Raw genomic sequence first — 140,467 nt, 5'->3', positions numbered from 1 at the left:
GATCACACCCTCTGACGCGGGAGGAAAGCGAGCACTGTACCTCCCGACACCACCACCACCACCACCTACAACAACAACAACAACAACCAGCGGTGCTTAAAGAAGAGATGCTTCAGAGTGACTCCAGGATGTGAGGTCGCGCACCGGACACAAGGGGACGGGGATCCTGTCTCCACCTCACATCTATGAATGTACCCACCGGTGTGAGCGTCGCAAAAAAAAAAAATAAATAGAAATATATATATATAAATATATATATATAATGAAGTAAATGCTTATGTAAGGACAAAAATCATGAGGAGGCAAGACATAGCTAATCAGAATCATTGCTGAGATTTTTTTAACGTCTTTTGAATGATAGAAATTTGTTGCTAATTTAACAAATAACGGTGAAACGGAGCGGTGGCAAGAAATGTATAGACACTTTTTTTTTCTTTTTTTTTTTGCAAAACAGAAAATTGGAGAAGAAGCAGCAACGACAAATTTACTTGACATAAGTGTAAGATCTTTAATCACATGCTTCCCTCCTCCCAAGATGTTTTCGGTGAGGATTCGAAGCAGACGGGGTTTTTTGGGAGGGGGGAGGAGGAGGAGGAGCGGCGACATCGTCCGTGTTTTATTAGCCCCCCCCGCCGACCACATCTGCGGCGCGGGCTCGGAAGTAGCTTCTTCTTCTTCTTCTCTTCAGACGGAACGAAAGCTGCAAACGACGAGAGTCGAACCCACGCGAGCAACATCTCTTGACGACGCCACTCAGCCGTCCAATCAGACACACTTCCTGGCGGTGACACGGTCATCCATTATATCAGGATGTGAATCTGTTTACTTTTTTTTTTTTTTAAACTGTATAGTCACTTTGTTTATACATATATATATATATATCTATATCTATATATATATCTGTAGATATAGATGTGTATATATATAAAGATTGCTTGCTGTTGAGTGACGAGAGGAGGAGCGGGGCGCTGAGAACCTTTCACAGAAAACGCACTCTGAAGTCTGCAAATGTTGTTTGTGTATATTTGTTTGTACATACATATACACAAAACACTACTGTACAAAAAAAAGTAAAAAAAATAACGCTCTGTGGTACACCATCTTTGGCAAAAAAAAAAAACAACTAAAAATCAAACGCAAAAAAAAAAAAATAACAACTTATTTCATTAGCATACAGTTTTTATCCTATGAATTTATGGTAGTATTGATACTGTGATTATGGATTTTTGTTCACTTGATTAATAGGACTACGCAGAGCTGGGCGGTGTTTGAGGACACGGTGGGACGGTATAGAGAGGGGACGGGAGGGGTGGGGTGGGGAGGGGTGACTAGTAAGAGGACCCGCACTACTGCAGCAGCTCTGCCTCCGGAGTAAACACTAACTAGGGCTGGTTAAAACCTTCACAGTGATGGTGACAAGATGATTTTAAGAGTAATTAAAGATTTTTTTATTTATATAATTTATGGACCAGGTTTGAAGGTGTTGATAATTTGACTGCTTTTTGATTCTGTCATGTTGAAGTGCTCCTGTATATTTTTTTTTTTTTGATTTTTTTTTTTTGATTTCTCATGGCGGAGCCTACTTGAGTCTGAACTGCTGTTAAAAAAACAAAAAAACCTAAAAAAAAAACTCAACAAAAACGACAACAAAAAAAAAAACGAATGTCTGGTATAGTAAGGACTTTTATCTCTGCTTTCTATTTCTTATTGAGACATTTCCAAGTTGTACTTTCCATCCCATCTCCATCCATGGTAATACTGTTTGGTTTCTCTAGGAGCCCTCACATTCGTTTGATTCTTCTTTTTTTTTTTTGTTTATTTTTTTTTAAGAGACTGGTATTTCCTCTTGGTTTATAGATGCAGCGCTGTAACGCATACCTAGAAAAATGTACAGTACGAACATAGGTGGACTTTTTTTTTGTTTTTTTGTTTTTTTTAAAAAGAAAAGATCAGTGATTGAAGACCTACGTGGTCCATGCTTGCTATTTGTAATTTAACACTAAAAAAAAAATCATTTTTTTTTTCTTTTTTGCATTGTCAATTTCAAATTTTTACGAGGCTTGCTTTGAATAGTGCCAGTGAAGTGCAGATATACTTTTTTTTTTTTCTACAGGTGACTTACCCTTCATCCTCATTAAGGGCTATCACAGTGCATCAGACAGCGGGGAGTGGAGTACACGACCACAGTGAACCAAGTCATCCACTACTACTAATACTTGTTTATAAATGGAGATTACTTGCAGTATAAGCAGTATAGTCAGGGTGTTAATGCAAATGTAAGGTGTGTGTGTGTGTATGTGTGTGTGTGTGTGTGTGTGTGTGTAGAGAGTTTACCAACACTAAGCAGTTTTTCTACGTATTTCTTTAGGTATCTTCAGGCCCTACTTTGATCATCTTGTCTGTTCGCATTGGTATCAAGGTGTTAACCTGTAATACCTCATGCAGTATAGAAACACTTATCAGTAAAAGACACTACTACCGGGAAGAGTATTGCATGCCCCCTCCCATCCCCTCCCATCCCCTCCCCTCCCTTTCCCAAGTATTTTGAGTTGAAGCCGAGAGCCAAGTAATCTTTTAAGATCATGCTCGTGTCTTTGCGTATTTTAAACCCCCGTGTGTTTTGAAGTTTATAAGTGGATTTGATGGGTTTCTAGGCAGCCTTTGGTTTCAGCTGAACGTGCACAGAGAGTTTGATACGACCAGTTTTGATTCGAATGCGCTAGAAAAGTTGAAACAACCGTAAATTACTTGAAATCCTTTTGAGTGCCAGTAACCGGGAGCAAAAGTCCATTAAATTTGCTTGATTTTCGTGAATCTCCGCTTCTTAAAGAGCGGAAACCAAAGGCTGCGTTGAAACCAGGATGAAGTTATGCTCTGGAAACACTAAAAAGTCTCAACTCTAACTAACTTAAACGGGGTTTAAATACAAAAAAAAAGCACCTGCGTGGTCGCCAGCTGCCATTTTTATCTGCTGACAGTGACCCTAACCTCGCACTGAGGAAGCAGACAGCCAACGGTTAGAGAGGATCAGGATGCCAGTATTAAAGCGCAACCGTAAAACCCAGTATGCATACCCAAGTATTTATCAGCAGTTGTGTTAATATTTACTGTGTGTTGAGTGCAGCTCACTTAAAAAACATTTTTATTTTATTTCTTCAAACTTGACTCTGCGACTCTGGCACATGGTGAAGGGCCGCTGTTGGCCGTTCGGCGGCGGCAGCAGCAGTGTTGCACAGCGTGTTTCCGACACATTTTTACTTTTTATCTCAAAACATATATACGAGCTGGAAAGAGGGAAGGCAGTCTGTATGAAACCTCAATCTCAATCTCCTTTTCATCTGCTTTTGGCGTCAACCAGTGAAAAGACTGGGTTGGTTTTCACTACAACACTTATTTATTGCCTTTCATTGCCTTGAATAAGAAAAAGCGGAGGCCCTCGGCGGTTGACGGGACGCGGTTCCGTGACCTTTGCGTGGCCCGTGTGCTCGTTGTTGGGACTAAATCAATACATCTTTTGGATCAGTATGGAATTAGTTAAAGCTTGTTCCCTTTTCTTTTTTCTTTGTGACATTTCTTTCCTCTGTATTATAAGAAGACATTACCAGAACACTATTATTTAGGACCACTTGATTTATTTCCCCTCACTCCAATGAAACCTGAAGGTCAATTGTGTAGTGGTGTGTGTATAAAAAAATGCTGTTTTTCTTCTTTCTTTTTTTTCTTCTCTTAATTTTGTATGTAAACCAAATGTAAATTATGTATTATACTGAGTGTGCCAACCCCACTCTCTCTAGAGCCAGGCTCTCTTCTTTCTAAGTGCCAACGCTGTGGTCGTCATCAAAAGGACCACCGCCTGAGATGGTCCCCCTTTTTAAACGAAAACCCACCAGAGACTAAAACAAACGAAAAAAAAAGAAAGAAAGGATAGATGATTAAGTACACGCAAAGACTTTATTCTGTATTTAAGATTGAAGATTTAAAAGATAATCTGCTGTTTCTTTTTGTTTTGTTTTGTTTTTTTAAGAAACTGTAATTAGAATTGCATGTGCTGTTTATTTTGTGTTGGAAGTGAGGGCTTGGATGTTTTCATTGCAGCAGAGCCCACAGCGAAAGGAAGGAAGGAAGGAAGGAAAGAAGGGGGGGTGGGGGTTCGATCAGTTGGTTATTATCGATTATTGATTTACATAACTCTTGCCATATTTTTTTATGTGTTTCATGTATTTGTTTCAACCACTGTTGCCTGATCCTCATTCAGACATGACTTATGATCATTGCCGCCTTCTAAGAGAGAAACATAATGACAAGGTATCTGTTTTAAATTGAAATAAATTTGTTCCTATACTTGCTGATGGCGCGTGTCGAGTGGATTTCATGATTCTGTGCTGAAAGATTTAAGGCTCATTTACAGTACTACGGGACACAGATGACGTAACCTACAACGCTGGTGCGAGCTGTTCATACTTGTGTACTCGTCAGTCTGGTTCCTTCTGTAAATACACCACCCAAACACTAGTGGGCGCTGTGTTTTTTGCCTGTCGGGTTAATTTTTGTTTCGAACCTCCTCCCATAACCTTTTCTTGATGTGCTTTCTTTATTGAGCCAAAATTCAAAAACTGCGGTGATGGAGAAGCAGCTGGAAATACTGAAGCAGAACCACGCTAGTACCAAGCGGACCAATCTCTTGTGGTCCACGGCGCGTAGTTGCATTTCTGGGGATTTGCACGTCAGCTACGGCGTTGGCGTCTTGACGCAGAAGCCTAAAACGCGTAGATAGTTTTGTAGTGTCCAAGACGGTAGCTCGTGCAACATGCAGGGTCACTTAAAAGTATTGGCACCATTCAGAAATTTCTACATTTATGCACAAAAATTACTTTAAACATCACCGGATTTTCACACAAGTCGTCCAACAAAAGAATAGTTCGCGAAGACCAGAATTTGTGTTATGAAATGGCCAAGTCCGAGACAGTAGAAGTGTTGTGGAAGGACCTGAATGAAGCAAGCGGTTCATGCAAGAAAAACCCACCCACATCTCAGAACTGAATACCGACGAATGAGCTAGAATTCCTCCCTAGCCGCTGTAGACGACTGATCGGCAGTTACCGGAAATGTTTTTGTTGCTGTGATTGCTACACGAGGGGATCACATCAGACACTGAAAGCAAGGCCTCACACACTTCTGAAACTCACAGATATGAACAAATGATTAATTTTCTTGAATAAAATGCACAAGTATCTTTCTGGTGAATTAGATTTATTAAATACAGAGTGTTGCAGATTCTTCAAAGCAGAAGATTTAACCATTCTTTATTGGTTAAATCTTAAAACATCAGTAATGCGATTTACTGGATGTTTCATTTGTGTACTTAAGAAAGAAAGGACAGCATATGTAGGTACAGCCTGAATGCTGCTAGTGTTCCACCAATAATCAAAATAACATCCCAGTAAGAACAGGAAGGCCTCATGTAATCACCTCGATCCGTACAGACTGGCTTTTTGGAAGGACTTTTCAATGTGATCGACAGGGATGATGTAAACGGGTAATAATCTGTTCAGTCTGTAAATCCTCGATGGGGGCGTAAATACATTCTTTCTGTGCGTGTTTGCCCCACGTGGGGCAAACATCAGGTGATGTGATGAGTTTCCATGAGGGACAGAAACATGGAGGTTAGCAAAACAACACGTCGTTCATACAAGTGTTAGAAAAGATGAGCGAAGCTGGGACTGATGTGGCCAGCAGCACCTTTGAAAACATGGGTCCGTCTTGGTCGTCTTTAATTTAGTTAATTCAGTGTTGTCAATAAAGCTGGGGGGAAAAAGTTCCTCTTCAGTTATATTACCGGTAGACACAACACTCCACAGCGAGCAGAACTACTTCGCACATGACAAAAATCTCATATTCTGATTAATGCACCACATTACTATTATGTTTTTACAAGGTACAAGGTGTCTCAGTACACATTGGCGTGATTAGGGGTGTATCATGGACTACTGACTTGAAAAGGATGACTACTTATGCAGTCACTTTGACAGCAAATTGAGTTTTTTGCAAAGTCTTACAAAAAAAAATCCTAAATATATTGACTATGATTCCATTTTATTAAGTTATAAAAGAGGAAAACATTAATTAATACTTTTTTTAATGGGCACAGTAACTGATGGGTGCCTGCTGATCACCCTGCAAACCCCGTCTAAAACAGACTATACACAACATATACTAAGGTATATGTTGTGTACATATCAGACCAGTTTTTATTGAATTTGATGCAGATCCCTTGTGCGAGTCCCGGCAGGATCCTTTGGTAATAATGTAGGACCTAGTTTTGTTGGTGCTGCATTGTAGTTGTGTGTATTTCCTTCTTTCTATTTCCCTGAAAAACTTAAAAAGAGCAAAAATAATAAAAAATCAATGAACAAAACAAAAGACAATGCAATGCAAAAGAATAATGTAAAGTTCTATCAATGTATTTTATTTTAGGCTCGTGTCCAGGCTGAGGTAAGGCCCCAGATTCTCTCTTTCTGGCCCTGCAACATGCACAGTGTTGTTGCAATATAAACTAAATTATAAGATTTTAAACTATATTTTGTTGCAAATCCACTGTGTCAGCCAGGGAGCTTAATGCATACTTCCTTATTTATATTTCCATTTTTCCTGAACCAAAAATACAACAGAAACACACTGTATTTTTAATATTAAATCTATTTATGCATAAATAACCACTATGAGGAATTTGTGTTTTGTTGCAAAATTAAAAGTTATATTATATAAACACATTTTATTCAGGGCTCCTGTCCAGGCTGGGGTCCAGTCCTGGGGCCCCAGACTCTCTGTCTCCGGCCCTGGCAGCAGTCGAGCCGGTCAGTTCATCTCTGTGTCACACGGGGCGCCCGCTCCTCCGCTGCTCGGTTTGTTTTCCGGGTGATGCTGCTCTTCTCTTCAAAGCAGAGGAAAGTCGGGGGCTCATGTGTCAACATCCAGGGTTTCCCCTGGGGATGCGTAGCGTTAACGATAGTCCAAAAGACCTGATGTCCCTTTGAATAACCCATTTTTTCATCGTTTGAGGCGGCGTTTTTCTTTTCCGATCGCAAACACCAGAAGACGATCTTCGGTTCCTGCTGCTTTGACGTTAGCTAACGTTATTTTAAAGGATGACAGAGTACAAAGTGCCTCCGATCATTTAATAATATCTGGGGACCTCTTAGCTTAGCCAGCTAGCCTGGTAGTTCGATTAGATCAAGGGAACACGGCGAAACACACTGCTGACATGATGTTTCCTCAATCAAGGCACTCGGTAAGTTGTCTAGTTGAACTTGTCCCAGGTGGAAACTGAGCAAGCCGAGCTAACGCTAGCTAGCAACCGACAGCTGATATACACACTTAGCGCTGCTGGCTGCAGGTAGCTGTCAGCTTCTCTCACAAAGACAGCCCTCCCTGCTCCTCCTCGTCGTGTTTGCTCCGTTAAAGTGCAGAAACGACGGCGGCTTTAAACTTTAAGTTCGTCCAGACGCTAGCTATGATGCTAATTTGCCCGTGCGTGGCTAACAAACGCAGCCTGTTGTTAGCTAACTCACAACAGCTAATTGAAGTTGTGTTTGAGAGTTAATGTTTCCTGTGTTATTTACTGTATTTCAACACTAATTGTCTACGGGCATCAAACCACCATTACATACACGTAAACTTGTATTAAATTTAAAGGAAATTATTTTAGATTCGGGCTGTTTATTGTCCACTAAAATAATCGATTAATCGACCGATTTGCTATTAATTTAGTCACGTGATTGCCCGACGCGAGATTAATCGCAAATTAATTGCACCTTTTATTTTTATTGGTCCTAAATATATAGCTCAAAGATATATTTTTCAACATGTTAACACTCTTTATCAATATGTATGTGGACAGATTCATCTTGATAAATGCAAATGTATGTTATTATTATTACAACTATCGATAACAATGATATTTTGTAGAATAATCTCACACTAAAATTATCCTTTGTCTACATTACAAACTGTCTAGCATCATCTCCCTTAGGCGAGCAAGAGGAGGGCTCTGTTTATCAGATATGACTGGCTTGGCGTACTTCGGCAGCAGCTTATCTCACGTCGACATTAAATGCAGATAACTTTGGTCTTGTGAAAAGAACCATCTGGCAGGGCGTTGAAGCAGAACCAGTCAGTCAATAGACCGTTTTCCTTATCCATTTCTGTTCAAGGAGGTTTGTTTATGCTTGCCGTCCACATTGTTGCCGCTTCGTGGCTTCCCGATTTCCCAAACTACAGGTGGGGTCAAGGGTCAAATCACAGACGGTACATGTGTCAGCCCTAGTTTGGACACTTAGTGGGAGACGAAATTATCTCTGAAAGGATTTAATTCAAACTACAAATAGAGTAATGTCTGAAAACCGTTGGAGCCAGTGAACTAAATACTGACATCTTCAGAAACAGGAAAATGTGAAATGTACGGTGATTCATTTTTTTCAAAATGTGTCACTCTTGTTCTTTAGCTCTACCTAATCTAGCGTCTGTCTAATTGACCTACTTATTGTTTCACCTTTACCTAAGACAGGGCGTGATCTTTTATTTCAGATCAGACTATTATGCTTTTCATTGCACATCTGAACACTTGGGAATGAATAGCAATTGCATTTAAAGTAAAACGGCACAAGAAACATCTCTTGAAGGCCAAACATATTAATTATAACCATAAATCTATATCAAACTAACTGCATTATATGGTCATTGTTAAGAACCATACATTGAACAAAATGATTCCGTGTTAAACCATGAAAATAGACACTTTTTGGCATTTATTATGAGCTCTTAAGTGAAGAAAACACAATAGCGGGTTAATAATTTCCCACCAATCAGCATTATTCCAGGTTAAAAAAAATCTAAATGGTACCAAAGAATGCCTAAAATTAACAAATTAGTTTCTTTTAGGTGCATACATGTTGTTTTTTTAGTCATTTTTTTAACAAACTCAATATCTTTGGGTTTTTTGAGATAAGGTGACATGTATTTCTTATCATTTTCCAAGATTAATGGAGAAAACAACAACAGAACAGTACAGGCTCTGTACTGAAAATAATCCTGAGTTACTCTCTATTCTTATTCTGCTATCTTTACCTTATTATAAGAATGTCTGACTCTACAAACTGAAAATACACAGGACCGAAAATGACCACAACTAAGGGAAGAGCTGCACAAAATAACCCGGAGCATTATTACCTGCAGCACCACAGCAAACACTCCCACGGTGCTGCCTTGCGGTCACGTAAGGTTTGGTGTATATTGTTGTCGGTTAGTTTCAACATGTGACGGCTGTTCCTCTTTCTGAGCCGAGGCCGTATCAGAGATCTTCCTAGAGACATAAAATGTGACGACGAGCGCGGTTTCAAATTCCTCAGTGGCCTGTGAGCGTGACGGACCTACCGTGATGTTACTGTTGAGTAAATACGCAGAGCAGCGCAACTAATTTCTTCAGATTTCATTCGATTTTCCTTCGCGTATTTGTTGACTGTTTCTGCAGGCAAACGTTTTCATTATTGATCCGTTTGTCGCTCATTTATTGATTTGAAAATATCACCTAAGCACAAAGCAACGTTTTTAAAATGTAATAAAGGAACCAACCTGTTTCAGTATTACATTTTTGCACTTCACAGCAAATTGCACTTTGGATGCAGAGGTTTGACCTCTGTGTAACTGGGTGACCCCATCTTCCCTGTTCAATCCCATAATCCAACTGGAAACCTCTTGCCTCTGTGCCACTTACTTGGAGAGTAATGAGGTTTAGGCACCCAGATAAACCCTGGATTACAGCTTTGGACTGTTGGTTTAAGTGTAGTCTATACACAACCAGACTTCTAATGCTGCTTCTAAATACCTCTCACATATGGTCATCATGGGCACTTTTCCTTCTGTAAACACATTTCTTCAATCCACACACTTTGTGGTTTTGAATCAGCCAGGTTACCGACAGATGTTCCGTATCGGTTTCTTTAAGACAGCTGTGGACGTCTGTTGAGCTCCAGTTGGTAGTCACGTACTGTTAGTCGAACATATTGTCGCCTTCTTTATCTCATTTTATGCTGAACACTCGGATACGAGGCTCGGTTTAGGCTGACCTTCATTTTGGCTATCCTCTCAAAGGGTTAATCTCATAGGTCAAACTGCTGTTTCTAAACAAACCCAAACACACTCTCATTAAAACATGCTCTCAGCAGCAGGACAGTCCCATCTGTACGAGCTGTCTGCTATCTGTAAAGGACAGATCTTTTTACTTTTCTTGCTTGACTGGTTGTCATTCTAAGCTGTGGTTTCTGACTCACGGCTACAGTGCAGCACTTTTACAGATAAGTGAACACCCACTTCATTTAAGCCTTTGCCAGACAAATTCACAAAAATCCTGATTAAGCCCGTCAGTGTCAGGTTAATTTCTGAATTTATTTATTTAAATTGTAGTGCTTGTGGCGACATTATCAACTAGCAATAATAGTTTGGCTGAGTAGAAGAGAAGCGCAATCGTGGTGACAGAGATAGAGTTGGACGAGGGTTATGGCGAATATACAAAAGTTATGAGTGTAACTTGGGTTCTATGAATTTATAGTCACTGGGAGTTCAGAAGACTGAGATCGACGTAGAACCTAGAATGCGTACAAAAAAAGGTGGTGACCAAGAAAGAGGTCAACGGCAAGGACAAACATGGACTACTATTGGTTTGCGTGTCCTCATTGGGGACACCTGAAAGACTAGAAGGAACTGAGAACATTCATTCATTTATTCATTCATTCATTTTCTGTAGCTGCTTGTTCTCTAGAGGGTTGCGGTGGGACTGGAGCCTATCCCAGTTGTCGTTGGGCGAGAGGCGGGGTACACCCTGGACATGTTGCGAGTCTATCGCAAGGCTAACACAGAGAGATGGACAATTTAGAATCACCAATGAACCCAACGAGCATGTCTTTGGATGGTGGGAGGAAGCCGGAGTGCCCAGAGAGAACCCACGCAGACACAGGGAGAACATGCAAACTCTACATAGAAAGGCCCCAGGCGGCCGATGGATTCGAACCCAGAACCAGAACTGAGAACAATTGTTTGTGTAATTACTTGCACTGCTAGAAGAAATAGACGAGTTGAGACCTAGCTTTAACGGTTGAGACCAAGGATGTCCTACAATGGTTTCCTGGCATTATATAATCATTTTTGTTGAACGAATCTCTCTAGATATGACACCTGCGTAGAAACCTCAAAAAAAAGTGCAAAATTTCAGTTCCGGCTGCGGGCAGTATTGACAAACCACATTTGAGCGAGCTTTGCTGGCATACAGGTGAGCCGTCAGCGTGTTGAAAAAGTCGGAATATCCTGACACACCTAGTTGCCGATCAAGCTGATATGTTGTTATGTAATTTGGCAAGTAGATACCTTGAACTAAGTCATTGTCGTGGTTTGTTTTCGACTGTTCATCCACTTTCATTCGCTTATCCGGGGTTGGGTTGCGGTGGCATGGTATTCCAAACGTCCCTCACCCTAGCAAAACATTCTAGCCCCTCATGAGGAATCCCAAGGCGTTCCCAGACCAGACGAGATATATATATATATATATATATATAGATATGAAATCCTACAGCAGATGTGCTTACATGATTATGCTTCTTCTTTGATTTTTGGCAGCTTTGACGCTAGCCAACGAAGAGGAAGAAGACGTTTCGAAGGCTACAAGGACTTTGTTTTGCTTTATGGCAGACCTAAAACAAAAAACTTATGAAACCCGATCCTGTTCGATCCAAACTTTTTATCCTACCTCTAACATCCCTACCTCTAACCCGGATATCCGTTACCAAATATCCTGTAACTGCACTTAAAGCCCTAATACCCTGGCTCTTGCCCTCAAAGGCTCCAGGCTAACACAAACTGTATGTTGTTCTGTTTCCTAGGCGTCCTCTCAGTCCGGTCAAGCTCTTAAGTTCACCACTTCTGATTCCTGTGACCGCATCAAGGATGAGTTCCAGTTCCTCCAAGCACAGTACCACAGGTATGCCGTTAACGCACCTATTCCCCGCTATTTACGGTAGCTTTACCATCAGCTGCCTTAACATAGATATATTTTAGTCATAGATTACTCGTAGCTGCCTTTTTTCTATTGTCTTCCTTCCTGAGAGGTAGATTGAGAGGAAGCTGTAAAACTCTCATGCCAAAGGTATATTGTAAATATAAAGCTTAAGCGTGCAGGTGATCAGCCTCAACATATAGTGAAATAAACATAATTCCCCGGAAGTCAAACTCCCCCACGACTCAACGGACACACATGCTTGATTTAACGCTGACCTTTAGGGTTTTAATGTTGCTTTATATTCTTTCTGCGCAGTTTGAAGTTGGAGTGCGATAAGCTGGCTTCTGAAAAGTCGGAGATGCAGCGTCATTATATCATGGTAAGTGTGGCGCACCGACTCTTCCCGGTGGAGCTTATCTTCTTACCGAGAGCATCTGTATTTACGGTATTTATCTAAAGCCTGTGATTACAGATCACATGTAAATAAATACGTCTACATACATTATATCGTCCACATATGGTTTGAAATCTGTAATCTTTTTTCATTGCAGTACTATGAAATGTCTTATGGGCTGAACATTGAAATGCACAAACAGGTAATTACCGTCTCACATTATCCATCTTTACTGTCTAAGATCTGGTAGTTTGTTTGTCTCATCTTATTTTTTCTTCGTAGGCCGAAATAGTGAAGAGACTGAACGGGATCTGTGCTCAGGTGCTGCCTTACCTGTCACAGGAGGTAACAACGGAGGCATCTTTGTGAATATTTCTGTCCCGTTTAAAGTTAATATGTGTGTATAATGTTTTCTGCCATATTGCAAAGCTGTGAAATCTCATCATCTCTTGTTACAGCATCAACAGCAAGTCATGGGCGCCATCGAGAGAGCCAAACAGGTCACACCTCCCGAGATGAACTCCATCATACGGGTGAGCAGTGCAGCTTCTGTTTTGCTTCCCTTTAAGTTATGATTAGTGACTGAAAAGAGAGCGCACATCATGAACCATGAACCGATAAACTCACGGCGTCTTTCTTCACCATATGCAGCAACAGCTCCAGGTGCAACACCTGTCCCAGCTCCAGGGCCTGGCCCTGCCGGTGACCCCGCTGCCCCTGGGCCTCACCCCGCCCACCCTGCCTGCCGTCTCCTCCAGCTCCGGCCTGCTCTCCCTCTCCTCCATCCTGGCCAACTACTCCCACGGCCAGCCCCAGGCGGTGAAGGACGACAAGGCCAGGGACGCCGCGGAGAGGGCGCCCAGAGGAGAGGATGGGGACAAGTCAGACTAGTGCAGACATGACATGGAGGTTTGGAGGCGGAAGGTATGAGGTGTCGTTAGTGTCGAGGGGAAAAGATAAAAGAGAAAAAAAAAAAAAAGAAAGGTTAAACTGTAATTGTAAATGGAAAATGTAAGTCTGGCTGCCTGTCTGCTGAGTGTCGATGTAGAAGAGTAACTGCAGGGATGGTGACGAGCAAAGAGGACGGAGCAGAAACTTTTTGGATGTGCAGAGGATGAAACTCCTGAATGGCTGAGAGTTAAATGTTCTTATTATTTAGTGGTGATAGACTCGGTTCAGGCTTCTAGACTTTAAATAGACGCTTTTTTTTAGTGTAAGCCGTGTTTGTTAGGCTTAACCAAGATAAATGTTTTCCCATTCGGAGAGAGCCGAGGATGAAACCTAACGGCAGCCTCCTGTCCGTGGATCTGCCTCTCACAGATTTATTTTTCTTACTTATTTTTTTTTGTTTTGTTTTTTGTTATCAGATCAGTTTTCAGTGTTTATTTTCCATGTCCTTCCGTAGGCCCTCTGATTGTTTCTTACTGGCCTCTGTCTGCCAGCCATAATAAACCGATTTAACAACATCTCAACTTCTTTCCTTCCAATCGTGACGTGTAATATCTCCATCGCCTTTTGTCCATAATGAAACGTAATGAGTTGGCCGTTAATTTATGCTCTCGGAGCCAAAATTAAACCTTAGTCCGATGATAAGTTGAACACATTTAAAGGGATATTTCACTCGCCGGGTGCATTCAAGACCTTCAGACATAAACCGATGGCTTTTTCACCCATTTTGGTTTTTCATACGACCAACTACTGGATGCATTACCTGAGCTGTGTACCTCAGCCCCAGATATACGGGACTTTATTCCATTATAAACCTATTTTAGTTTGTACTAATGGTAAGATGCCCAGCTTTGGAGTTAATTTGTGTTTCGTAGGCCTGGCTGCTGCTGCTATGCGCGCTACACAGGATGGACAATGACTTTAAATGACACGCTCTGAGAAAAAAGAAAAAAAAAAAAAGTTTTATTTTGACATGTTTTCCTGAAGTAAGGCAGGCTATGATTGGACCTTTAGAGGCGTCTGTGTGTTCGAGTGAATGCGACTAGAAAGAAGAAAACACTTGTTTGATTTACCTTTTGTATTCTCCTCCTTTCCTCCCTCTCTGCTCCTCGAACAGGATTTAAATTTCAGAAGCAGGTGGTTATGACAGACAGGCGAGTGCTATGTTTCTGTAAGTCTTGCCTCCCAATCCCTCAAAAAAAAATTTTTGTTTTGAAGAAGATTGTGTCCTGGTTGAGTTGCTAAAGCTCTGTAAGCGACAGCAAGTTGCCCACCCCACAGATAAACAACAACCAAACCAAATTTCTGAGGCCTTTTGCAAAATAAAAACCTCGATTAACATTTCCATCATGTTTCAAACACAAGCTGTGTCCCTACCACATGCTAATTCTACTCTTTTGGATTAGTACATTTTTCTTGTTTTGCTATACAAGAAGTCAAATGTACTGTTTTGTACTAACCGGGCTTTACATGTGCGTGAATACTGCAGACATTTCCTTTGTGCATTGCATTGTGGGAGTCAAAAAAATCAACAATTTAGTCTCGATTCTTCTGTTTTGCTCATAGTTCACTTTTTATTTGCTATTACAAGAAACTAAGCAATATAATAATACCCTTGTGTACCTCTACTGGACCGGTGCAGTTATATGATACACATTTTGGTTAATATTCATTCATAATTGTAATTTTATCGCGACATACTATAGTTCTACTAATTAATCTGGTTTAGTTTGACACTTTAAGAGAATTTGACCTGATCCAATATTTTGTCAGTAGCAGTTCACACCGTTACTATATCATAATATAGACGTATACACTCATTTGCCAGTTCATTAGGTACGCTAGTGAACATTAATACATTCTATGACGACAGTCCTTGTTCAGTTTTTGTTGAAACGGTGTAAGAAAAGTTTGTAATTCAACTGTGTGATCACTTTGTAGGTCGTAGTTTGTGGCACGGATAAACTGGATTGAATTACATGCGCTAAGTGTTTCTGTTATTTGCCCTGTCCTACTGACTAACATGGGGTTGTCAAAATAATAGAAACATTTCGGTGCAACGTAGTGCAATTCACTGCCTAAAAACACAGTTTTCAAATCCTGAATACTGTAACCTTCACAAAACTATCATTTAGTACAGGACTGTTATATTATCATGCATTTGTTTTTACTCGTGCACCTAATGAACTTGCAAGGGGGTCTGTATTGATAGTGGAAAGAAAAAAAATCCAGATTCATTCTTGGATTATTTTAGGTATAATGCTCTGTCCTGTTTTAGTAAACTGTTAAACGAAACTGATTTAACTTAAACCAGAGACCTTAGACGGTGATTTATAGCTCATAACACAGGCTACGCACGCAAACCCAAAACCCGTGTGGGTGTTTCGCACTTGAAAGGTGGAGGAAGAAAAAAAAAAAAAAAAAGTGTGATCACAGCGCAATAAACAAAGGAAACGGAGTGGCTGGAAAAAATAAAACGCACATGTGACGCTGTTTCTCAAGTTTAGTTCCGACTACTAGCGTGCAGCGTGGAACTGGGACACGGCTGTGTGGTTGAGGAACGTTGTCTGTAAAGGTTCTCAGTCATCTAGGTGGTTTATCCAAAAAAAATAAAAAAAAAAGGCAACTGGACTTGTAGAGTGTTTTTGAGTAGACGTTTCACCACCAGTAGCTTCTTCAGTTCTGGAGGGAAGTTTGAGGTTTAAATAGGAGACTCTGTGGGTGCCCCATCAGAAAAGGCTTGAGGAACGTTCATTGTTTAGGCAGCAGAGGGCGGCATTGCTCTGTCATAGATAGGTGTGTATCTCAACAGGTCAGTCTGTTGTGTTCAGAATCATATTATTTTACACTATTACCATCTCACTTCCTGCCCCAGTGTGCCGTCTGCTTTCCAGAGCTTTCACAACCCACCTTTAACGTCTGAGCTCATCCGAGATCCTGAACTTTTCCCCCTCTGTACTTTTTTTTTTTTAATTCGAAAAGCACTTAAGTTGTGGCTCAGAGCTCTTTTGCTTTCTCTCCTTCCTGTCTGTGCTGTCTAATGTCGGGGAGCTGAAGAGCCTCCCTCACCCCAAATCTCTCCCCGGAGTCTTGACTTTAATATATCGAGCGCGGGAACACATCAGTCAGTCGTTTGCACTCTTTATACCGAACGTCAGTCTCTGCAGGAAAAAAAAAAGAAACCTCCTTTGGCAAAACTCAGACATGTGAATGGTATGTGTGTTTGTTTTGCTGTGAAGGGCCAATTTGTATACATATGAATATATCAATATACATATTTTTTAAAGCATTTTTGTATGTTTCAAAGCTGCTTTTTAACGTGTGTGTATCATGGAAGACTTTTGGTGTTGTATGTGTGCATTACAAGCCTACAGTAAGAGAGGCACAATGTTGTATACCATGTTGTTTTTTTTGTTTTTCTCCTGTGTTTTCTCTCCCATTCATTCTCTCAGTAGGCTGTAACACTTTAACATTGTTTTCGAGGTTGGTAAATGTTTTATCCTCTTTTTTTTTTCCTTCTTTTTTTGTGCAAACGAATAACAGTTAAACGTGTTTATGAACACAATCTCTATTTAAAATACCTGGGGCAACAAACAAAACGACAACAACAACAAAAAAAAAAGATGTAAACAAGCAACTGTGTATTCTAATGAGAATGAATCGAACTTTTAGCAGTAAGGAAGCTTCTCTGGTGCCTTACAAATAAAAGACGTGATTGAGAGTGGTCGATTGTGTTTGGCTGCGTTTGGAAAAGGGGGGAGAAAGAAAGAAAAAAAAAAAAAACAAAAAACATTGAAATGCTTCCAGCATTGACTCATTGAAGTGCAGAGTCATGACATGTAACTTGCGTGAGCCAGATTTAAAAAAAAAAAAAAAAAAAAAAAAAACACTTTAGTTTAATAGTTGCACTCCTCTGCAGCTTGATGTAATAGTTTGAGGCATGAGCTTTGATACTCCCAGCTCGCTCGGATAAATGTGAAGGAGTGAATCAGATCTAAATTCCGTTTGGATTAGTAACGTGTAGCCGGACGAGTTACGGGAGGACGCATAACGGTGACCTTGCCACGTTAAATCTGCTCTTTTCGATACGTTTTATAGCCGTAAAAACAAAAAAAAAAACCTTATCAACTGGTTCTCTCATACTTTGTAGTCTTGCAAGAAGCTCTAAAACGCCCCGCAGGCAAATGAATGCAACATAATAATGCAACTGTTTAAACATGTTCACCGTTTCACTTTCATAGTTTTTATTTTAATCGTTACATATCCAGCTTGCTTCTGTGGAACAGAACTAAACCAGATTTAGTGTTTGGCCTTTGCAGCTTTTAAACATTGTGTTTCTTTTCAAAGTTCGTGGCTGCGTACACAGTTCTCGAAGATGTACACCGATCAGGCAAAACATTATTACATCCTAATATTGTGTAGGTCTCCCTTGTGCCTCCAAAACAGTTGTGACTCATCAGAGAATGGACATGGGCCTTCTTAAGGTGTTCTGTGGTGTCTGGCAACAGGATGATGTTACTGGGGGCCTTTGGGTCCTATGGGCTGAGGGGAGGGGCCTCTGTGCATCATCCCATAGATACTTTGATCAGTTTGGGATCTAGTGAATTTGGAGGCCAGGTCAACACCTTTTAACCTCTTTTTTTGAGTTGTTCCTAAACTGTGTGTGTGTGTGTGTGTGTCTCAGGCTGCATCCTGCTGGGGATGGCTGCTGCCATCAAGGAGTGTCATTGCTATGGGGTCGGGGTGTCTGGTCTGGTCTCGGTGGATGGTACGCCACACGAATGCCAAGTCCAAAAGTCTCCCAGCACAACATTGAATTGTCACGAGATGGTCAATGTTATTTACTTCTCCTGTTAGTGGTTTTAATGTTGTGGCTGATCGGTGTAGTAGATCCCAATGGATTTGAGTTTAGTAGTCTGTGGTAAAAACTGAAAAAACAAACTTATTTTAAAAAGTTTACGATAAGAATCCCTAAAATTTGGTCCAAGTACCAGACATGACTGAAATTAAATTGTCATCTCCCTGGCTAGTTGTCCTGTAGACCAGCATTTGTTGAGTGCACCCTTGCATCTTTACCCGTCTATCTGTTGACTATCTACAGGAAATTAACATGCTGGTTCAACCACGATGAACGCAAGCCAAGAGGATTTTTTTCGTATTTTATCTTCATCTTATCTGAACATTCCTAGCTATGGCTTTTTGACATGACATACAGACTTCTACCACTTAAGGAGTTAAAACTAGCTGGTTTTGAAAGCTCCCGAGATTCCCCCAAGTATAACGTGAAACCGTTTCCCCACGTGGTTCTGTGTCACACCGAATCCATGTCCTCATACCAGCGCGTGTGTGTGTGTATTTCCTCTTCGGGCACTGGTATTCAAAGTGAGGCGTGAATTCACAACGCGAAATAAATGAGGCGGTTAGATGACGTCAGCTGACTTGGCGGTCTGTCAAACGAGTGGTCGGAGCTCATCGTGAGAGAATGTGGTCCAGACCACCTCCAAACGTGGTGTGGAAGATCAGATCTCGAGCGAGTCTCGGTTGAGTTCGCACCCCGTATGATCTGATCACTCATGACGATTGACATGGTTCTGTAATAAAAATGAGGATCATAGTATGTGTTGGCTTGTGAAAACCATTTTTTTTTTTTTTTTTTCCCTGACGTGGCCCAATATCCCCGTTCCTCAGGCAGTGAGGAATGTCGTAGTCGTCAACAGCAGGTCCAGACACGATCACTGTTGTACACTGTTTGCAGTCAGAACATAGCAAAAAATAACTTTGTTGTTAAAGTAAGCACACAGACGCTGAGCATGCTGGCTAATATTTATGAGGAAACTGCACACACACACACACACACACACACACAGACACAAAAAAAAAATCCAACAACCGACAGGCTGAAGGAAACGCATGATTACATTATGTACAGTTTCACAATAGGTTACACACAATGTTATAAAATTGGAAGGTCTATATTTACTTTGCGGCGGTTCCAAAGGAAAACTGAAAACGTGAGTTTATGGGACGAATTTGTGAAGTTTGTCGCCATAAAACGAACATAGACAAGCCGCCAGCTCGGACAGTTTCGCCATAACGACTTGGCAAAATAGTGGTAATACATTCATATATATTTATATATATAAAAAAAAAAAAAGCTACAAAATTTTTATTAGATACAGTAGTTATAAACAAAATAAAAACGCTAGCACTGTTAATGTGTGCCGCCTCTACACGAGAGGGTAAAACAAAGAGGCAGCTGCGAGGAAAAGTGACAAAAGAAGTTTCAGAGACGAGACAGATACAATCGAGCTCCAGTGTAGATAAAATAATAACCGCCTCACTTGGCTGTGATAAAGTGGGAAAAAGAAAAAAACATTCAGCTTCCAAGGTTTTGTCGCGCCACTCAAGGACAGAGAACTTTTCGATTGGGTTTTGTTTTTTTGAAATTTGACAAATCTCTTTGGAAGTCAGTCACGTTGGAGTTCAGGCTAAATTGTCCCACGCATATCAAACGTTTTACTTGGGATACCAGAAATAATTAAAAAAAATATAAAATATAGATCATCATTACACACTGTAGCACAGAAGCCACATCACAAACGTATCTATCCAACACACCCAAACCTGCAAAACAGACGGAGCAGCGTCTGCTCCAACTGGTTTTGTGAATCTTGAGTTTTCATAGCTGTAAAAATTGTTGTCTCAGAGTCAAATGTGTTGTGTTTTTTTTTTTCTGGTTTGCTTTTTCTGTTCATGTCCTTTGCTCTGCTGTTAGTGTGGGCCCGGGTTAATGGTAGGAGTGGGACGTGAAAGAGCTCGTACAGGTCAGGAGCAGTTGTAGTGGTTCCCGTGCTGCGAGTCCGGAGGCTGCGGGCTCGGTTTGCGCTCGAGGTGCTCGATCTCTGTCACCTCCGTCCGCGTGCAACGCGGGGGGCGCTGCTTGAAGAAGTCGGAAACGTATCGGACCTGAGAGAGTGAGAATGTGTCCCGTTAGAAATCAAGAGTAGACTCGTACGTCCATATTATACCAACGGAGTAAAGTCACACAGATAACGGTAGTAGTCCTAAAAAGAGAGTTGATGCCAGATTCATTACATGGCTATAGTATCTCTGATTTGGTGAGAGCCTTTTTATCTAAAAACAAAAACACAAAGGATCTCCCTAATGTTGCTAGCAAACGCAATCATCTTTAGTCTTTAACCTGCAGTCCAGTCCTACATGAGTTTGTATGATCCTACACTGTAAAACATTTCAAGACATTAAAAACTAAACGAAAGTTCACCTCAACCTGAGGACAACCTCTGTTTCGACTCAAAACTTTAAGTTATAACTAATGGTAATTTTCTTATTGGTGCTATGAGTTAAAACAACTTATTAGGTTACATTATCCACTGAAGAAAACTCATTTTATCTTGTCAAACAAAATCACAAGTCTTCACCGTTTCAACTCACATTTCCAAGTTAAGACCAGTTTAACTATATTCATATAAATTGCCATTTTAAGTTGAGAGCACAAATGTTTTTGCTTCTACTTAGATTTCTCATCTTGACGACTAATGGCAAGTTTAATGTAAACTTCGGACAGATTCATCTCGACAGAAATTTAACATTTGATTTTATTGAGGCCGTTTAGAGAGGAGCCACTTGGAAATTGATTCCTGCTAGGGACACTGGTTCTAAAATCCACCCGTCTATTACGCTTTATATTACGTTGTAATACCGTCCTCTTTTGTAGAGCCATGGCTTCAAAGGGATCGCCGTTTTACAGTAATAGTTCTGTCTAATTAGCTCTTCCTCCTCGTCCTCGTCCTCCTCCTCCTCTTACATCACTTTTTCTCAACTCAAAACTTAAAGAGTTAAACGAGCATTGACCACACAGACAAAACTCACAAGAAGTGAAAACAATGTATTATTTTAAGTTTAGAAAACTTATTAAACCGAGTTCAAAATCAAAAACTTGGCCTGACTATTGGACTTAATGATAAGAAATGCATTCGCCTAACGCAATGGGGCCGTAAAGTTTTACAGTGTATGAAAGGTCATTTTAAATTGAACCTTTCTTACTTTACTTGAGAAGAGAAGTATAATTTAACAGCCTATTATCCGTTTGCATTCAGCCAGTCATGAGTCATTGGTAAGTCATGAATTGGACTGGTGAAGGAAGTAGCCTATGAATAATGGAGGCTACAGACGGAAGTTCATGGATATACCATGAACGTCAACACTGACTGTTGTCCATAAAAGTGCAGGTGTAAATCTTGGCGCTCCAAAACACTAGTTTCCCCACTTATATCTCTCCTGTTTGGGACAACACACCTCAACATTTTGGATTTAAAGAGTTGGCCAAATGAGTGATAAGCTTTTGTCTTTGAGGCTACCTTGGAGGATCCACCAGGCCTTCTGAGGCTGACTAAAATTTAAGGGTTTTCATATGTTATCAACTACAGCCAGTTTCAGAGCTGAAATTAAACTCACATTAAGAACGGCGATGAGGGCTCCCTGCAGCAGTCCAACCAGGACGTCGCTCCAGTGGTGTTTGTAGTCGGAGACGCGCGTGTACCCCACGTACACGGCGAACGCCACCAGGAAGAACTGGATGGTGGGCCGGACCAGTCTGGTCCACTTCCCCCGCATTCTGGCCTGTACGTAGAGCTGCAAGCGCAAAAAAACACAGATGTGGGAACTGGATCGACCAAAAAATAAGTAAATAAATAAATAAAATGATCTTGGTTGCATGCTTAGTGTGTCCCAAGACTTACAAATGTGTAAAATCACAGCTTTAATTCAATGGAAGGCATTTATTTGATCAATCTCTACTGTATATTAACAAAAATAATAAACGCACAAGGCTTTTTCTTACATGTATTCAACACTATATGTAGTTATCTGACTAAAACTTTACCAAAAAAAACTTTATTTGTTCTCCAAACTTATGATTTATTATTTTTTCTCATATAAATGATGGAAATTCATCCTAAAATGTCCCTAATTTAATTTTTTTTTAATGTAATCATATTTCTATCCTTTTCATTGGTCTTGATGCTGAAATGTGTTCAATACTAATCACACTACAGTGATAATATACAGTCTAGCTTTAACACTTAACACTGATTCCTGCTTCAGCCGTCAGTGTAGAAGCTTCAGTACTTCACACCTAAAACCTCCTAACCGGGATTAAACCGTTAAATCCGTCACCTTCCGGCCTTTGTGGCATGTGTAACGTAACAACAATGGTGTTTTTAAAACTGGAGCCGTGTGTCTGCTCCGACCACCTTCCCCTGTTTTGGCTCACTTTGTGCCCGTTTCTGGTAAACAGTAATTTCACGGCACCACAGGGTCTCACGCGATGGAAGACGCACACTCACCGACAGAAAGACCATGCAGTACATCCCAAAGGACGAGTGGCCGGAGTAAAACGATAACCTGAGGGAGGGGAAAAAAAGAACAAAAGACTTTTACTGAAGGCCCATTAGCATTTACCCTTGAAACCCTTAGATTCTGACATCGCATCACAGCAAACTGATAGGTATTAAGTAATCAATCAATTATTGATTAATCACTTTGTGTAACTCTCAATAGACATTTATCATTACTCTTGTATTCATCTATATTATGTGCCAACTTTTGATGTTCTCCGTTCTTTTTTTATTAACAAGAGTAGTCAGATTTATGCAGAAACTGATCAATGCATCAAAATACAATTTGCTTAAAGGATAATATCCACTCTGTCCATCCATCCATCCATGTGGAAACGATCCATTAAAGGGGAACTACTGTTTTTTACAACCTGGACCTTATTTCTGACATAAAATACGATCGTTTAATCACCCATACAACTTTGGTGTCATTTGGAGTCATTCGGACGATATTTAGATCCGCACATATCCATATAGTGGGAGTGAATGGGGCACCGAAACGCAGCCTCTAAATAACGCATTATCTGCCGCGAAACTCGTTCATTTCACCAATATTTTGTTATGATACCCTAGTGCTATCCCCGTTGAGTCCGGAGTTACCCGTTATCATCATCTGGGGTCTGTAGATTGACCTACTAACCTCTGACCTGGATGATGTCATCTCTTAGCGCCGTGCGTACCCTGCGCGGCTTGTTTACCTGTAATTTGCTACTGCTATTTTTTTGCAACATGGCTGAAATTTTTTCTAATTCTGAGGTTGTGGACAATTTTGTTTATGATGGACGTCCTTATCGTTTTGAGTATACGGATGAAGAGCTCGTTGAAAGGAGGATGTGGAGGCAGAGAGAGGAACAGCTGGCCAAAGAACAACAAACCGCTGCACATCCGTGAATAGATAACAGGTAACTCCGGACTCAACGTGGAATAGCACTAGCATATCATAACAAAATATTGGTGAAATGAACAAGTTTCGCAGCAGATTATGCGTTATTTAGAGGCTGCGTTTCGGTGCCCCAGTCACTCCCACTATATGGATATATGCAGATTTAAATATCGTTATATAGGTGAGGAAACAATCGTATTTTATGCCAGAAATAAGGTCCAGGTTGTAAAAAAAACTGTAGTTCCCCTTTAAAAGACTAAAATTAAGGATTTATTTTTTTTTTTTTTGCGTATTCCAGCTTCTCAAAAGTGACAATTGAATTGTGTCATTGTAAATAAGCTAAACAGATTACGGTTAGTAATAATACATTCGTTTTTTATACATATGGTGTGCCGTTTTTCTTACCCACTAAATATTTCTAGCTAAACTTTTTAAACTGTATCTGGCATGAAAATTTCATATCAAAGATTTATAAAGGGACAATTAGTTGATAAATATGAGCTGTTAACTACGAGAATCGGTGCACCAAGTATTGAAAGTAATAGGAATACTAAAATACTAATAACCATGTACACTCTTGATCTGATTGCTTTCCTTTGGTTGGAATCAATACATACAGTGTTTTCAAATTTCCGGCAGATTCAATGCTCATGAGTGAGAGGAACGACTCATAAATCTTCTATTTTTTGAGGCACGTACAAACATTTAAATCCACAGTTTTGTTGGAAACTCCAATATCCCCACATTAATCTGGCTGACAACATTTTGTCCACATAAAGCAAGGTGTTGAGTCGGCCTACCTGGATTCAGTCACATTGCGCGGGTTCCCGGTGCAGTTGATCTGCAGCATGTATCCGTTGCAGCTGGCTGGCGCGCACACGGACAAGAAGTTCGGACGGGGGCGACCTATGGTGAACTTGGCCAGGTCGGTCAGCGACTGGCTGACGGCTGCTCCAAAGAGGTAGGTGCCCACCACCTTGTAGAGGGCCGACAGGTACTGGTTGAACTGGGAATTGGAGTGCAGACGATTGGTGTGGACCAGATAGGCCTCACCTGTAGTGATCTGTGGGGTGAAAGGGCGAGAAGCGTGATCGTTCACATTGGAGAACGGTGTGTGTGTGTGTGTGTGTGTGTGTGTGTGTGTGTGTGTGGTCCGTAGGGAAAGGTTAAAGGCAGGCGGGAGGCCGGGACTCACAATGACTATGGAGCAGGTGATGGTGACCGCAGCCATGGCTCCATGAGAGATGGTGTCTCTCCTGTAGGGATAGCTGATACTCGTGTCATCGCAGTAGATTCCTCTCTGGTAAGGACTGAACATCAGCGTGAGGATGGCTGAAGGTAGAGCCGCTGGGATGAAAATAAAAAAAAGACAGTCTGAATAATGTTTTTCAAGCACAACCTGCACTTTAGTTTGAAATCAAAATAACACAGTGACGTATTAAAACCTTTCTGATAAATGCGTGACACAATAGGAATGATAAAGTAATCAAAGCCCGGAAAATAAGAAGTTATTTTGCAGCGTTTTTGTGCCGAATCCGCACAAATGCACAGTCCAGTTTAGAGATTTGTTATTTGATATTCAGCTGAATAAAAGACAAACAAGCACTTCCTCTTCACAAACGAAACATCCTGCAGATAAGAGAAACAATTTATGGGACTGTACCCTGTACGTATACCTAAAAATAAAACAGCTGGACTGCATATATCTGCAAATACAGCACTAAATCACGGGGTGGCTATGAACGGAGTTTTGAGTGAGTGATTTTTCTATTTAAAACCGACTTCAGAGTTGAGTTACTGTCGCTGGAAGTTAATGCGGGCATTGAAACCACAATACTGCAGTGTCTTGGCCCCCACGATGCGTTATAGGAGCAGGGGGTCCATCCTGAGAGCAGCTCGGAGTCTCCTCGCTCTGGTCTGACAAGTGAACTCCAGCGGCTCAGGAAACAGCTAAGAACACACCGATGGTCTTCATGCTTCTGCCTTGTGAATGAATTTGTCAACAGCGGAGGCAGCAGCAGCAGCAGCAGCTTCACCTCCGCGGGTCACATTCACTCTCGATGGAGGAACTTCCCCCATCGGCATGGAAACGCGCGGGACAAGACGGCCGTGACCTTCAACTTTCGGGGCACCGTTTACACTACGAAGGGCCTGGGAGCCGAGGACTAGGCTAGAGCACACACTCGCAAACCCGCTCGGACACAAGCTCCTGACTGATGAAGAGAGTTTTAACGCGTAGAAGTTTTAAGACAGTATTTACAGGGCTGGAATGACAACTAGTATGCGTCTGTGCTTTTGTGAAAGACAGATAAACTTTCTCGTAGCGCAAACAGAAACCGTCAGAGCAGTGCAGCAGCAGGAGGAGGAGGAGGACATAAATCTGTCCCCTAAATCTGAGCAGGACAATAGTCCAATCTATGGGGCTAATGTCACAAACTTTCTACGCTACCACTTTTAAATAGTTTTCCTGTTTTCAAGAACTTCCTGCCAAAGTGCTGAAGCTACTAGCTAACGGAGAGGAAGGGATGGAGTTTGTTTTTTCAAGCCGGGGCTGTATATTTATGGGGCAATGTCATAAGAGTTGATCGTTACCAACAGATTGCTTCCTTCCTCCAGAGTGGGACGCAGACATAAAAACATGCGACACAGGTGACTTTGGGAGACTGATGGCATGTGAATGTATGAGGATGTTCATGAAAAGGTGGTCATCATGTCTGAGATCATGCTGTCAGGTATGAACATTTACAAAAACGATTCAGGAACAACTCAAAAAAACATGATAAAACATCACAAGGTCTTGACCTGGCCTCCAAATTCACTAGATCCCAAACTGATCAAGTGGTAGTGAGGCCCCTCCCCTCAACCCATAGGACCCAAAGGCCCCCACTAACAACAATCTGTTACCAGACACCACAGGACACCCTCAGAAGGCCCATGTCCATCCTCTGATGAGTCACAACTCTTTTGGAGGCACAAGGGAGACCTACACTACATTAGGCGCAAGATTATCATGCATAGGCCCAACACAGTGCAGCTACAACACATATATATATATACACACACACACACACACACACACACAAACACACATTTTGAATGCTGTTCAAGAAAATATGATCATCTCAGATGGGAAGAGAAATCTGACACTACTTCTCCTTTTTCAAGTTATTAAATTGCATGTTTATTTTGACACTTCTGTAGAATTTGGTTCCTTTTTATGCTCAGCCTTCAGGTTAATTTGGTACTTTTTAGGTACTTCTGTCACGAAATTAAGGCTTAAATGACAAATGATCTGTCACCATCTCCAAACAAGTGCCACGAACGAATGCTTGATGATGAGCGGTTTACTCATTAAAGAGAAATTACCGTCATGGGAGGGAGCCCTCCCTTTGCTCGTCACATCTCAGAGTTCATTATTCCAGCAGGTCAAGCGTGCTCCAAGCTGCCCTTTGAAGTGAGGTCTGATTAGTGTTTATTCTGCAGGGTGCAGGGATAACATTTAGATAAGAGACTGCTTGTTTGACACAAGTCTCCAGTGGCTACACACCGACGGGGCGTTGATGTGTATGGACGGAGTTGGGCTAGGGCCTTCAAAACATACACGGTGGTAAGCGCCGCTACGCTTGTTTAACCAGTGGGGAAGTCGATCCCCCTTCGTATCGAACTTTTCTCTAGCCCGTGGAGAGTTCCTATTATCTGAGAAGGGCTGGCTGTTTTTATCTGCTCTGTTATTACAGAAGGTCTGGTATGTTTTTATAGGCCAGTGTTGGTGGGACAGCTTCCCCTAACAGAGGCTGGGTCAATCTGGGCGAACAGAGATTACCTAAATATACACAAATTGCTGAAGAAAGACGTTATTAAAAGATGAGATAAAAGAAGATTTTAAATTCTGCCTTCATTGTGGTCTTATCACCAACTATCCGTTTTCATTCTGCCTAATGTAGACTATCCAAAAAGCATTTTTTAAAAAAAAAAAAAGGCAACTGGACTTGTAGAGTATTTTTGAGAAGATGTTTCACCACTCATCTGAGTAGCTTTTCAGTTCTAGGGGACTGGTGGGAAGTTTGAGGTTTAAAAGGAAACTCTGTGGGTAACCCATCAGAAACTAGCTTGTTTGTGTAAACAACCATGAACTGGTGCATTTAATTTCCGTTATAAAGGTTAGATACTTACGTGTCGTTGAGGGGGGACGGTTTGTCCTTGTCTTCTTGCCCTATGAATGGTGCTCTAAAGACTCATTATCAGTCAGTCTCTCCAGTCTCAAGGTGTGAATAGGGTTGAAACTTCTTGAGGATAAAAGTTAAAACTGTATTGTAAATTGACGGCAGGTTAAATTTCGGTCCACCTCCTCTGTTAGGTTTTTCCAATCCGACATAGATGGCTTCTTTAACTCCTCTTTCAAACCATCAGTCTTCTCTGGCTAAGATTTAGACGTTATCTTCAAAGGATTGTCCTTTATCTTTCAGGTGTAGGTGGACCGCTGAGCCATGTCCTGATGAGCTGGCTCTCCTGTGTTGGTACATGCGTTTGTGGATGAGTTGTTTGGTTTCTCCAACGTACAAGTCTGTACAATCTTCACTGCACTGAACAGCATAAACCACACTACTCCTTTTCTTTCTGCCTAGGTGTTTTGTCTTTAGGGTGTTTGTATTACAGAGTTTCCTATTTAAACCTCAAACTTCCCACCGGTCCCCTAGAACTGAAGAAGCTACTCGGATGAGTGGTGAAACACGTCTTCTCAAAAACTCTACAAGTCCAGTTGGATGCCTGAGAACCTTCACAGACCTAATGTAGATTACTTTTTAAAAGTCTTCATTGTATCACATTATTATTCCTACATGTATGTTGTCGTATTAAAACAACTTATAAAACAGAAGAAAATGACGACAAGTTCAACTGTGGTCTTCATCAAGATAGGTGCTCACTATTCTTATCGCAGATCTCGAGAGAGAAAATAACTGTTCTCATTTATTAGAGGATGACGCTCTGATGTCTCAACCAAAGCCAGATTTATGGTTCCGTTCTCAGAGTATCCCGTCTGTACCAGGAACGAGCCTATCTGGTGGGAGGCGTCCGATGGTCGAAACCTGGAAGACAGCCTGTTTTTGTTCTTTCAAGCTGAACACAATTGTGGTTCCGTAAAGAACAAAAACATTAGATTCGACATTGTTTCTGTGTTTCCCATCGGGTTTTGCCATGTACGTAACATCTTGACCTTGAAAAGAAAGGGTTTGACTAATGTCTCTAAACAGCTGTCTGCAAATTAATCTGCAGAACGTGCAGCCAAGAGTTCAGATTCAGATCATTTGTCAAGCAAATGCCTTAAAGTAGACCCGTTTTAAACTGCTAACTGAGTGTAAACTTGCTAGACCAACACACTTGACCCCGATATCCGTTAACTACATCGGTAGCTCTGAAAAACACGCGTCACTGCCCCCAGACGACACCGGATGGGCTCAACAATTGTTTTAGATACAGTTTTCATTCTACAAGTCCTTAGATTGACAGCAACAACTATGATTAACAGGAGCTATTAGTCTTGCTTGCCCAAAATGTTGCAGCCCCATTGTGCATCAGGGACATATTGTATTTTAAACAATATCCAAATAGTTTTAGAGATTATCAGCACAGTTATCAGATTTTTTGTCTCTTATTCTTTGCTTCTTTATTACCGTCTTCCTTCCTTTCTTTCTTTTCTCCTTTCCCGTCCCTCCTCGGATCCTTCCTATGCTTCTTTAACTCATGTAAATATCTGAGGCAGGCGTTCACCTGAATCCTAACATTTTCCAATGCATCTTTTTAAATCGGTTTTTACTACAAGACATTATGTTGTAATGAAAAACTTGTTTCATCCTACTCCGACATTTTATATGTAGCTGCCGAGTTTTACTTTCTCTTTAAACCTTTATGGTTGCGAACAATGTAAAAAGTGGCTCCAGTCTCTTTTCTGAAGAGGCAAACAAACACACAAAAGTTTCTGCTGACTTGCGGTCTTCAGTAACAAAACGTCCACAGGAGAGATAAAAAAAAAAAAAAAAAAAAAAAAAAAAAGGGAAGAAGGGAAAGTATTGTTTTACGCTTTCATAATCTCTTCTGGCTAGAGCGCAACCCTGATTCCACTCTGAGAAAATAAACATAATGGAATTTGGGATCAGACGCAAGTACAACTTCCCCTTGACCTCTGACCCCGCAGGAAGGGGGAAAGTGTTCCTGTTATTCAGCTACGGAGAACGGCGGCCAAAGCGCATGCCGAGGCCTCCCCGAGCTCAGACGGTTTCGGTGGGAACAGAACCGGGAGCAGGTAATGCCGATGTATGCGGGCGTTTGTCTGAGGTTTAAAAGTGTCTGACCTCAACAGACTGTGAGATCTGTGTGTCTGCCGGGCGACCTCACAGTTTGTTGGCGGACAGGGGTTTGTGTATGCTGCTCCACATCACACCGAGGTGGTCAGAAAACCAATATTTAACATGTGAAGGCTTTCTTTTGGTTATATTGGCAGCTTTTAAAACTTCATTGCTGTGTGTGTTTTTTATTTAAATGCACCACATTCCCAAGACGTTAACAGCAATGTTGATCTCACTCTGTTTTCTTTCTATGATTTCCTCCTTAGATGAGGAAGGTTTACATATTTTTGTCCACACTGTCTGTAAGGTAACATCCAACTCCCCCACTTTTTTCCTTCCACCGGTTAATCATCCGCTAAAACCAGAAAAAAATAAAACTGCAAATAAAGTGCATCACTTCCTTTGTGGCCAGTGACTTTTCCTGGGAAAGTCCTAGAGAACTCTTGTTGATACAGAGCCTTCCCTTACAAAGGAAAAACAGCAGATTCTTATTGTAAAGCCGCCAAAAAAAGTGGATTTTGTTAGCTTTAGAAAAGAGTCAGGCTAGCCGTTTCCTGTCTTTTTCCTAAGCTAAGCTAGCCAGTGAGTCCAGCTGTACTGTGCAGACATGGGAGACGTGTCATTTAAAAAGTGAAAATGCTTTTAAGTTTAGATTTTGACTAGCAGAACCTGTCCAACACCTTTCATTGTATGCACTGACTTGCACAGTACATTCATTCTAAAAACATCTATTGTACTATAGTATAATGTTAAGTATACTAAAGGCTCCTGTAAAAGGTCAGTTAAGACTATATATTAGACCATTTCAGAAAGACTTCTCATCAGTGAACATAATTTAACACTAAAAATCATGTGTTTTTATAATTAAAGTCAGTTTTAAGTTCTTGCTGCAAAGTTTGCAGAAGTTTGCAGCCAAAGCCAACAATAACTTCAACCTGCGAAATATCTACCGCCCACATTTTGGGAGATCTTATCTTCTTTACCGATGTGTGCCTCTGACCTTTAATCAAACGCAAAGAATACAGAAAAAATTCTTCCTCTCTTACATGAAACCACAGCAGAACTGCCAAAACCACAGAGGTTAACAGACATCACGTATGTCAACCGAAACGCACGTCTCTCTTCCATTTTCGCACAAGAATGTCAGGGAGCAGAAGTCAACGCTTCTCACTTGACTTTGACACGTATTTGACAGAAGCAGTTACTCTGGGTGTGGGTGTGCGTTATAACAGTTGGAGGAGCATCTCATACATGTCGGCAAATTGTTAAAATGGCACATAAATAACATTTGGCTGATACAAACAACAACAGCTGTACACAACTGTTCAAATGCTGCTTTGGTCCTAGTTTTGCAAAGGGTGGTATGCAGGAAAACAAAATACACAAGGAAGGCAGTTTAATTTTCTTATTGTTAATTCTCAGCTTGGCAAAACATTATTTTTGTGCCATTACCAACCATTGCCACGTCATTTTATACGCTCAGAGCTGAAATTATTAGTCAAATAATCTGATAATCCATTCCATCAGAAAAATAATCTGCAAATATCTTGACGCAGATTAATTATTTGAATATTTAAGATGAAAAACTTGTAATAATATGGAAATATTTGCTATTTTCTATGACAGTACATTGATTCCGTTTAGGTTTTGGATACTGTTAGATGTCTTAAGACTTATCACCTTGGGCTCTGGGAGCTTGAGATGAGTTATATAAGGACGTAACAATCAATTAATCATGAAAATTATCAATTAACTTTACATATGCACAAATTTATTATATTTTTGTGTGTTTATTTAATGACATAACAGTAGGATTATATATATATATATATATATATATAAAAAACACCAGCAGCATAAATGGAATTTGAAAACTTTCATTGTGAATGTTCCCTTTTTATTTGCACCACACTTAAACACCACTTTAGCACCATCTCACCGCCCTTTGCCCTTCACCAACACCCTCTTTTAGTTTACAGCTGTTAATTTATTGATTAAATATTAATATAAAACTGCTGCTCTCCATTTTAGGAATATATGTGGAAATAAACTGTTTAAGCGCCACAAACTGTTTCCAAACTGCCCGAGATCGCTAAAACCATACTGGTGGTTCTGTTCTTTAGCTATATTAAACAAATAAGACTTCCCAGAGTCACGTTAATGACTGCAACCTCAGTGACTTCTGCATAGCTGAAATGTGCAGTAACAGCTGGGCTCGCTCGCGCTGACAGACAGCTGGAACGACTGCAGCTCACTTCAGAGTGTTTTAATGAGTAAAACTGAGGCAAACTACATTAAAACAAGCTGATGGCAGTGACTTCAGACACGTCCCCCCACACGCTGTTCAGCTTTGGGTTATAAACAATCGTTGCAGGAGTTCATTTGCTTTCTTGCTGAGAGATGTATTGGGGAAAAATTACAGCATTCTCACATCTGTACTATAAATGCGACACTAGTTAGGCAACAGTTAGCTTAAGTTAGCATAAAGCCAGGAAATATATCTTGTACATCCTTGCAAATGTGTCATATGCAGGAAAACAAAAGACACAAGGAAAGCGAAAAGGGAAAAGGCAAGCCGTTTCCTTTTTGTGCTAAGCTAATTGTTCCCTGGCTAGCTTTACGTTTAGTGTACATTTATGTGAGTGGTGTACGTTTTTCTCATTTAACTCTTGGCAAGAAAGTTTAACAATTATGTCTCTTTGAGAAACCATCCAGCTGACTATTTTTTTTGCTAAAATAAGTCAAGCTAGACTATCTCCTGACTAGCTTCATATTTACTTTAAGAAACGTTTTAGCTGACAGTTTCCAGTTTTTTGCGAAGCTAAGCTAGGCTAATTGTTTCCTGACGAGCTATACTCTCTGTAAAAAAGTGCTCTCGTTTAACTTTTGACAAAAAAGTGAACAAATCTATTTCTAAAAACTCAAACTATTCATTTATCAATTGTGCTTCTTGCTTCCCATTTTTTGGTAAACAAAGCTAAGCTAAGTCGACAGCTGCTAGCTAGCTTCATATTTACGTTACATGTGCTAGAGTGGGGTCTTTTTTCTCATTTAACACTGGCAAGACAGCAAACAAGTGCATATTCAAAATGTAAAACTAATCCTATAACTGAAACTTTTTTTTGGCTTAGCCATGTTCTCCTTTCTAGCATCATATCAACTATACATTTATGACAGCTGTATCCCCGTTTCTCATGTGACACTTACAAGAAAGCAAAAAATCCATAATGTAAAACAAATCTTTTAACAATTATGCTTCTTCAAAGAGGTTTAGCTGACAGTTTCCAGGTTTTTGCTAAGGTAGCTATGCTAGGTTAAATCAAATGTATATAATAACTGTACAGCTATGAGTGCCTCATTCAACTCTTGGGAAATAAAAAAAATGAACAAATGCACGGTTTCCAAAACGTCAAATTACTCATTTAACAACTGCCCTTCTTACTAAGCCTTCTCATTCACAGTTCCCTTTTTTGGCTAAAATGGCTAGCTTCAAATTTAGTGGTATCACTTTCTAATTTAAATTTTGGCATGAATGCGAACCAGTCTATTTTCAAAATCTTAAACTATTGCCTCAATCATTATGCTTTAGTAAGACCCTCTAGCTGCCCGTTTCCAGTTATTGTTAAGTTAAGCTAAGCTAAGCTAACTGTCTCTTGTTTACTGCACAGATACGAGAGTAGTATCGTTTAAATTAAACTCTTGACAAGTTAAGTGAACAAACAGTTCAAAGTTTATCTGTTTTCAGGAACTAATGACGTTACCACTTGAAACTTTTTGTAGCTTTCACATGAATTCCCATTTAATGAGCTCATGTTTGAAGGCACTGATAAGGGAGCGCTGTCAGTTTTCTTTTTTAAGCCTTAGCAAGAAAGTATTAAGTATATTTCCAAAATGTCAAACAACTCCTGCACCCATTATTTGTCCTTTAAAAAAAAAATTTAAAAAAAATTCCTGTATGACAGTTTGCATGTTTTTGCCAAGATAAACTAATGGCAGGATTCTGGTTGCATCTTCATAGTGTGCAGATGTGAGAGAGGGACTGATCTTCTCATCCAGCTCTTGGCAAGAGAGCAAAATAAGTACATGACTACATACATAAAATTCATGTACGTTGTGCTGTCCTGAAAGTGTCAGAAATATTCAGATTGTCCAGATACGCCACGTTTTAGACACATAAAGACCCTCCATATGTTAATTTTTACATTCCTGACTCACAGCTGAGAGTAAAAACTGACTGCTCTGTATTCGATCTGTTCATGACGAAGTGGAGGTCCGTGCTTTTCGTGTGCGAGCAAGTGATCGTTGTGTTGTGCTGTTATGTAGTCTACATGCATCTCCTGTGTGGCAGGATGGGGGTCTGACTGCAGAGAGGAAGAGGGAGGAATAAAACGCAACAGATCAGTTACAATCTGGAGATTCAGCACATTCCTGCCGCGTCACACTCAATCGTACACGCTCGCACAGACACGCAACTTAAAAGTTCTGCAACTGAGGCGGATAAAATCCGACGATGGTTTACTCTAGCGCGCAGATTAACAGCAGATTACCGCTTTGTGGAGGAGAGCGCAATCAAATGACAAACAAGGGAGGAGGAAAACAAAGGCTCAGGACATTTTAAACAATCAGATAAATGAAGTGTTGGTCTTTTCTGAGTCTTTGAGGCGCTTCATTAACTCATCTTTCAGATAAAAACTGTAAATACTTGACGCTCTCAGCTTCTCAGACAAGACAATTTGATGCTTTTCTACGTGTGAAACACATTAAACTGACTATTTTAGGGTTTGGGGCAGTATTTTGATGGTTTCAATCTGGTCTAGGGCAAGTGATGCTTCATCCCGCGGTCATGACATGAATAATATGAAAATAGTCCATCACAGTTTGCACATTATGTCTCAATTTGTCCAAAAATAAACTGCCTAATACTGAGATTTTCAATTTACTTTAAGTGGCATTAAAAATCAGCAAATTCGCAGTCAGATTATTTTCACTGTGACACAGATTTTTTATCATCGACCGCATCAGAGGGGCGCTGGGAAATCTAAAGAGATGACTCCTTTCCTTTTGGCAAAAGCCTCATGACTAAAATCCCACAAGTCTCACTTTCACGCAGCCGACCGCAAGAAGGAAGACAAAAAAAAAAATAGTTTGCCAAGTGAGAACACTTAAGTTGACTAATCATTATCATCACCAGCTGAAAACGATGCCTCATCTCTGATTTCACAACTGCACTGTTCCATGCCAGGAGCAGAGGAAAGATAACTCCCTTACTAAACCAGCTAAACAATGAGAAATTTCCCTTCACTCCTGCAAGGTTTTACCAAGTATTTTGTCTTCGACTACAGGAGCATGCGGGGCGTTGACGGTGGACTTCTCTAAAGGTGCACACAGGCATGAATCTTGAGTGCAGAACGGTTATTATCATTCCTCCCTGTCAGTCAACAGCTGGGTCCACCACTGGATGCAAAAAAAAAAAAAAAAAGAAGCACACACATGAACACAAATGCTTTAACTACCAGTGATCCTCGCAGCATTCCCCAGGAGCTGATCTCTGGTTTCAACCCCCACCCCTCCATCTCTCTGTCCTTAAATGCATCTGCAAAATCTGAAGTGAGAATCGTCCGTCAGCGCCGCGGTGTTGGAAAAATGAGACGATCTGACACCGACACCTGGAAGAGACCTTTGTGTCGCTCTCGGAGAGCAGAGCAAGTCACAACAGGCCATTTTGTTCCCTGTGCAGGATTCACACTCAGGAGCCTCAACAGTTGCTCACACACAACACACAAACACACACCTGGCTTATAATTTCCAAAACAGGATTTAAACTATCGCAGAGATTCAGTGACGGTAATCCTTGCTCATCTTCCTTACTCAAAGAGAAAGGGTAACATGGGCACAGGAGGAAGAAGCATTTCTCATAAAGGAACCAAGAAAAGGTCTCAACAGACTGCACTTTCTGGCTGCTTACACCCGACTGAGCCTGCCCTGTCAAAACACAAGCTCTGTGACAGCAGATAAGATAACGCATGTCCTGTATTAACCCAAACTACTTTGGTGAAGAAATCAGTGGCACCCAGCGATCAACAAATGTCCCATCAGCAGTTCTTACTCAATGTTGGAAAATGTTCAATTTGGCTTGTTTGAACAAGATAGAGAGCGAGGATGATTTGGAAAGGAGATGTTATCTACATGAAGTCGCTGCCAGGTCCTCGTGGTTTTTACAACAGAGCAAATTCACTTTTTCACCTTAAGAGAAAGTGGTTTATTTTTTAAAAAGAGAGCAACTTCCAGGCCTAAAATCACTTCATCAATCACACCTGAGGCAACAGGAGTGTCAGTACTAGATCTATAAATCAGATGTGTCTGTTGTGCAATCCCGTGCGCAAGTACAATAAAAGTTGGTTTTACATAACACTTTGGAGTTATATTACTGACTGATCACCGGACGCGTGAGTTACCATTGACATTAAATAAGCCAAAGTCTGAAACTAATCACATTTTCAGCCATATTGTCAAGAGAGAGAGGGGGGGGAGGAGGAGGAGGAGGAAGGGCAAGGGTAGTCACTCACCGACAAACACACAAAGAATATCCACCACGATCAGAATCCGCTTCTTCCCTTGCTCTGGCATGTTTCCTCCGACCCCGCGTCACTTTCATATAGAAAGCGTGATTTTAAAAAAACAAAAAAAGCAAACGGCAGAGTTGTGATGTTAAAAAAAAAGTATATGTGTATATGTAACTTGTGTAACTGCAGCCAAATCTACCTGCTCGCTCTTCCGGCTCTGCTTCAGTGTCTACCTGCCCGCCTCTCCGTGTCTGCCTGCACTGCGCTGGTTCAGGTGAGCAGCGAGAGGAGGTCGATCCGGCGTCTGTCCCGCCTATTTACGCACGGGGGCGCGTCTATCAATCCAAGCGAGGAGCAGAACTTCCCGACATTATCTCCGTGGAAAAGAGTGGGAAAACCCCAACACTTTCTCTCTTCACTTTGGATTTGAGAAACTAAATATTAGCAGAGACCATTACCGACACTGTGTGGCTACTTTTTCAGGGAAAAAGCATGACGCACCAAAAACAGCAGACCCAGTGACCAAGAGTTTTCATTAACGCTGTATTTTAAAGTTTTAAAGTTCTTCTAAGATGACAACAAATAGAATATATGTTATAGTTTGTCTCTGCTTTATCAAACACCATGCATTTACTCAGCCTATAAGTTCAATTTAGAGGTATCTATTCTTTATCTATCTATGCTTTTTACTGCTTTTTGACATTTATTAGATCCAAGGATCCATATTTTTACATGCAGATCATAAGATCAGCTGCTAAGATGGGATGCAGCTCCACAACAGTTTTAAAAGTTGGAACATTTGCAAGCTGCTTGCATGTTAAGGCATCAGGAATGATGTTTTAATCTCAACAAAAGAAAATACTGATTTCAAACCAAATCAGATAACAAGTCATCTTTACTTAATATCTTACAGTTTGTCTAAATATTAGTATTTTTGTTTTAAATCTTTCCAACCCACAGTTAAAATGAACTTCTGTGACATTAGACATTAGACATGAACATGCGATACCTCCCTATCCACAAATTGGCTTCTCTTTATCAGTTGAGGCGAAATCCGTTCGTATTTCTTATCGAGATGTGTCCTAGCGTGCCTCTGCCAAACACGTCCTATCAATTTGGCTTACCGTGGGTATATTTTGCAATCCCAACACACAAGCATCTTTCGCTGCTTCCTGGCACTTGTCGGCCACTTGTGTTTAATGTCTTAAACCCTTGGCCTCCTACTCAAGACTGCTTCCTGCTTCAAAATAATATGCCCGAAAGAAATGGAGGGTTTATTTGTATAATTTCTGACTTATTATAAAGGTGACACTTACTTCCACGCTCCCTGCAGAGGTGTAAGAACTTGACTAGTGCAACACAACCTGCACCAAGGCTGATACCAGTAAAGAGAAGCAGAGACATTTTAGGAAGGTTTTAATAGAGGTCTGTTTGGGTGAGCCAAAGTGGCTATTGTGGCACATCTAGGGTCCAGCAGTATGAGTCCTATGGATTCTATCAGTATATCTATCAGTAGGAAATGTGCTTGTGCCAATAAGACGGTTAGATTTATATGCTTCCCTTTCAGTGCCCTGGTATTGTGCATATATCCTCCTGAGACCCTGCGTCCTCATATGGGGACATTACGTTTTAGGTTTGTAGCAGCTTATTCTGCATTCTGCTTCATTTAGACCTGTTGTCCTCATAAGTAGACACCTTTGTCTGCCATCTAGTGGTAGTATAGGGTCAATACACTAGTCGGTGTAAAAACATGATAGCGGGCATTTCAGCGGCTTCAAGGTGCAAAACCTCATCAGATTTTACAGTTGAAACTTGTTTATTTATGCTTATTAACTTTTCTAGTTTGATATGACACACAGATTTAACAAATTTTATTAATAGTAACAAGCTACAACGTCACTAATTAGCAAGTACTCATTTGAGGACATTGGGATTCATTGTTTGCAATTCTGGTTTTGCACAGCAATGTTCAGGTATTAAAACAAAAAGTTTTTTATTTTGTTACACATTGGTGACTTTAGTAATATATAGTGAAGTAATCCCCGTGTCCACATATGAGGACATATTTTTTTTTTTTTTCAAAAACTACTTCCTGTTCAATGATGATGCTTAGTTTTTAATACTTCTTAGGTCTTACTAATCCCAAATACCTTGGTGAAATTAAAAATGTACACCAAACAAAAGCTCGGGTCTCAGGAGGATATATATATATATATATATATATATATAAAATAATAGATCAATCCTTAGTGTTATTAGAAGGACCTATGCTTGTTTCTGCCTCAACAAAATGAAACGTGTACATGTTCAAGTCTAAAGAAGTAGAAACACTCCAACCACACACGTTATGTAGGAGAAATAAGTCCAAACACTGAATCTTTTCTCAGCATATGCACAGTTTTAATGTTTCACTCAAGTGATTTAGTCTCAAACTTACAGTGTAAACTTCGGCCGAGACACAATCACAGTCACGTACAGTTTGCCGCAATGAAAACGGCCCGCGCTTTACAGTTCCAGCGCTTTTTGCTACAAGAGCGGTCTGACTCAGAGGTACAGTATGTGTTTGCAAGGCAACACGAGGTAACGCAACTCCACAGAGGCCAGAGTCTCCCTGTCCAAACTTCTACAGAAAGCAATGCATGCAACGCGTCAACAGCTCCCAGAGGGGGTAAAATAAGACGAAAGGGTAACAAATGCAGTGAATACTCATGCACAAGCAATAATAGAAAGAAAAAGCTTGCAGGAACATCTTGAGTCGGTTTCAGCAGTAAAATAGCAAAATTCATAAATATTACATTATTCTCAAATACCAGTAAAAGACAATCCTGCAGGCTGCAGTTTGTGGGTTCAAACACACGCTACGGATCAAGTATTGTCCAAAAAAACATGTTTTCATAAGCTTCATAATGACTTAAACCACACACAAATAAGACACCGTCTGTAAATATAAGCAATCTCTCCATATTTCTGCAGAGAAAGTGGGATCAATCAATTTCCGCGATCACAAACTACTTCAGTGTTTTATTTTATTTTACTGACCATAACAATACAGCATTTAAAAGAGATTTATTTATTTTTTTCCATTTTATTTAATAGCATACTTTGATGGACACAAGCCATCAGCTTCCAGGGAGTTCTGACGTTTCAGGTGAATATTTACAAGAACCTCAGTTTGTCCAATCAGAACGTGGCTCCCATGCTTATGGCTGGTATGCAACTAAACATCGTAGGAGATGTACGGGCCGCAGTCGACAGAGCAGTATGTAAAATCCACAAAAAGTGGCTGAGGAAAAGGTGAAAAGGAAGGAGTCAAAGTGGAGTCAAACAACTGGTCCGGATTGAAGCTGCTTTGAGAAAAAGGATGTTTGGGTAAACTGACCCCAGCTTGGTGAGCGGGTGAGACGTAGGAAAGGGAGATGCTGCTGATGCCGGGTAAGGAAACGGGACTTTGATGCTGTTTCATAAACTGGGGGAAGGATATTTTGTCTGCTGCCGGAGGAAGGTGCGAAGCAGGAGGTTTGCTGGCTCCATCTAGCGGCAGGTTAAAGTCACTGACGGTGCTGAGCTGGAAAGGGGAGCAGGGCGCGACGGGCGGTGGCAGGGTTTGGATAGCTTGAGTGTAGATGATGTCGACGGAGGGGCAGAAGGGCATCTTCTCTGACGTTGTGACCGGGAAGAAAGGAGTGTACTGTTGGCGGCAGTACGCGTTCTGGTAACCGTGGTTCTGATCCACGTCTGAGTCCTGGACCTCACCGAGCAAAATGATTTCAGAGTGTTTGATTTCAGGGTTCTCTGGCACCATGAGCTGCTTCATACCCTGAAATAGAAGGATAAAAAAAAAATAATTAAAAACACTGCTGCTGCTGCTGTCATCTAGTGACCAAGCAGTAAACTGCTAGAGGTTATGTTTTTTTTTATTTATTAAATGTTACTTAATAGAAGTGAAGTTAGGGTCAGTGTGTTAGTTTGTGTAAACGGAGTGTGTGTTCATCATAGCCTTATGTCATTAATTTGTTTTTTAATACTTTTTTTCTCCTCTGTGACACACTGGAATAAGATTATCAGATATATCAGAGATTTAACTACTCAAATAATAATCAATTATTACCAGACTTTAAGACCAGACTCATGTAAAGTGATAGTTTGGGGTAGTGGGGGTTGTGGCTCAGTTTAGATGTACCCTACATCAGCTTTATCCAGTTGGATAAAGCCGTTGACTCTTTCTCTTCAAAGCCACCAGACTCCATTGACAAAACCAGTAATTTTACCTCTACAAACGTGGAAGTTGTTGGTCTTCTTCGAAGCGACTTTTTGTCTTTTAACACATTAAATTCTGATCCGAATTCATTTGTCAACACATAAAAGTTACACAATAACACAAACTAACTAAGCAATCAGGCGGTGGTGAATCAGCAATCTCTGGGCCCTGCGTGATAAAATTATTGTTTTTTTGAATAGAGTCTGGTGGAGAGGGTAGATCAATATAGCAGTTTCAGATCTTTGTCAGAAAAGGAAGCTTGACAGCGATATAAAGCTGTGGTAATATACTCAGTACCACTCAAACTGATATAGACGGAGACGATAAAAGACTCAGATTACCTCCATAGTGGTTTCGGGGACCCAGTGAGACAAGCTGCTGTGGGACGGATCAGGGAGATCTTTAAACAGCTTCTGTTTCACACTGAAGATCAAATCATAAAAAAAAAAAAAAAAAAAAAAAGTTACAACAGAGCAAAATGGCTTTATGGAGAGTAGGTGTATTTGTGCGGCCTTACGTCTTAATCTGTACCAGGCAGATCATCAGCACGAGCCCCAGTGAGGTCAGCACGACTGGAAGGACGACATAGAACACCATCCAGGTTTCCTCAGAGCCTTCACACAGACACAAAGTTAAACTAAAGACACAGCAATGTGGACTTTTTAATTTTAATTTAAGTGTACAGTGTGTGCGTTTAAGCGCGTCATGTCCTCACCTATGTGCACGTTAGTGACGGCTCCGGCCTGTCCACTGCCGGCGTCAGTGTTGGCCCGCATGAAGATTTTGTAGTTACCGGGTGACAGATTCCTCAGAGTGTAGTGGTGAACATTGCCGGGGACAAATGCGCCTGGATGAACGAGAAAAGACTAAATGTGATTATTTTTCGTAATGTCGCATTGTTTTAATTCACCCAAGGATAGCAATCACAATCGTCTGTGCACCTGCACTGTCCAAATACACTAAGCTAAAGCTAAAGTTTAGCACTGAAGTTTCATTTCTGGCGTATTACTTCAGGATTAAGGTGTACAATGTCTCATATAAGCTTTGACAAGCTTTTTAATTGTCTGCAGAAATTTACAAATTAGGTCCTGGTTGATCCTGTCTGAGATAATTTACTGTTTGGGCTACTTAAATGCACGCAACTTTCTCCCTTTGGAGATTCTCCTGCTATTGTATGATGACTGCAGGTGTTTCAAACTTAAGGGAGAGACTCAAACAGCTAGAAACAACAATGGACATGGGTCTTCTGAGGTTGTCCTGTGGTGTCTGACAACAGGATGTTGAGGGAAGGGGCCTCTGTGGATCATCCCACAGATACTTGATCAGTTTGGGATCATGTTTTTCTTGAGTTGTGTTTGTCTGTGTCAGGCTGCATCCTGCTGGGGATGGCTGCTGCCATCAAGGAGTGTCATTGCTATGGGGTGGGGGTGCCTAGTCTGGTCTAGGTGGGTGCTACATGTCTAAGTAACGTCCACATGAATGCCGGGTTCAAAAGTTTCCCAGCAGAACAATGAATTGTCACAAGATAATCGAATATATTTACTTCTCCTGTCAGTGGTTCTAATGTTATGACTGATCGGTGTGTACACAGACTCATCTTTCTGCTTTGGATATAATCCAAAAAAAAAAAAAAAAAGTAGAGCAAGTAGTCAAGATATCACAGAGCTGCATCAGTGCTGAATATTGACTGATTATCAGTTTTCAAATAACTGCGACTCTGTGCGTTAAGCGTAGCCTCGCTCGGTGTCACTGCTGAACGTGTGCGTCGCTCACCTTCTGTGTTGTTCTGGTAGTAGAGAGTGTAGCCACGGATGAAACCGCGGAGCAGCTCCACGGGGACGGGACTCCAGGTGAGCTCCACGCTGCCGCCGGTGATGCGCTGCGCCGTGACGTTGGGACCCGCTGAGGGTGCTGTGAGCGAGGAAAGGCGAGAGAAGGCAGCAGCGCATGTTGAGATAACAAGGCTCCATTTCTGTTTCGCAACAACTGATAGCTCAGCTGATGTAAAGTTTGTTAAGATAAAGATCTTGCCTCGTCTGCTAATGAAGATCGAAAGCATTTTATTTTTTTATTTTTTTTTTATAATGATCAAAGATTAATTTGATTTTAATGTGCAACATTTTAGTCAATAAACTTCGGCACCATGATGAGTCAGCTTTATGTGCATGTTGCATAACGTGATCATCAGATATAAAGTGGACTAACAAACCTTAATCAGTCCATTTATCAAACCCACATATCAAAAGCCTCTAAGGCACGAGTGTGACACAAATTTCAGTTCAGTCTCAAAGGGAAAACACCCGAAAATAAGAGCATAATAAACCTATAAATAACAACAACTTCAAATTGTTTCCCTTTGTTTTAGTGCAAGTGCATTATGTAAATGTTTACATTTAATGAACATCCTTTCTCAGTAGAAAGAAGTGCAATTTCGGCGCATTGGCTGCCATCTATCCGTTTAGATCTGGGCCTTAGTGTTGTGTTATATCTGCGAACAAGTTTCATGGCAGATAATGTGTTATTTAGAGGCTGCGTTTCGGTGTCCCAGTCACTCCCACTATATGGATATACGCAGATTGAATTATCTTCCGAGCGACTCCAAATGACACCCAAAGTTATATGGGTGCGTAAACGATTGTATTTTATGCCAGAAATAGGGTCCAGGTTAAAAAATGGTAGTTCCCCTTTAAGGCTGTTACATACTCCACTGGAAGCAAGAAGTTTGTTCTTCCTGTGGCCATTAATCTCTCCTGGGTAGAGATGGGCATACTGTGAGCGGGTGCATGCTGAATAAATGGTCGTCAAAACGGCCGGCCGACATCCGAAAATAATAAGAAAATTGCCTCTTGTCATTTCTCGTGAAGTATAAATTACCTGGCCTTGAACTTTTTTTCTTGTTCTTGCAGCCCTAGAAGCAAGAATAAATGTCTTGCTTCTCGTGGAGTATGTAACAAAATTTACTAAAACAGTGCAACCCCTAGTGGACAAATTAGGAATAGCAGTTACTTTTATTGAAAACCTGCAAATTTATCCCGCAGGCCAGATTGGACCCTCTGGCGGGGCCGGTTTTAGCCCCCAGGCTGTATGTTTGACACCCCTACTCTAAGGGATCACTCTATCCTTAAAGAGAGCATCAAACACACTACGCTGAAAGCCCAACATGAGCCAGCTGAAGTACATACGGTGCAGATCACGTACTTCCTTGTTGTGTATAAATGTGCAGGGTCCCGTTTTCCCCTGGCCCTTGTGGACCGTACAGCGCTCTGACAGAAACGGCGTAACGCTCCGTCGGCCTCACTCCCTCTGAAACAAAATGAAAAGCATCCGTCAGCGATTATCTCGTAAGCTTGCAACCTCGACTGCAAAAAAATATTTCAGCAGCTGCAGGTGATGTCGGGTTACCTGTGATGACCAGCGTTGTGCGGGAACTGTTCAGCCGCTCCCAGTGCAGGACGGTGCTGCTTTGCTCTCTGACAGCGAACCACTCCACGACAAAACCGCTCACCCTTCGATTTACTGGAGCCGCCCAGCGAACCTCCAAGCTCATGTCACCCAGTGGCCTTGCGGAGATGTGGCTCGGGGGCGGCAGCTCTGAAGAAGGGACAAGATGACAAACGTTTTTATTTCTCCGACATCTGTTGAGTGGAGTCGTGCCTTGCCCAACATCAACTCAAACCAAACACAGAGCAAATAACTAATAATATAAATACATTTTGGATTGAAGAATGAGCTGTCCTTGTGATAAGGGGACCTCTTCAGTGTCCTCATAGTACAAGAATCAGGATTTATTTTTTATTTAATAACGGAAAATAAATGGTGAAAATTAACAAATGCAGATGCCAACAGTATTTACTTACCCCTTGTTTTTTTGCCTGTTTTAATTAAGGTTACAACAACACAGTCTCTCCTTGATGCCATTCATACTGTTGTACACAGAAAAATTACAAAAGAGACTTTGAAGAGCCCCCGCACACTCGGCACGAACCCTGCACAAAGTAGGAACGACTGTCAGAATCACGTCAGTGGGATGAGGCCCCTCGGTTCCAGCAAGGTGTTAAAATAGACGTGATCTGACAACCGCTTTGTTTGAAGAACACGGAGGACGCGGTCTACCTTTTAGCACCTACACGCAAAGTTTGTTTCAGAAGGAGTTTTGCTAATTTGTGATTCTGCAGAACTTTGTTTGTTCGTCTAAGATAAGCGGCGTCAAAGTCAATCAGAGGTGGGGCCGAACTTAAGAATGGGGCCAACTAGAATGGACATTTATTTAAAATCAGTCACATGAGATGTATAATCAGAAATCATTTACGCAGAAATATGAATTTAACTTTTTAAAAGCCTTAATATTTTACCAACCGGGCTCTGATACGACACCATTTTTCATAAGACATTGTGAGATGAACAGTCCACAGTATGGCTCCCCAACGTTATTTGTAGGTTGTATGAATTCGCTGTTATCGACACACTTCCAGAAAAAAACTCCAACTCTTTGAACCACACCAAAAGTCCGTCTCTGCTAACGATGCAGCAAATTCCCCCGTGACCGACCCAAAGGCAAACGTGGGACCGAGGCGCTGACCTTTTTCAGAGGCTCCCAGGAGCCACACCCTGGCTTCCGGCGAGGCTCCTGCAGAGGTGGAGGCCGTCAGCGAGCAGGAGCAACGTCCAGGAGGTAGAGTCAAGCTGCAGGAAGTACTCTCACTGTGCAAATCTCTGCAGCTCCCGTGGTCCGTCAGGGCCGGAGCGCTTCCACTGCGGCAAGTCATGTTGTAGAAAGCAACTCTTCCATTGGCCAAGGAGTGAGGCAAGGGCTGAATGAAGACGCACGCACATAAAAAAAAAAGAAAGAGAGAGAGAAAGCAGAGAGTGGGCTGCTGTGATGGAGGATTTCATCGGTTTCTATCTGCAGTTTACAACAGTAATGCAATAAATGAGCAACTTCAGGAAGATATAAAAACAAATTAGGGACAGCGTTGGGGGTGGAGGAGATGGTGATTAAAAACTAATGAAAGCCCAAAGATTATTAAACTGTAAACCCAAAGTGATAGTCAGAAAGCATTATAGCTGCTCGACGCACGCACCTTCCACAGCAGAGAGACGAGTCTCTGCCCATTCCGGCTCGTTTGCTTCACTTGTCTCCAGAATACCGGCGCGGCGGATGGAGCTGGTGGGAAGACACAAAAATAAAAATCTGAAAATGATTGGACTTTTCTTGAGGAAGCGCGTTTTGGCAGCACCATTATCCGCTCTACGCTTCCCCAGCGGCACCGGCAGCGTTGGCTGGCGCATCCTTCTGGTAACATCTAAAACACAATTGCACGTTTCCGTGATATTTACAGACGCTCTCTTTCTCAGACAAATCTTTAATAAATAAACAGAGACTTTTATTATATGTCCTGTCTCTCCTGTCCACTAATAAAGATATAATACAGTATATCAGGGCACCACAGTGGATAAGCCTAAGCGTTAGAGGGAGCAGCAAGGATTACGTCTCCGTGCTTCACTCATTCAAAGGAATAAGGTGAGTCCTTCTAGTCTTTGTAGACTGGCGGGCTTCTCCCGTTCTAAACGACTGGTGGGAAGAGTTCAGACCCTTTTACTCCTCTTTCACACCATCTGTCTTCTCTACCTAAAATGTGTTGTCCTCAAAAGTGTGTCCCTGCCGAGCCCTGAACTCAAGAACTGGCTCTGCTTTGTGCACCTGTTTTCCCCCAAAGAACAAGTCTGCACACTCGTCACACTGTTAGAACCTGAAGAAGCCACACGGATGAACGGGGAAAAGTTTTCAAGATCAGTTGCCTTTTGTTTTAGATGTAGCGTGACCCGGGTAAGTGAATATTTGCAGAGACAGGCCGACGGCGGGGGGCTCGTCACTGAGCTTCGTGTAGGGGGTACTGTCGCGCATTCATCCATGCTTTGTTTCATTAGAGACGTCTGTGTTTTCTCAGCTGGCAATCTGTGTTGTTGGAGGATGCTGGACAAATGAGGCCAGATGAGGACATAATCGGAGCGTATCCGACTGGGAGGAGGACACCCAGCGGCTGACCGAGAACCTTGAAGATCCCATTGGCCGGCCGCGGACGCTTGCTTTCGCACAGCCACAGCTTGAACCTACAATAGATGAGTGTCAGAAAATGGACGGGTGGAGAAAGACCGCCTGAAACTGCATTTGTAATTAATGATGTGTTTGTTTCTGCTGCGTTTCAGTCTGACACGGCTGCTTTAACGCCGCATGCCTCTAATGTCTCATATGCCTGGAATATGCGCACATTCTTGTGTCTTTTTTCCTACTTAATAAAGGTTGGTTCCATTACAAAAGAGGACCATGGTGATTGTCAGCTCACCGTCCTCCGCTGTCCTTCCCTGATGCGGGTGGCTCCATGGGCTCCACGGGCTCGCGGGGCCCCGGTAGCGGTGGCGGAGGCTGATGGTGTACGAGGTGTCCGGTCTGAAGAGACAAACCTCGAAACTGTAACCGGTCACCGTCACGTCCCTGACCTGAGCGTCGAGCTGTGTGGAGCAGAGGAACAAGGCGAGGGTCAACTTTTTCTTTTCATCTACTGGCAGCATTTTTGCATTTTTAAAAAATGAATTTGCTCTAAAGTTTCATGAAAGGTCTCCTGCATTGATGCGTACTCTACTCTGTGCATTTATCTGGGGGTGGCTCACCTGCCCTTGTGCTGTGAACTGAATCTGGGAATTCAAGTCTTTGATTTCAGATTCAGACACCGGAAATTCCAAAATGTCGCGACTCCAGGTTACTTCCAGACAGCTGGGTGACCCACGCTTCGCCTTTACACTCTCCAAAGTCACTGGAGGCAGCATCACTGTGGAAGGCGAGGAGACAAATGTGAGAATGAAGAGACAAGCCGCGAGGGCGCGAGCAAGGGGAGCCCCGCATCCTCACCCTCTATCCGACCGGACTGGCACCGACGTTCTGATGAGGTGTTCCGACTTCCGCTGTGCGCCGTCACGGTGATGCAAAAGTTAAACCTCGCCGAGTCGAGTCCCATGGTGCAGCGGGTGTCAGGCGTGGTGCAGGTGAGCGTCTTCAGAGTGGGCCTACACGTGACCAGGAACACAAACAAAAACATATTCCAGTTGTCCGTTACGCAAATGGCCGCGCGTGCACACGTCTCAGATTGTCGTCATTCTGGCAAAACAAAACCTTGGCCGTACACACACGCACATGCACGCGTAAGACTGCTCATATTGTGCATGTCTTGCAGAAATATCTGTCTCATCATCTCTTTTTGCAACACTATGTTGCAACTCTCTATTGGCAACACACAATGTGGCAATATTGCTGAAACTAACGAACTCAAATGTGTACCTGAACGCTGGATTGCTATCAAATACCCTGCGCTATCAAACTTCCAAGCATGCCTAGCGTACGTGCAAAAGCGCAGGTATTAGTCAACCGTGAACCTCTTACAATGACAAAAAGAGAGGAAAATGATGGCAAAGTAGAAATGTCAGGCTGTCGTGGAAATGATACCAAACCACAGGAAATGCATGAAGAGGCTCTGCCTGCAAAGTATATGAAAAAAAAACCAAAAAAAAACACAAGCATTACGTCTCAGATACCAAAGGTACGTCAAAGATTAATGAGATAACATGCTTCCTGTGCTCAGAGGCACATGTTCTTCAGTACTTCAAAAGGCGTGAGGCATTTCTTCGGATTCAATTTTACTCTCATCAAAAGGCGAAATTAAAACAGTTTGTCATCTTCTCTCTAGGAAACACGATTACGCACAGTCTGGAAACAAATGAAAGCTGCCACGGCTGATCTTACTCATTCGTGTCCAGCGTTCGTGCTCCTTGCAGATCTTAGTTTGTTTAGAAGCTCATGACTGATGAATCTGCAGGTTTGTTTTCTTCTTTTTTTTCTTAGCAGTAAAGTAAAACTGTTTGTCCACCATCTAAAGAAACATATGATGATTTAGATATTTATATATGCACATGAAAAAAGGGCGACACACTGAAGGATGAGGATGTCCTGATTCTCATGCGAGAATCCTCATCCCTGTGATGTTATTTATCCGTCTGGATCGTTTTGATGTGAGCTGCAGAGTTTGGGAGACATCAGCCTACTTTTCAAAGTAGTGGGAGCAGATTGATCGCCAAAAAAACAACAAAAATACTGAAAGAACTGAAAAACTTTCAGTTTCAGAAACCAAGACGCGTCCCTTTAAAAATGTGTCACAATAACCAGATACTTTTACTTTCATAAAAGGGGACTTATGCTTGTATTATACTGATGTTATTCATTCATTCATTCATCTTCTGTAACCGCTTATTCCTGTGAAGGGTCGCGGGGTCTGCTGGAGCCTATCCCAGCTGTCATTGGGCGAGAGGTGGAGTACACCCTGGACAGGTCACCAGTCTATCGCAGGGCTAACACAGAGAGACAGACAACCATTCACACTCACATTCACACCTACGGCCAATTTAGAATCACCAATTAACCTAACTAGGATGTCTTTGGACGGTGGGAGGAAGCTGAAGTACCCGGAGAGATATACTGGTGTTATATTTCTGGTATTGTATTTTTATGAATGCGTTAATCATCTTACACTGTGTAATTGTGCCACTCTTTAATGGTCACACCTTTAAAAGGAACTAACGGATAGTGGATTAAACACATTCTGGTGGTTTCCATGTGATTTGGTGACAATTTGGAAAACACAGAGCAACGTCACTCTTGTTACCCATCTGTAAACCTGCTGAACATCCTTCAAGCTGAACTATATTTAAAATGCAATGCATGATTTTCCAGAAAACAAACACGGTTACTCACATCTTCGTGATTTGAAGAGTGTAGTTCGCCGCCGCGGGGTCTCCAGGCTCCCAGTGGCAGGTGACGTTGCCCCTTTCCACGAACACGCAGCCTTTTAGCTGTGGCGGCTTGGAAAATGCCGTGTCAGGTGTTGAAACGGAGAAGGCTGCAGGGGGGAAAGAGGATGTAAAGGTGGGTGCTGCAGGTCTAAAGAAATGTTTGATTTAATTTTTACACTCGAACAATAGGTTCTGCAAGTCAGTGACACAGGTGAGGATTCGGAAAAGATCTGCAAGATGCGTTTCACTGGCAGGAAATATATAATATAATAAAATAACTAAAAGAAATATTAAACGCAAATGCAAAAAAACGAAATCTCTGAGCTGCAGCATGTCGACACACAGATATGTCTGATTCAGATCCTGACAAATTTCAACAGAGGCATCAACAAGATGGCACAAGACGTTTTTATCTGGACCTGACTCACAACCCGATGCATGTGACGCTGATTAGTGCAATCCCATGCTTCCTCCTGCACGTTGAACTTTTTGAATTGACTCACCTCTCCAGGACATATTCTAGGAGCTTGGGAATTGTTGTCTTTACAAGCTATGAAAAATATATATGAAGCTGCTAATTCACACGCCGGCTACTGTTTTTGTCTGCCAGATAGAGTTTGGTGCAGGGAAGGTGGCTTTGAAAAGCAAAAACAAGATGCTAAAGGTGTAGTTTAAACATGGTCTTATCAAACAGTGATTTGCATCCTCTAACGACTAATTCAGCAACAGACGAATTATATCTAAACACACTTTACCCAAGGCAAATCCGGCCCCCAGCAGGCAGGTCCACACTCCAGCCAGACTCCGCTCCATGAACGCAGACTCGTCACGAGGAGCCTGCCAACTGTAAAGAGCGTGAAGAGACTTTTCAGCTGTGGATCCTCAAGGAAAACCAGTTTCACTTCCACATTTCCGAAGCAGGGCTGCCAGTTTCGCATTTGGCACCGAGAGCGTAAAGGGAACTGTAACAGACTTTGCACTGAGGATGAGATGTGTGTAAATGTTGCGTAATAGTGTGTATGTTGTGCTTGATTTTCCAAACAAAATAAAGACAGTAAGAGCTCAGCGGGTTGGCGCGACGACGAGTACAAAGCAGCCGCGGGTTTTCTTTGTAATCCAAGTGGAAGTGAAATCTAAATCAAAAGCTCTTGTACGTCTGTGAAGCTTTTAGCTCCGAGGCGTTTAGCCAGATTATACTTTAGGGAGGTTGGTTGAAGTGGAAGTATTACAGTCATTATTCATTTTAAAGAAATAGAAGTAAAGCAGTATTAGGAGTAAGAATGATAAAGAGTAGAGGGTTAGGGTTAGGTCGTAGCATTAGTTTATTATTACTGATGCATCAGCATTTCTGAAGCGATGTTCATTTGAATTACCTAATATATTTGAGTCTTGCATTCAACTGCAATCACTCAGAGACGAGTCAAACTTCTAAAACAAATGCATTCGAGTGATGGCAGGTATACTACAGCACACTACAGTATACCCGTCATAAATGAGAAACTAAACAAACAGAACAAAACCCTTTCACACGAGCCACAAAGGAGCCAACAAAGGTGAGACACCCAGTCAGATAAGAACTCAGCAGTCCACCTTCACCTCAAAGACAAAGGACGCTCGTTTGACAACAAGACAGACGGTTTGAAAGAGGAGTAAAGGAAGGAGGCGTGAGCGTCAACATACCACCCTGGCTAATTTGAATGAGAGCCTTTCATTGCAGGCGAGTATTGGGTCAGCAACAGGTGTGAGCTGTGCGGGCATCTCACACAGATGTTTTGAAGTAGCTAATGCCCGTCACCAGAACTGAAGGAGAAACTGGGGTGAGTGGGTGAAGCTCCCTCGAGAAACCTCAAGTGAGTTCAGTTGCCTTTGCTTCAGCATCATCTTGAAGGCTGAGAGTCTTCAAGTATATTGCTTGTGCAAAACATTCACAATTCAAGTTTTATGTGTGGCTGGGTGGTGCCCACCTGAAACCTCACACGACCGGAGCCTGTTGAGACATAATGCTCAACTAACTGAATGGGTGTCTGAAGAAATTGTTGAAAGAAAGTGATGGCATGATGTTAGTAAGTGATGATGAGTAACGTCTCAGGTGCCTCCCCTTTACTCGTTGGATCGTTGCTTCATTCATTTTGTGATGATTAACAATCTCAAAGTAAGCTTTCTGAATAAAAAAAAACTGAGTGGTCTTTAAGTAGATAAATTACGCGTAATCAATTAGCAACAAAACGCATAAGTAATGAGACGCGGAACATCACTGGAAACATGAGTGACAAACACACACATCATTATGAGGGATAAAAACCTGACACAGTTAGTTCACCGAGTATATATCTTAGCTTATTTACCTGCATCATGTTAACTAGCGCTTCTTGAGACAAAGTTAAAGCGGCGGAAACGTTTATAAGGTCCAAACTCACCGCGCTGAGATTCAGCAACATGCGTCTCACCGAGTCCTTCCGAAGCGATTACGCAAATCAAACCACACAACCTCCCAGCTCACTAATGAACACATCTGTGCCGCGCCGCTGTGTGTCTATGTCTATGTTCCCGGGGCTGTGCGTGATGGTTCCCAACATGAGGTTCGCGGTCCCCGTGGAGGGCCGCGGAAAGCTCACTTTCGAGGTCCCGACCGATCTTCTTTTCCATCTGGCCTGCGTGTCGTTTGCGCAAGCAGATGCTGTCTTCAGATTCTTTTCTCCGCGTGGTTAATTTGTGTTAATGATCTTTTATCTTTCTGCCGCGGAGCTGAGTCACTGGTCCTCCATCTCTTGATAACAATAAGATGACAATTAAGAAGTGAATGATGTGTGACTCGGGTGAGAGGCTGCAGGATGTCTCAGAGCAAATTTAGCTGTAGTCAACGACTTCTCCCCTGGTGTCTGCTTTATTTTATGTTTAATGATATGGTGAAGGCATTGTTGTTTACACGTTTGGTCATTTTGGTAGCTTTTTAAAAAGGCACCCCGCTGGTTGCGAGGAGATTCTACTGAAAACTAATCATCTTGTAACCAGTGGCGGCTCCTGCCAAATCTCTCAGCGGTGTGCCAAGATGATTAAAGGTACATATGCACCAAACTGACGTGACGAAAACTACAATCAGAGAAGGCCGTCTATGACTTCACCTCACTTCACCTCACACACCACAATGAATAGAGCCATTGCCTCAGGAGTCTATGAGTACGACTTTGGGATTGAAATTTCACCAAAAGGGTTGTGGGAGCAGTGATTGACTAATAGCCGAAGTCAAACACTGTGGTTCAAAGTGGCAGAAACAAATGACGGTGCATCGCCGTGGAAGAAAAAACACACTTTAACATAGGATTAGCTATATCCTGGTCACATGATGTCTGACGCCTTAATTAAGAATTAAATGTGTAAAAGAAGTGGAAAGTGTACTGTATTGTTTTACCCAGGTGTATTTTTCAGGTAGCACGGCAAATAAAAGGCATTTCATACGGAAAATATCTCAATGACTCTCCAAATGTTTGTCGTCCCTCCTCCTATTTTGAGCTACATTTGCGAGGCAGTGGCCGACACAGTTGCTGTATTCGAGGAGAGGGGCTGGCGGAGCGGGCTGTCCGGCTCACGACGTATGGGTCATACCCCTCAAACAGAGCCTTCCTCTCTTTGGGACTGGAAAGATCAAGAAGTCTCCTGCTGGCTATGTAGTTTCTTGCCGCTCTGGAAACGGGCCAGCACGCCGAGCGCTCCCCTTCGAACTTGGGATGGTCATGCTTTGGGGCTGGTAAGACAAAAGCAAACGGATTAAACAAGTAAACAACAAGCCGGGAACAAGAAACGTTAACGGTAAATGAAGACTCACCGGCTAGCAGCTCTATGTGTGCAGTCGCTTTAGAGGGCAAGTCAGTGACGGGTACAGGTTTAGGTTTGTGGCCGGGTCCTTCCAGAAGTCTTCTCTTCGGCTGGGCGAGCTGGCAAACCCGCGAAGTGGCGATCGCCGTCTGCGTCCCCCTGCTCAGCTGCAATCACATTTCAGGCCATGAGATTGTATTAAACACAAAAAGGCACAATGTCAGAGAGGCAGGACAGGCACTCATGTTCTCCTTAACCCCCTTGGTGATCCCCTGACTTTTTTTTTGGGTGGCGTTTTTACAGAGCGAGCCAGATTGACGAGCATACAAGTATAAATGGCTCGAACCGGCCTTGGTTACTGCGTCTATGCCCCACAGAACTTTAAATGAGACTTTAGTCTTGTAAAATTGTTGTTGTGCTAGTATGACATTGCAGCATTCTGCCTCAGTGCTGACTAATGTCACCCGAAACAATCTTCTCTTCCCCAAACAAAACTTAATTTTAGGAATACAAATGAGCTATCCATACTCAAGACAGATTAGAAAAAGTTTAACCCAAAATCACACTATATTGTCAGACTTCATCACATTTAAGTAATGAAAAACACCGATCAGCCACATCATTAAAACCACCAGCAGGAGCAGTAAATAATATTGACCATCTTATGACAATTCAATGTTCTGCTGGGAAACTTTTAGACCTGGCATTCATGTAACACCCCTCCCCTCAACCCATGGGACTCAAAGGCCCCCGCTAATAAACATTCTTTTGCCAGACACCACAGGACACCCTCAGAAGGCCCATGTCCATTCCCTGATGAGTCACAAGTGAGGCCTACACAATATTAGGAAAGTGGTCATAATGTTATGCCTGATCGGTGTACACCAAGTTTGTTAACACTTACAGGAATCCCATAAAATATATACGGTTTAGGAGGTAACATGTAAAACTGTAAAAAATAAACTTCTTGCTCAATGAAAAGGAATTTCAGGAAAATGGAAAACCAGTAAAACCACGGAGAGTGACAAAACACAGAGTGCAGCGCTGAAAAACAACTCGACGTTAAGTTCAGACTTATAAAAATACCAGAAACAGTGACACATCACACATTCACCACTTTATCAGGAAATGCTGTGTGTTACTCACTGGCACCAGCAGCGGGCGGTCCGGCTGCCATCCAGCCGCGGGGCCCCGAGGTTGAGCCAGGCCACACAACCGTTCGGATGCAACGGCCCTCAGAGCCCATTCACTCACCTCCCATATGGGAGAGACTCTGAGACGTGGAGGGGGGGGGGGGAGATTATATCATTAGAACCACCAGATATGAGGAGATAAAAAAGCAACAGAGGAAGATGAATAAAGAGGAGGTGAAAGGAGTGAAGATGCAGGCCTCATCTGCAGTGTAGAGGTGGTTCACACCTGTAAGTACCTGGGTCTACAGCTGGATCACAAACTGGACTGGTCTGGTCGGCTAACACAGACTCAGTATACAAAAAAGGTCAGAGCTGTCTCTATCTTCTTAGGAGGCTAAGGTCGTTTAATATCTGAGGGAAGCTGCTGGACATGTTCTACCAGACTATCGTTGCCAGTGCCCTCTTCTACGCTGTGGTGGAGGCAGCACTAAGAAGAAGGGCACCTCGTGGTTGGATAAACTGATACAGAAGGCGGGCTCTGTGGTAGGGGCAGAGCTGGAGTCCCTGACATCGGTGGCAGAGGCAAGGACCTTGAACAAAACCCCGGTCCATCACAAACAACGTCCACCACCCTCTACACAACACCATAGTTAGGCAGAGAAGCTCATTCTGCGACAGGCTGCTGTCTCTGTCCTGCACCACGGACAGGTTGAGGAGGTGTTTGTCCCTCAGGCCATACGACTCTACAACGCCTCCCTGTGAGGAACCAACTGGATTATATTCAGATTATCTATCTGTGTGCTTTAAAACATAAATAAATTGGAGACCACTGACAGGAATGTGTATCATGTGACCTAAACAAACAAAGCAGCATCTTCCTCATGAAAACATTTGCTCTATAGCGCTACTAGTGGTCAGGAATCCAACGAGGACACCTTTAATCATTTGAGTTTTCTCTAATTTCAGTGTTGAATCAGAGGGCCTTTACTTTGGATTTTGTTGTAATATATCTACAAAATACTATATAACAGCTTTTCTTAAAGGGACAGATGACCAAGTCCTGAAAATACCTTTGTACAACTGAATTTTCAAAAACTACACAAAATATTTACGTGGCTTGAGCGCAGAACTTTTTGCTTCTGCACAGGTTCGACCAGCGAGGTGTTAACTCTGTTAGAAACAAAAAAAAACAGTTTTAGTATCACAACAGAAGAGCAGGGAACAGGTTTGTAAACAGGAAAACTGTGGCGAACCAATTTCGGTGGTGGACCCGGTCCTCTCTGGCGGCAGCTCATCCAGCCAGTAAACGGACCGACTGGAGGACAGAAAAGAGGTCCAGTGAGAATGAGAGGCAGGGGGTAAGGGGACACAAAGAGGGACACATGGTGGGGTAAGGGTGTCCGTCAGGCCTACCAATCGGGATGTCTTAGTCGGTTGGGTTTGTGTTGAGCCAGCTGCTGCAGCCGGGTTGCCATGGAAACAGGCTAATGAGCAAACATTGTTAGATTGTTAGATTGCCGCTCATACTGTATGAGGCATTCGGTTATTACAGTTAAATCACACACAAGACTTTTATCAGGATTTGGAGACAGACAGTATTTGGTGCAAGTTCTGTACATTACTCACTATTTGTTCCACATCGTAAAATGCATTATATGACTCAAAAAAAAAGAAGTTTGTCCATATTTTTGGTTGAACAGAATACTTACAGTACCTGTAGAGTTTTTACCTGTCCAGCCTTTGTATATTCCCTGTGGTGACACCGACTCTTGCTGGTTTCTATGGTATCAGATGACAGTCCACCAAAGATCCTCTATGTGCAGGGTGAGGTAAGATGGCCGAGTTTCTCTTGCTGCTGCTCACATACAGTTGAGGCCAAAATTATTAGCCCCCCTAGGAAATTAAATTTTTTTTTAAAATTTTCTCAAGTGCTTTTTTAGTAGAGCATGGAATTTTCAACATAGCATTTCTAAACATACTAGTTTTCTTTAGAAAGCATAAATTACTTCAATTTGCACACAATAACAGAATTGTTCAAAAAAATAAAAAATTACCACGGTCAATATTATTAGCCCCCTTAAGAACTGACCATTTTATTTAGCCATAGCACAAACCACTGTTGTGCAATGATGTGCTTTGACTTTGTAATGCTCAAAGCTTGTAAAATCAAGTTAAAATTAAGAGTTATCTCCCAATTTACACACAGTATAAATCCTCCAGTAAGGGTTTTGGCTGGCACTTGAGGAAGCATCGTGCCAAAAACAAAAGAAATCAGTTTAAACTTGCGAAAGAGAATTGTTGATGCTCACAAAGCAGGAGAAGGATACACAAAGTTATCACAGCGTTTCCAAGTGTCAAGAAGTGGAGTGAGAACCATCATCAAGAAATTAAAAGAGAGCCACATTGTACGGAACAAGCCTGGCAGAGGTAGGAAGCGAAGTATTTCAAAGACCCCAGAACAACCGCCAAGACACTAGGGAATGACTAAGCCTTGTCGGGAATTGTAGTCTCAAAGAAGACAATCACTAGAGTTCTGCACAGGAATGGACTGCGAGGTTGCAGACCTGGAAAAACTCCACTTCTGCAGAAGAGACCTTAAAGGGAGACTGAAGCATGCCAAGGACAACCTGGAAAAAGATGATGCATACTGGAAGCATGTCCTTTGGTCAGATGAGACGAAACAAGAGCTCTTTGGCCACAGAGACATTGCTTATGTTTGGAGAAAGAAGGGTGAGGCGTATAACCCAAAGAACACCATGCCCACAGTGAGACACGGTGGTGGGAGTATTATCCTGTGGGGATGCTTCAGTGCATCTGGAACTGGGAATCTGGTCAAGGTGGAAGGAATCATGAAGAAAGAAGGATATGTGAAGATTTTTAAAGAAAATGTCAAGCAGTCAGCAGCAAAACTGGGTCTGGGTCATCGCTTTGTCTTCCAACACGACAACGACCCAAAACACACGTCACTCCTGGTGAAGAACTACCTCCAGAAGACCAAAGTGAATGTTATTGAATGGCCTGCACAAAGCCCTGACTTGAATCCCGTAGAAAATCTGTGGGGTGAACTAAAGACCAAGGTCCACGCCAGAATGCCATCGAATCTGGAAGAGCTTCAGAGATTTGCCAAAGAAGAATGGGCTGGTATTCCTCAGGAGACGTGTCAGGGACTTGTTTAAAACTACAACAAAAAACTACAGGCTGTTATCCAGCAAAAAGGATACACAATTGACAATTAACACCAGGGGGGCTATTCATTTTGACCCTGGTAATTTTTGTTTTTTGTGAAATAATTTCATTTCTGTGTGGAAATTAAAATAATGTAAGCATCCAAAATAAAAGGCGGATGTTTGAAAGACGTGTGTTAAAAATTCTTTGCTCTGTTTAACGGCACTTGGGAAATATTTTCAAAAGAATCAAATTTCCATAGGGGGGGCTAATAAGTTCGGCCTCAACTGTATTTCTTAATCACCAAAAAACAGTTAAAGATAGGGGGAAAATTCAGATTTCCTGTGTTGGCATTGTGATCCAAGTACACAGGAGAAAACTGTGAGTGAACTGTCCTTCTCAGTTGACATTATCATCTACAGATTCAAGTTTTAAGGCTTTAACATCCAAATTTTAATCCATTTCTTCAACCTCAACCATGTTTATTTATATATTGGTAGGACTACTTGGGCGCCCTACGTAGAGACAATAAAAGACAGACATGGAGAGATAATGGCAAGAATAAAAAAGAAAATGCAATACTAAAATATAGAAGGGCTTCATCAAGTTTAAAGATCTAACCTTTCCCGCTGCAGTTTCATCTCCCCGATTCCACTCTAAATCTAAAGTTCATTAACACGGACAAAATTAAAAACGTCTCTAATACAATAAGGGCCATGTGATTCACAATGGACCAAATATTTTTGTAGCAGTGAGACAAGTTACTCATTCAATACAAATCTGAGCTGGGTAACGCCAAGGCATTTAATCTTTAATAAAATCGTAATTATAATTTAATTGCATATTTAATTTAACTCCACTTACCTCAGTTTTGTAGCCTAATGTTAATTAAAAGAAATGCAACGCACAGACGATTTGAAAACACACACCTTTATTTTCAACAGACATTTAAAATCTTATAAAACAGCAACAGTAAATAATCTACCAAAGCTTCTTTAATAATAACAACAAAGCCACAAGCTCTCAGTATAATACTGTGGTTATTACTCTCTAAACTAGTTATTGCAGGAGTCTGTTATTGTGTAAAGCTGACATGTCGTAGCCGCGCGACCCTGTCGTTCACACATTAACACGATGAACCGAGAACACCGCGGGGCGCACGACTACAGCGTCACGTAACATTCACAGGCCTCAGAGAGTGTTTGGTTTGTACGGTATCTAAAGAACAACAATAACAGTGTTGCTTAATTACAGCACGTGTTCGACTGCATTATTTGACCTGGCTACGCTGACTTTAAATAACTCTCTCACCCAACCTTCATGGTTTTGTTTGCTCTTTTTTTGTCAGTTTAGATAAGACTTAGCGACTGTCTGGACCTAAAACAAATCTAACAGGAGTATTGGCACGTTCTTAAAAAACAAAACAAACAAAAAAAACACCACTATTATCCTTGGCAGTAATGCACGACCGCAACAGATACAAATCTCCATGCAGTTTTATGAAAATCCTACCGTCTCCAGAGTTTTTCCTTTTTCCTCTTTGACCTAAAACTACTCAGCTGCCCATTTTATTGTCAATTGCATTTGCTGAATTTTCAGGAGTCTGTGGCGTTAAGATACAGGGACTTCAGTGACGATACCATTTCACAGGTTCATGAGGCACTGAGCTCTCTTGTTAAGTTGCCAGTGTAGTTACTGGGATTACGGTAAAACAGCAAAGGGAAAAGATGGCATCGAACAGTCCACTCACTTGTAAGCGACGCAGGTAGACCGGCAGTGACAAAACATGTAGGAGAGGGATAAAAAAACGGGTAAATACTAAGTGTATATTGTGTTCAGTAGCACCAGGGGGGGGAACATGTGTATGTGTTGGGTCAGTGTCAGAGGGTCTGCACTATGACGGGATACAGCAGGGACATGTGCTCGGCTCCTCTGATCGGCAGCTTGTGCGTAGTGTAGTAGTGGATGACCTCGGGGATGGTGGAGAAGGGCGGGCTGTTCTCCCCGAGCACGAAACGGCCGTCTGCAAACTGGGTGAACTTCATGTGCATGAAGCCTTTGCAGCTCCTGACAGAGAGAGAACAGACGGGTGAGTGTTTTTCGTTGAAGTCAACATAGCGAATCCATGGTTTGATATAAAAGATGATAAAAAACAAGATACTATCCTATCCTGATCTGAAACAAATATCTTTCTGAAAGCAATCGGAGCCACACGGTGAATTCGGGGAACACATGTTGTCGTGTTCTTTTGGTTCGCACAGCTGACCTTTCATAAAAGCTGGGCCTGTGCATGTCAAGCTGTGAAATGGGAAACCTTTGCGAGATCCATTCCAGGCAGAGTATGTATCAAAATACTCTGAATAATAATTTGTGTCTCCCATTAATGTTTTTTATTTCAAACATACGGGATAAACACGCGTCTAATTTAAGTGTAACCGCGCTCAGTGTTTGTTCAGTCAAAGACTTCAAATAGACCATTACTGGCTTTAAATCCTGCTTAAAGGCACATTTGGATGCAGGTGTTAATTCTTAGGATCTTACAGGGACTTTATTAGCATTGTGTAAGGCTGATCTACAGCTGTAAAAACAGGCTTTCAGTCTGATACAATCCAATCAAATAATGTGTTTCTATGCTCATTAATTTCAGTGGGTGGTTAGGAGCTTTCCACAACATGCTGAGGATCTCTTTTAAAGACAGCTGCATTCATGTTATCACAGAGGCCGATAACGCGCAAACAAAGCCAGAAAATGAAGGGGGGGCAAGGAAAGAATGGGAATAGAGACGACAAGAAAAAATGGTGACCAATTAAAAGTTGCCTTGAGGCTCCAACAGTTTGCAGTGTTAGTCAAATTAGGGAACAATTAGATCAGCCAGATTCGGGCAAAGCCTAGTGAGTGCAGGTTATTATAAAGAATTTACCTAGAAGGGATTGCGGTGACCTTTTAAATTAAGACAACACGAGGAGCACTTTTTTTTTTATTTATTTGTTTTTGATCCAGTACTGCCTATAGTCAAAGACAGAGTGACAGGTTTCAACAGGCCCTGGCACAGAATGGAAAGCGGTCTTACTTTGCGTGAGGAGGAATATTTACGAACAGACATAGTACACAGATGGCTGGGGGGCAGGAGCGTCTACCTGAGGGAGAGCGAGTAGTCGTTCCGGCAGGTCTGGCTATTCCTCACCAGGTAGGAGCTCTCCTTGCAGAGGGTCAGCAGAGCCTCCGCCTCGGAGCGGCTCAGGGCTCCATGGTACCATCTGCAGGTGACCAGGAAGAGACGCGACGGGAAAAGGACCAGATTTTGCGGTAAGCAACAAAATAACGAAACAGAAAGGAACGACAATGATAAAGAAAATGCCCCGGGCAATACGTTGAGGTGTAAACAGATGCCGCTCCTCTCCCAACTATTTTATATTTTAAATCTGGCTTGTTTAGACGGTTCCTCACCACCTGTGCCGGAACACTACACTAACATGTAGTGACATGGATTGGCGAGTGTCCGACTTTAACCTTATCAATTAACTGAAAAGCTCTACCTTCTGAAATATTATAAACCAAATTATCAATTATTCAATCATAAATACAGTAAAACAACTTATTACTGCACTGTAAGTCAATCCTGACTGTTGTTATTTGTTTTTCATTTTAGTGATTTTTATATCATTTTTCTTCAGCTGATTTTCCTTTCATTTTATTTTATAATCAATGCCATTTCCATTTTTTTGTCACCTTCTGTGAATCACCAATATATGTCTCTGTGTGTAAAAGGTGCTACACTAAAACCTGCCCTTGCCCTTAGCTTGTTATTAAACTGGAGGAGACTTAGCAGCTCTTGATCGTCTCTAAAACATTTGTGGAATTATTTCTGGGTTTTAACCCAGAGGGGAAAAAATACATGGTACAAAACTTAAAATTTTGTGTAGACATTCAACTCAGAAGCAAAACGAAACTAGAAGTTATTGTTGTATAAGAAAGACAATCACTGCTATTGAGCGGGCTGGGCGAAACCTTTTGAAACACTGACATTATCGCTTAACATTACAGACGTCCACTTACACTTGCTTCTCCAGAGGCAGTGATGGGTCCACTCTCTCTCCCAGGAGAGGAGGAGTGTCACCAACGAGACGTAGTGTAGTTGACTCTGATGTGGTAGATGTAGTGCCGGGCTTGGTAAGCCTGCTCTGTTCCGTCTGAGCTCGTGAGCGTTCCCTTTCAGCTCCTTCAAACTGAACTACAGCCAGAAAAGGAGAAGAGAGGTCAGTTTAAAGAGTGAGTTCAAGACAAGTCTGATACACAGCAGTACTGCTAGGAGGATCTATTTACCTGCTAGAGCTTTGGAGATATTGTCTTTCTTCCACTCCCACGGCTGGTCGTATTCGTCCGCCGGCCTCTCATCATCCTGAGGCAGCCTGCTCTCCCTGCTGTCTATCAGGCCACCCTCAACCTTCTGGGCTTGCTGCTGCGTCGGCGCGGCAGCCCGATGGTGAAGACGAGTCCTCTCCTCGTACGGGTTGTCGTATAACTGGCCGCCATCGCCACTCCCCGATCGGTTAGTCATCACGCTGTGCTGCAGTTCTGCAAAATAAACGCAAACTCGGTGTGTTTACAGATCAGTGCAATTTCAACACCTCAACCTCAGGTTCTCGAGTACTGACTCATATAGGTCAGCGAGAATGTATTGGTGAGGCAACACCGACACATGGCTTTTATTTTCTGTGAAAATGAAACCTTGTTAAACTGCACATTGTCACGTAGAGCGGTTAATGGTGGTTAATGTAATGCCACACTGAACCACGGCAGCCAGTTTTCTGACTCATCTCATGTTGCCACACTGCCCACGGATAAACACACAATTAGGCCCACACATTTTTGGACACACACACATTTTTGATTTCAATATCAAGTGTAACCACATATATAGGGTCAGTAACTGATGCCACCTGTAGTATCGTATGATCCTCTCTATAAGTAACAACTTTAATTAACAGCCCGGCTGATTTTTATAAGAGATAAAGATCTTTATAAAAACCTGAAATAATCCTCTGGGCCTCGAATGGCTCCATGTAGCTGCAGCAGTCTGTAGGCGCAGATTTGGGCTCCCAGTTTGGTCTGGCTCTTGGGTCTGGACGCGCATCAAACGGATCAGAGTAGTCTGTGTCGGCATCTGACGCCGCTGGTGCAGAGGGAACCACCTTGGGTAGGAACAAAAGTGATAACATTTCCAATTTCAACATCACTAATCTTATCTATTGATCTACTTGCCCACATTTTCAGAGCCAATAAGTTCCCAGCAACTGTTCTTTAAATTCCTTGCTATTCTGTCACTCTGCCTTTCAGACCATCTGTCATGCGGGCCTCCTCCTCCTCCTCCTCCCCACCTCCACGTCATCCTGATTGTCCCGGGTATCTCAACCATAGCTTCCATTAACGTCTGCTCCACCACCACCACCACCACCAGCAGTGTCTAGACTCTGGGGATTCCACACGTCTGTACTCATGAATAATTTCATTTGTTAATTCTTGAATACGTTTATTTATTATTCTGTTAGTTAAGTGCTACAAAGACTCTCTTTACTAAAGAACAGACATCCCTTGCGGAGCTTTTTCCTATTCTTACAATCATTTAATTATTAATAGCGCACTGTGTTTCTTCAGAAATGAAAGAAGGAATAGCGCTGACGCAGAATCACCCCTTTTTGAAAAGGCATGTGGACAAACGCGACCCAGAACACCTACAAATGTGCTCAGAGATTATATCTCTCAAATGCGTGTATCTCAGTGCATCCTGGGGATGTTCACACGTGTGCTTTTAGCTTTAACACCTGTGATCGGCTTCCGCAGGACGGATGTTCGTGCAAGGTTTGACGTCGCTTCTCACCTGAATCGAACCGCCAAAATATTAACCTTACAATAAGGACGGGAAACATCATCAAAAATAAAGAAGAAGAAGAAGAAGACAAAACCAATATGCTTACGGGTTCTTCTTGAACCGTCACCGGACTCAGGGGGACTTTACAGCGACCAAACTCCTGGGAGTCCACTTTAATCAGCCTGTGTTTTGGAGATACGACTTTCACCTGAACAAAACACACGTAAACAAAACACTTTCAGTAATTGTTCGAAGCGAAATCACCCAAATGCTTTGACTGTATCTTCTGCCAGTCTTTATTTTGAAAGGGTACATTTATGTGGTGACGTAAGGTGTTTTGAACGCGGCGAACTAAACTGTGAAAGCACGCCGTACCTCCACACCGTTTGGCACCACCGAGCCAAAAGCAGGGAAAGAGGGGAGGCTCACTGTTGCATTACAGGGGCTGAAACCGCCATTCTTGTGCTCCTTGTCAGAGTGCTGGTACGGGTCCTCGAAATCTAGCTCCTTCTGAGCCCTGTAGGCCCTTAAAATCTCACTCTCGCTGTAATCTGGCCTCGGGGGCTGTGGAGGATCACGCCTGCTGCCAAAGTTTAGGTAGTCCTTCAGCCACTTTGCCATGGATCTGTGGGTGAAGCGAACAGATTGCAGAGAATAATTCAGGAGCTGTGAATGATTCATCTGAAATGAAGCTAGCTAGCTTGAAACCATTCATGGTTAAGATATTTAGTTTCAGGACTGTTTAGACATGTATGTTGCAGCTGTCACGACACATGCAGCCTTATTTTAGCTAAATGTCAAACAATACCTACAAGTGTTAAAAGCTTAAAGAGGAGAGCAACTGCTAGCCAAGTAAACTCAACAGGTCAACTGAGATTAACATATCTAATATCATATAATTAACTTTTTTCTCCGAGGTGAAGCACAGAGTATCTTCTGCTTAGTTAAATGCTAGCCAGCTAACAAAACACAATCTCAGCAACAACTGACAATAGATAGTTAGCATTAGGGGGTAAATTAAAGGGTTTATTATCTCTCACTTCTTCATAACAGTCTATTAAACGTAACATTTTCTGCTTATCCACCAGCGGCAACGTAAAAATTTTAATAGTCTTTTTTTTTATTTTGAAAACTTAGAAGATAAAGTGATGGAACAAATCACTGCAACCGATGCGTTGCTAAGTTAGCAGCTAACGTCGAGGCGTCCTAACCGTTAAGTCAACTGCTAACGCTACTTCTTCAGAGCTCACCCTTTCTCTGCGCATTGACGGTTACCCCGTTACAGTTATGTCTCCCTGGTTACCATCAGCCGTCTCGTGTCTACGCGGTCCGGCATAAATAAATAAAGCATGGACGTTGGGTGGAATCAGAGCCAAGCGGGTCAGTCGGCTACCGTTAGCTGGACCAGACCAGACCAGACCGTGGAGGAGCAGCAGCAGCAGACAGTCTCCGACACAACACTCGCTGGTGGCTTAAAGGGGAGTGGCGAGATATATATTTTTAGTGGGCCGACATTAAAGCTTCAACTAATTTTGTGATTTTGGGACTATATTTATGTGGCAAATTTTATTATGGGGCTATTATTTCGCCCATATTTTGTTAGATTCAACTTTAAATAGTGCAGGTACATACACAGCAGAATGCAGTTTGGCAAAAAGTGTAAAATTAGCCCAATAATAGGGCCCAAGCTGCGACTATTGTATTAAAGTATTTCACAGTAATAGTACATATTGGAAACTTAGCACGAAAAGTAAGGAAATTTGTGTTTGGTAGACAATTTCTGTGTTGTAGCAATGCTTCTTGGCAATAAATTGTATACAGTTGGAAAGCCTGATTATTTCCCTTTTAAACTGTGCCACATTTTTAAGGAACATGCATTTGTGGGATGAAGAGTAAAGGGCTGAGTACGTGGGATGAAAAAATTAAGAAATTTGCCATATCTTCTCTGCAAATGCCAAACAGCATTTTTTATTTATTTATTTTTTCTTTGTTGATATTGACTCTGGTTTTGAGGTTCTGGAAAACCACGTGTTGACAGCGTGGGCCCTGCTACAGCGGTCAGTTCGTGTCAGTTCTCCAAGAATCGGCACGCTACGTTTGACTGATCTTGAAAACACAAATACAGTTCTGAGGTATGGTACGTGGGAAATATTATCACTTGAAAAATCACACAAATATTTATTATAAAATACCACACTGTAAATCCAACAGAGTGCAGTTAACACATGGCTTATATTCTTCTAAACTCATTCTCATCTTCACGGGCAGATCACTATTGTGAACATCATTACTTTCAAGATGTTAAGAACCTTTGTATAAATTCCAGTATATGCGGGCAAAAATATGGCAGGGGCATAGAGGGAAATCAGATTTATTAAACACTAAAATATACAACTGTTATTTTCACATTGCCATTTTCTTCTCTGTTAAACTCTCAGCAGAAGCATTTTTTTGTGGATTATTCTCGCTTCAGAAGATTCTGTGCAACTGAAATCCTGCGAAAACTGCCACAAACCGGTTTACACATTACATTTTTTGTAGAGAATTACAAAAGAGTCCATATTCCTTTCTGCAAAGCTAATATAACTGTGCGTCAGTCACTCATGTCATCTTCTTCTCATTCGCTGTCATTGCTGTCACTGTCTGAATACGCCCCCAGCAGGCTGAGAGACGATGACCCATTTTCTGCGGTGACGGCTTTGGAGGCATTTGTTGAGACGGTCGAGGACGCCTTTGAATCTGTGAGACAAGAGACACAATGACTGCGGCTTCCAAGAATATGAACAAGCAGGAATGTGAAGGAGAAAATAAATAAAATATCCAAGACTTCAAAACGATCTCAGAAACTGCACAAAATACTGATGTGTTACCTGTTTGAGAGGTGGAAGCAGCAGCTGAAATCACTGGTTTGTTGACAGTCGCTGCTGGTTTCTTCCGCACGACCAAGGAACCCAGTGCTCCTCCGCCGCCCAGCGTCCCCACACTCCTCTCCCAGCTCTCCACCTTGGCCCTCTTTACTCCACTAGCCGAGGTTCCCTGTGGAAACACAGCGTGAGATAATCCACCATTTCTTGCACACAACATACTGTTTAGTTTTTTTTTAACATCTGCCTGAACTTTGTTAAGAGTACAGAGAAAGTAAGTTTCATTCTTTCAGTCTGCTTGAAAGACTCTTTAAAATAAAATCATAAAGCTTACCATGTTATTAATAGCTGGTACACTTATTGGATCTTATGAAAGTCTTCAAAGATTAAAGAAAACAATGCAATGGCAAATTGAAAGCATCTAGGGCTGAATAAGCTATCTGTTTCAATGTGCAGAAAAAAAAAAGATTAAGGGAGATATTTCCTGGCCTCAGGTGATGGCCACACACACACGCGAGTTGCTGCACACACCTGTGCCTCCGACGGTTTGTCAATAGTGAGGATATCCGTTGGTTTGTCTGCGCTGGGCTTCGCCGTCTGTGGGCTGCTTATCTCCTCTTCCTTTTCTGAATCAGAGTCAGCGTCTCGGAGTCTTTTCACGAGGGCGCGCTCCAACATCTCTCTGTAAATCAAACGCCAATATTTTAACACAAATCATCAGAATACACCCGACAAGTAAAACTTAACAATACACAAAGGTTGAGAAGTTTCCTCCCATATACGCATGAGACATTGTTTTACAGCCTATGTTGACTGTGGCCAACAGCATATATTTACTTAAGTACGCAACATTGATTGGATAATTCTTTACTGCGCATTTTTCTGCGTAAACCTTCCTCACTCACTTTGTTTCACGCTCATCCTCTTCCTTCTCTTTTTCCCGCTCTCTTTTCTCCAACTCTCTGTACTGGTCGATCATTCCCTCGAAGTCCACCTGAGCCTGCCTCTGGTTTAGCTCCTTCAGCTCCTGGAGGTTCTCCAAGACCTCCATCTCCAGCTTGGAATCCTTTGTGCGGTTCTCCAGAACCTGGTTCGGAGTCAGACGACAATCAATTATTCATTCCTTGTGCAAAATACTGTACAACAAAATGCAATACATTTTAAATGCTGACCTTCATAGGGTTGTTCATTTCTTCGTCCTCCCTCTCCTGCTGGATTCTCTTCTCCTCCTCTTCAATAAGTTTCTCTGCCTGGAAGTTTCGCGTCGCACCGTGCTCCATGGCGTAGTCCGTGTTCTCTGGGTCGGTCTATAATCACGACATGAAGCGTCAAACATCTTGTCTGGCATAATACTGAGGATCTGAGCTCCGGGAAAAACAAGCACAAGCACAGCTGTGGCTTGCCACAATTCTGATAAGCAGAGCAATCACTCTCACCTTAAATGTAATCTCAGCAAGACACCGAGTACATTTGATGTAGAAACGGAAGATTGGCAGTCCCATGTACAGCTCATTCTGAACGGTCTCCTTGCGCGCATTGAACTTCTTCCCTTTGTAGATGTACTCGCCGCATGTTTTACACCTGCAAGTGAGCAGAGAGACCATGCTGAAGACACTATAGTAGCAGGACTCATTTACAGCAAACAATTCTTAAAAAATAAAGCCCCAAACAATATTCCTGCTCTCACTGCCATAATAATAATCCTAATACATGCGCACAGTGCTCCCTGGAAAACAGTAATAAATATTCTTTTAACATCTTGGGACCATGATGGAAATAAATGCTCTCATTTCAAAGTGAACTAAATTGAACTGTAAAAACAGCTCATGAGGAGCCTTGTGTCCTCAGACGATCTGAAAATGCAAAGACAGCATTACTAGATCAGATTTAATGATACAGATCAAGTATGAATAGATTAAAAATTAGCTTATCTAGCTCAAAATGTGGTTTCTAAGAAAAAGACAGATACCCAGCGAGACAGACAAACCAACATGAAGAGATCATGGATAACATGTTCTCATTTTATTCATGCCTGTCCAATTCTCTGAGTGCATATGCAACACTAATGGGCAAAGGGAAGTCTGCAAACTCACGGAATCCACTGCAGTGCAGATGTCACTTATAAAAATAACCAAGCAATTTCCCTTGTGGATGATTAAAGTCTATCTAAGTCTAAATATGTGACAGAAGGACAGGAGTGGATTTTCTTGTCTGCTTCTCACACTTGATTGGTTCGGTTCATTTGACTCCGCAGCTACATTTCAACAAAATAAACTTGAGAAGAATTATATAACCACGTCTGATGAGTGGGATATACCTCATATTGAACGGGGCCATCAATCTGACCACATACTGACGATCTTTGGGGAGTTTAAGCTTGGGGATTTTGGACGGATCGAAATCCGGGGGGTAGTATTTCTGTGGAGAGAAAAGCAACGTGGGTTAGTTAGTAAATAGATGCAGTGGTATACAGCCAAACGACCAATAAAACACCGTCTAGAATAATAATACATGACAGAAAAACTGCCTATCTAATATTAACTAGGTGAAATTAAAGCTGATAAACCGACTTCAGTTAGCAACACTGCTAACATTAGCGCACGTCGTTTCTTCGCTCTCACGCTGTGGCTAGCTGTTTTAAAAAACAATAACATTAAAGATGACATTTGCACACTTACATTCAATACTTTTCTTTCAGACATGGTTGCGGTTGCTGGAAAACTGAAGCGGATAAAGAAAAGACAGAAGTAATCGACTGAGAGCTAACTCACAGCGATGCTAACAGGCTGAACTGTAAACTTCCGGTTGTCTCGTGTATTGGTTTCCGTAAATCATAATGTGCTGCTGCCCCCATGCGGCAGAAGCGAGTAACTACAACAACTTAGAAATTTTCAAATAGGCCTAAAATACACAAAATGAAGGCAAAAGAAAAGAAAAGTGCAATTTATGTACGTATGATATCATGCATATTGTAAGTTGCTGACAAAATAAAATAAACTACTGCAGAATATACAGTGACAACCCAATCCAGAGAGACTGTCTGCCCTCCATGAAGAGGAAGTGTGAACCAGTGAGTAAAAAAAGCCTCATATATCTTCAGGTTTAGATAAAAACAGTTTCTCACACACATTAATATAACATACTGTCTTGTCCTTGATTATCCCTACACTCATTAAAGCTGTATCACATTTATATTCATTGAAATATCACAATTTTTAAGGCCCACATTTTGCACTGAATGCTAAATTCTACCTTTACTGTGGGTCATTTTACACGCGCCCTACACACAAGATCGGTTCATCTTTCTTTGCTCCACCGGCTGTCTTCAGTACTGCACAATGCTATTAGACATTTTAGATGTTATGCTGTTATCCATCATGGACATCAACTCATTCTGCAGCCCAATGACGTCGACAAACATGCAACCAGACAATATTTAAGAAGTAGAAGATGAAGGAGATGAAGAAGAACAAGAGAAAGAAGCTGGAGAGCTTGTTCATGCTCACACAGAGGCCTAATCTGAAAATCGTCAGTCTGGGTTAACTCAAAGACACAGAAGATAGACCAGAAGTTACTTGGAACATACAGTATATTTATGCAAACTGGTGTTCTTTTAAAGACAATGTATGGTCTCTCCAAATAATGATTTAAGTTATAATCTCCTTGTGTCCTTAAAGGAGTGATTGGCTATGCACCTCACATTATTTACACAAATACACGTAAACACAATGTCAGAAAACAGACCCTGAAATATATTGATCCTTTGCATAAGCTTTATTTATTAACCACTGCCCTCATTTGCTGGTTTTTATCTGTCTTTTCTGGGGAGCAGTGCTAGGAGCTCATGACCAAATGAATGGATGAATGGCCTCTGAGGGGTAATGTAATTTGTCATTGATGTGGGGTCGCTGACACGGTTAAACACAAGCCTGTCAGCGACACACGTGGCCTCTGAAGGGGCGGAGGAGCGAGTTGAGGTTATTCCAACAAAAGGAAATTGGATCTTGATTACAGATTGGTGTCAGCGTGGGTTGACCCGAGGTCTGATTTGAGCTTAATTGAACAGTGGTGACACGAGAGGGTGGGCAGAATAGAGGAGTAGAAAACCAAAGAAGAAGGGAAAGGTTTTTACTGAGGATTCCTGTACTGGATGTAGATAAGAGTGTGACTTCATTCTTTTGTTTTGACAGTTTTCACAGCTTCACAGTTTTGCTCAGAGAAGCTTTCGAATTTTTTTTTATTCTGACACATCGAAGTGACTCATTGGTGAGTCAGATATAAAGTGCGTTTAAATGAAAATCCTTAGTTTGCCCACGGTAGGCCACAGATTGAGCAAATAAAAAAAAAAATAAAAAAGGCCATTTTCAGTGGGATCTTCCACGCAACTGAGAAGATTGGAATAAAAAAAGTCAAGAAAAGGAGTTTGATTTCTCTCCAGCCTTTAGACAAACATCTTTTATCCAGCCTAAATCCACATTTAATCATTTTCACCTGGTCAAATCCCTTCCTGTTAAAAGATACAAAGGTGCAGAGCAGTGTCACCCACGTCAACGTCTCCATGAATATTTCAGAGGGTGGCTGATGTCAACAGCATCTGTAAAGCACCTATAAAGAGAGCCTCTTTGAAAAGGAGACCTCCAAAACACCATCACACGTCCAGGAAGCTCGAGCCTCGTATTCTCCACCCTCAGAAGAGACGGACCCCCTCCCGTTTGCGTTTCAGCACCATGCTCAGCGCACGGACTCTCCTCCTTGCAGTCACCTGCTGTTGCGCCTACCTGTCTCTCACTGGAGCAGAGGAATCCTCACTGGAGACGCGCTCGCTGGATTTCCCTCTGAAAACCCAACAAGAGAAAGACCTGGTGAGAGTAATATTTTACAAGATTTAATTGGAAAAAATAACTCAAACTACCTGAGATGTTGACCTGTGCGTAAAAGGTTTGCGTTATACCCATGTAACCTTTGGACGATTTCTTTTCTTGTGCAGATTGACGCCTTGCAAGAAGTTTTGGTGAAGCTGAGGAGCAAAGAGATGCCTTTAGAGAAAAAGCTTGGCTGGTTGCCTTCGGTAAGTAAGCAAAATTAGAAATCATTAAACGCCATAAAAAGTCTTTGATTATTCAGCGCTGAGAATTGGTTACTCTAACAACCAGAAACAACTAGAAAGAAAGACTTTTGGAGATATGCATTGTTGTCTGCTGAAGACGAATGTTTAAGACTACATCATCTAGAACATTTTTTACGATGCAGGTGTGAAGTTTAGGAATTTATGCTTCATCATCTATTTTTTAAAAAAATATAATTTCAGTGTGACGCTGGGGAGCCATGCGCCGTGCGTAAAGGTGCGCGTATTGGCACGCTGTGCGGCTGCCCCCGGGGGACTTCCTGCAACTTCTACGTTCTCAAATGTTTGTGAAACAAAACAGAGGTGCAAAAAATAAAAAATAAAAATGTCAGTAGTGAGATGTGAGAAATGTCAGGGAGCCCTGCTGCCGTTTTCATTCTTTTTGTGACAAAAAAAAACTAATAAGATAAAATAAAATGGAGTGTAAAATGTGACGTCTTTCTTTTATAAACCTCGACTGTCCTAGTAATAATGGCCCGTGTGCACCTGTGGCTCATGTTAGGATCGTGTCATGGGGGATCAATGTGCATGGTATCCTGTGGAAGACTTTTTGAATGTGGTTTTTGTCATAAATGCCTTCTATTTTTCGTATTTCTGTTTGATTGTTGTCTCTGTTTATGGAAAAGATAGCCAAGAGTTGGTTTCTAAATATATTTGTAACATGAAAAGGTCATTAAATTGACTTATAAAATCAAGACTTGTGTTGTGTTGTCCTTTGCACAATTGATAAAGCGATTGATAAAGGTTATTTAACAGCCTGTGTTTTGCAATATCATAAAATATACATTGCCTTCTGACTTATAAGCAGCTGCATTGATTTTTAATATCCCCATACTCATCACCGGCTGTCACGTGTTGCTTTTGATTACACTGCTACACTACAAAAACACTTCAGGAAAGTCAATAAATAAAAATATATTGATCCTTTTTGGCACGCGTCGTCCATGATTCAGCCTCTTCCCACACATCCCCCGCTGCACGGCTGCATTCCAGCACAGCACACAGACCTGTCATCTCCCTGTAATAAAAATAAAAGCCACTGTCAGGCATTTTTTTTATTTTTTTATTTTTTTCTCAATGACATCACACCCGAGTGAGAGTTTTTCCAACATGGCGTCCAGCCGGGTGCCGGAGAGGGAGGTCCAGGAGGAGCCGAGGCGCGCCGCGACCGCAAACCTCGACTTCTGCCTCCACAAATACTCCCTGCTCGTCGTTATCGGACGGACCCCTCGCCTCGGACAGACGGAACACATCCGCAGGGAGATTGAACGAGGTAGGTTTTTCCTCAGCCTCTTGCAGCCACTGCAGGCTGTGCCATTTTGCGTTTTCTTTTTCCAATTTGTATTTGAATAACAATAATAAATAATCAAATGCTTGCAAGTTCCCCTCGCCTAAATCCCCTCTGTGGATGAGCACATTGCAGTGTTGATGTAATTTTACCCCACTGACCGAGGATGCGTCATCTGGCCGTTCTCCACCATCAGCATCACCTCATCCCTCCAGGCACGTTATAATTAAAAGGAGTGTGGAGCGGAGGGTTTTGTCTTTCGCCTCGTTTTATTGTGTGAGGACACGCTTCGGGGGGGAAATGCTGCAGAAGTCAACACTTGTAAACGACGTGCCGTTGGGCTATGTGCATTGGCTACGCGCAGCAGCAACTGTACAGACAGTGCACGGCCACAGTCATCCATTACAGTGTTTTACAGCTATTCATTTGTATAAGGAGTGGGTTGTTGCACGTAATCTATGCAAAGCAGGACAGACAGGGAAATAGATTCTGAAACAGGAAGAGAGATACCACAGAGAGAGAGAGAGAGAGAGAGAGAGAGAGAGAGAGATAAAGGCAGAAATATATTTAGCATGACAGCTAACAGGGATAATTAACATTTCATTACTGTCTGGTGAAAGCATGTTCCAAATGTCATCAACTTTTCATGAGCTAAGAAAAACAGCCCTGTTTTCATCTTTTTAGACATACATTTATTAGGTTCCCTCGTTTAGGACAGCAGTTAAAGATGATTTTTGATTTATTTTATTACGTTAATAAATAGTTTGGCCTACAAAATGCTTGAAAAGTGCGTAGTATAATTTAAGTTTCAACTGCAAAGGGTTAAAAAGCCAAAGATTGCATTAGAAATGATGAATATTTGATGTGTTTGCTTAGAAAAAACTACTAAAAAACAATTACAAGGTTAATTTATCCCGCAGTGGTTATCAAATTAGATGAAATTTGATTCTTGGATTCATTCCAACAGACATCTGGCTCCGTTTCATTTTTGTTAATGTCACATTCACGTATGTCAAAGAAAAAGATCTAACCCTAACCCTTAAGAAATGGGAGAAATAATTATTCGATTATCAGACTGCTTGAAATTTGGTCAACTAATCGATTAATCAACGAGCCGTTTCACCTCTAATCACGTCAACCAAAAACATAAATAAATGACATTTGCGTAGTTTTCAGGCTTTTTATGTGAATCACCATCTGACAACATATATCCCTTATGCTGTCAGGTGTCCGGTCCTGGGACGTGGATTTAAAATCCTGTAACCTGAGCCTCTATCTCCAAGAATTCCTCTCCCATCACACGGCGTCTTTCAAGGGTGCAGGTAAGAATCTTTCACAGCGATCGTTCCTGCACAAACTCTTTGACGCCCCCCCGTCTCCATGGTAACGCGCCAACTCAGCCGGTCTGGGGTCACCGAGGAAGGAAGTAAGGAAGGAAGTAAGGAGAGTGGAGCAGAAGCCGGGCAATTGTTAGACATGGGTGGGCCCTTTGGATAGAAAACAATAGGAACCTGTAACCAAGCTGTGCCACCTCTCTCCCTCTCAGTTTCTGTGTCTGTGTCGCAGCTTTTTGGCAGGCAGAGAGAGAACAACCGAGCACAGGGAAAATGCTAAAAATGCAGACAAACGGTGTCAGACAGTCGCGTTAGAGCCGAGCTGTGAAGTGAAGCGATGAACAGAGTCAAGAGCAGACATTTCTCTTCCAGCGGGGCACAAAATGGCACCCAAAAAGGCTGCTTGTGCTTTGTGTACTAAACACCGCACGCAGACACACAAAAGAGCCGACACATTATTTTGCGTACGCGTGGTTTTATCAAAAGGAGGGGATTTAATATTGTGGAAAGGCAATGGAAATGGAGATGCGTTTACTTGCTCTCTAAAGTTAGATTATAGGGCCGATGCCACTCTCAGGCCTTCACAGTAAATGTGTGACTGAAGCTAGAAGCTAGTTAGCGTAGCTTAGCTTAGCTTACAAAAAAAAAAAACAGTACACAGGGTAAAACAGCTGCGGCAATCTTCAAAGATAACAAAAAAGGAGCACATTTTAATATTAAAAATAACCAGGGATTTAAAAAAGAAAAGAAAAATAGAGCCACCAGCTGCAGTTCCTCAAATGACCACTTGAGGCTACTCCTAAAGTGAGCCAGTCATTGACCTCTGTGTTAAAATGCATAAACAAACATGTTTATGACATCGTCTTTTATATAACTTAACTGTAAACATTATATTAAAGGTTTAAGTTATGCATAATGAAGGGTGTAGCCACTCTGAGTGACAAGTGTGTGCAGCCGCAGGTGGCCAGCTTCTCCACCAAGACGTGACCTGTCCACCTCGGCTCCACTCACGCTCCACCTCTTTGGTCGAGCGCCGCCAACCAAACGTAAGAGTTAAAAGAGCGGAGTGAGATTTTACAGCGGCAACCAATAGAGGGTGCAGGAAAAGTCCTAGACACAGTCTGGCACGTTCAGTGAGCGTTCATGAAACTTAGCTTCGAGTGCGCAATTAAACACAGAAAATAACAGACGCTCATTCGACATTGCAGCATAGAAGCAAGACATTTACTGATCAGTGAGAAAGGGAATAACCCCAAAAACTATTCCTTTAAATGGCGAATGTCAAAACTATTTCTGTTTGTGCATACCATTGCATTTCATGGCCAAACTGATAAAAGGATAAAAATGTGAAAAATTCAGTGAAATAGCCGCCGAGGAATGGTTGCCTTTAGTTCATTTACGTAAAGACAAAGAAACTTTTGTTCATATTTGGGTCATTATTTTCCAGTCGGCTGTGTTCGCCTCCGTATCGCTAGATGCTTGTCCAGTCCCCCTCAGACTGGATTCCCAGTGCAGACTGAGTGAACCTGGCATCTCGTCCTCAGTCAGTGCATCTGACTCAGCTGTTCCACTCTTCCTTCCTTCCTCTTGTTGGCTCCGTCCGTTCACCAGTTCGCTCTCTATTTGACTCCGTTGAACTCCCTTCGTTTTTTGTTTTTTTTTTGTCTACCGGCCTCTCGCTCGCTGCTCGAATCTGTCGCCTTGTTTCCCTTTAAGCTCAGTCCGTCTCTTCCTATCTGTTATTTTTCTCTTTGCCCCTTTCAGGACAGAAGTGCCTGCGCCACTGTACCAGAGTGTTGGACACTCAGGTGCTGATCAGTCCATCTCAGGAGCAGGTCCTTTCAGAGGTGAGCATGAATTAGGTGCTAAAATAATACAACCACACAATTATTCTTTTATGATGGAAATCACTTAAATATACCGTATAAACCTTTTCACATAGGGTCCAAAGCATTATTTTATTTTGAAGCAGTTCAACCATGAATTTGACTATCATGGTTTGCATGTGGCTGCAGATAGAGTTTTGCAAATTTATATTTTCATCTCAAAAGAGGCCTGTGACTAATATTTCATTGTCATTCTTCACAAGGCCAACCTTTTGTCTCTCACACAAATTAGCTCATTTCAGCTCTAAATTTGTACATCGTCATAAAGCCTTAAATAACATAATTTCTATCCGCTCAAAGAGCTTTGCTGTTTGATGTACGCTGTGTACTATACCCTTTGATTTTCTTCCTCCTCGGCTGCTCTGTCGTCTTTCCTTGAGTGGCATGTCAGAACAGATTTTCCATTTCTCTCCTTCCCCGGTCAGGTGTTCGCTCTGCTGTCCAGGGAGTCGGCCCATAAGCTGTTGATCCTGGCTGGCCTGAGCGCGGAGGAAAGCGGAGACGTGCTCCTTCACAAAGGGCTGTTTTCGCCGCGCCAGCTGAAACAAATACTCGCGGAGCAGGTATAAAGCTGCGGCCCGATTTGTTGAGTGAAGAACGTTGAAAAATTGAAAGCAAACTTGTGCAGCACAGAAAAGCACAGTGCTTGAAATTAAAGACACACTGTAAATTGTAAATATATTTTAAGCCAGTATTTTGGTAGTTGGAGCTTAATTTAGAGCAGCAACTGATTCTGCACATTGTATTCTTGTTTGTTTGTTTGGTTTGTACAGCTCTAGAAAGTGTCACAGATGTCTAGACAACAATTTGAGGTCTGCAGGATGCTTATTTTGTTAAAAAATAAAGATATTCAATTTAGGATTCAATAGAGGAGAAGCTGTTGGACTCTCCTGTAACACTGAATAATGTTTCTGTCTCCAGTTCCTAGATCAAGAGAGCTCTGCCTCCTCACTCGTCTCCTCCAAGATCAGTCTGACCGTCAGCTGCCCCAACATCGGCCAGTGGAGGAACACTCTCCTGGGGGGCCAGCCCTTGCAGGGTCCGTTCACTCTCCACATCAATCCCCCGGAGGTGCTGCCCGCCATGGAGTCTCTGGGGGAATTCACGTCCCTCATCTCCGGTACCGTTTGCCCTCCTTCCCTCTTTGACCTCCTGCCACCCCCCACCACTGTGGGTTTCCTCAAGCTGTCCCGCCCCTGCTGCTACGTGTTCCCCGCCGGCCGCGGGGACTGTGCCTTCTTTGCCGTCAACGGGTTCACGGTGCTGGTGGACGGAGGCTCGGACTCTCAGGCTTGTTTCTGGAAGCTGGTCCGCCACCTCGACCGAGTCGATGCCGTTTTGTTGACTCACGTCGGCACGGAGAACCTCCCCGGTGTCATCACCTTCCTGGAGAGGAAGGTGGCCGAGCTGGAGCTGAGGACTGATATCAAAGGTACGATAGTAATGTTTTTTTTAGGAAATATTGAGAGGTATATTGAGAGTATTTTGTCTTTATCTGTTTCCTATTGTGTCTGCAGATGACTTGTCCAAGAGGCTTATCTCTCCAGAGCTTGGAGTTGTGTTCTTTAATGCCCCCAGCAGGCTGCAGGTGGAACAACAGCCTTGTGAGTGATGTTTAAAACTTTAAGCCACGCAAGTAAAAGGTTAAATAATCTATATTTGAAATGAGAAGCTGCAAGTTACATATTCATATGGCAATCGTAACAAAGTAATATGAGTGACTACTATAATTCCTCTTCTACCAGGTGACGACAATGTACTGAAGAGCACACAGCAGGCTGCATTAACCCTGCAGTTGTTAAAGAAGTTGGACATCAGGCCGCAACCGATGTTCCGACCTCAAGGCGCCCCCATTGAGCCGCTAACTCTGTTCCAAAAGATGGGAGTGGGACAGTTGGATTTATACATCCTCAGTCCAGGCAAAAACAGCCAGGAGTACCAGACATTCATGCAAAACTGGCCCGATGAACTGTCATCGGCGTCCAAATCCCAAACTCTCCCTCTCACCGCCTTGGCATCCGTGTCTGCTCTGCTTGTGTGGCATCCGGCATGCCCTCAGGAGAAGGTGGTCAGGGTGCTGTTCCCCGGTATTACCCCACAGGCGAAGCTGCTGCAGGGGCTGGAGAAGCTGAAGGGGCTGGCCTTCCTCCAGAAACCCGCGGTGACCACCGGAGACCTAGAGGGGCTGGGGGAAGACAGAAACAACAAGAGGAGAGAGAGCCAGGAGATTGGTAGGTCACATGGGAAGGAGGGAGCACCCAAACTTGGGAAAGAGCGAGGAGTTAGAGAAGAGGGTAAGGATGTATCTTTGAAGGAAAAGGGAAAAGCATTAAATGGTACAAGGGATACTGACAAAACCAAAATTAAAGAGACAGGCTTAAAGCATAAAGCATCGCTGTCAGAGAAGAACACTTTGAAAAAAGGAGGAGGAAAGAATGGGAAACAAGAGGAGAAGACGGGCAACAAAGAGGAGGTTAAAAAGAACGGTGTCCCATCCAAACCAAAGAATGAAAATAAAACAAAACTGAAGAAAGAAGTGAAAAACGACTCAAAAACAGGGGGGAAGAGGACAAGAAAGCCCTCAGGGAAGGAAGCGAACGATGCCAAGAAACTGCCAAATAACAACTCTGGGTCTGCGTCAAAAATCCCAGAGACGGACAGCTCCGTTAAAGAGCCTGAGGAGGATGCCTGCGGCTCCAAAGTGTCTACCCCTGAGGACATGACCGCTGATTTTCTCAAGCTCAAGGAGGAAACTGAACGAGAAGAGGTGGAGACAGCAGATAGAAGCGAGCCAGGAAATAAAAAGATCCTTGAAAGCCTGAGTAAAGAGACGTGTAATGAAACTGCTGAAAGCTCAGTGGAAGAAGCGACAGGTGGTTCCAGGATGACCGGAGCAGAGAGTGGTGATAATGAAGTGAAGACTGAGACCAGGGAGGAAGGTGACCTGCATATAAGCCTTGTTGAAAATGCTGCTAAACCTATAAAGGTTGTAGGGTTTCCATCTCCCTTGGACAAGGCGCCAAAGAAGGAGCTTGTAGCCCAGCTAGACTTAACCCCAACTGAGTACACACTTCTGGACGGGGCTTTAAGAAACAGCCCCCCCTCGAAATCCTCTCCAGAGAACCAGGCCTGTAACAGTCCTGACGAGGAGACCGTAGAGCCAGGTTCCCCCGACTCACGGCCCAACAGCGCAGGCCACACTCCTTACTGTCTGTCCCCAGACGACGTATGGTGCAACAGGGCCACTCTAAACAGGCTACAAGCCCAGATGAGTAACTCAGATTCAGCTGATGCCAACCAGCCAACTGGGTCATCCAGGCAAAGCGAGGGGCAGCTGGGTCAGCCCAAAAACACGCCAGAGAACCAGTCGAACCCCAGAGAGAAGCATCTGAGTTTCCTTTCTTTGGGATCATTTAAAGATGGATCCTCAGACCCCTCTCCCTCCTTGACCACCACCACCACCACACACTCCATGCCAGCAGAGGTGAGCTCGCCTCAGTCCACGGAAGTAGACGAATCGTTCTCCATGTCCTTCGAGCAGGGGCCGAGCACTGTGAGCCAGAGAGAGGGAGACGACAGCGTTCACCTCTCGCACTCCAACGGAGGTCATTTTGTGGGAATGTCTTTACCAATGAAGAAGCCTCCGAGATCTTTAGGTCAGGGCTCAGACATGGGGCGCCCCCCGGCTCCTAACACGCTCCATTTTGAGGCCTCGGCTCACGACGTGGACCTATGTCTGGTTTCTCCTTGCGAGTTCAAGCATTTCAAAGCGCCCGACTCCGGCTCCGGGGCCAGCGAGGCCTCGAGAGGCGTCTTCGCTCCACATCATCACGGCAACAACAATAACAACCCCAAGGACACGTCACCCAGTGAATCAAACCCCCCCGTCTGCACAGAGGACTGCCCATCCACCACAGCAGATGGAGCCCTGGACTCGGACGAGGATGAGTCGTGTAGTGAGCCGTCAAACTCCCCGCACGACCTCCACAGGAATCAGGTTCTGCCCCCGGACCCTCTACCAGCCCCTCTCAGGGACAGTCCGCCCCTGCCTCCACATCCTGACGCCTCCATGCCCGTTCCTCAGTCTGAATCCGACGCCCATGGGAAGAGGGCTAAAGCCGCTGGGACGCGAGGGAAGAAAATGCTCGGGGTGAGTCGGTCGTATTAGTGTAAAAGAAAAGGAAATTAGGAACTTAAGGATTCATAAAAGCCATGCACATGCTAAAAGTTGACATCATTACGTTGATCACCTTTTATTATTTTGAGGATATGATGACAGTGAATCTAATATTTAATCAGCAGGTGATTGATGGCCTCCAAAAATCAGGCCAGAAAAGCAGGACAGGGAGCCAAAGTGGAGCCACAAAGGGGAACGTCTCTTCCACTCGTCCACCGTCTGCCGGCACTCGGTCGGCACCAGCGAAATCCTCAAACAGTCCAGGTACGAGCTGTGAAATGTGAAGTACATGAAGCAATCTTTCTCCATGTACTTCAACAGCATCTTTGCAGACTTTAGTGATAAGAAGTGGTTTCTCCTCTCCTGTCTGTCACAGGCTCCAAGTCAACCTCTGGTGGTGAGGTCAGTGTGTATGTGGACCTGGCCTACATTCCCTCCGGAGCCTCCTCCACCACAGTCAGTGTGGACTTCTTCAGGTGCGTCCGCTCTTCTTGCTACATCATCAGCGGCGACAGTCCGGAGCGGGAGGAGCTGCTGAGGCAAACGTTGGACGCTCTCCTGGATGGAAAGTTATCCTGGCCTGACAACATGCAGGTAGAGACGCGCACGGTCAGATCCTCGCAGATTGATTTATACAGCTGTTAGTTTCTCGTTGTTTATTTGACTGCACACTTGTGCACGCTTTAGATTTTAGATTTTCTTTTACGAAATGCACCGCGTGACTGCAGAATCCCACAGCTGGATTCCGAACCGCGACCTCCACACGCTGAAAACAACCTTCTGCATGACTGAACGTGTCCTTCTTATGTGTCTTCAGGTCTCAGTGATTCCGACCTTTGAGTCGCCGTCGATGCAGGATTGGTACCAGCAGACCCTGGACAGGCAGAGGGAGCTGGGCATCACCGTCTTGGGCTCCAACAGCACTGTCGCCATGCAGGACGAGACCTTTCCTGCCTGCAAGATAGAGTTCTGAGAGGGGAGGAGCTACAACATGGAGGATTTGTGGGTGGATATGCGAGAGGGAAAGGGTGAGGTCTGAAGTGGTGGTAGAAACAATTAGAAAGAGTGATTATGGGGAAATGTAAAGCCCTATGCACGTTCATGAATGAGTGGATGATAATAATGTTGGGGGCGTTTACACCAGTCCATCCTGGTGTATCCCCTCCGCTTTGGCTTCTTTTGCACCAGCAGGCCCTTATTTCTTCTGTCCTGGGGAGAAAACGCATCCCTTGCATGATTTTCTTTGACCCATGACCCTGTGCATAACAGGAGAGGAGATAAAAATGGCTGCAAGAGAAGCATGTCAGCGCAGAGATCGAAACCTTATGCTGTAAATTGCCCACAATAGCCTGACTGCGTGTACTAGATTTTTGGAGCCAATGCCAAAGTTTTGGGGAGTAAAATTCAGACATAGGTAGATAATCTTTATATACAGTACATACACTGAGAAACTATAGCAGGCTAGCTACCTCGCTAACGACGCAAACGGATGTGACTAGCAAGTTTGACCTGATTATTGTCAGACGGGGTTATGATATAGAGTTAGACCGAAAAAGGAAAACTGATGGGGTCACACAACTTACTGCAAAGACACAGATTGACTCCACGCCACCGTTTGCTCAGCTCCTACGTGTGCTGCAGACAGTGCAGGGAGTGTTGTAAACACTGAAGTCAGAAGTCAGAGCTCGCTCTGCTGGACAAACAGTGAGATGACACCACTTCTAAATTAAACGTGGCATCTTATTCTGCAAAAACGCTTTCATAGCGACACTGATATATCCGTATGTCGGTCAGGCTCTAGCGTAGGGTTGTTTTCTCAAAGCACTGAAGTGTGATTGTAGTCCGTGTTACGTACCTGGGCCCGTTTCGGCTGCTTTTTATGCAACGCTTATCCATCAGGCTACGAGGAAAATCTAAATACTTGCATTGTGTCTAGTTTATTTTTAAATTAGACATCTGTAACCACATTTACAAGTGCGCGGCCAGGTGTTTTGCTGTGAGCACCGCGGGCAGACATGAGGCGGCCTGTGCTGTTTGTTGTGCCTGCTTTAAAAAGTGTGTTGTGCCTCTGTGGTTTAAATGTGCACCGACAGATCTGCGCCGAGCAGACAGGCAGACTCTCGGAAGTACTTGGTGACCGCCGGGGCCCGTCTGCTGTCAGCGCATGATAATCACTGGATCCGAGATTACTCTGACTGCGTGTGCAAAGGCAAATCTGTCAGTAAAGGGATTAGAGATTAAATCTGATAGCATTACAGCAATCGTGTTATTAACAGTGGTCCTGCAATTGTAATCCATTACGAGTGCTTCTAATCATGCTAATCAGGAACCAGATTGCAAACGCTTTTGTACAAATAGATGTTAACTTGCTATCTTACTAAAAAAAAAAAAAAAAAGGAATGACATGTACTTTAATTGTGGATTAATTGTGGACTTTAATTGCGATATGTTGTAGAAAGATGATTCGTACAGCATGATGTCAAGGCTTAGTCGCAGCGGGAGGTAACGGGAGCTTTCCGGGCTGTAAATAAGAATACGTCAAGATTGTATTTGAATGGAAAAGTAATCCCAAAGGCATCAGAAATGTCACTTCAGTAACTAAATAGACAACAGTACGCATGACAGGTTATTTTACAGGCCCATTAATTACATTTTAATTCCTGCATTTCGATTTATAGTCACTTATATAGTCTTTAAGTTGACTGGAACAAACTTTTTTTTTGAACTGGTGAACAGGAAGTTCAACTGATTTCTAAATGATCCAATTTTAAAGGGAGTTTTTAACACTAATAATTTAATAATGCTTTATAGAAATATAAAGCTTCTTAAACTGATTTAAACTGAACTGAATCTAGATTCCTTGTAATTCACGCACACAGAGAGGCAATTTCAAGTTGTTTTTGATGTGTTACAGTACATTTTAGCCCCTCACTGTCTATCGTTTCCCTTCTCCTTTCGTCTCAGTCTAGATATAAATAAAAACCTGCTACCCGATGAGATGTACAAGAAATACGACTTAAAGGGGAATTACTGTTTTTTGTAACCTGTCCGCATATATCCATATAGTGGGAGTGACTGGGGCACCGAAACGCAGCCCCTAAATACCGCATTATCTGCCGCGAAACTCGACCCCGGATGATGATAACAGGTAACTCCAGACTCAACGGGGAATAGCACTAGCGTATCATAACAAAATATTGGTGAAATGAACGAGTTTCGCGGCAGATAATGCGTTATTTAGAGGCTGCATTTCGGTGCCCCAATCATTCCCACTATATGGATATACACGGCGCTCCGCTGGATCTAAATATCTTCCGAACGACTCCAAATGACACCAAAGTTATATGGGTGAGTAAACGATCATATTTTATGCCAGAAATAAGGTCCAGGTTGTAAAAAACAGTAATTCCCTTTTAAACTATAATTTCCTCTGTTGCTCATTTGGCTTCAGGTCACATGGACACAGAGTCTCCTCAATACCAAAGCATGCAGTCACAAACAACGGTTCATTTTCCCATTTTCCACTTCTTGCGCCTGAATGTGGCCTCCATATAGATAAAAAAAAAAACAAGTTCAATCATTATCCCTGTAGGATCTGAAAGGTATTTTGTAATGATGTATATGCACTTTTTAAAAGAAACTACTTTTTATTAGCCTTGAAACTTGCACATTTGTTTTATCCTTATGTTTTTGGATCCTCAGATAATAGGCTTTAAATGTTATCCTTTGCAGCCCTGATGACTGTTTTCTGCCTTTTTTTTCTACCATTTTAAATTATTTATTGGGAATGGAGGTGGGCGACAGCTACTCGGACCCCACAGTAGCCAAGTGAGTGATCTGTAACCATGTGTATGTGTCCCGCATGTGTAGAAATATGTACCTGTATGTTGTTTCATTCATGATATTCATGAAGACAGCGAGAGTCGAGGCTGAGCAGGACGGCTGGGTGAACGTTGAGAGCCTTTCCACTTTGTAATTGTCTGTAACTGCGTACAGTAACGATGTCATAAAGTGTGGGTTGTCGGACTGGGAGCATCGTGTGAATAAAGAATGTGCATCACCATTCGGAAGTGTCTGCTTAGAGTAGTGCAACTTCTTCGGCAAACAAAGCCCGGTGGAGGCTGAGAGAAATGATCATTGTGTCGCAGTTCAAAAGATGTTGACCTAATTTTATGCATTTCATTTATTTTTTCAGTTTTGGTTATAATGTCCCACTAAGATGAAGTGAAGTTCGGGGAATTAATACTTAGTAACTACAGAAAATGGCTGGTGAGTTTTGCAGTGACAAAATATCGGAAGAAATTCACAGACAGGGTCAAGATTGATGCTGTAGAAACTAAAAGGTTTTAAAAAAGCTGAAAACACACAACAACACATCTATTCTTTAATACTGTTTACTTAAAACTGCATCCCAGTGTCTTATTTTTTAGGTTAGGGTTAGAGGGGTGGGGTTAGGGTTAGTGTTTACTGACACATATACACTGATCAGCCATAACATTATGACTAATTACTAATTGCAAGGTAAATATTGCATAAAGTGTGAGAGAAATAAGGGAATCGAGGGGAAGAGTGCATTAACAAGTCCCTGCCACAGTTTCATAAGAAAAGCATTAAAACCTGCATTCTGTAATGTTAAGTTACCGTCTGACATCTTACTTTAAAGTTTTAGATATTCCAACATCTTATTTGAAACCTTTCATAAACTAATAAGCATTATGTCACTAAATGTCACATTTACTTGCCATTCTGCATCAAAGTCTTATAGAAAGGGCCTTAGAGTTCAACTCCAACAAACGCTGTCATGTCAGTGACTCATATGGATCCTGAGCATTGTACTTGTGCCATAAAAGGGAGAGGATCCCTCAAGGAAGAAGGCTGGCCTCAAGAGGAGAGCACTTTCACTTCTGTTCTGACTCTCCACAAAGGAACAGGCTCTCCACCGCAGCTGTGTTTAAACCGTGACTCTTTTGCTCTTTTCAGGTGAGTTTGATTTGACAACACTCGATTGTACGCGTGCACAATATTCAGATTGTCTGTTAGTCACTTTATTGATGGAGAATTTCTTGGATTTGTTTGCAGTCCGATGAGTGAGGCTTTACACTATTTGCTTTCTGTATGAATCAGAGAGAGAGAGAGAAAAAAAAAAAAAAGGTTTATTAAAGTCTGCTTTATTTTTTTATTCCTTAAAGTTAAACACAGTTGTGGTATTTGCTGTATTATTTTGTTAATGCTGCAAAGCTGAAGTGAAAGCATAGTGGGCAATTCCCTTATCAGACAAAAATGAAACTAAAAATGCCCACGTGTTGTGGCATAAAAAAATGTCCAAGATTACAAAATAAGTAAATCAATAATTGAATAAATGAATAAAGTGTTGCTTTGCTTGATGAAGAAAAAAAAAGACATAACTTTATCTCATTAAGTAATAGTCATTTTCAGTTTCAGTTTCATTCCTTTAAGGATCACTTGAGAAATGTTTGAAAATGATCTTTTACATATATTTTTTAACAACTAATACACAGCATTATCAGCTTAGTCACAGCAGATAGTAAGACACATAAAAATAAAAAACAAGCACAAATTGTAATGAAATATAAATGTTACACATCCAAAGCAAATTACTACATGTAGATAAAGTAAAATGCAAAATTGCATGTCACTGAGTTAATTTGAAATCTGATTTAGACTTAAATCATCCACAAGGGAAATTGCTTAGTCACAGTAGCTCAGTTGCACATTAAAGAACCACAAGTAAGAAGAAAAATAAAATAAAAATCTAATAAAAGTAAAAAACTAGTTTGCAAAATTTGCATATGAGCAAATGTACAAGAAATAAAGAAGAAAATATATATTATAGACACTGGATCAGGTTTCTCTTTGCATTTTCACTTTCTGTTTGTGTGTTTTCCTGCCCCTGTGGTTACGCTCACATATCTCGCCTTGTGACTTTGCTTTGTGTGTCTATACATAGCTCTTGTCCTTTGCCTTGTCAAGTCATCTGTTCAGCAAGCCCCTTGTTTTCCTGTTGTTCGAGCCATTTTATCTCTGACTCCGTTTACCTTGGTTACGGCTGTCGCTGTCGGACTTGTGTTTTTGGATGTAACCTGACACTCGGGTCCTCCCTCCCTTGCTACACATTTTGACCGTCCTGAAATCATTCCGTATTTTCTACACCCTCAGGTGAGTTTGGACCGTCTACCCTCCGTCATGCCGCCAGTCACATCCAGCCTCTCTAAAGATCAGCAGCAGAAGCTGGTCTCTCTCTTCGCTCATGCCAGACTCCACCTGCTCTACAAAGCCAGCGTTCACGGCTTCACCGTCGAAGCGTTCCACAACCGCTGCGACAAACAGGGCCCCACTGTGATTGTCGCCTACAATGCCGCCGGGTTCGCCTTTGGGGCTTACACCTCCAAGGACTACGCCAAGAGTGGAGACGCTGTGCTGGACGAGGAGGCTTTCCTCTACAGCATCAATGCTAAGGAAAACAAACCACTGAGGGTGGCAGGTATCACTGGACAGCCTGCTTTCACAGATCATGACCAAGGTCCAAACTTTGGTGCTTTGGTTTTCTTGCCTGACAACACAGCTGCAGTACAGTCCAATCCAGGCAAAAGCTTCCACTTTCAGGCTGCAGTGATGCACGGAAACGACCTGGTACTGACTGAGTTTGAGGTGTATCGCGTTGAAGGTGTGTGTGACAGTGAGAAGTAAATAACCTGAGTCTGTTTATACTGCGAGAATGTGACAATAAATGTGTTTTTGTACATGCAGGCTTGGGAGAGCTCCTGCCCAAACCTTGGAGGAACATCCAGTGGACAGCTGAGTATGTAAAACTCTTTGGTAACTTTTGCTGTGGGTGCCAAAGAGTGTTTTGCTTTCAGTTTCTCTCTTCAGGCTTGATTAGCGTATTGCTACATTTGTAAGTGTATCATCTCCAGAAACTAGTCGGTGTAATGACTGGCATGAAATGTTACGTATGTTTGCTTGTGCTCCTTGTGCGGAAGCTGGATTCTGATGAGATTGGAGATCACATGACAATCCATCTTGCCAAATACTGGTTTTTCTGGCTAATCAACAGAATTGCAGAGCAACCGGCATCCTGTTTGGAATTACTGGCATCTATGGGAGTGTTCGTCCACTCTCACGACACAAAATAAACACAAACAAAAACACAAACATCGCTGCATAGTTCAAGAGGTCCAAGACATTATGGTACCTTTAATTAACCACCATTTAGTTCATGATGTTACATAGCTTCACTTTCTCACATACATACGTAGAAATGTGCACCGTGACACCGCTGCATGTAGTTAAAGGGCCAAAATAATCATCTGTTCCTTCTAGGAGAAAGCAGGAACTGATGAAATACATCATGGACTATAAACCTGACATCAAAACGGTGCAACAAGCCCGGGTTTTGTTGGTGGGACCCGTCGGTGCCGGCAAATCCAGTTTCTTCAACTCCATCAACTCAGCATTTCGAGGCAACATGACTGTCCAGGCCATCGCTGGCACAGCAGGAACGAGTGTGACCACTCAGGTACTGGCACAGGTTTTACCCTCTGTGATAATCGGCTTATACATTGCAGGGGACGTTTGATTTTTGTTTGGGAGGCTTGAGGTTGCTGTGCATGTTTTAACTGTGCCGTCTGTTCCACTAAATAAGAGTTCTTGTCTCTTGTACAGTTTCGCAACTACACCATCAAGGCAGGGAAAGGTGGCGGAGCACTTCCCCTGATCCTTTGTGACACAATGGGGCTGGAAGAAAACGCTAATGCCGGTTTGGACATTGAGGACGTGGTCAACATCTACAAGGGTCACGTCAAAGATCGCTACCAGGTCTCCCATTTAAAGACTTACTTGCATTTACATTTATGCAAGTCAAACAATGAATGGAAATGCACTTTTGCAGGCTAGTTGTTTTGATGAGTGACACATATTTTGTGCGTCCTTCAGTTCAGCACAACTGCCCCTCTCGCGGCAGACGCTCCTGGCTTTAAGAAGAACACGACTCTGAATGACATGATCCACTGTGTGGTTTATGTGATCGACACCTGCAAGATCTCTCTCCTCAGCCAGAAGATTCTGGACAAGTTCGCCACGATCCGGAAAAAGACCAACCAGCTGGGTTAGCTGCAGAATCATGACAAAAATGTTTACGCTGTATCTGAAGGCCGTAATTTGCTTTGTTGCTGTTATGACTTTTGTCATCTTCTGTTCCATTTCTGCTCCCCGACAGGAATCCCTCAGATTCTGCTGATGACTAAAGTAGATGAAGCCTGTCCGCTGGTAGCAGACGACCTGAAGAATGTTTATCGCAGCGTTTACATCCAGAAGAAGGTAAACTTTTTATATAGCCATTTGCAATATCGAGTGTAAATTACTTGTGCTACACTTGGTGAATTCTTGCACGTTTCTCGCTTCCTTTCAGGCACGTGAGCTGAGTGAGTGTCTGGGAATCCCTTTGAATTGTGTGATCCCAGTGAAGAACTACAGTGAGGAGCTGGCCCTGGACCAGGACACCGACATACTGCTGTTTTCTGCTGTGGAGCAGATGCTCAACTTTGCAGACAGCTTCTTCGAGAACCAGGTTGTTGAGGATCAAGGCGGAAGCGAGGAGCTCTACAGAAGTAGTGACCGCAGCCAAAACTTCATTAATACAAACTAATGAGCCCACCGATCAAGCACTGTCACTACTGTGCAAAAGTTTAGCAGAATTCTTAGACTGTTATCCATTAGGTAGTCAATCTATAATACAATACGTATGGACCCCACAAAGACCGAAGCTATAAAGTCATCTTAGATGTTCGTAACAGCCCATCTTGAGTAACTTGGGTGCTATTTAACATTTTTTTTTCATTTACTTAACTTCACGCAAAGTTAACGGAGAAAACACAAAACGTCATCATTCCTGAAAGCACCATCACTAAACATTTCCACGGTACTGCATCTTATGAAACGGTTATGAAAGTGCGAGACGTTTATTGATCACTCCGGGGACCAGAAAAGTTTAATAAAAGCTTAGTCCGTCAGCAGATGTAGTCAAGATCATGTGATATGTCAGGAAGCTCCAGAAATGCTAATGTGTGGGCTTTGAGGTTAGATTATTTCAGCAACTTTCTTGAGGTTAAGAGTGAATTTTTGCAACAGCATGGATGCAAAGTCCTCACTGAAGGACCTTGGGGAGAGATTATGTAAATGTTGATGTCCTGGAACATTAGCAGACTGCATGTGTTCTTTCTACTTGATGTGATCTTGTGGAGCTGACCCTCAAATTTAACCTGTGCCGTTAAATGTCAAAGGATTTTACTGCATGTGCACATATGAGCAGTGTTACACATTATTATTAGATTTTTTTTTTCATCATTATATAGTCACAGAAAAAAAGAAAATCGATAACAAAATAGTTGATGACAGATTTTCTGTATTGTTTTTGGGGTCAATAAAGGTTTTTATTTGCGCTCTTTCACTCTGTTTTATAATAATTGGAAAGGTTACATGAACCTTTTCTCTTGGCCAGCCACAAGATGTCAGTCATAATTTCGTAATGACTGCTGTGCAGTTATGGAAACTGAACGTTATGAAACGACCGGGAGCTTAGAAGTGGTGCGGCTGTTTGTTTACTGCGACCATTTAACTTTCACATATCATTGTTTTTACGCACGTATCTCACCAAAATACCAGTAAGACAATGCAACGGTATTCCCGTGATGTGCAAAGTCATAACTCATTGTAACCAAACAAATGAAAACCATCAAGTACACATAGTGACAAATACAGTTGTTGGTTTTCCTTTGAGCCAATTGCAAAACTCGAGTAGTTTCGGTGCCGCCCTTCTCTCCGCCCCGGTATAAAGAGTCTGTCGCAACGTTGCCAACAACAAAACGCTGCAAACGCGCTCCCTGCAGGAGGCTGGGCACGCTTGGGGAATATTCAAACCGCCGGATTGTTGTCACGCTTTCACACACCGGGATTGGGATTTTGATTCGCAAGCATGATTCCCGAGGAAAGCTTTGGCCCCATCGAGAACAGGTGAGATTTGGGCGCTCGGTTTCGTGCACGAGTGTTACACGGTTTTACGCGTGCATGCAGCATGGACATCATGTGCTGGACAGGCATGCTCCTCGTCCTTTGACCCATGCAGCCAGAAATGACATAAAAGTTTTGCACAGGATATATATTTCAGAGTTGATGCATTCACTTCTTGCACAATCTTATGCATGCATGTTGCACCTCCTGCAGTAAGCCTCACACTGTTTATGCTTATATACTAAGGCTTATGTCACACGCAACATATATGTGCTGACAGTGATTATCAGTGACTAATCGCAGCTTCTGCTTTTACTTCAGTTTGCATTTTTATAGAGAATTTGTGCAAAATAATGAGGCAGTTTTAAAAAAAAAAGAACTGCAGCATTTATTTGAAATGTCCAGAGTGAAGTTTTCCTGCAGAATACAAAAGGCTGATTGTTGTGTCTTTTCCCCTCAGGATGCAGTCTGTAGGCCTGGCTCTGGAGGAGTTGTTGGTAACGGCTCAGAAACAAGACTGCCTGACGGTTGGCATCTATGAATCAGCAAAACTTCTCAATGCGTGAGTGCAACTGTTTAGCTTGGCTTCACAATGCCTCCCAATGTTTTCAGCTCTCAAGTATGCGCTTCCCTTACATTCCAAAAAATAACTTTTCCTTGCCTAACTGTCCCGGACATGTGAGTTTAATTTTTTATTTTTTTCCTTGTCTCCTCTTTCATTCCTCAGTGACCCAGACAGTGTGGTTCTTTGCGTCCTGGCAGACGACGGTGAAGACGACGTGGCGCTGCAGATTCACTTCACGCTGCTGCAGTCCTTCTGCTGCGACAGCGGTATCACCATCCTGCGAGTGTCGGGGGTTCAGCGGCTCCAGCAGCTGCTCGGAGCCGTGGATGCCAACAGAAACCAGGAGGAGTGCGGAGACCTCCACTGCATGCTGGTCACGGTGCGTTGACTCAGCACAACAGCCGTCTTTTATGTAACTGAAACTGACAAGTGCATTTATGATTATTAAACAGGCCGCTTTCATGCACCAGCTAAAATGTTGCACTTACTTGAAGTTTCCAGAAATCTATGCATCTTGTCTTTTCTTTGGGCTTTTACTTTTTTTTTTTTTTTTTTTTGTAAAATATTGTCTGCGGATCAAATTCACCTTGAAATCTGAACATGCATTCTTTTGTTCCCTGCAGAACCCTCAGGCAGACCACTGCAGACTAGAAGAAGTTGGGAGCTACTGCCAGGAGAGTCGACGCCTCGACCAGTGGGTGCCTGAACTAGTTCTGCAGGAACGCTGAAGGGTTTGCATTCACACAAAAAAAAGGACAAAACAAAAAGGAAACAAAACGCAGGAGCTTTCCCGGGGTCCCGATACTCGTGAACTGAAGGATCTCGAGGCTCAAGCAAGGACGACCTAGAGTGAACCCGGTGCCAGTCCACCGATGATGAACTGATGACTGGTTTCTACAATCTGTGTTTCGTTCACAAGATGCAGACAGAAAAAAAGCACATTCAGGCTGCACGTTTTTTTTTTTTGTCAGTAAAACACAAACTATTCTGTTTAGTGCTTCTGTTTGGGTACTCACAATGTTTACGGGGTGTGACACCGATCATTAAGAGAAGTTGAAGCTTTGAAAGAAACGTGTCCACACCCCAACTTGTACCTGGAAGACTTGTGTGTTTATTGACTCAACAGGAATGTTGTAATGGGTGAAACTGTACCCGGCATTCCTGTGTGTTCTGACATGGGATAGTCTCCGGAGAGCAGGGGCGTGTATGAATGTGTGGTATTCATATACAATACTCGTGTCCTTCTTTAGGAAAGACTGGTCGTGCAGCATGTGCACTCTAGAAATCGGCAGCAGAACCTTTGCGGAGGACTCGTCGCCATGGAAACTGCAACGGGAAAAGATGTTAGGAGTTAAAGGCAAACGCAGGACTCGCTGGCATTGTAGGACCAAAAAAACAAAAACAAAACAAACAGAACATGATGTCTTTTGGTCGGGATTCAAGTTTCAGGAGGATACAGAATGAACTGTCTCGTGTGAATGGCGCAGCTTCAAATGGTTGCACTGAAAATGAAACCATTGGGAGAAATGTTTGTGCCTTCAAGAGTGCTGCCCTATTTGACAGATGACTAATATTGTGTGGCTACATTGTTTAATTTATTTAGTGTTCCTGGTGTTTTTGTAGCTATTTGTGGCCTATTTTGTGCTCTGTTAACTAAGTAAATAAATTATTATATTCAATAATAATTGACTGTTTTTATACTATGTGTGCATAATGGACACTGAGTCACACAACAACAGTTTACATTCCAGTAGAAGCAATTAAAGCTGAATGCGCACAAAGCCTCCGACAATGGCATATTTTTCTATTGTATTAAACATAAGTCAGAGTGAAACCTGGGTGGATATGGAAACTTGTTTTATTGGGAGAAACAGGCAAAACAAGCCGATGCAGATCTGCCGTCTCTACGAGTCAGCACGCAATGAAACACGTTGCAAGAACTGATTTAAATTACTCCTGAAAACTTCCAAGCCAGACTTCAGTCGTGTAAACGTTTTATATAATTCATTTTAAATGTGCGTGTGTGCGTATAACCACACCCATGCATCTGTATCTCCACTTGATCTCCGTATCTCCGCTCTGTTCTGTTCTCTACCCCACCCTCCGCTCTCACATGTCTGTTCACGGCTCCCGGCTGCAGAGCTTTGGGAGAGAGGAACATTCAGGCACATGGACCTCCCACTTGTTTACGATCAGCTGGACAGAGGATTGTCTGCTGTCGGCACTGGCTTCTAATTGGCTGTGGGTCACCCACCTTAAACGGGATTGGCCGTGACTCGTAGGAGGGTGAGAAGGGAGTTTGGTTTGAAACTTAGAATAGGCCCCTGAATGTTGAGGCTTAAAAAGGCACAAAGAAAGAAGGCCTGAGACAGAGGAGTTGCAACAATAACATTCCTGTGAAATGACCCAACAGGTAGTCTTTACCTGGGCGCTTTGTTTACTTTTTTTTTGGTGAATTAACATTTCCATCTGTGCACCGCACGCCATGTACTCATTAGGCCAGACAGCATGTGCGTACATGTGCCTTGGATGTGTTTACAGTCTGTGTTAGTAATTGTAAGAGCGTTTCAGTTTGCTTCAAAAAGAAAATGAGATCTCAAAAAAAAGTAAACAAACTGCAGGTAATAATTAACTTGAGGCTGCAGCCGTGCTGCGCTACACAGACTGTTAACGTGCAAATGTCTACTACGTTTATGTTCATGCTAATATTTCCTAGTAATGCAATTTAGATTTGGAGTTGACTGATCATAAACCAAAGTACAAATTACAATTAAGCTGCTCAAGGCTGGAATGCATATTTGCACCAACCATCATAACATCTAATATGTTTCGAGCTGTTGCATAAACCATTTCATCCAAAGGTTGCTGAAACCAAAGTGATGACTGACAGAAAAAAGGACATAAAAATCACACAACAGCGTTTGTTATTATATCATCTTTTTATTAATGTTATCTACTTCTCAATATCATCTTTTTTTTTTTAACAGCAATATCCACAAAATATTAACAGTGTGCAAGAAAACATGAGTTATGGCACATCAGAGAACAGTTACAAAAAATAGATATATTTTCTTCATAATCAGTCAAGGCAAAAAGATACATATACTGTATGCATACACAGGAGATCAGAACACAAAAGATGAGTCTCAGGAAAGGCTCAGAGCCAATTCAGTGATGTTTGATAATATGAAAGTCCACCGGCGAGGAGCCTCAGCCCGCCTCACGGGAAACAAAGTGAATTACGCCGGGCTCACTTTGTGTCGGTGGATTTTCCATCTCGAGCCGCCGCGTTACGCTTTAAGACCGTTTCGTTCTGTTGATCTGATAACCCCAAGACCAGCATTAACACAATATACGCCACTATAAGGCAAACTAACAAACAACCAAATCAGACACACTGTCAGCCAGCCCTGCATTTCAGGCTGGCTGCCTCTGATTGTAGCCCAACCAGGAATGGAATGATTGAAAATTAAAAAAAAAAACAATGATGATATAAAATAGTCATTTCAGGACAACATTAGTGTGTGCATGTGTGTGTGCTGATATGATGTGCGTGCTTGTTTTATGTTGTGTGAAACCTCCGCAGCTAGTAACCCTCCTTGAGTTTAGCTTGCAAAGAAATTACAGGGGACAGCGTTTTCTCTTCTTAAAGCTATCGAATCAGCGATTTCCTCGATCTCACAATAGTTCAGGCTGTGCAAAAATAAATTCTGCTTTACTTCCTCCTCGTCCCTGTGGTTTAAACTTCTATATGTAACCTACATATTATACTTCTTGAGCTATAGGCTCATATCATATAATGATCACTCCAAATAAGACAAGAAAGAGGCATCATTTGTTATCATTAGATGAAGCCAGGCTAGCAGTTTCCTCCCATTCCAGTCTTTAACCTGAGCTAAGCTAACTAGCGCCTGGATTTAGCTTCAAACTGAAAGCAGCTGCTTACTTTAGCTTAGCTTAAAGACTAGAAATGAGTGGAAACAGCTAGCCTAGCCACACCACTATCTATCTGTCTACCAGCTCCTCTATTTCATGATAAGTCAAAGATAAGTATAGCACGCTCATTTAGCATTTTGTTAGCTTTTGCCAAAATCAGGCTATAAGTTTGTACCAGTTTTTCAGCTAAGCTAGCTAACTGCTTAGCTATTTATTAAATGAACTCACAGGAATAAAAGTGTTCCCAAAATGTCAAACAAGGCATAAATGAGTGGTTAAAAAATAACCCGCGGACGCTATAATCAAGCCGAGCCCGGCAGAGTTAAAAAGTAAAAGAATCTCTTTAAATAAGTGAGTCTAACGGCCTCGTGACTATTGTGTGGGTAACTGTTGCTCATCACAATAAAAATAGCTTCCCACGTTTCAACAATTTCTGGGCGGTGACACAATCCCTTTTTTACTCTTCTCCGGAGCGTGCACACCAGCCTCCGAGTGATAAAACGACCCAGCAGATGCCAAACATGCTGTTCTGTCTGGTAGTAGACCAACACATGACCTCTCCCCCGGTCACGCTGACCCCGACCTAGAACTGCAGGACCGCGGTGGACATTACCGTGTGACGCTCTGACGCACTGAAGGCACTGTGTGTTCTTAACACAGTGTCTCTCCCACAAACACACATGCCACTATGCCACTGCCTCTATTTTCTCTTCTCCGCCCTCTGCTCTGCAAAATCATCCTTTTTTCCAGCTACCAAACACCGGCCCCCACACACATGCACACAAACTCACACACCGGTCGGCTCTCTCGGTTTCGGAACAAAGGCAAATGATAAATGCAGCGAGGCAAGGCTAATTAGCAATTTAAACTTGCACTGAAAGGTAGTATTTGTCAAAGGCTGTTTCTTTTTCCACTTCAAGAGCTCAGTGTGAAGACTGGAAACGGGAGAACATGTGGCTGGTCCAGTGTTTGAAGGGAACAAAATCAGCCCATTAACACAAATATATATGTCATTTTTTTTTTTGCCTGGCTGCTTCTAATACACATTTGATAAACCTCCAACTATACTCCCAAAAGTCAGCGTAGCAGCTGGGTCATACTGACCTTGTGATATGACAACAGAAAAGCAGTGGGATCCACCCCCGTGACAACCTAAGTCCTGACTAAATGACCCCACCCTGCTCTGTTGCTGTAAGTTACTTTTGACAAAAGCGCAAATATGAGGCCATCAGCTCTCAGTAACAGGCTCCCATCACCTTTGGCCTCTCACAACCTAAAAAGCACCTGCAAGAGAGAGTGTAGGTGTGTATCACGCTGTGTGTTGCCCAAAAACTGACGCTTGAGAAAAATATTTAAAAAATGTGGGTGGCTCCGGTATTAAAGGACAGATTGGGAGGTTGGTTTTTGCCACAGGAATGAGGTCCGATGTTGAGTCATCCTCTAACAGGACAGGATCCTAAACCGTACAGGGCTTTTACACCACTTCATCCTCATCAGGTGTATTTGTGTCCGCGGTTCAAACCAACCTCCGCCATCTTGAGCCTCTAAAACCTGAATGACAAATGGAAGAAGAGGACAGACATGATCCCGACTGACAGAAACAGAATAAGTAGTACTAAAAAAAAACATCCACAGAGGGGAGTTCTGTGTTTAGATTTTGTATCTTACAAACACTGTACAGGGTAATACTCAACTGACCAGGTTCCATGGACTCCATAGAAAGAAGAAAACTCAAAAAAACTAAACAGAAAAACAAAAAAAAGAAAACCCAAAACAGCTACTCTTCAACTTATCACTTCTGCACATGTCTGAAAGAAAGTTTATACACTTAGTTTGTTTCTCTTAACGTCGTTTTTTTCTGCTTCATCTTCAGTTTTTACAATCAAGTTTGGTTTGTCAGAGAGGAGGAGAGCCGTGGAGGAGAGGTGGAACGAGGACACGGGATGGGGGCCGGCCGATTCGGCCCCTGATCAGGCTGAACTCACATTCCAGTAAACCTGGAACCGTTAATGACTGGTTAAGCCTGGTATTCTGATTAATAGCTAGAAATATTATGCATTCAATCTAAACCCGTTCTCTGTATAGGCAAAGAAAACAAACACTTCCTTCTTTGCATTCCTTCCCTTTCCTGTAACCTTACAGGAACTGACAAGAAAAATAATCAAATATGAGCGAGTAAATTGAGCAAAGGACACGATCATTTTAAGTTTTTAAGTTTGGGGTATCTCCTCCGGCCTTGTAGTCCTTGCAGACTAATTCTGGGTATGGTCAGTCAGCGACCTCGCCCTCTCTCAGGGTAAAGCACAGGGAGGCTTGATGTACAGTAGAAACCTTTGTTTAAGATCTGGTTAGGTGTTACCCCTGGCGTACAACTGGGTCCCCTGTTATTTCATTAACACAAGCAGGAAATGAAACCCGATCAGCCAGGGGCAATACCTATGTCAAAGCAAAACAATCAAAAGAAAGTACAGTATTATCTTATCTGTTAATGCTCCAACAAAATATCTAAACATACATTGAGTTCACAAACAAGTATTTCTTAAGAAAAAATGCAGTAAACGTCCGCGGTTAATAGCTTGAGTTCTGTGTAGAGCCGTGTTCTTCTCGTAGGTGCAGATCTGAGGTCAGATTAGACATCGGGTTTCAACCGGCAGCAGCCATTGCGAGCTGCAGCGGCGTCAGTGACGGCAGATCGGCATCTAGAGACGACTTTTTGTACAGGTTGGCACAGCTGGAGGCTCGGCCAAAGGCTGCAGACAGCCATAGTGAGGCCACAGGCAGAGAAGGTCTGTTGGTACAGGTTTGGGGTGGGAACATGCTGTAGTCTGAGTCAAAGGCTTTAGCCACTTGCTCTGAAATGACTCAAGGACAAAACTCCCACAAAAGAAAAAAAAAAAATAGTTAAGCGCTTATCGAGCTTTTTGTGGGACACCAGGTTGAATTTGGCACGGCTGGCCTGGCGCCTACGTCCCATTTTCGGTTGCCCACATGCATCCTCCCACTCCCTGCCTATGGCACAGCTGCCCACCCTTTACCCAACACCTCCCTTCATGACAAAAAGAAGGAAGAAAATACTGGTTTCCTACGGATTATTAATGTCCAAATCCCTTTTCAAGTTAAGCTGACACTTGTAGTTAATTCACCAGCATATATGAATATTACCAAAGCACCTTGGATCATACTCAGTGATATACTGATCTCAGCCACTGTGAGCACAAGATACCTGCCCCCTAGCTGTGGCTCTGGGGTATGGCGCTTTTCCAGAGTGGCTATTTTGGGTGTATCCGTGTTGCTTTGTGTATGTGTATGTGTGTGTGTGTGTGTGTGTGTGTGTGCAGCTCCTTTATGATCAAACAGGGCTGCTTGAAGTTGTGTGCATGTCTGGGGGAAGTCTGAGGATCAATTTAGATAGTGTGTGTGTGTGTGCATGAGTGTATGTAAATAAGTGCGTGTGAGGACAGGAAAAGCGGGACGCAGCTATAGGATGATGCACGGTTTCTTGTCCTTGAAAGGGTTTTCGGAGGTGGGCACGCCAACCAGCAGGGGGTCGCTACGAGCGTGCTGCTCACAGTAACTCATCAGGTCTGCCGCTGCTTTAGACACCTGACAGGACGGAGGGGAAGGGAGGAGAGGGAGGGGGTAGGTGAGGGAAGGCAAAGGAGGGGGAGATAAGGAAATTAAAGGGTAGCACGTGTGGAGGAGAATCGGCCCAGGATCAGGAGGAAGAGGAGGAACATGAATGGGAAGATGGAAGAAGGTATAAGGAGAATCAAATGTGGGTGAATAATCGCACATATACATACAAAAAAATATGCCAGAAAAGCTTTTACCTTAATGCGTTCAATCCCTGCCTCGATCCTCAGCTGTTCCACCAGTTTCCTGGCCTGGGCGATATTATTAGTGGTAGACATGCTGATCCATCAGAGTGCACCAACACAGGAGAAAACTAAAAGTGAGAGAAAAGGGGTTAGTCATGAATTGGCTTCTCTAAAATCTTATGTTCTGTTCACAACCGAGAAGAAAATCTTTCTGGTGACATAAGCCCAGAAAGAATGTAACTCAAGACTCGTTAACTATTTTTCAGCCCCCAGAAATTTCGAGTGAAAGGTTCGATTAAAATCTCGCGCAAAGAGCCTTAGGTTAAGATTCTTTTAACTACTTCATTTAAGGTCAAGATTGAGCTTTCACTCACGGTGTAATTACAGTAGTAGGAACACGGTCAGGCCAGCACATTATTGGTGAAAATACAAGATTGTAAGAGTCTAGCAGCGGATATGACTTTACTATTAACTGGGCTTACATGGCTGCACAGTTACAGAAGAAAAAGAGATGGAAGAAATGACTGAAAATTGACTTTTTGAAATAACGTCTTCTGTGTCTTGTTGTGACATAAAGGATTCTGCGCATCTCAGTTCCTCTGTTTTAATTTTTTGTTTAATAGTTTAGTTCATTACATTTATTTGTCAGATCAGATACTACGTTAATTTCCCTGCTGCGACTCCTGAAACTTTCCTCTCCACTTTCCTTCCTTCTGTGTATCATCATATAGAAAGAAAACGAACAATAGGGATAAATAAAAACTGAACTAAAGAAAATTTTCTTCTCATGTAAAGGGGTCTGGGGTTAAGATTATTTTCTTCACACTATTATTTTCAAGATACTGAATGATACTTTTTTGTAATAGTAGTAAAACAGTCAACTCAATACAATTCCTCCACCAATAACTTATAGCTACTGTTTGCTTGGTGCTGCTACTATTTTTTAAACCCTATTTATTACATTAGCTCTTACAGTTTTTTCTCTAACCTTATTCTATTTTTTATTCTAACTTATATTTTTGCACTGCCACTGTATCGTATCATATCGTATCGTTGGATCTCATCTTATCTCATCTGTTCTTAATAGTAATACAAACTATAAGATTGTTAGAGGCTTTTGTGGTCATGCAGGATCATGCTGCTGCACCAGTTTCCACACGTTTAAGTCATTCAGGAGACTGTTGCAGAGCTGCAGCACCACTGGGAGGTGATTACGTGGTGGTGCAATAAGCTCAAAACACAGTTGATTAAGGTGAGAGAGTTACAGTTAGAGGCAGCATAACTGAGACCTAAGCCTGGTGTGTGGAAGGCAGTTTAAATAATCAATCCTTGGCTTTAATGCCAAATATTCTCTGGATGCAACAGTTCATCAAACTGTGCAAATGCACAGATTGATGAACTGAGTGTATATAGGAATACATTAAATTGAGATGTAAATGTTGTTGTGCAAACCTTCAAGCAAACCCCCACTCAATATTTTCCCCCACCTCCAAGACTTTGCGAGCACGTTGAGTTAATTCTCGGTAAAGCCGGCTTTAAGATACTTTGCGGACTGAGCGGCCCGGAGAGCATGGAACATGATATAATGGCGACTATGAGCGGAGCATTACCTGACTGGTGGCGCGCAGACAGGACTCCCTCTGAACACTAATAGGAAGGGATGGAGAGGACGGCCTGAGTGACGCGGGGACGGCGAGGAGGACAGTTGCCAAGTCAAAATGACAGAGCTGGAGCTGGACGGCGGCTGAGCTCACATTGGCTTGTCTCTGTGAAAGAAGAACAGGTGAGATGGAGTTGATGAGTTGGCTGCTTGCAAAGCTACTCAGTCAGAAAGATTTAAAAGAAAATTACATATTTCTGTGTTTATCATTCATTTCAGCAATAACTTCTGACTTCAAAAAGTGTATTTCTCTTTTGAAAACATGAATTTTCTTTTAGATTGTGGGCTGAATTTGCTTCATTGCCAAAGTATCATCATCCACCTCATAATTCATATCCCAACATCCATCATCACAACTCCATTTAGCTTCACTTTGCACCCCTATGACCACATTGCTGATCCGACAGTGGGACATTCCTTCATTTCTAAAACTCATCCACCAAACCCCCTTGCCTCTTTCATCGCTGACGCCCCTTTTTAACCCAGCATGGAGGTTTACCCCCCTCCTCCTCCCCCGTCAGCGACCAAAGTGAACCACACGCCTCACATACATGACTCCGAGTGTCACCACTGTGTCTCTCGCTGTGTCTCTCTGTCTGTCGCCGTCTCTCTCTCTCTCTCTCTCTCTCAGGAGGAGAGTCCTGCTTTAATTACTCCTACTGTGGAGTAGCTCAGAGAGTCATGTCTGTAATTAGGGTTTTTGTGTGCGAGTGTGTGCGTGAGAGAGAAAGAGAGCGAAATGAAGGTAGCGACTACCATAATAACACCTGAGGAGCTTCTCTCTCTCTCTCTCCCTGTCTCAGCCCACACATTGGTATTGTTCTGCATCCATTGATTGTCCCTCGGTACAATTTCAAATCCTAATCTTAATCTTGAACCCTTGGAGGTAAAAATGGTTCTGATTTTAGATGATTGTTATTTTGCTTCCCTTCTGTTTAATGACACACGTGCATGCACATGACTTTCTAGATAAAGGGTGGGAATATTGATACTGCTGACACATCATTGTCAAAGAAGAGCACAAAAACAACATTTTCTGCATGATATGTCTCATATTTTACAAGTCAAATAAATAAAGGCAGCAGTAGCGACATCTGTGATCATGCCCTGAAAATGACTTGCTGCTAGAGTTGAATACATTTCTGTTGTTATTCTTTTTAAAGGTGAGTTTAACCCCAGCAGTGTAGCCTTAAACAACTTGTTTCAGCCATAAAAGTGACGTTTCATCTTGCGGAAACTGCGGCTTTTGCCCCTTAATGCCGTACTCTGACACATTTATGTTCCAGAAAATAAATGTGTTTACTCCACTTGCAGACACACAGAGACACACACACCTGTTCCATCACAACTCACTCTGCGCTTCTCATCATCTGCCATGTCCCTAAATCACCTCACTTGCAAGCAATATGCAACACAAACTGGACACCAGAAGCTTATTGCATGGGTTGTTTGGAGCGCTCAACGCTTTGATTTTGTCTTGCAGCACACCTATGCTAGAAACCAGCTATTCTCCTGTGCTTAAAAACTCTTGACATGAAAAGTGTTTATTTTATTTACATTTTGTGGTGTGGATTCAACTCACAGAATGATTGCATCCAAGAAATGTCAGACTATATGAGTTATTTCACACTTTAGAGCTATTAGACGAGCTTTGGTTTCTGCAGCCTGTTGATTTTTCAAACTTTCTGCTATGGCGCACACCATGCCGAGAGAAGAAAGCTGATTTGCCACTTAAAAATAAAAAAATAAAAAAAACAAAAGGAAAGAAAAAAGAAAAACAACACTAACACGGATTTCCACTACAGTCACATCCCTCCTCTCTTGCTTCCCCCAAACTGAAACCCAATCTTGGAAAGCCCATGAACAGAAGCAAAACATATACAGTAAGCCGATTATTTGTCTTGGCCTGGACCTCAAGACATCACCAGAGCTGGACAGCCAGCCAACCAGCCAGCCAGCGAGCCCAGAGAGGCTCTCAAGACGCGCAAAAAAAAAAAAAAAAGCATCGATCCTTATTGATCCCAGCAGCTCCTGGGCGCTGATCGGGGCCTACAGTACGAAGCCATGTCCTCTGCTATAGGCCCTGCTCGCTGCTCCACCGTGTGAAAACACAATGCGGGCATTTTGATGGATAGAACAGCATGTCCTCTCTCTCCCATGGCTATCCACGCACCGCACACACGCGCCAACATACACACGCATACGCACGGGCGCGCAAGCACAGGCGGATCTTGTGCACATATCAAAGCCAGGGATATTTCCCCCCCAAGTGAAGACCAGACTAGACCGCTTCAGGTCTGCAAATAGGCCCTGGTTGTTAGCCGTGGGAGCAGGGTGGTGACATGTTTTGAGGGAGGCTGGCTCCAGTAGCCAATATAAACCCATCCAGCGACAATAACGGACACAGGACCGGAGCGCATGCCGTTATGTTCCGCTATTATGCAAATTGATGGGCCTACTTCTGTATATAAGATCCAGTCGCTGAGGCTTGTGCGTCCTCGCAGTCCAGCCGAGCTGTAGGAAATCTTCCACTGACCCTGTCCCCGGTCCTCCCCACCCTCTCTGCCGGCAAAGGGCTGGGGAAATCCGGATTCGTGACACTGATGAAGCCCCTCTCCGCTGCAGCCGCCCTCGGCGACGAGAAGCCGGGGTTGCAGAAGCGCACAGAGGCGTTACAATTATCACACACGGGCAGAAAAATAGCCGAAAATCTCCAAACTCACCTCCGAATGCGCCGTATTGGTGATTTAAAGGGCCAGATCCGCTGGTTTCTCACCCTCTCTGCTCGTTCACTCCCCGTCTTCACCGAGCCAAACGCCTCCCCCTCCGCTACCAGTGTCTGTCCACTCCTCTACCCCTCTCTCCCCTCCCTCCCTCCCTCCCTCTCTCCTTTCTCCCTCCCTCCCTCCTCCATCCCATCCAGCGACAGCTTTAACCCAAGGACCCAAACATTTTCAAAACATATATTCAACGAATGCAGCCTCCAAAACGGGATGATTTAAATGGTACACTTTCCAGTTATTAAGTAGATAGGCTATAATCATCTATTTTGATGGGGGCCCCTGGTGTCCTGAAGGCTCCTGTGGGTCCATAGTGGATATTGTAGTGTAGATTGGGTACAGGTGCTTGCACGAATGAAAAGCCCCATTCATATTTAACTAAAAAAACATCTTCCTCTGCCTTCCCTGGGCGTGCAAACCTCCATTTAATCGATCCTTAGACACATATTTGGGGGAATTATAACTATATCACTCAAGCATATCGATTGAATTGTATTTCCTGCACACCAGCTGATCTAATCTCTGATCTTTTGTCTATTGCAAACTGTAGGAACTGTGCTTGCTTATGTCCAAGGCAAATAATCAAGTTTGAGTCTTTGTGCACTGAAATAAATCTGCCATTATTCTTTGATTTGTGCATAAATTTAAAATTCAAATGCATGCTTATTATATTTGGATTAGTTCAATGCTCCATTTACAGTTGCTTGTCTGCTACTCACCCTGCTCCTCCACTTACACCGACGTGGGTCTGTGTTCACACTGGAGCGCCAGTGACTTCTGCAGCCACGCGGTGGCGCCATGGACCCATCTGAATTCAGACTCCTCGGGGGAGGTGTGGGCCTCTCCTATTCCTGGCAGGCCCTGCAAACACGCAACCTCCGTTTCCACCGAGCTGTGGTCCACTCCTCCACACAGAGCTAAAAGCCTCTGCATCCGCTGCAGGATTATTGGCTGAATATGGACTGGTTTGTTGCACTGTGATGAAGGGGACAGGAGGTTTCATGTTCAGGATCTTATTTGCCTTTCTTTTTAGGCCACAAAAACACAGGCGATGATGATATGTATGTGGATTTATACAATATTCATCCATGAAACAGTTGATGCATACAGGCACGTCTCCTTCACGGCTGTACAGAAACCTTTCTTGGCCATTTCTTGTATCCACAGGAGAGCTATTTATAACTCACGCAGAGTAGCTACTGCATTGGCCTCATTTCCACTGATGTGTGAAATTATGCTGATGCCTATACATTTCTCTTTCATTTCCTCACCTTTTAGCTCCCATTTTACCCCCTCTCACTTCTTCATTTGCCTCATTTCCTTCTTCCATTTCAGATCCAGCATTTCCCTCCCCGTCCCTCCCTCCTGTGTGTGTTGTTGAGGAGGCAGTAGGTTACCTACAGTGGATTAGAGCAGAGCACTTCATTCTCTCACAAATCAGCTGTGGGAGCTCGTGAGTCACCCCTTAAAGATGCTTTCGGGCTGACAGAGGCTTGACTTGTGTCTAGTGTGTAGCTCCCAGGCTTCTCTTTGGCCCAATACGCTACACAGACTTCCCCAGTTGTCTAGAAGCGCACATGTGCATGCAGACCATCTGACTAATTAAGGTCCAGCTGAGGGGTTGCCACACTGGCCCGGGGAGTGAGAGTTTTTGTCTTCGTTGCACCCCAGCAGCAGCAGAAGCAGCAGCAGCAGCAGCAGGCTGGGAGACCTCTGCCTGTCGTAACGCATCTCCGTCCCCACCAGGGTCACACCACACTGATGCGACAACCGTTGTCAACGTCACAGAGTCGCCATAGCAACCGTGCAGGGCACAGCATCCCCAAGCAGATGTTGAGAGAGAAGTGAGAGTGAAAGGAGGAGCGGGAGACTGTGAAGCCAGCGTCACTGTGTGAATTAAGCTACTGTAAAAGGCGCCTACAGTCGTAGCAGCAATGACTAAACATACTAAAAGGTTGGTACTAAGTGAACATGATGTTGACTTTATTCAGTGTGTTGCCATGTTACTGAATCCATCTACTCTAATTCTCTGGCCTACGTAAGTGGACATTAGAGGCAAATAGAAGCAGCCTTCATATGTCAGGCTTCTCATAGGCCTACTCAAAATAAGCTGGGAATACAGAAGCCTACTTTTTTCTCCACAGCTTACTATTTACTTGTAAATATACCATAAATATGGTGCATTGTTATAGATTCAACTACTCAATAAATACTTAAAATTAACTTTAAACTGCACATCAGTGAGCATAAATACAATATGCTAATGATACTTTGGCACTTTAACATAAGTCAAAGTTTCAGTCTGGTGCTTTAAAAGGACCAGCATATATAGCACACACGAGTGTTTCAGACAGAGGCGTGTGTTGTCAGAGATCTTGGCGTCTTAGTTCAGGTCGAATCCGAAGTTGTGTACGTTCAAGTTAATTTGTTTGCGGCATGTAGCCTGCATGGTGGGGCCTCCTGAAGCACTGATGATGTAAGGAAACTGATCTGTGAAGATTGAACTACCTCATGTTTTGTTTTATATTCCTATCAGTGTTAGCTAGATGCATGGTTAGCTATGTTCAATAGCCAGAGCTACTCAGGAGCACCTTAGCCTGAAACAAAATTTCACATTTTCAAAAATACTCAGGAGTTGAAGGAACTTCTTTCCAGGTCCTCCAGAATGAAAGACGGCTTCAAACGGAGGCTTGTACCGTTGGAGACTTTGAAGACTAAAGCTGCGTTTCCACTATGGGTGACAAAAGTTGCAAAACGGCCAGGTGTGGCTAGCTACATTACTGGTTAGTCATTGCTGAAGTGTTGCTCAGGCCCCTGTTGTCATGGTATTGACTTTAAAACATTTTCTGCAAATCATCTTCTTCGTTTTTCCTGTTTCGACAGTTTCTTCCTTGGTGTTTTGGTTCTTAATTCCTGTCTCTCCCTATTTGTTTGTTTAATTGTTTTGTCCTTGTGTGCTCCGCCCTCATTAGTTCCACCTGTGTCTCATTAACCCATCAGCCCTTGTGTGTGTGTGTCAGTGTCTATATATAGTCCTGCTTTTCCCTTTCTCAAGGGCCATTCCCTGTTCAGTAACCTGTTTGTTTCCTGCCCGTACCTGTACCATTACCCTGGATCATTTCTGTTTGTGTACCCTCGTGGTTCCTTGTTTTCCCCATTTTGTCTTGCTGTTGGTTTACTGGATTACCCTGCCTCTCTCTGTTATCTGCTATCTTTGTTAGCCGGTGACGTGATCCCTTTAAAGATTAACTAGAAAAACAAATGCATTTGACTGGCTCAAGTTTGTGCAATGAATCTCACCGGTCGTGTAGCGACACCTGTTGACAACATCAACTTGATGCTTAATATTGCTGGATTCCACCTAAATTAAAATGTAGCTTGTTGCGCTGTTGACGAAGGTGTGAGTGCAGCTTAAAGCCTCTGTCATGTATGAAGTGATTTGCTCATTGCTTATTGTTGTTAGTCAATATCCCAGGCTCTGGTTGCCATGGTAACCCCGTTAAAGAAGCAAAACATACAAATATTTAGTGTATGGATGTAGCTAGCTCTTCTTGGATTCACTGTTCTGTATTTGAAAAAGAAATATTCTGGGTTCATGCGATGCTCTTAGCCCGCTGTCAGCATCATGTGTTTGGTGGTAGGACCCAAAGGCTTGAACAGTGTTTCAGACTAGTCGACTAGTTAGTTTTTCAGTGTTGGACCATGACGCTTTAAGCATCACGACCACTGATGGTTAGCGCTGGTGCCTCACAGCAAGAAGGTCCTCAGTTTGGATCCCCAGGGCGGAGAGGGTTCGATTCTCAGGGCCTTTTTGTGCGGAGTTAGCATGTTCTCCCCATGTTTTCGTGGGTTTCCTCCCACCATCATCAAAAAACATTTGAGCTAGGCGCCGGGTCAGGTTGGCCCACAGTGGCGGCACACTCAGTCGCAGCGGCTCAGGACTAACCCTGTAATTTCGTTGTACAATTGCATAATGACAAATAAAGCACTTTGCCTTACCTTTACCTCACTAGTCACTGATCACGTGACAATAACAACATGGACACCTCCCAGAAGACAGGTGAGAAGCCTAGTGAGTTATTGCAGCAAAGTAGAAGTAGTTTGTCAAGTGTGTGGAAGTTTTTCACTAAAGATGAAGCCCATTCTATCGTGACATGCAGAATATGTAAGTCAGTCCTGAAATACAACAAAAGTACTACATCTGCTAACACTAGCAGAGGAACTTGTCCAAATCCTCTTGACAGTTGTCAGTTAACGACTTCACCACATGCCCTGCCGAGACAGGAGGAAGAAAGCTGAAAATCAAATGGCTGGTGAAACTATACTATACAACACACTGTGGAGTATTAATAAACTTTACTGATGGTGCTGAGTTGCTGCCTGTTTTTGTACAGGCTATACATATTTGCAGCACACAGTACGTAGAGCATGTCATGCAACCCCTAGTGCTTACATCATGTCAGTCAACTCTGTTGCTTGAGATTAGATAAACTACGCCCAATTCAATCATTAACAACTCATGGCCTCTTTTCAGCATTTCGCTGCTAGTGTCTTCTCGTTTTTACGCCTCTTTCGTTTAGGTGAGTTAAAAGACGCTGTGCTAGCCTGCCGTAGTTACATACTCAGGATATTATTAGGCAGTTGACAGCGTGGGAAGCATCTTATGAGTGTGAACACAAACAGATGTTCCTGTATTTACACATTTCAGAGTAAAGCATACTCGGTGTATTTCAATTTCACGTGTCTCCTCCATCTCTGACATAACGTGGTCGTTTTATGCTTGAATACAGTAAATATTTAAAATTTCACAGCTGTTCTTTAAATAGTAGAGATAAGTCGACACTGGCGTCCCCAGAGCTGTGATACCAGCGTGGATTAGTACAGGTGATGGTGAGTCACTGTACACAAGCCGCAAAGAGAGAGAGAGAGAGAGAGAGGTTTGGAAAATCAGACAACAAGCACTCCTCAGTTCACATTTTTATTAGGAAAATCATTTTGCAGATTTGATTATTGTCATCTATATATATATATATATATATTTATATATGTTAGTTTCAGTTATTCAGAGGATGCATCAGCACAGTATATTTTAATAGGAAGACTATTGCTAGAATAAATATCTATACATCATAATTAGTTAAATAATAGTAGTAAAAAAAAGTCCCAACAGAGGAAAATAAATAAACCGAGAGAATCATTTACAAAAAACATTAAGTGCTTAAAAGAAATGAAAGAAATTGCAAAACCGAAGCCATAAACGCTGCCGAGGAATTTATTTAAAAAATACAAAGATGATTCACAGTTTGTGTCCTTGTTCTCATGCTGGCTGGAACACCAATAGGGACCATGCAGGAATGAAGGGCCAGAGCGACAGGATAGTACCAAACTACGTTACCCACAAAGTCTAGGCTATGCGGCCCACTGTGTACCCCCTGTCTGCAGAAAACACAGCTTGTGAGGATCTGAGGCCACCAGACCAGATGTAAGGTGGGGTGAGTTAGAGCGGTTTTATCTGCTTCCATCGCCCAGGACTGATTTCCTTCAGATCCTCTGACGTGAAGCTCGACCAGACAGGACGACAGCGTGCCCCCCCCCCCCATTGGTAGAAATGAGCCTGATGAACTAGAAAGCTGCAGCTTCTATCGACTTGTTAGTTTCGGCTTCACATGGTCTGAAGATGCCCGTCCTGCTATAGAAGAACACATGTGAACCACACTCTTCAGACTCTTCAGCAACGTGACCTGTAAGTACCCAATCACCTCACTGGTGGCGAACAGGTGTAAATAAAAATCCCATGTAGACATCTACGGAGGCCCAAACTGTAGTAAATAATTATGAAATAAATAATCATACAAATTCAGTTAAGACTTAATATATCATTTAACTAGAAAACCATGAAAAAATCAAAAATTCTTTGTAAAAACTCAACTTCTTTTGCCAAAAAATAGCAGTTTTATAAATAACATTGGCCGCAGACTCTGATATTATAAAGAAGTGGTATTGAATTTTAAACATTCATTGAATTATTTCATAATTACACATTTTGTATGATATGATTTTGTCATATGATTATTTATTTGATAACGTCTCTGTTGTTCGGCTAATATTGGACACATTTGGCCTCCATAGCTTGCCCCTTTTAAAGTCAGTTCAGTTGTTTTCTTGCTGGGAACATTAGAAAATAATAATAATAGTAATAAGTAGCTTTTATTGAAGGAACCTTTACTTTTATGGGCTTACTTCTTGTTTGGACGCTTTGATTAGAAGCAGAGGAAAGCAGGTGACGGCACGTTCCCACCACAGTGTCCTTTACTCTGCGCGCTCTCCTCTCACATCTCTGAAATATTAAGAGTCCTTTGAACACTATTTACAACTATCTACAACCGGATGTGAGCGGGGTCGGTTTCCAGCCTGTTCCAAGTGCAAACCGACTCACAAGCACACACACAAACAAACAAACAAACAAACAAACAAAGGTGGAATGAATATGAAAGGTGGAATGACCGGGCAGATTTAAGGACAAGTGATGCTGACAGTGGCGACTGTACAACGGCACAGAGCGAGAAAAAATATCAGGCAGAGAGCGAATGAGGCCCGTGTGAACGTGGAACGTGCGTACGAGGGGACGCGGTCCGTCTATTTGGCCTCGACGCCTGCGTGTGTGTACTGTATGTCGTGTGGGATGACTCATGCAGAATGTGTAGGCATTCTCCACGGGAAAACTTCAAACATCTGACAGATGCTTCGTGAGATGGCACAGCAGCAACGCGCAGCCATGCGCACACACGCACACTCATGCAGGCCAGAGTGGAGGAATGCAAATAGGGTGGTTGAATACGCACACACACACACACACACACACACACATACATACACACACAGAGGCAGCAGCAGTGAATATGCCTCATTGATAAATGAGATGAGACAAGCCATGGGAGGACGGGGGCAGAGGTGTCTGCCCTGCTTCTTGCCAGCGTTTAACTCACACGGTCCAGGAACTCCACACACTCCACATGCACGTCATCGTGTTCCACAGACATGCAAGCACAAATGAATCGTACACAGGCTAGTGCAGTTGGGCTTCATATTTTCACACCGTTTCTATTAATAGCACGGCTCCCTCCCTCCCTCCCTCCCTCCCTCCCTCCCTGCCTCGCTCCCGCTCGTCCGTACATGCCGCACGCCGCCTCATTGTTTTTGTCCTCCCTGCTGTATCGTATTCCATGCAGGGACGCGAACAATGACAGTCTCCGGTTAACGTCAGCGCGACAACAGATTGCACAAAGCATGCGCACGCAATCTGGCATTTGCGTGAAAGCAAACCAGGCGAGTCGAGCTGATATTTTATGCAGCGTTTCGCGCCGCAGCCGCAGCCGCCGGCGCAGCTACACGCCACATCATCAGATCAGACCAGAACTGGGCGTGAAAAAAAAAAAAAGTCTCCACAGATCAGTCTCCTCGTATCATCAGATGGCCCCATCATGCAGGCTGAACCCCATCCAAATCTGGCATCGCAATAGGTAAACCAAGACAAACTATTCTTAGAAGTAGAAGAAAAGAGTGAGCATCCCTGGCATCTAACAGGTAAAGGGTACGTTTTATAATGTGACTTTTTTTTTTGTTTTTTTTTTGTTTTTTTTAGTTTAACAGGACCTCACGTTAGTGCAAAGTACGACACAGCAATAACAATAGAATCATCCAGCTTAAAAAAAAAAGAAAAACAAATCATGAAGGGGGAACCTTTTAGTTACATATTCACATTTTGCTAGTCTCATTTTGTAATTGATAGCTCTGAAGAAGAGTGGACGTGTCAAATACAAGATACCATATCATCATTGTTAAGCTGTATATTACAGTACATAGCAACACGGCGGGTACAGTGTTCCTTTACACGGGTAACACCTTACTTGAAGCTCTTGTGGGAATTTCAGTCGCGCTGCCTTATTTACAATAACCACACAGCTGGAGTGGTGTCATGAGGGCACGGGCATTGGACATTTTACTTTACACGGCGCCTAATAATAATAATAATAATAACAATAATCATAAATGAGCTGATTGACAGGCAGAGTCTTCAAGTAAAATGTCACCCTTAAAGTGCCCCAGTTGTTGATCCTGCTGCACACATAAAGACAGAGAAGGAGACAGACGAGAACAGTTGCTGTGCTTTTTCTTTATCTTCCTTTTTTTTTTCTTACAACAGAGATGAGACACACACAGTTTAAAAGGGGGTTATATCGTCCGCGTCTTTGGGTTTAACAGTACAGGAGCAGGTTATCCTCCACGCTAACACGTTGTTGAAAAACCGCCTGAGAGGTGGAGAGAGTGGTAACTTTTCGGCTAACCCACCCGGCCCGGCCGCACCTCAAATAAATACCCTGTCGCTGAGCGGAACCGCAACCTCGCCGCGTACGTGCGTGCGTGCTTGCGCGCTTACGCGGACCGTGACCGTGGCGATTCAGTCGTTCCTCCACGTTCAGGACTTGTGAGTTAAAAGATGGGAACTGGTGAAAAAAAATAAAATAAATACAAACAAAAAAATAATAATAACGCACGCACACACACAAAAAATACAAATAGATATGTTGGTAAAAAGTATTGTGCTTTTGGCTGTCCTGTGTACACTGTGTACAATATATTCAGAGCGTGAAAGAAAAGAAAATATGGACATTAGACACTAGAGCTAAGATATTCTCATCAACACAAAACGTAGGCAAAAAAAAAAGTATGGCAAATTAAAGTTGTATTGTTACGATATAAAGTGCAATGTGAGGGCATTTAGGCTGAGCGAGCCCCGTCTGTCTTCAGTTTGGACTACTATCAGAGCTACTGTATATGTGGTAGTTTTCCTCTTTTTTTGACGCTTGCACGGATGCATCTGTGCGCATGCAGTGTGTATAAATATGAAACGCGCGCGTGTGTGTGTGTGTGTGTGACCAGTTCTGTTCGCTGATGCCCGGACGAGCCCACGAGAGGTCAATGCAACCAAACCGACCAAAGAGGATTTTCTGACAATCTGCATCTGCAATTTTACATCCCTCCTTTCCGTTTCTCTTCCCTCCCCGTGTGCTTTTAGTTTAAGGAGGCATTTATTATTATTATTTTTTTTTTTTAAACATGAATTCAAAGAGCATCTTAAAGCAAACGTACAAGAGTAAAAATAAAGGCAAAAAGAGAAACCGTCACGTGAAAAGTGCCCCCAAGCGAAACATGACATTCTCAAAAATCATCCCAGTTCTCTCGCTCTCGGCCTTACCAGCTTGGCAATGATTATCCGAGTGTGTCCTCCTCGTAGGCAAGGCGGAGTTGTGTTTTCTGTTTTGCGTTGTGATGAGCGTCCATCCTCCTTTCATTCGGAGTTGTCGTACGCGCGTCGAGAGAGAGTCTTAAAAGGATTGTTGCGTCGTTGCATGTGTGCATACCCTGCTGCTGCTGGATGCTTCTCCAGATCAGATGAGGACATTTAGAAGATTTGTGACACGTGGTTAAAGGAAAAGAGAGGTGTTTCGGTTTGTTTTTTAAATCTTTTATCTCTAGGGAGGAAAGATGAAGTTGAGAAGATCGATGCGTTTTATCCTCTAGCCACAGATTTAAGCTTCAAACTCGAGTCACTCTATTTCTCGAGACGAGATGGAATATGTTTGAATATCCCACGTTTTATGTACACCAGAGTCTGGCTCTGGGATGCGGCTGGGTCGTATGATGAGTGCTGTTCATGCCAGCAGTCTCAAACCTTTGAGTCCCGTGCTTAGGAGCATGACAGACGCCTCGGTCTCTTGTGTTTCTACCAGATGAGTGAGCTTTAGTTAACTTTGTCGACTCATATACATATACCTCACATTTCTCTATAGTAGTTGTTATAATAGGGGGTATGCGAGGGATGGTGGGGTGGGGGTGAGGGGGGGTGGGTTATGCCTTTAGGTGTGAGCTGAGCAGGGAGGAAGGGCAGGTGGAGAAGTGAGAGAGGGTGTTAAGTGTAGATGAGAAAGATTGCTGCAGTCCGTGGTCTTTACTGTCGTCCAGCTTCTTGACGCGCTCCTCGGCGAGGTCTTGTGGCACTTGGATGACGCAGAAGTCCTCTCTCGCTGTTTCCATCTGTCCCTTGTTGTTGTTGTTGTTGTTTTTTTTTTCCTTTCTCTGTCCCACTCGGGCCGCCTCTCCTTTTTGGCAGAATGCGCACGGATGAGCGCTCTCCAAACTGAAATGTTTCCTGTGTGTGAGCTGTGTCTGTGAACGTCAAACGGAGGAGGAAGTGGATGATGAGTGGATTGCCTTCCAAACATTATTATTATTTATTTTTTTTTTGCTCTGAGTGATACGTTTAGTGAGTCTCTCCTCTTCCCTTTTCTCTCGCCGTCCTCCTCCTCCTCCTCCTCTCCCCCCTCCTCTCTCTCCTCTCTCTCCTCTCCTGGAGTTACATCACGCTGCATTTGCCCTTCAGTCTCTCGGCGCGGGACTGCTTCCCAGAGCGCTTGCCGTCGATGTTGAGGCTCATGTTCCTCTTCTTGTCCAGGTTGAGGAGCTCCTGAAAGAGCTCGGTTACGTTGTGGTTGGTCTTGGCAGACGTCTCCATGAAGGCGCACTTCCACTGGTTGGCCTGGGCCTCCCCGTCCTTGGTCTCCACCTCTCGCTGGGTTTCGTCACTCTTGTTTCCCACAAGCATGATGGGGATGGCCTCAACGTTGCCCTTTATGGCCAGGACCTGCAGAGGAGGAGGAAAATAAGCATATTATGTCCTGACTAATAAGCAGACCCAAAAATATACTTTTAAACCAATAACTCATCTTAAATTCATCCTATTCATTCTTGTTTTATGAGAAATATGATTATTTGTGTTGCATTTATTGGAGGAATTGTTGCCTTTTAGGGTCATGCCAAAGTTGCACATTCATTTTATTTAAAAGGAATTTATTATAGATTATTTTCATACTCAATGAATGGGTAAAATAAACATTAAACAATCCGTTTCTAATGCATAAATAGGATACACAAAGGGTGATAATTTTGTGGCCTACGGCAGAGGAAGTTGCAGCTCTGATCAAGTGGATTTGCAGGACTGCGCTAATCACTATTCTGGACGTCCAAGATAACAGCTCCACCAAAGAATAAATCCACATCCTCCACAACTGCTGGACTGAATGTGTAAATGTATGTTTTCAGAAAACCGACTCCTCAAAACATTTCAGCCACCCCTTGAATATCATGTTACATAGTGGTGGGCCGTCAGGGCCAGCCAAGCCTTCTCTGCTGACCTAAACTTTATTAAAATCACTGATTAACATTTTAATATTTTCCCATTAATCTTATTAAATCATTCCCAATAGCTTATACTGTTCATTTTATGTCTATACTTGTCTGTCTCTCAGCTGCGGGGTTTCGGTTAGTGTAACTTTGCATTATATCCAATCATATTTCAGCCGTCACGTGTTGCCGGAGTCAAAGAAATCTGCCTGGGCCTTCACAATAAAAACTTCAGGCATTTCAAGTTCGTTTTCTTGTAGACGGTAAAAAACTGGTGGGAAGTTTGAGGTTAAATAGGAAACTCTGTGGGTAACCCATCGGAAACTCTAGCGACCCATTATCAGTCAGAGTCTCCAGTCTCAAGGTGTGAATGGGGTTGAAACTTCTTGGGGACAGAATTTAAAACTGTATTGTAAATTGATGTCAGATTAAATCTTAGTCCACCTCCTCTATTTAGAGAAGTTTTTTTCCAATCTGACATACTCTAGATGGCTTCCTTTACTCCTCTTTCAAACCACCGGTCTTCTCTGGCTAAGATTTGCTGATCATTTAAGTCATTATAATGAAAAAAGTTCTTAAAACAATGACTAAATATTTAAGGTTTCTCATTATTTCTCCTTTTTCAGAAATGGGCTTCCATACAATGTTGAAAGGATAAATCTGTAGCACATTTACATCCCATCAGCCGTAGGCACAAAATAACCAAAGAGACAAACACTTACTGTGCAAGTATACTCATATGTAACCTCACTATTTACTATGCACACTCATCCTCACACAAACACCGCCCACCTGTTGGTAAATGGGTTTGAGCTCCTCCAGGGACTGTTTGCTCGTGATGGAGTAGACCAGGATGAAGGCGTGGCCTTTAGAAATGGACAGGCGCTGCATGGCGGGGAACTGGTGACTTCCTGTTGTGTCTGTGATCTGGAGGGTGCACACGCTCTTATCGCAGCTGATCACCTGGCGGTAGGTGTCCTCCACCGTGGGGATGTAGGTGTCCCTGAAGGTGCCCTTTACAAAGCGCAGAACCAGGGAGCTCTTCCCCACTCCCCCGGCCCCGAACACCACCACACGATAGTCGTTGCTCTGCTCCGGCATTCTGCCCTCCCAGGCTTAAGACAGTGTTACACCTACGATGACATTAATGGCAGGACCATGGGGAGGAAGCAGAATGAGGATATGGAGTGAGGAAAAGTGGGATAAGAGGATCAGTTTAGCAAGAGCTTTTGTTTAATAAAGTTAAGACAGTGCAAAAGCGGCGGATACAAGGTATAGAGGGGACGAGAGGGGAAATATGGTGGTAGGACTCGACCACAGTCCAGTGGGTTTCAAAACACTTCATCTGTCCTCGTGGTCTGACTATGAGCCAGAACACAAATTAAAGAGGATGAGTTTGGCGAGGCTCCGAGTGCTTCACCTGACGCAGACATTTCCCTAATCAATACCCCCTCGCAGAGTTTCTCAGTTTCAACCCAAAAAAAAAAAAAAAAAACAGCCCTCCAGAGTTTCCTCATATATCAACTATAGCAGCCAACCTGTTGCCGCAGCTTGTTGCCTCCTGTGGCCAAAAATGCAATTTTCCTCAGGTTTAAGTCATTAAACTCAGAGATGAGTTACGGTTCCTCGTTTGCTTTCCAAAATGTGTTACACCCTATAAGATGTACCTTGCAGAAATGAAGGACTTTTTAAATTATTGCAATAATCAAAAATGAAACAAGCGAAATCAACATGGTATGAAATAATCTTGTATAAACTTAAATTAAAACAATGAGACAAAGAATTCCAAAGCTATTACAGCCAGCAACAACACAAGGCACTTAAGGACTCTCTGCAAATCCTCCCCGTCAGTATTACCTGCTGCAGCTCATACATATGCATCTGGACAGTGTCCTCACACTTAATCTATTGCTATCTTTGTAAGTGCGCCCGCGTTTGCCGAGTGTCTGTGCATGATTACGCATTCTGTCTGTTGCATTATTTATCTGCCGTGTTTCTAAACTTGCTTTAAGATCCCATAATAAGAAACTCCTTCAGCTGTGATCATGCTGCTCTCCGCGCTCTGGCCGTAATGAAACAGCAAATTGACATCAATACTATATGGAATAAGTGGATTTCTGTCATGCTTGCGCTGCAGGAACCCGCTATTGATGGCGGGGCACCTGTAATTGCATTCTCAGGTTCTAGATAACATCAGTCAAGGAATAAAAATAAATGGGGATTCAGGGAGTGCCTCTCGAGTTTTATAGTCAGTCTCTAGCTGTAAGTATGGGTGGCACTATAAGGTTTATATCCACCCCGAACACACAGCCACGGTTTAATTTTCAGGTGAGCCTGTGGCTTGTATGCCTGCAGACTGAAAACCTTATTTAATGGCTCTCTGATGGCTCGGGGTGAGGATAAAGTCAAACTACTTTTTTATATAGTGGTAGGTGCTGTAAAAATCTGTCAAAATCTGTTCCACTCTGAATTAAGTATAACTTCTCAGTTTAACTTCAAACTTGGTTGCCCTTGCAGATCAAGGCATGTTTGAAAGGCGGCGGCACGGGAGGATGATTCTGGGTTTGAATCTGCTCTCACAGCCGAAAGACGTGCATGTTCGGTTAGATTGTTAGTGATTTTAAATTGGCACTAGGTATGCACGTGAGTGTGAATGGTTGTTTGTCTTTCAGCGTCACACCTGCGATGGTGAAATGCCAGCTGGGATAGGCCCCAGCCACCTGCGACCTGCCACACAATAAAGGGTTATAGACAATGGAGTTTTTTGTTTTTAAAGGACCTGTATGCAGAATATAGTGACATCTAGTGGTGAGGTTGCAAACTGCGATCAAATGCATCCCCTACCCACTCAATAGTCCTCGCTTTGTCCATTCTGCACTACTAATACAACTAACTAATGAAAACATAATTATGAAACTAAATTGCTTTTCTTCTTATAGAAGCCCCTACATCCATTACCCCGGACCTTTCTTAAATCAACGGAAACCTAGCCAAGTACGCGTGAACATCCTCGGCTGCGACATAACCAGAAATGGTCATCTGCATCGCCTCAAACTCCCGGCTTTAATGAGGCCTTCCGTTATGTTGAAGAACTGCGGTCTAAGCTGCCAGAGCTGCATGGCAATTTTTGCTTAGGCTTGCTTTTTGTCGAAGGGGAACTAACACACACAGGCATGAGCACAAATGTTGTTTAAAAAGCCAAATCTGATGTCTTAAGGAGATTCAGCATCTAATATCTTGCACCTCATCTCAGCTCTGGGTTCAATGCCGTTGGTTCAGTCTCTCGTGTTTGTTTTTTTAGCAGCTAGCTGGTGAACACAGCTGAGCGTTTCGGGGTTAAAGAGCTGGATATTTCCCTCTGGAGGTGGTGGAGACCAAAAACAAAAGCACAGACAAATATAAATCAGACCGTCAACAAGCCGACAACAGTTCGGCCAGGTTACCTCACACTCTCTGTTTGGGGGCTAAATTGAAGTTCATCTTGAATCTTCAGTCATATCGCTGACAGCTGCACAGGCGTGTCAAAGGTAAACCAGGAAATTGCGATATGATGGTCACAAACTATCACCTTGGCTTGTAACTTTACAAATTTTTCTTTTTAGCCAAGTAGCTGTCAGATGTCAGCCATGTCATAAGTGGATTAACCTTAGACATACTGTGTCTTGATACTGACAATCTTATATATTCTTTTTAGTTATCTGTCTGGATCTCTAATTCTGTCTGTCTCTGACTTGATCCCTGAGCTGTTTTGTCTCCTCGCTCTGTCTCTCTCCAGGTCTCCCTGCTGTTAGATCAGTAAAATAAGGCCGCTGTGGTTTTAATCGATGGGGCTCGTCTCTCCGGGGCCCGTCGGTCTGTCATCCGGCCTCACTTGGTGCCTGTTTGGATTTTCAGCTCCTCGACAACGATCCTGCTCGTCAAAACCATCCCTTTTCTCTCCCCACTTCTTTCACCTGAGCTATAATTAGCCGCCCTCTCCCCGCACCCCCCGTCAGCAGCTATAACTGCACACACAGGTGCAACCTCGCAGTGACACACATACCGTTTCCTCCACTCCTTCACCATTTGTCCTTGACACCAGGCCTCGGAGATTAACGACACTCCTCCCAAATGCGAGCCCCCCTCCATTCTCCCCTTCCTCTACTCTTGTTTTATTCGAAACGAGAGGACTGCGGTTCTTTAATGAATTAATGGCACGCTATAAATGCATCTGTGCCAGTGCAGCCAAGCTCCATTAGCAGATAGCATTGGCACAGACCAAACACAGGCCTCTCTTCCTTTCAGTCAGAAAATAGATGCAAGGCGGCCTTCTCCACCCGTTTATTCCACCGAGCAAGCAAGGAAATGTCACCTTTAGCAAAAATATGCACATAATTTCCCTCAAGAGAGCCACTTACGCAGCGGCACAAAGGAAGCGCATTAACCAACATCAAACACAATGCCATTCAACAGATCAAGAGCGTGATTAAATAGACACCCACAAAGCGGTCCCATGGTATCTTGTAGAGAAAGGATTTTAATCAGGCTGCGCATACTGGAATGCTGTGGACACGCGGCTATTTGGCGACGGGTGTTTTACAGGATCAACAGATTATCAGTTGAGTTTTTTTTCCCTGCAATGTTCAGTCCTCTCCCGGCTACCACTGCGCACAGGCTCAGTCGCCGCAGTGTCTGAAACCTGCACAAAGTTTCTGACAGACTGTCAGTCGGTGTGTGAAGCTGTGTTTGTGTGTCTGTGCAGTCAAGCAGAAGATTCTCCCTGTTCTCTCTGAACACGTCAGCTCAGGTCTTTTCAAGTATATGTGTATGTGTGTGTATGTGTGTGTGTGTGTGTGTGTGTGTGTGTTTTGCCCCAGGAATTAATCTGCGTTTTTAGCAAGGCAATTTTCAGACCCCGACCTTTTCATTAGGTTTGAGCACACTGTGGAGGCTCACTTTATAAATTTTGATTCAGTCTCTCACATTTGGTCACGCTGCCTGCCTGCCTGCCGCTTCACTGCGCTCCCACCTGCCTGCGAAAGTACACACCCAGAATGTGTTTATCCTAAAATCTTTGTTGGATCTCATTCAAGGCTCATAAATGGGGAAAATGTCCCTGCTTAATTTTCCTGAAAAAAAGACGGATAAAAGCTGCATATTCTTCAGTCTGTGTATGTCTCTCTCTATTGGAAGGAGATGATGCAAAGAAAGGAAACATCCTTATATCCTTTTAAATCCTTCTATGATCCATCAGACTTATTAACCGCTGATAACAGCATATAGAGTTTTATGTCATTAATCGTCATTTTTGGCTAATCTAATAAATCTAAACTGATTCATTCATTGTTGAAGAAAACTGTAAAACAGTTTATCTTGTACAATGTGATTATTAGTTAAATGATGAAGCATTTTAAGGAATAGTTTGGAGGAATTATCTTATTAGCAACAGAGAGTTATGATGCATTAAAAGATTTATAACTTTCCTATGCGATTATGGCCTGCTGCAGCCAGTAGCCGGTAAGCTTAGCTAAGCACAAAGACTGTAAACAGGTGGAAACGGCTAGCCTGGCTATGTCCAAAGCTAACAAGATTAGCAGAAAATAAAGTAGTAGTAGTTCTACATTTAAGCTATTGTTTTTTTTGTACAGTTTAAGAGAGAGAGAGAAAGCCTCGTCTGTGCTAAGCTAAGCTAAGCTAGCTGTCTCCAGCCTTATATTTAACAAATATGACAAATATGACAGTGACATATTTTCTTGTTGGCAACAGAGTTATTGTAGATGAAAAGACAAAAAAAAAAAGCTTCCGTCTCATGCGATTAATGTAAGCTACAGTCTTTAGGTTAGCTTAGCTTGATGCAAAGGCTAGAAAGTAACTAGCTAGCCTGGTGGTGTCAAAACTAATGACATGAACAGAAGAAACAGGAAATAAATACAACAGTTATGCACGTTAGACAAGTTAAAGCATAAACTATTGTTTTTACGTGTTTTTGTACAGATTAATAGAGAGACAGAGCAAAGCTAGCTGCTTCCCCCCGTTTCCAGTCTTTATGCTAAACTAAGCTAATGGGCTGCTGCAGTCTGAAGTAAGAAAAAGCTTTATAAATTATAAAAATGTGAATGAACCACTGCAGCTATGAATGAAAACCTCTGTTAGACCTGTACACCTGTACATACAATATTTATGTCACTGTCAGTCAGACTGCTGGCAGCTAAATCAATTATTTATTCAGTGTAAGAATAGGAAAAAAATCCTTTCACTTCCTCTGTGGCATTTTGAATAATTAAAGGAAATAAAATAACAATGAAACATCCGATAATAGTCCATACATTTGCACTGCATAACTCAAATAATCAAGTTTAGGTCAGGTAATGTGAAAAGAGGAAATACAAATATGTAGAAATGCCAGTCGCTGTGCTTGCGGTGTTTGACGGCCATGTGTGAGAGTAGCCTACTGGTCTGGATGCTTCTTGTCAGTGTCGGCCTATACTGTGATTGTGCATACAGCACCGTATGTGCACGTAGAATATGCGCTACTCCGTCCAAGAGATTGCAGCACTGTGGTCTTGGCTTAGTAGCTAATCATTGAGCTTAACCTCCTCTGTGCTTGCGGCCTGCTCTGCATTGACCCAATTCCCAGGACTTACGTTACCAGCAGTCTCTGTATGAGACTACATGCACCCTGAAGCCCTCTGATACCCCCCTGCACATCTTTTTGACTCAGCATTAACTGACAGTAGTGCAGTGGCATGAGAATATCGGGGCCCGTGTGTCACTTTTAAGGCGATCCGTCACGACACATGCGTCAAAATTTCCCACCTCAATACACTTTGTGAGTTCTGTGCTCGCCCTGTGATGAAGAACGCCAACAAACCACAATGCTTTGTGAGTTTCGGCCGGGTTTTGACTAAGATTTCCATTTCTCCTATTAAGGGATTTATTTAAGGTGCAATATTATGAATAAGGAGTTTTGCTACAACCCTAAATTTTTACAAAATAGAGTCAAATATAGTGAATATACAACAAAAACATCATAATCCAATCAAACACGATGCTCGGGGAACATTAACATTTTGGAGTCATTTGCATGTTGGTTCGTGATGAAAACAGAGCAGCTCTGTTTTTCTCCGGGTGATGAGCATTAGTTGGTTTCAGATTTCATTTATGTCTGATTAGCATAAACACTGCTCTACCTGATATTTAATAAAATAAGATTAAAAAAAAATAAATAAAAAAATCGAGCAAGCGCGCACTTTCATCAAGAAGAATTTAAGATGAAAACATTTCCCCTCTCGGGCAGATTGATTCCTGAGCTGTAATCAAACATTATAACCGTAATCATGCTGGTTCTGTGCAGCAGTTTTACACCATGTAATTACTCTTTGAGTGTGTATTAGTGCTGATTATTAGTGTGACCTGGGGAACCCTGCGTTGCTCCTTCTGGCTTCTCCGTAAGACCTCGCTAATACCTCAGCTTGGCAATCTGGGAGGCACACACGGGCACCTGGCTAATAACAACAGGATCCAGCCAAAAGAAGAGAACATCGGGGTCAGTCAGATACTTTGGGAACAGCCGTGCTTGTTTTTAAAGTATTTGTAACGCATTCGGGTTTATTTTTTAAGAAAGAAAGTCTATTTTTAGATGCTAACCTAGCCGGAGAGCTAATTACAGACCGGTGGAGTACATTGCTGTGACAGATGGTGACAGGGTTGGTAGTTTTGGATTGACTCCACTGGTTTATACGGGCGTGATCAACTGAGCTTTTTGTTTTTCTCTTTATAATGCCAGCTGATCCGGGTCTGTTACAACGCAGATGGTTAAAAGCAGAAACAACAATACAAGCCCCACTGCAAACTGCTTGCGACGCTGCAGCCGATTAACCGGCCTTCATCCGAAACCTCAAAATACATCTCGGTTCTGAAAGAGATCTGAAGACGATGGCATTTTATCTTAAACGAGGGGCTGATATTTGAGCAAAAAAAAATGTCAAATAAGACATGCTAACTTAGAGGTCACTGTGTGCATAATTGACCAGAGCAGCCGCCCTGGCCTGCAATTAGCTATACGCACAAGAAAATCCTGCCTAATACCCTGAATAATGAAGACTGGATGAACTTTTCAAACAAGCTGATTCTGTCAGAACAACTAAATCACTTTAGCATCGATCTGCTCCAGTATTAAGGCAGACTATAGTTCAGAAGGGCTCAGGCCTCTGCTGCCAATTAATTGACACTGAAGTAATTTCTGACTCAGATCTAAAGATATAGTTACGATAATCTATTATTATTTAAGCACCACAGAGAGGCTGCTGTCCTTTCAGGTTATATTGTATGGGCTGTCAAAAGAATATCTACAGATTTTTACATGTTTGAATAGGTTTCAGCCTCATTTATCAGGACTTCATTGAGCATTCTCTGACAAATGGCTGTCGTCCAACTACAACTACGCACAGGCTCCAAATCCATGCCAAGTTGCTCAACAGGGAGATTTATTTATTTTTTGAATAAACTTTTCTTATTCAGACTCGGATCTGCTTGGGATACCTCATGATGCCAGCCAACTCCCCTATAATACACCGATCAGCCACAACATTAAAACTACTGACAGGAGAAGTAAATAACATCGACCACCTTGTGACAATACGATGTTCGGCTGGGAAACTTTTGGACCTGGTGTTCATGTGGATGTTACTTAGACATGTACCACCCACCTAGACCAGACCAGGCACCCCCACCCCATAGCAATGACACTCCTTGATGGCAGCAGCCATCCCCAGCAGGATGCAGCCTGACACAGAGACACACACAAAAACGCTTTAGGAACAACTCAAAAAAAACATGAAGAACAGCACAAGGTGCTGACCTGGCCTCCATATTCACTAGATCCCAAACTGATCAAGTATCTGTGGGAAGATCCGCGGAAGCCCCTCCCCTCAACCCATAGGACCCAAAGGCCCCCACTAACAACATCCTGTTGCCAGACACCACAGGACACCCTGAAAAGGCCCATGTCCATTCTCTGATGAGTCACAACTGTTTTGGAGGCACAAGGGAGACCTACACAATATTAGGTCGTAATGTTATGCCTGATCAGTGAATATGCTGCATGTCTGCTTTATCCAGATGCATGTATGAATGTATTATCCCTCTTTTTTTCCTGTCTCTACCCGGCCGGCCTTGAGCAGATGGGTCCTCCTGCCCCATGAGCTGATCAAGGTCTCTTCTTGGGTGTTTTTCCTCGCTACTTTAGCGTTTACCCTTGGGGTTTCGGACTCTGGGTTTTGTAAAGCATCTTGAGACATAGCATAAGTAAAAGCTTCCTGTCAGCTACCGCGTGCCCCGCGTTAATGCATTTCACTCGTTAACTGATTGAAATTATGCCAGAAGAATTCCCCCATCTTTCACAACATCTTTCATCTGGCCTCGTTGTGATTTGTATCGCACGTCAGTCTTATGCGCGACGCCTTTGCGTGGTTTTGGCTGCAAAAATAAAAAATAAAAAGGCCAAAACCGTCATCATCCTACATCAGCCTCCATATCCAACACCTCTCTCTGGTTTTGCGTGTATTGAGTCATTTCTTTGTCCTGTCTCAGCAGCGAGACGAGTTCTTATGCAACACTAGTGTGGCCATTCAACACAGACAGGGAGGACATCAACTCTGCACACACACACACACACACTCACACGAGTCCACTTACCCTCTAACATGTTTTAATACAGTCTGCATCTCTATGCTACTCTCCTCCACCACACTCTTTAAAGCTTACTTACAGGATTTACTGCCATGCATCTCTCATCTCCTCTTTGCTCTCAAACCCTGCAACCCCCTCCCCACGCAAACACACACACACACACACACACCCATGACTGGCAGCGTTCAATGCATACAGGAAGTTGAGTCACATACATATGCACCCACACACACATGCATGGAGAGGACCTGAATGATTCACTACTCCCCTTTTGCATGTCATGATGGCTCTCCTCTCCTGTCATGGAACCCACAACAAACAGCACATCAGACATGGAGGAGGAGGAGGAAGAGGAAGAGGAGGAGGAGGAGGAAGAGAGTTGGATCCAGATGGAAGGATTAACTATGACATTTGCCACAGAAATCGGGCTTTATGCGTCACGCAGGCGTCATTATCAGGGTATAGTCTAACGTTGACGTGCATCTCCGCCCCGGCCGTAGTCAGGAAGGGTTGTCAGGAGAGGGTTTGCCGTCGGTCCGCAGATTGGTGCGCAGCGCCATTACAGACCACCCCACTCTGCCTGGTTCATTCATAAATACCAGAGGATCGCCATCTCGCAGCGGTGCCATCATTTCGCAGTCGCAGCGAATCCCCCCTTCCTCCCTCCCTCCCCACCCACTCCTCCTCCTCCTCCTCCTCCTCCTCCTCCACCACCACCTCCCTTTACTCCTCAAAGCAATATGATAATCCTAACACCCTCACATCTCTGCCCTCTCCCTCTCCCGCTGACTGCCAATATGGCTGTGCTGGGCATAGGCATACATACAATTCACGCGATCGAGGCTGTCGAACAGAAATGCGCGTCGTGACAAGAGCAGGTGTGCCTGAATATAAAACCAAAAAAAGAAAGAAAAAAAAAAAAAGACATGGGATACGGAAAATCCGGCAGGAATCGTGTGCGCACAACAGCCAGGCAGGCAGGCAGGCAGGCAGAAGCACCGCGGTTTGTGCCACTGAATACCAACATCTAATCTCCCGTTTATGAGATGTGGGGGTGAGCAGCATCTCCATACCTGGTCGTGAAGTGTGCAGCTCCGCTTCAGGCTCGTCCTTGGTTCAGAAGGATGAAAGACAAACGCCGAAAGCGTCTAAAAGCATTTTACGCGGTTCATGTAGAGCTCATGTCGTCCGATTTCCAACACCACCACCACAGCAGACTCTCTCTCTCTCTTTCTCTCTCTCTCTCTCTCTCTCTCGCCGTCTCTCTTCCTCTCTCCGTGTGTCTCTCTTCCTCGCAGATAGGACGTGGGAGGTGCTATGCCCTCTCCCTTTTTCGGTCCATACTCGATTTTCTTTCAGTTCATACACTTCCTAGTGGTTGGATGGCAGCATAATAAGATATTTTAAACAGGATTCCTCCGTAAACTGAGGGAATTTGCGCCTAAACCTAAAATTAGGAAATAACAGAAAATGTGATATTCACAGATCTGCAGTCTAATCTTGTTCAGGATATATGTTTTATAAAATCTGGATATAGAAGTATTGATGGACGCTGAGCAACAAACCCCATTAAAGTTCCCTAATAGGTAAATATAAATAAATAAAAAGATATAACCTAAACACAGCCCCATTTAATTTCCCAAATGAATGTATCGATGTTGCAGCCACAGCCAAGTACTCATCAGATATCCCCTGAGCCACGGCGGACTTTATGCCAATTTCTTTTGGCTTGTGGAGCATCAAAAATAGTGGTATTAAATTATTTCTTGTCAACTTTAAGCCACGTCCAGACGCGCGTCAAGATCTAAATGTTTGGCGATTTGTTTTACAGATGAGGTGTCATTGCAGAGAACTTTCAATTAAAACCTCAATCACACCGTCCGATTCAGAATCAGCACCACGGACAGCGACTCTATTGTGATGCATCACCATGGAGAGAGAGAGAGTGTGCGAGAAAGAGAGAGAGAGAGTCACGAATACATAAATGCAGTGCATACAGCGGGTTATATATAGGCTACACGATGCACAATATACCAAAACAACACGCAGTGGACGGAAAATGAATAACGTGATGACAGAGAAGCCCCATTAACCAAGAGCCAGCCCGGGAAGAGAGCGGCCCCAAAAATGAATCCCGAGTGGCATTTCAGCACAAGAAAACGCCATTTCGGTTAATATCGTGGGCAAGCCTCTTCCCGGTGCTAAAAAAAAAAAAAAAAAAAAAAAAAAAAACAAGGCCCGCGGCCAAGTCGGACCAGGCCTTGTTTTGAGCCGTGTTGTCTGTACGTGACGGTCTCACTGTATGACTCACCAACTCTCTGGCGTCCGGGCAAAGCTTGCGTTTGTCGCCCTCTGTCGGCGAGCGGCGGGAACTGCAAAAGACGCAGCGAGGCAAGCGTGCGCGGTTATTACAAGCGGCACTGATTGCTTTAGCCAGGGGGGGTGATGAGCAAAAAGACCGAGGAGGAGGAGGAGGAGGAGGGGGATAATGCAGTTTTAACTAGGGAAAGAGATGGTGAAATAAATGGATTAAAAATAAGTAATTCTAGGCCTCGGTACAGGTGCAAACACTTCAGACATGGCAGCAAATAATTAAGACACAAGAAGAAGAGACAAATACAATAACTTCTAATGTCTGTTTTAAGCAGAAAGTCAGCTCAGGGCATATAATAGTACACTAGATAGTACAGCAGGGTTGGGAATGTCATAAGTTTTGCAGGTATTTGATTGGATTTTCTGTGCAAAAGGATGCAAAGGAGTGCAATCAATCCTGAGGAGAATGTGTGTTCCTAATTTTCTGGCAATACTCAAAACATGAAAATGTTATGGTGAAGGAGAACGCAGGCTCATCACATGAATGTCCGTAGATGTTCAGTTAAGTAGATGCTGACATATTCCACAAGATAAAGGCAAATTAAGGCCAGCTGGTGGTGCCGCAGAAAAAGTAATTTGGATTCTCCATTAGGCTTGGGGCACGTGTTTAAAGAGCTGCTTGTAAAAAAAAAAAAGAAAGAAAAGAAAAACGTTTCTTCTGCTTCACGCCTTCTTCCATTAACAGGCCTCACACTCAATACAGAGCCTTGAATCAAACCACGCTGCAGCACAATGCAATAATTGGTTTCTGGGTCCCATTTCTGTTAAATCAATAACCCGTCGGCTGCCGGCGGCGGCGGCTGGGGGGCACGCACGACAAACGCCCAGCAGACACGTCTTCGCAGCAGCCATTTCCAGATGGGTGCCTTCCTCTCCCCGCGGTGGTGGGTGGCCATCACACTGGCTGCGTCCACCATTTCCCATGCATTACATCCAGCGCACAAACACAAAGGAGCTCCCATTCGGAGCACCTCAAGCATGAATCCAGAGCCAAACACAAATTAACGTGCGGTTGGTTAAGCTGTCTGAATGCTGGTAAGTGTACTTGAGGGTGACGGGTCATAAGATCAAGTGGTGGGGATGGAGATAAAAAGAATAGCGAATGGCACTGATATGCATGTGGCACAGACTGTGACACAATATCTGATCGTTTCTGAAAACCCAGAAATAAAAAAAATTGAAGACAAAGAAGATGAATTTAAAAAAAAAAAAGAAAAGATATTGCTGCAAACTAATCTTCAATCAATTCTGCAGAGATTATAGATCCAGAAATACAATTTCCCCTGACTCAGTCCTATCTGTGTGGTGTTTGGAAAGAGACCTCGAGAAGAACGTTTAAAACAGACGCAGAAACAGCGTTCATCAGTTCATCAGGGTTCCAGTTTTATTCTTTCATTATTATGACACGATAAATTAAGACATATTAGAAGACACGAGTTGTCCAGGCACTGTTAAACATAGAGAACCTTCCCAGTAGCTCAAGAGAGACTTTAAATTCTGCTAGGTACCTGCGAGAATAAGAGCGAGACGACACCGATGACGTGTAAAAGTTCCAGTTTTGATTATCAAACGTAAGAAAATCAGCAACCTGCTTTTATAACCGTAGACTTCAGGCTCAGTTTTTGCCATAAATGGCTCAGATAGACATAGTACTGACTTCACTGCCAGCGTTGCAGGTGTGCCGTGGTAATCACAGATTGTTTCACGCATCATCAAAGAAAATAAAAGCACATAAATAGGTCACAGTCCCACAGATTGTCTTAGCAGTACCGATGGCAGTAAACTGGTGTGGATGCACAAACAATCGTATTTATTATTTTGCGTGTGTCACCACATGACACGAGGGGTCGCTCATGTGTCATGGAAGACGGACAAAAACAAGAGACTCACACTCAGTCACTCACTCACTCACATACACACCAAGGCCTTTCCGTGTTTCTCACTGGTCCTTGTCGTGGTTGAAGGCCCGGTCAACAGCTGATGGAACAGACAAAGAAGAAGAAGAACGCTTTATTTTGCAGAAAGGTAAAGAAAAAAAACTAAATATTATTTGTGCTGGAGGTTAGATTTTACTGTGTGAATATGTGCGGTGACACACGTGTCTGTCCATTGCAGTTCATATAGTTTATGAATGTGGCTGTACTTGCATGTACACAGTGGGTGTCTCACCCTCCTTTGTGACGGTCTCAGTTATGTTCCTGGCCTTGGTGGTCAGGTCGTTGACCATGTTGTCCATGGCCGCCTGGTGTTTCAGGAAGAATGGCCGGATCACGCGCGTGTACAAGATGTCAGAACCGTTCCACGTTACCGGAGCCATACACCAAATGAGGAACAAACACTGAGGGGGAGAGCAGAGGACAGACCTCAGACATAACTTCCTGCCCAAAGTGACAAACGTCGGCGTTTTTATCTCGTGTGATGAGAACTTTGGGGTTTGGACTGTTTAACAAACAAGATACTAGATGTGGTCATGGATTGTAAGAAACAGCATCAAACAAGGGAAGTTTGGGCATTTTGCTGAACTGTTTACTGTTAAACTGCATTGAATTAAACACAAACACACTTCTGTTATTCTGCCTTGTCCACTGAAATGAAAATGAGGTTGTCCAAATAATAAAAACACGTGTTGATGCAACACAGTACAGTTCAATGTTACTACAAAGCTATTTTAAACAAAAGCTAAATACCGTAACCTTCATACTTTTAATGCAGAACTGTTATGTTAGAATGCATTTGTTGTCACTAGTGTACCTAATGAACTGGCACGGGAGTTTAGTTTTACAGCATAATTCCAAGATAAGATAGATGCACAGTTACACATCAATTCATTTTTAATGCTATGCCACAAAGAAAGATAAAAACAAAACATGAATATATAGAGAGCCGAAGTCCCGCCCCCTCTACTTCCGGGCCATGGGACCTATCTTTCGAAAAAATATGAACGGCAGTCTATGGCGAAAGATAAATTATTTTCTGGTCCCGATCGACTTGTGCCTTGGATTATACATATGTTGTTTTTCAGAATAAAAAATGATTTTACATGTCAAGAATGTCACAGTTTGTCGCAAGATAGTTAAGTAAACCGCTATGGAAAATACGTAATTAAACGAACTACAAGTCCTGCATGCTGGCGCGTACAGAACCGACCAAAACTCCCTTGGTGTAACTACAGCTCTCGACATGACCCGATGTATAATGATTTTCACCTCGTTTGATGCTTCTGCCTTCGTCCTGGAAGAAGACGGTAAAGCTCAACAAGGAGACAGCCATAGTTCTCCAGTGACGTACATTGTTCGAGACGAGAGATAGTTCACTAAGCGATCTCATAGAAAACCTAATGTTGTTCAGCTTATTTACGTCAAATAATTTATCTCTTGACGTGAAAAATTATCTTTTAAATTCACACACATCATATGTGAAATTCATGCCACAATTCGAACGGGACCATAAAAAGAATTATGATCTCTCCATAGACTGCCGTTCATATTTTTTCGAAAGATAGGTCCCATGACCCGGAAGTAGGGGGGCGGGACTTCGGCTCTCTATTCACAGTTCAAGTTTGGGCTTTGTACCTGTGGGAAGCTCCCCCGGTTTTTTTATTGTAGAATTTATCATTTGTTAACCACCAAGTCTCAACATTTCCATTTTTCTCCACTATAATTTGATAATTTTCCATTATAAACACAGTACTATGGACACAACAAATACTGTATACTGAATATTACTTATTTTGTAGTTACTTAATATGTCCACAAGAGTGCAGTGTTGGCAAGTGTAGGGAAGCCCAAAGACACCATCGCCCATGTTATTCAATACAGCCTGACTGACATGCTCCGACAGTGTGAGCAGACTCGAATCAATAATCAGCTTCATACAGAGGAGTTAAAACAGTAAAAATAATCAGTATATATATAAAAAAAAACTATATATTGACCATGCACCCCACAAACTAAAAGTTCAGCCTACCTTGCTAGCATAGTAGAAGGGGAACCAGAAGAGGAAGATGTCGGAGAAGGCCTCAACAATGCTGAAGAGTCCATAAACCACCCAGTAGGTCAGCCACTGTGTGTCATCCTCCTTGACGTTGCTCTCAATGGCCTTAATGCTGAATGGACCAGACGACATGTTTTATCACAACCATAAATAAAAGTACAAACTCCAAGACTGATATCCTCCTACGTCACTGCTGAGCGTGGTTTTCATGAAGGGACAGGTCCCTGTAATGTGTACCGTGTAACTCATGTACACAGAGAGACGGCCAGTTTAAACAAAGACAGTACTTTGTACTAAAGAAGAAAGTTAGAAGGCATCACTTTATAGTCACAGGAGAAGGAATGATTACAGTGACCAGTGTACATAGAGGCATGCTTTTTCTGTTTTAAACACATGATTGTGATTTACAGATTTGTTTGTCCCACTACTTGGGTCAAACTTGACCCCCTTTATCATGCTAGTTTGAGGTGTATGTCAAACTCAAAGTACAGTACAATCTCATCAGATGGTCTTCACCTGCCATTTAAGGCACATTACCCGGTTGTATATGCTCATATGTTTCTATCTTAGATTTAATAACTTTAAAGGTTCCACCTTTGTCACATGCTGGTTAGACTCAATCTACAAACCTTATCCCTCTAACCAACTTTAAACAAAACTGAACAGAAGTCTTAGTGCGTTTCTGACAGTCGTGTATGAGTTGTACATGATCTGCATGCACTCACTTGGCAGTTTATTAAGTACATTAGTGAAAAACTAATGTATTCTAATGTAACAGTCGTGCACTAAATCTTGGCTTCATGAAGGTTATTTTTATTTTGGAGGCTGCAGTTTGTGGTACTATTGAATCGTATTATGTTGTACTGATGTTTCTGTTATTTTGAAAACCCAGTTTTAGTCAGTGGGCTAGGCTAAATATCAGAAAGATAACCATTTAGTGGATTTAATGCAGGACTGTATTATAATGGAAGGCATTCATTTTCAGTACCCAGTGACCTAGTGACTGAAAAATATTTACTTTGTTACCAGGTCTACTGACATTTTATCTCACCCCCCCCCCCCAAAAAAAAAGTTAAATAAAATAAAATGCATACAATAGCCTGGTCGTTACCATCCTACGTTTCCGCCCAAAATTTGATTTCGGTGTGGCACGTTAGTCTGGCCCAATGTAATAGGAATCTGTCTCCGTAATGGGCGGATGCTTATTTTGAGGTTTAAAATCATTGGAGTTCCCTTAACCAATCAGCAAGGTTTGGTAATGACGTACATTGTGTGCCGGAGTTCAGGCTCTTACGCTTACCACTTCCGCTTCCAGTTAAATAAATCAAACTTTTCCCAAAGCCAGTTGGAAGGAGAGCTACGACGTCCTTGCCATTTATAAAATTGACAAGACAAGCCTCTTGTTCTGGTTTTAATTCCGTGATGCTCTCGAGAGTTGAGACAACTTCACGGATGGCTTCTAGCGTCTCTTCCTCCGTCGCCATTGTTGCTATGCTGTTGAACTACAAGCAACTCGGCAGGCGAGTTCCGCGTCATCACTCAACTGTTCGCTGATTGGCGCGGTTACACGCGAACCGCGGAAGTGCAATTTGGCCAGACTCCGTGCCAGACCGAAATCAAATTTCGGGCGGAAACGTAGGATGGTAACGACCAGGCTATGCATACAATGTGTTAAGATAAGGTTTTGTCTTAATATTTACTTGAACGTGACCAACAACTAAAAGCGGCGCTGAAGTATAGTTTAAGAAGTCTGTGTCAGTAATCAACAAAAGAAGCAGGTTTCTGTGGTAATACTGAACCTTTTCCATCGAACACATCTTCAAATGTCTAACCAATAACATTAGGCAATTGACTGACATCTGAATATAAGGGCCGCGGTCAAAAATACGTCTTTCTATAGACGCTGGCGGATATAGAATCTTGCATTGAAAAATGAAACTGTTGTGACGTTTATTAACGTAAGCCTGACTTCATACGTACGAGAAATACGCGGGATAGACAAAGCCGATCAGGTTGCAGAGCAGTGAGGCTCCGTATCCGAACAGAAGATACAGCCCGACAAGACTCAGAAGACCTGCAGAGAGAGGTGAGAGCAGAGGGCATGTCAAAAAAAAAAAAAAGAGTCGGCTGATATTATCCAGTAACTTTACAAACACCTCTACTGTCACCATTCATTTGTTGTTCAAGTGTGTCTGACAGCAGGATGTAGGACAGCGCAGCTCCAGGATTAGGAGGAGTGCTACACACAAGTCAAATACTCATATGTTGTGTGGCAGTGTTGACCTTTAATGCATCTTAAAGTTCACACCATCTTATGGAACGGTACACTTCACACATGTGAGAGATTCCACAAATACCATAACGCACAAAGCAATCGTAATAAAGAGAACACGGATGTCCTAGTAAGATGTGTACACTTGAAGATTTATTTAGTAGTTAAGTAGTCAAGTAGTTAAGATTGATTTAATTTTATTGATTAATAACAGCATAAACTGACCTGTATTTACTTTTAACAAAAGTTTTTTGACTGCATTGCTTCCTGTAATCCCTTTTAGATGCCGACTCCGCAAAAAAATACACACCGCAGTTTTATCCAGATATTTTCACCTACCCAGTTCTGCAATTAGGGGCTTATTTCTCCAAACAAGTATCTGACATTTTTCGAAACAGGATATTTTTATTCAAAAAAAGACTAAATGACAAGTCTCAAACTTCTGCAGAACAGTAGGAACTCCGTTACTTTGCAAACCTGGATTTCAGGTTCAAGGTAAAACAGAAAAACGGCTGTTTTATCCTCGAGCAGCTGCAGATGCGGTTAATCCCATAACATGCAAAATTTATGCTGTTGGTATAAAGTTTATCTAACATGAATTGCCATAAACATAATAAAGTCACACAGTAGCTGAAGCATTTAAAGCGTTTGATACTGCTGTAAGCATCTCCTGGTTTTTACATGTCATTTGCTTGCTGCCAGTCATATCCAAATACCCATGCCGTCCTCTCCTCAGCGTGCCGCAGAGCTCTCCAGAGTGAAGCCTAAACTGGAAGAACTGGATGAAAAGAAGACGACGCCAAAACAAAGCTAATGCAGAGAATGAGCTATGTGAGAAAACACTCCAGTGCTTTGCCCAAACCATAAACGTATGTGTTTAATAAGTCAACACGGAGCACAAACACATCTCAAAACTTCTGTTATTCGATTCTATACCTTGAGAAACGACTGACGCGGCCTAAGAAAATAAACTTTTCTTTGGAAACACCGGAAAAAGGGAACAGAATCCGTTGTGTAATCTTGTAATATATGACTCAAACACACTCATTACAGAGCTAACGGAGTCCAGCTGAAAATCCAGTTCCCCTCAACGTGAAATTATCACAAAAAACCCATTGTTGCGAGTAGAGTGGGTGAGGAAGTCGGCTTCAAAGACGTGAACAACAGCCACAAACACACAGTCAGCTGGGCCAAGCACACAGCACAGAGGAGACCTCTCTACTCCAGTCAGCACATTAATCTTCACACTTCAAAGTGTTGCAGAATCAGCACGAACTCGAGACGTTTCTCGGCTTAATCACAGGAGACAGCTACACATATTTGTAACTGGTCAAAGCAGAGCACAACATAACATTATATTGAGCCAAACGGAAGGAATTTGTCGTATGCAAGCCATCAGGTTACAAGTTGCTAACAAGCCTGAAATGTGTATGAAGCGGTTTGCTGTTGCCTCATCGACAAATTCATGGAACACCTCTGCACGCGGTACAGGACAAGGTATAATCTGTCCGCTCTGTCTGGTTCTAACGTCCGCTAAACGCAGGGCAGAGACGAGCGAAGCGGTATTTGCATGCAATCCTGGCTATTTGTTTTGCAAGTCGGTCTGGTGGTGCGGTAGGCGTGGGGCAAAAACACAGGAGCGGTTCAGTGTAGATGAGCAAATGACATTTTCCTGACTATGTCACCGTTTTATTAATCCTCAAAAGGGCAATTGGTGACCTATGAATTACTCAGCAATACTGTACACGAGAAGGGGTGGCTTGATATGGAGAGCAATAAATTGCTCCGACTCACACAGCTGCCCATATTTAGCTTATCGCTGCTAACTTGGCAACACAGGAAATGTCAGCCAATAAGCACCATAACGTGCGGTACTTGAAATGCAAAATATATATTTGGTGTGGTTTAGAAAAGAGCTGCAACCTACTATTATTCTGATTATATTATTATCATTTACTGATTAATTGTTTTAACTATTTGTTCTAAATGTCCATCAGGGTTTCTCCAAGTCCCGAATGTGCAACTTTTAATGTCCTAATCTGTCCAACAAGCAATTCACAACCAAAAATATTCATTTTATAATCACAAACAACTAAAGCAAACAGCACAGTTTCACGTTTTGGCTGGTTGATCCATCTGCAGTTTGGAGAGGGTTTCAGTCCAGAAGTTTTTCTAATAACAATCTCAAGAAAATTATGGTTTTAGATTTGTGTTTTAACTTGTAGCTTTATGTCGAGGCCATTTCTAGTGAGATCCACTGTGTAGCTGAAGTCAAAATCATCAGGATATTTGCAAACAAGCTTGGATGCTGGGTCTAATAAAGCGCAGCAATTAACTTTTATGTTGAGTATCTACCAAATGCTTCTCGACTAAAAAGTTAAAAAGTTTGTTCTTCAAGTTCTCCAAAAGAAAACAGTTTCCATTGCAGCTTTTAGCAACTCAGAGACAATCTCTAGCCTGCAGAGAGTTTTAGTTACAAAGTCTGTCCACTCTGAGACCAATTAAAAGCTTATTTTTTTGAGTGTTCAGTGTCACATTGAGTACATATCTTAATCACGGTTCTCTGACAACCACATTATAAGACACCGGTGAAAATATCTGGGTTAACTGTAAAAGAAAACCCCAATTACATACTGTTTATGAAGTCAGGCATCAGTATCAATAATCTGATGCAGTGGGCTACGATCCACGTCTTAATAAAGATAAAGAATTTTAACATGAAGCATCCCGACATTTGCAGGAGCTTAGAAAATGATTATTCTAATCCAAACAACTGTCTCATTGTGCACACATTTGTATTGATCAGCTCTGAGACAGCCTGTCTGAATGTAGGTCACCCCGGCTCATGGGTTTCCTGTATCTGGGTGGCAATGCAGACGACAAAAAAAAAAGAAAAGTTGCCTGACATGAAGTGTCTGACATTTATTGACTGAGCAAACACAGAAAACACAACTCCCAAAAGCTAATAGTAGCTCGCAGTTGAATAACAGAGTCATCCCAGGATCTCTTTCCATTTTTGTCTTGCACTGGATATTTCAGGAGGTGATAAAAATACCCCTGGGGGCCAGCAGCTGGTGGGCATTACACGCAGTTTTATTCAGCTGCAATATTTCAAAAATAGGAATTTTATGGCAACTCTAATCTGGCAATGCGGCACAAGTGTATGAGTTGGGTGAACTTGGGTATTCGAGCTTGAGAAGTGGCAATAAAATGAGCCAGATAACAGTGACACAGGACATGAAACCACTCTGAACAGCCATGAGACCACAACAGCGTGCCAGCTAACGTTTGAGTGGCAACCAACCGGCTAAACTAGCTAACGTTGGCTTGTTTGCTAAGAGTCTGCTAAGTTTATAAACAGGGGGCAGACATTAAGCCCTAAGCAAGTTCATTAACCAAGTATGTTAAATCAACTTTGTGAGGGTAGGTGTTCCTTTCCATTCATGTGCTGTCAACATACCCAAGGCGATATATTCTCTCTTCACTCCCGTTTTTTGTTCCAGCGTTGCCAACTGATCTGTCACAAAGTTCTTTTCATGGAGCAGAGTCACGAAGCGCTCCTTCAACTGACTCATTTTCGGGCCTTCCTGAGCCTGTGGCCGAAATAAAACAGAAGAAATGTTACACTCACGGATAGTCGAAGGACTACAAATGGCAGCAGTCGTTGTTTTTACTAACCTTGGTTTGATATTAAGCCCGAAAACTTGCCGCTGGATGAGTGAGTGAGTGAGTGGCTGTCTGGCTGGCTGCCTGGCTGCTGACTCCGGCCGAGTTGCGGTGACAATGGGGGCGGGGTCTGAATGTCGCTCGCTGACCAATCCCAGAGCTCCGTTAAGTAACGTTCCCAGCTGCAGCTGATTAAAACGGTTTGTGCTGCAGGCTGCAGTCAACGGTCTGTTGAGGGTGGAGGAGCCATGTTGGATCTTTGGACCTCACCAGTAAGCAGTGCAAAGGGGAAATTGTAGCATTTTTTAAAAAACATTATTTTGATTTATTTTCTTATTTTGTATAAAAAAAAAAAAATAAAAACAAAAAATAAAATTAGCCAACTATTTATTGTTTTTAGCTTGTTTTAAACTTTAAATATAAAGTTACCCTTATCAGTCAGGCCTATTTACATTTTTCTTGATAACTCTGAGACTACTTTAAGTACACTCACTGAAATTTAATATAATAAACATATATGTGTACACCAATTAATAATATAATAAATATATTTTCAATGTATTTCAGGGAAGACATTGCTGTATAATTCAGTTTAATCCAAGAGGTCAGAGTGTTATAGTTGTCTCATTGTAACCCAAAAATATCAAGTTATAACAAATAAAGCATCCAGTCTCTGAAGTCGTGATTATTCTTATGGAATGGCAATTGTAAGTTACTGAAATTAAATGATATTCAATGTTAAAATACACCCAAATATGTATGTGATCAGCTGGCGGGTCAAGTTTACAACCAAATTTTGATCAAACGGTACAAGATAGACATATTAACAGACAATGATATCATGCAAGTGTCACAACTGACCCCAAACGGTGTTAAAAAAACATCTGTGCAGAGACTGGGAGTCCCAGGGTCAAAATCGGCAGAAGGTCAGAAAAGGGCCTTGGAGATAGATGTGGCAATGTGGAGTGATGGCAACATCAAGAACACTGGAAATGAGAAGCTCAGGAAATACAAAGTGGGGAAAGTTATGAAGTATCTGAGAAATCTCTCTTTCTTCCCACATTTCAGTTTTTTTTTTTAGACTTAAGTGAGAAGTTTATGGGGGAAAAGTTTATCATGGAGCTCTTAGATCAGGAAATCTGCTGGAGACAACTGGTTTTATCTTTAACAATGTGATGCATTTTAAAAGTTTGTTTAAGATGCTTGGCACAAAAGCTGTGAAATAAATGCAGTGGAATAGAAAGTACAAAATGCACTGTAGTTGAACTATAAAGTAGCATTAATTACTTTCCACTACTGTCAATGGATTAATAAGAAAAATGATTGTTTGCAGCCTTACAGTCTTAGTGAATACAACCATCTCAACTGAGGTTTTTTATGTGTTTTTATTTCTTCATACACAACAGCTTGATAAGACACAGCTTTACAGCACACGAGCACAACAGCTTTGCCACTTGGTGAACTAGCATGGTAGCAGCTCAGATTATCATTGTTGCTTTTGTCTCATATTTTATGACAGCATGTAGTGTGTCAACATGATTTTGAGTCAATGATCCCTAAGTGTTTGCTAGAGTCTCTGGAGATCCTAGTTTTAAAAACATTATACTGTACAATACAACGTATAATCCAATGGATTTTATTATGCCTCAACCCCTGCACCTTTTATTATTATTTTTTTAACTGCAGAACCTTCCTAAGTGCCTAAAAGTGTGAATGATCTGTCTTTATTTCATTTGCTTTTATCAGAAATTCATACAGTATGTCTATGGTGCACAGCACAACAAACAGCAGTAGGTATTTGTCTGTGGTAAATTATTTTACATGCATTTTACTATTAACACAATGAAAATGATTATTGATGGAAAAACAGAGAGACTCTGGTCAAAAGTCAAAGAGGTTTCTTTAATCAGTGATTCACAGAGTCTAATTACAGGTTCTCTCTGCAGAGAAGCTCCTCTGACTCTCTCTCCCCTACACACACTGCTTTTATACAGATAATCTTAGTATATGATTATCGTGGTACTGTGATTACTATCGGTCCCTTATCACTTGTTGCTCGCGGCTTCCTCAGTGCAGTGACCAAGCACGTGAGTAAACATTGTAAATCCAACCATGAAGATGTTATATAAAGGGTCATAAAGATGTTAAATAAAGGATTATAGACAGTTAAACATTTAGTTGTGTCATTGTTATACAAGTTTATCTATGTGGAACTAGTCCAAAGTTAAAAGTAAGGTGAGCACGGAACACAATCAATGATACAATCAGTAGTTATTTAAAATCAATTATGAGTGACTTTCAAGGCTCATTCTGTCACACCTCGCTCTGTGGAATCTAATGCTTAACTGTCTCCGGGTTTGTTCACTTCCTGTTTTATTATGTATTCCCTAACTCTCACTATCATTTCAGATGTCTTCACTTCCCCTTAGTGATTGCTGTCCCTGATTGTTTTGCTCCGCCCTGATGTGTTTCATCTGTATCTCAATATTCCCTTTGTATTTAGTCTCAGCGTTTCCTTCCTCCTTTGCCAGGTCGTCATTAAACCCCATGTCTATGTCTTTGATGTATTTTCCCCGCGTGCTTAATAACTTTTTCCTCATTAACTTTTGGACCTTGCTTTGGACTTTGAATTAAAGACTTTCTATCGACCATCTGAGTTCCGATCTACCACGTTCCTCGTTATACATTTTCATTGACACAGTTGGTTGAGTAAAGTCTCAGAGGGAGGCGCTGAGTGGTGTTCCATGAAAGCAATAACTAGCATTTACTGCTGCTGCTGTTAATGGATTTTTATACTCAGTTTGACTTCTACATTTGCATTGCACACAAAGTGAAATTGTCATCCGTTAAAATAACTATGGAGTGTAGCCATCAAATGGATAAAAACATTTAAACATGTTTCTGTTGCCTTTCCTGTTACTTTACAGGATTTATAGATTGAAATGTTACCATGATTCAGTTTTCTTATGTAGTATCATTTAAAATAATGCAAATGTATATCATCTCAAGTTTTAATGGTAGTCAAGGAATGTAAAAAAAGTATATTTGTGAAAATAAAAGCTATCAACCAAGCTGTGGTTCATGGCGACTGAATGCAAGATACGGGAGTTATGACAGTCAGCAGAGGGCAGCATGCACCTATTTATGAGAACAAAAGACTGAAAGGAGTGATGCAAAGACAGGAGTGAGAAAGTTTCAAAAAGTGCTCAATCATACCATAGGGAGATATAGATGCATCATATACTCTCAGTTTCACATGGACAGGTGTGACCAAAAGCGTTTTGCATGATTCTTATGCATCACTGCTCCTCAGAGTTTAAGTTCTTCTGTCACAGAGACTCTGAACTGTTTTCATGCACTCACACTGAAAACTGCATCAGGATGATGTTTCCAATAACTCTGATTGTCATGTTGGGTTTTCTGACTCAGGGTGAGAGACGTTGATGATATGTTTTTAAAACCTATCTGAGTTCATTTTAATCCTTTGCTCTAAACTCCAGTTCATTTTTTTTAATTTCAAACTTTTTTTCTTAACATTGTTTATTTCTCATTTCAGAGTCGTTCGCCAACAAATTTCTGACTCAGGCTGATAAATCCAAGTCTGTCAGTGTTGGAGGGACTGTGACCATCAGCGCCACAGGGAGTTCAGATATTGAGGATGATCTCAGTTGGTACCTTCAGAAACCTGGACAGCCTCCTAAACTTCTAATATACAAAGCATCAACTCTCTACTCAGGAACTCCGTCTAGATTCAGAGGCAGTAGATCTGGTTCTCAGTACACTTTAACCATCAGTGGAGTTCAGGCTGAAGATGCTGGAGATTATTACTGTATGGGCTGGCATACTGGTAATGTACTCACACTGTGAAATAGAGCCGTACAAGAACCTCCTCCAGTCTGACTGAAGGCTGCAGGTGCAGAGAGTTGGTGAAGAGACAGTGATGAGGAGAACTGGTCCAGTGAACACAACACTAGAGTCATCAAGCAGAAACACAATGAATCTAAATAAAAATGAAACAAACTCACTGACACTTTTGCAGCACGTACCTTTAACTTTAATGCATAAAATATTACAAATAAAGCCTTTATTTAATATACAAATGATTATTTTTGAATGAGACACCAAAC

General features: G+C 42.6%; 13 protein-coding genes across 18 annotated transcripts in view; 6 read left to right on the top strand and 7 right to left on the bottom strand.

Moving 5' to 3' along the window:
• LOC311505671 (guanine nucleotide-binding protein subunit alpha-11-like) overlaps nt 1-1,294 on the top strand; it is a 21,637-nt gene extending 20,343 nt beyond the window's left edge. For all 4 annotated transcript variants that reach the window (XM_084569356.1, XM_084569357.1, XM_084569354.1 and 1 more), the window contains one exon: nt 1-1,294. This exon is cut by the window's left edge and continues 746 nt beyond it. The gene's annotated coding sequence lies outside the window, so the exon portion shown is untranslated.
• A 5,483-nt stretch (nt 1,295-6,777) lies between these two features.
• On the top strand, nt 6,778-17,112 carry LOC311505517 (TLE family member 5-like). Its single transcript, XM_084569130.1, has 7 exons — nt 6,778-7,288; nt 11,928-12,025; nt 12,359-12,422; nt 12,595-12,639; nt 12,720-12,782; nt 12,896-12,970; nt 13,089-17,112. The coding sequence occupies exons 1-7, from the start codon at nt 7,262-7,264 to the stop codon at nt 13,326-13,328; spliced, it is 612 nt and encodes a 203-aa protein (XP_084425256.1). The 5' UTR covers nt 6,778-7,261; the 3' UTR covers nt 13,329-17,112.
• A 2,084-nt stretch (nt 17,113-19,196) lies between these two features.
• LOC311505515 (phospholipid phosphatase 2-like) lies at nt 19,197-36,886 on the bottom strand. Its single transcript, XM_084569128.1, has 7 exons — nt 36,791-36,886; nt 36,595-36,676; nt 24,880-25,031; nt 24,485-24,747; nt 22,751-22,808; nt 21,861-22,037; nt 19,197-20,351 (listed from the first exon to the last, which is right to left on the bottom strand). Exons 2-7 carry the CDS (start codon nt 36,653-36,655, stop codon nt 20,211-20,213), a joined length of 852 nt encoding a protein of 283 aa, XP_084425254.1. The 5' UTR covers nt 36,656-36,676; nt 36,791-36,886; the 3' UTR covers nt 19,197-20,210.
• A 1,966-nt stretch (nt 36,887-38,852) lies between these two features.
• LOC311505352 (interleukin-6 receptor subunit beta) lies at nt 38,853-52,274 on the bottom strand. Of its 2 annotated transcripts, XM_084568866.1 has the most exons (15): nt 52,105-52,274; nt 50,443-50,531; nt 49,650-49,794; nt 47,757-47,911; nt 47,519-47,676; nt 47,194-47,359; nt 45,931-46,013; nt 45,429-45,660; nt 44,252-44,440; nt 44,048-44,152; nt 42,623-42,760; nt 41,565-41,696; nt 41,367-41,463; nt 41,191-41,272; nt 38,853-40,408 (listed from the first exon to the last, which is right to left on the bottom strand). In XM_084568866.1, the coding sequence occupies exons 2-15, from the start codon at nt 50,498-50,500 to the stop codon at nt 39,809-39,811; spliced, it is 2,340 nt and encodes a 779-aa protein (XP_084424992.1). In that variant the 5' UTR covers nt 50,501-50,531; nt 52,105-52,274; the 3' UTR covers nt 38,853-39,808. The 2 variants fall into 2 exon arrangements, with proteins under 2 accessions (XP_084424992.1, XP_084424993.1); XM_084568867.1 differs by lacking the exon at nt 52,105-52,274 and having other exon boundaries at nt 50,443-51,422.
• Nucleotides 52,275-58,694: 6,420 nt separating this feature from the next.
• Nucleotides 58,695-65,156, bottom strand: LOC311505427 (SH2 domain-containing adapter protein F-like). 2 transcript variants are annotated; one of them, XM_084568993.1, is made up of 8 exons: nt 64,918-65,156; nt 64,097-64,292; nt 63,774-63,875; nt 62,828-62,990; nt 62,122-62,373; nt 61,855-62,029; nt 60,936-61,055; nt 58,695-59,865 (listed from the first exon to the last, which is right to left on the bottom strand). In XM_084568993.1, the coding sequence occupies exons 2-8, from the start codon at nt 64,286-64,288 to the stop codon at nt 59,679-59,681; spliced, it is 1,191 nt and encodes a 396-aa protein (XP_084425119.1). In that variant the 5' UTR covers nt 64,289-64,292; nt 64,918-65,156; the 3' UTR covers nt 58,695-59,678. The 2 variants fall into 2 exon arrangements, with proteins under 2 accessions (XP_084425119.1, XP_084425118.1); XM_084568992.1 differs by having other exon boundaries at nt 64,043-64,292; nt 64,918-65,155.
• Nucleotides 65,157-65,503: 347 nt separating this feature from the next.
• Nucleotides 65,504-70,024, bottom strand: yju2 (YJU2 splicing factor homolog). Its single transcript, XM_084569740.1, has 8 exons — nt 69,210-70,024; nt 68,849-68,949; nt 67,968-68,112; nt 67,704-67,838; nt 67,437-67,618; nt 67,063-67,213; nt 66,538-66,703; nt 65,504-66,406 (listed from the first exon to the last, which is right to left on the bottom strand). Exons 1-8 carry the CDS (start codon nt 69,231-69,233, stop codon nt 66,285-66,287), a joined length of 1,026 nt encoding a protein of 341 aa, XP_084425866.1. The 5' UTR covers nt 69,234-70,024; the 3' UTR covers nt 65,504-66,284.
• Nucleotides 70,025-71,258: 1,234 nt separating this feature from the next.
• Nucleotides 71,259-71,947, top strand: LOC311505555 (cocaine- and amphetamine-regulated transcript protein-like; the record flags this gene model as incomplete). Its single annotated transcript, XM_084569189.1, has 3 exons — nt 71,259-71,393; nt 71,519-71,599; nt 71,840-71,947. 3 exons carry the CDS (start codon nt 71,259-71,261, stop codon nt 71,945-71,947), a joined length of 324 nt encoding a protein of 107 aa, XP_084425315.1.
• Nucleotides 71,948-72,733: 786 nt separating this feature from the next.
• LOC311505097 (microtubule-associated protein 1S-like) lies at nt 72,734-84,721 on the top strand (the record flags this gene model as incomplete). Its single annotated transcript, XM_084568499.1, has 10 exons — nt 72,734-72,929; nt 74,171-74,266; nt 76,043-76,125; nt 76,590-76,727; nt 77,086-77,596; nt 77,682-77,768; nt 77,910-80,314; nt 80,497-80,605; nt 80,718-80,935; nt 81,159-84,721. 10 exons carry the CDS (start codon nt 72,734-72,736, stop codon nt 81,312-81,314), a joined length of 3,999 nt encoding a protein of 1,332 aa, XP_084424625.1. The 3' UTR covers nt 81,315-84,721.
• A 114-nt stretch (nt 84,722-84,835) lies between these two features.
• On the top strand, nt 84,836-89,807 carry LOC311505062 (interferon-induced protein 44-like). Its single transcript, XM_084568464.1, has 8 exons — nt 84,836-85,321; nt 86,519-87,026; nt 87,110-87,161; nt 87,683-87,878; nt 88,025-88,177; nt 88,295-88,466; nt 88,578-88,678; nt 88,770-89,807. The coding sequence occupies exons 2-8, from the start codon at nt 86,546-86,548 to the stop codon at nt 89,004-89,006; spliced, it is 1,392 nt and encodes a 463-aa protein (XP_084424590.1). The 5' UTR covers nt 84,836-85,321; nt 86,519-86,545; the 3' UTR covers nt 89,007-89,807.
• Nucleotides 89,808-90,206: 399 nt separating this feature from the next.
• On the top strand, nt 90,207-92,737 carry LOC311505050 (growth arrest and DNA damage-inducible protein GADD45 beta-like). The gene is made up of 4 exons (XM_084568452.1): nt 90,207-90,370; nt 90,828-90,929; nt 91,095-91,311; nt 91,556-92,737. The coding sequence occupies exons 1-4, from the start codon at nt 90,333-90,335 to the stop codon at nt 91,658-91,660; spliced, it is 462 nt and encodes a 153-aa protein (XP_084424578.1). The 5' UTR covers nt 90,207-90,332; the 3' UTR covers nt 91,661-92,737.
• A 690-nt stretch (nt 92,738-93,427) lies between these two features.
• Nucleotides 93,428-103,163, bottom strand: gng7 (guanine nucleotide binding protein (G protein), gamma 7). Its single transcript, XM_084568991.1, has 4 exons — nt 103,070-103,163; nt 100,297-100,452; nt 98,699-98,814; nt 93,428-98,471 (listed from the first exon to the last, which is right to left on the bottom strand). Exons 3-4 carry the CDS (start codon nt 98,777-98,779, stop codon nt 98,346-98,348), a joined length of 207 nt encoding a protein of 68 aa, XP_084425117.1. The 5' UTR covers nt 98,780-98,814; nt 100,297-100,452; nt 103,070-103,163; the 3' UTR covers nt 93,428-98,345.
• A 10,377-nt stretch (nt 103,164-113,540) lies between these two features.
• Nucleotides 113,541-115,492, bottom strand: diras1b (DIRAS family, GTP-binding RAS-like 1b; the record flags this gene model as incomplete). The annotated part of the gene is made up of 2 exons (XM_084569725.1): nt 115,160-115,492; nt 113,541-113,828 (listed from the first exon to the last, which is right to left on the bottom strand). The coding sequence occupies exons 1-2, from the start codon at nt 115,466-115,468 to the stop codon at nt 113,541-113,543; spliced, it is 597 nt and encodes a 198-aa protein (XP_084425851.1). The 5' UTR covers nt 115,469-115,492.
• A 12,279-nt stretch (nt 115,493-127,771) lies between these two features.
• On the bottom strand, nt 127,772-136,439 carry LOC311505843 (receptor expression-enhancing protein 6). Its single transcript, XM_084569635.1, has 6 exons — nt 136,353-136,439; nt 136,135-136,267; nt 132,383-132,476; nt 130,376-130,514; nt 128,579-128,747; nt 127,772-128,386 (listed from the first exon to the last, which is right to left on the bottom strand). Exons 2-6 carry the CDS (start codon nt 136,247-136,249, stop codon nt 128,349-128,351), a joined length of 555 nt encoding a protein of 184 aa, XP_084425761.1. The 5' UTR covers nt 136,250-136,267; nt 136,353-136,439; the 3' UTR covers nt 127,772-128,348.
• Between the last annotated feature and the right edge of the window lie 4,028 nt (nt 136,440-140,467).

The sequence above is a fragment of the Chelon labrosus genome (genome assembly GCF_963514085.1).
Source record: "Chelon labrosus genome assembly, chromosome: 20".
NCBI classification, from domain to species: Eukaryota; Metazoa; Chordata; class Actinopteri; order Mugiliformes; family Mugilidae; genus Chelon; species Chelon labrosus.
This window is presented reverse-complemented; position numbering and strand designations above follow the sequence as displayed.

Bases quoted from the DNA above. Each gene is read 5' to 3' on its own strand.
- LOC311505062 (XM_084568464.1), top strand. From the start codon at position 86,546: ATGCCGCCAGTCACATCCAGCCTCTCTAAAGATCAGCAGCAGAAGCTG. The intron at 88,467-88,577 runs GTTAGCTGCAGA...GCTCCCCGACAG, and splicing joins GAAAAAGACCAACCAGCTGG to GAATCCCTCAGATTCTGCTG. The intron at 88,679-88,769 runs GTAAACTTTTTA...GCTTCCTTTCAG, and splicing joins GCGTTTACATCCAGAAGAAG to GCACGTGAGCTGAGTGAGTG.
- LOC311505843 (XM_084569635.1), bottom strand. From the start codon at position 136,249: ATGAGTCAGTTGAAGGAGCGCTTCGTGACTCTGCTCCATGAAAAGAAC. The intron at 130,515-132,382 runs GTACGTATGAAG...TGGTCCATTCAG, and splicing joins GTCTATCCCGCGTATTTCTC to CATTAAGGCCATTGAGAGCA. The intron at 128,748-130,375 runs GTAGGCTGAACT...TCTCCCCCTCAG, and splicing joins CCTTCTACTATGCTAGCAAG to TGTTTGTTCCTCATTTGGTG.
- LOC311505427 (XM_084568992.1), bottom strand. From the start codon at position 64,288: ATGGCAAAGTGGCTGAAGGACTACCTAAACTTTGGCAGCAGGCGTGAT. The intron at 63,876-64,042 runs GTACGGCGTGCT...TGTTTTGTTCAG, and splicing joins TGGTGCCAAACGGTGTGGAG to GTGAAAGTCGTATCTCCAAA. The intron at 59,866-60,935 runs GTAGACGCTCCT...TCTCTCTGTCAG, and splicing joins GACTACTCGCTCTCCCTCAG to GAGCTGCAAAGGCTTCATGC.
- LOC311505352 (XM_084568866.1), bottom strand. From the start codon at position 50,500: ATGGAGCGGAGTCTGGCTGGAGTGTGGACCTGCCTGCTGGGGGCCGGA. The intron at 46,014-47,193 runs GTGAGCTGACAA...TCTTCCCACCAG, and splicing joins GGGAAGGACAGCGGAGGACG to CTCCATCCGCCGCGCCGGTA. The intron at 41,464-41,564 runs GTGAGGACATGA...GTCTGTGTGAAG, and splicing joins CGTCACTAACGTGCACATAG to GCTCTGAGGAAACCTGGATG.
- LOC311505050 (XM_084568452.1), top strand. From the start codon at position 90,333: ATGATTCCCGAGGAAAGCTTTGGCCCCATCGAGAACAG. The intron at 90,371-90,827 runs GTGAGATTTGGG...TTTTCCCCTCAG, and splicing joins TTTGGCCCCATCGAGAACAG to GATGCAGTCTGTAGGCCTGG. The intron at 91,312-91,555 runs GTGCGTTGACTC...TGTTCCCTGCAG, and splicing joins TCCACTGCATGCTGGTCACG to AACCCTCAGGCAGACCACTG.
- LOC311505517 (XM_084569130.1), top strand. From the start codon at position 7,262: ATGATGTTTCCTCAATCAAGGCACTCG. The intron at 12,026-12,358 runs GTATGCCGTTAA...CTTTCTGCGCAG, and splicing joins CTCCAAGCACAGTACCACAG to TTTGAAGTTGGAGTGCGATA. The intron at 12,423-12,594 runs GTAAGTGTGGCG...TTTTCATTGCAG, and splicing joins TGCAGCGTCATTATATCATG to TACTATGAAATGTCTTATGG.
- yju2 (XM_084569740.1), bottom strand. From the start codon at position 69,233: ATGTCTGAAAGAAAAGTATTGAAT. The intron at 67,619-67,703 runs GTCAGCATTTAA...ACTCCGAACCAG, and splicing joins AAATGAACAACCCTATGAAG to GTTCTGGAGAACCGCACAAA. The intron at 66,407-66,537 runs GTAACACATCAG...CTTGTCTCACAG, and splicing joins TGCTTCCACCTCTCAAACAG to ATTCAAAGGCGTCCTCGACC.
- LOC311505515 (XM_084569128.1), bottom strand. From the start codon at position 36,655: ATGCCAGAGCAAGGGAAGAAGCGGATTCTGATCGTGGTGGATATTCTT. The intron at 24,748-24,879 runs GTGAGTCCCGGC...TTCACCCCACAG, and splicing joins TCACCTGCTCCATAGTCATT to ATCACTACAGGTGAGGCCTA. The intron at 20,352-21,860 runs GTGAGTTTAATT...TCACTCTCTCAG, and splicing joins CCCTCATCGCCGTTCTTAAT to GTCCGATACGTTTCCGACTT.
- gng7 (XM_084568991.1), bottom strand. From the start codon at position 98,779: ATGTCTACCACTAATAATATCGCCCAGGCCAGGAAACTGGTGGAACAG. The intron at 98,472-98,698 runs GTAAAAGCTTTT...CCGTCCTGTCAG, and splicing joins CAGGGATTGAACGCATTAAG to GTGTCTAAAGCAGCGGCAGA.